At 48.8% G+C, this 141827-nt stretch overlaps 2 protein-coding genes and 1 pseudogene across 2 annotated transcripts in view; 2 read left to right on the forward strand and 1 right to left on the reverse strand.

Annotated features, from left to right (window-relative positions):
* The first annotated feature begins 2471 nt into the window (after positions 1 to 2471).
* On the forward strand, positions 2472 to 73817 carry USP10 (ubiquitin specific peptidase 10). The gene is made up of 15 exons (XM_060129823.1): positions 2472 to 2479; positions 2773 to 3295; positions 35561 to 35629; positions 42368 to 42428; positions 47176 to 48237; positions 57080 to 57171; positions 57669 to 57778; positions 58191 to 58246; positions 58479 to 58582; positions 60897 to 60996; positions 61779 to 61956; positions 65116 to 65281; positions 68117 to 68261; positions 69547 to 69612; positions 72790 to 73817. The coding sequence occupies exons 1-15, from the start codon at positions 2472 to 2474 to the stop codon at positions 72975 to 72977; spliced, it is 2928 nt and encodes a 975-aa protein (XP_059985806.1). The 3' UTR covers positions 72978 to 73817.
* Positions 73818 to 97315: 23498 nt separating this feature from the next.
* Positions 97316 to 97747, reverse strand: LOC132510402 (arginine/serine-rich protein PNISR-like; annotated as a pseudogene).
* A 13514-nt stretch (positions 97748 to 111261) lies between these two features.
* The window catches only part of CRISPLD2 (cysteine rich secretory protein LCCL domain containing 2), a 67389-nt gene continuing 36823 nt past the window's right edge, over positions 111262 to 141827 (forward strand). Inside the window, exons 1-6 of the mRNA XM_060130590.1 lie at positions 111262 to 111453; positions 128502 to 128807; positions 133236 to 133354; positions 136150 to 136282; positions 136734 to 136849; positions 140686 to 140786. Coding sequence (XP_059986573.1) covers positions 128568 to 128807; positions 133236 to 133354; positions 136150 to 136282; positions 136734 to 136849; positions 140686 to 140786 — 709 coding nt within the window. The 5' untranslated portion in view covers positions 111262 to 111453; positions 128502 to 128567. The remainder of the gene's footprint in view (positions 111454 to 128501; positions 128808 to 133235; positions 133355 to 136149; positions 136283 to 136733; positions 136850 to 140685; positions 140787 to 141827) is intronic.

Consider the following 141827-nt stretch of genomic DNA (forward strand, 5'->3'; position numbering starts at 1 on the left):
CCCCTTTTTTTTCTTTTTTTCTTAAAAAAGGCCATTCCTTATGAGGACTATACTTTTCAGGAAAATACTCCTCTCTCCCTTTCCCAGCATCTGCACGGGTTCTGGAGATTAGGAAGTGAACATTTTTGGGATGAGATTTTTCTGCCTACCACACCTCCTTTTACAAAAGAGTCATAGAAAGTTTAAGTAACCTGCTGAAATTCACGCAACCCAGTGAGTGGGGGACTCAGCATTTTACTTCTGGCCTGTCTTGACTCTGGGCTCCTCCCTTGTCTCTAATTGCAAGTATGAGGTTTGCTAAGGACTGCAGGGCCCAGAGTGTTTGTTCATATTTTCCTTTTCACATTTATCTCCTGGTATTGAAATTATGTGGTACCACCATTAAAAACAAACAAACATAAAACATACTGTTGGTAATCCCTGGCAGTCCGGTGGTGAGAGGACTCCAGGACTCCACTGTAGGGGGCACGCCATGAGTCTGATCCCTGGTTGGGGAACTAACATCCTGCAAGCTACCCAGGGCGGCCAAAAAAAACCCAAAAAAACAAACAACCAAAAAAAAAAACCCACCCCCCAAAACACCCCAATAGTGTCAACATTACAAAAAAACTTGTGGTAATATCTCTGTAAGTGATTTGAAAATTAGAACTGAGTATCATTGATCATAATTTTGATTTTTTTTTTTTTTTGGCTGAGTTGGGTGTTTGTTGCTGCGCGCGGGGGCTACTCTTTGTTTTGGTGCGCGGGCTTCTCATTGTGGTGGCTTCTCTCATTGCGGAGCACAGGCTCTAGGTGCGCGGGTTCACTAGCTGTGGCACGTGGGCTTAGTTGCTCTGTGGGATCTTCCTGGACCAGGGCTCAAACCCGTATCCCCTTTTTTGGCAGGCAGATTCTTAACCACTGTGCCACCAGGGAAGTCCCATAATTTTGATTTTTTGTTCAAGAACCGTTATGATGAAAATCATATATCAACCATTATGTCACCAATGTTTTCATATCCCTCCCTGTCTTTCTCTATATGTAGGCAGAATTTTTCTGTGGTTTTAACCACAGCATGGATACAGTATTGTATTGTTTCCCTAGCTTTTTTTTTTTTTTTTTGGCCGAGCCACGGGGCTTGTGGGATCATATTGCCCTGACTGGGGATTGAACCCGGGCCACCGCAGTGAGAGCACGGAGTCCTAACCACTGGGCTGCCAGGGAATTCCGTTCCCAAGCTTTTTGTTAAAATTTTTTTTCAAGCATACAGAAAAGTTGATGGTACCACTTAGATCCAACAACTGTTAACATTTTGCATTATTTACTTTCTCTCCCTCTATGTCTATTTGTGTGTGCTTATATAATTTTATTTTATTTTTTATTTTTTTTTGTTTGTTTGTTTTTTTGGGTTTTTTTGCAGTACGTGGGCCTCTTACTGCCGTGGCCTCTCCCGTTGCGGAGCATAGGCTCCGGACGCGCAGGCTCAGCGGCCATGGCTCACGGGCCCAGCCGCTCCGCGGCATGTGGGATCTTCCCGGACCGGGGCATGAACCCGCGTCCCCTGCATCGGCAGGCGGACTCTCAACCACTGCGCCACCAGGGAAGCCCCTATAATTTTATTTTTTGTTGCACCATTAAAAAATAGCTCAGGTATTATGACATTCATCCCTAAATTCTTCAGATGCATATCCTAACAAAAGAACATTCTCTCACATGAGCGTAATATCATTATTATATTATGGAAGTTACCAATAATTCACTAACATCATCTACATCCAAGCCATACGCAACTTTCTCCAACTGTCAAAAAATATTTACCAGGTTAAAAAACACCAGTATCCAATCAAGATTCACGCACTGTATTCGGTTAAGTATTTTTTTTAATCTCTTATTTTATTTTTAGAATTTTGTGTTGAAGTATAGTTGATTTAAAATGTGTTAACTTCTGCTGTACAGAGAAGTGATTCAGTTATACGTATATATGTTCTTTTTCATATTCTTTTCCATTGTGGTTTATCGCAGGCTATTGAATATAGTTCCCTGTGCTATACAGTAGGACCTTGTTTTTTATCTATTTTATATATAGTAGTTTGTATCCGTTTAGCTCTTTTATTTTAGACAATCCCTTCCCCTTCTTATATTTTTCATGGCATCCCATTGTTGCAAAGACCAGGCCCTCTGCCTTATGGAATGTGGCAATGGATCTTACTGTCGATTCCCTCTGCTCAGCACGGGGTCTGGTAATAGTAGCCTCTCTGTCTGTTTGCTGAGCACTTGAAAACAGCGATCATGGTTATGAATAAGAATCACAGAAGCTAATGTTTATTGAGGGCTGGTGCGTTCACACTCACCTAATTTGATCCTCACAGAAATCTTGGGAGTTAAGAAATTTTATTAGCCTCATTCACAGGTGAGGAAAGCAAAGACTTAGGAAACGGAATTAACTTGCCCGAATCACTCAGCTAGAAGGGACAAAGTAGGTGATAAACTGCATGGTCAGGTAGGGGGTTCACTGTTTCTTGAACCAATGACCCGAAAGCTCGTCTGTCTGTATGCGTGCATGTATGCGTGTGATAGTCAACGCTGAGTGCTTACTATTTGCCAGGCCCCAATCCTAAACGCTTTACCGGTGCGTTTTCATTTTTATTTCTTCAAAATATTCTCCAATGCCTAGCTAAAGGCGTGGCACAGAGTAGACGCTCAGATAGTGTTTGTGGAATGAATGAGAAGTGAATAAATTAATGAATGGACGGATGTGACCTCCATAAACCGGGACTACTCTGAGATATTCAGCGCGCACTTCGAAGACCCCAGCCCAGGACGACCCCGGCCCAGGACGACCTTGGGGTTCGGGGGCGCGGGCGGACTTCAGGCCGCGGCTCCCGGGCTCCGGACATCCCGAGTCCCGCCCACCATCCAGGTGGCCTCCCGGCTGGTGAGAAAGCCGGGCCGACCGGGCGCTTTGGCGTTATCACCTCCGTCCACTGTCCTTTCCCCTCCGGCGCCGCAGCCGGCCCCGGGAGCTCCAGGTCCGCGGTGGGCGGGCCCGCATCCGCTAAGGGCCGCGGGCTCGCGGTCCGCCCCGGGCCGACTCCCGCCGCGCACGCCCACCTGTCGGCCGCGCCTGCGCAGCGCGCGCTCGGCGCGCCCGGCCTCCCCGCGCCCCGCGGCACGCGGCCAGTGCGCAGGCGCGGCGGCCGATGCGAGTGTGTATGTGCGGGCGAGAAGATGGCGGCGGCGGGGGAAGCAGCGTGAGGAGTCGGACGAGCGCCGAGGCTCATTGAAACGGGCCGCCATGGCCCTCCACAACCCGCAGGTAGCACCCGGCCGGCGCCCTCGGCGGGAAGGGGCCCCGGGCCGCGGGCGGGTGGGCGCCGGGGCGGACGGGCGGGCGGGCGCACCCCGGCCCCGAGCGAGCGTGTGGGAGTGGGGGAGGGCGCCGGGACACGCTGCCCGGGACTAGGCCCCGAGCCTCCCGCCGCCTCCGCGCCTCCGTCGCCTGCAGCCCGGCCCGCCCCGCGCCAGAGTCCACCAGGCCCCACTTCAGAGGGGCGGCGGAGAGGGGTCGCCCGGGCCGGCCTGGAGAGGGCGTGGGGGGCGCGAAGGGGTTAACCTCGGGGCTGGACCGCGGGGCGAGCCGGCGGTGCAGATGGGGCCCTGGCTGCTCCAGGAGGCAGCCGGGAATCTTCGGGAGGCCCCGGGGCGGCACAGCCTTCCACGCCCTGTGGTCGCCTCTCTGCCCGGAACGAGCCACCAAGATTTAGGGTGCCTCGTTTTCCCCATGGCCCCAAAGGTTGCTTTCGCAGTTTGATTGACCCGGGGCGGGGGGGCGGCTTGCCGGTGTTCTGACTTTTAGACTCAAGTCACTGAGAAGCAGCCTAAGGTTACTGGTGCAAAGAAAACTCGAAATAACTCGCCAGGACCATACTTGTACCTGCCTTTGAGTGACATCTTTTGCACGAATCCGCCTCAGCTTGGCTGACACTACTAGCGCACCCTGTCAGAGCGGTATCTTAGGGGTCGTTTGTGATAATCCCGTAGTGGAAAGAAAGAGTAAAACTCATGCTTTTAGAGAGAGATGAGTGTAGAGTTGAACTCTTATTCCCACTCCCCCAAATACAATCGGTCTGGATAAAAATCGGCATGTGGTATTATTTGTCAGGCTTGCTGTGGACCGCTGATGTGTTGACTTCTAAGCCCTAGAAGTTATTGCGCGTTTTTATATCATCTCAGTGTGCTGTTGTATTAAATAAGGGAAAATGAAACAAAGTAGCTGTTGGAAAACTGGTGGCCGGTAAATCGTAACCCTTTCAAAGCAATTGGTTTTTCTTGCCCTTTTGGAAATAGAGTCAGGTTTTAGTAACTATTGGAATTAACGCGTGTCGCGGAATTTGAGACTTGATAACTTTAAAAAAAATGAAATCTTACAGGAAGCAGCAATTTTGTTAAACTTTTGGCACTTTAGTTTACTCTACAACTTTCCGCTTTAAACTTTTGTTCACTTGTACATCTGCGTTTTAAAGTAACTCAGTATAGTTCTTTGCACAAAAAGAAGGGCTTAGTAGTGGTTGAATAAGTTTTACAAGGGTGCAATTCAAAGATTTCTTTCCTTAAGAGATTTGGTGTTTGCCTTTTTCTCACCTTAAATTTTATTTTTAAATTAAGCTTTGCTCTTATTTAAAAAAAATTTAAATTTTATTATTATTTTTGGCTGCGTTGGGTCTTTGTTGCTGCGCACGGGCTTTCTCTAGTTGCGGCGAGCGGGGGCTACTCTTCGTTGCGGTGCGCAGGCTTCTCATGGCGGTGGCTCCTCTTGTTGCGGAGCATGGGCTCTAAGTGCACGGGCTTCAGTAGTTGTGGCTCTCGGACTCAGTAGCTGTGGCGCACGGGCTTAGTTGCTCTGCCGCACGTGGGATCTTCCTGGACCAGGGCTCGAACCCTGTCCTCTGCATTGGCAGGCGGATTCTTAACCGCTGAGTCACTTGGGAAGTCCCCACTTCCATTATCAGAAGCACCAATCGCAATGCAAAGTGAAATGTTAATGAGTGGTGATAATAGGTAAAAGTGATTGTAATTTCATTTACTTTCCTAAATGTCCTAGTATTTATGTTTTATACAGCAATATTGCCTATACACATCTTTAGAAAATTGGAGTGGCAACAGTTAGCTGAACAAAATGCAGGGGACACGGGTTCGAGCCCTGGTCTGGGAAGATCCCGCATGCCATGGAGCAACTAAGCCCGTGCACCACAGCTACTGAGCCCGCGTGCCACAACTGCTGAAGCCCGCGTGCCTAGAGCCCGTGCTCCGCAACAAGAGAAGCCACTGCAGTGAGAAGCCTGCGCGGCGCAACTAGAGAAAAGACAGCAACAAAGACCCAATGCAGCCAAAAATAAAATAAATAAATTTGTAAAAAAAATTAAAGTGTGATTAAAATGCTTTTAAGTTGTAGCATGCAGAAGGTAGGAAAGGAAATAGTATGAGTTCTCATATTTTTGTTTCTTTTCCTAATTTTCTTTTCAGAAGAATAGTAATGAAAACAAGTAATGAAACATATGTGATAGGATTTAATGATTGGATCCTGCTTGAGTCAGGCTAAACATTTTAATAATTTTGTTTTATTCAGTTACCTGCTGTCCTGAAGGTCCTGCCATAGTCATGGCCATTCATTAATTCAACAAATATTGGTTGGGCTCTCGCTCTCTGCTAAGCACTGTTATTTGTTATTATGCGTGTTACTTGTTTATTAGCGGGGATATCAATCACAGATTAACAGTAAGGGTCCTATTTTCTTTTTTCTTATATTAAGTTTTTATAAGGGTCCTATTTTAAAATTGGATTTTTAAGGTTACAATTTAAAACATTTATATAGTTTATAGCCTATTTCCATACCAATGATTGAACCCTTTTCCCTGGATTGACATGAAACAGTGCAAAACTTAGAAACTTTTGTAATGCCAGTAGTTTTCAACACATTTTAATAAATACAACGAACTTTGACAGTTGAAGTGAAAGTACATCTCTGACATTTGTTGGCATGAGGGAACTGATTTAAATGATTTGGGGTAATTAATTTGAACTGACCAATTCTGCCGTAAACCAGAAGAGATTTTTGTGATCATTGCAGTCGTTTATAGTGAAAACTCTACAATAATGCTTCGTACATCCTACTTGGACATCGTGTGGCTGCTCCCGTCCCGGTCCTGTGCAGCGGGCTCCCCCTCATCTTTTCGCTGCCTCACGTACAGCATTGTGGCGCCCACATTTTACACTGTGGAATTTCTTGGATCCAGTTGACAGCATATGGTAGAGTGTTGCTGTATCGTTGAATATCTTTGTAACTGAAAGTTAGTAGTTCTCCAAAGAGATACATTTTTATTGGAGTTTCATAGTGAGCAACTGAAGTAAATAAAATTATTTGAAATACGGGATATTTGGAGATACCAGTTTTCCTTTGCATCGTGACAGCAAAATCTTGAAACATGTCCTAAGACTAGATAAGCCATTTGAAGCTTGTGCGTTGATGGTCGCCTCAGTGGTTTTTACACAGGAGCAGTGGAGATGAGCCTTATCCAGGGCCTCACCCTCACCCTCTGGAGCCTGTCTTGTGGGGACCAGTGTCCTGAAATGAGCAGATAGGAAGTGGACCGCCTCATTCCAAATTCCTCTCTAGAGCAACAGTTACGACATATATTCGAGAGCTTTTTTATGTGGAACTGAAGTGATTTGAATAGTGGTTTGCATAGGAAAACTTAAAGGATAAAAGAATTCCAAAGCTTAATTATTTAATGCCAGGCCTAGTGGCACATTTACTTTGTGCTGTGTTCAGAATATAGTATTGAAGTAATTGAGAAAAGTTGTATCGTCTCTGCTTGAGTTATAGTTCATCAGGGTTATTTTTTGTTTGTTCTTGTGTTTTTACAAATTTCAGACAGGCAGATACTTGCTGTGATTGGATCTGGTTTTTCAAGTGGCCCGTTGAGGGTGGCTGCTGAGGACACTTCTTTCTGATGATACACTAAACACCGAAACAGTGGGAAGCGCTTGCCTTTGAATCTGTAACTGCGCTGTTACAGTTGTCTTTACTGCCACACATGCAAGAATCACTGTGGCACAAGACAGATAAATCTGTTTGCAATGGAATTTACTGGCCTTGGGCCACTGGATTACTGTCATTTGTCACTTTAGTGCTACTTCAGCAGTGTAGATGTTCATTTCCAAAGACTTACATGTGCTTGGACTGCAGTTTTCCTGTTTATTGAAGTGATCTCCCAATAGGTCTTTCTGTGACCGTTTCTGTCAGTGCAGTCTGTACTAAGAACAACAGGCAAGATAAAGATAGCCCGTGGGGTAGGTTTATAGTACTATTTGTTTCAAGAATGGAATTGTAGAATCTATCGGAAACCTAGATGTGGAGTCTTCAGAGTGTAGACTTTTCATGAGTGGGCTACTTTCTGACTGTTTAAAAGCTCTGCAGATATGACCCCGTTTTCAGCAGGAGACCCAAGAAACCAATAGCTCCATGCTGCTCCCTGTTTTGAAAGGCGCTGTCCTCAGGTTGCCCTCTCCTGGGAACAGGGTCGGTGAGGTGTAGAGAGGAAGTGTGGTTTGGGGCAGGGAGTGAGAGGATACAGCGTGTCTTCCTGGACTTTCCCTTTCCGGCTCACTTGAGAATTGAGAGATGACCATGTGCCTGCAGGGTGTTAGCCCAGGTCTGCACCCAGGGTGTTAGCCCAGGTCTGCACCCAGGGTGTTAGCCCAGGTCTGCACCCAGGGTGTTAGCCCAGGTCTGCACCCAGGGTGTTAGCCCAGGTCTGCACCCAGGGTGTTAGCCCAGGTCTGCACCCAGGGTGTTAGCCCAGGTCTGCACCCAGGGTGTTAGCCCAGGTCTGCACCCAGGGTGTTAGCCCAGGTCTGCACCCAGGGTGTTAGCCCAGGTCTGCACCCAGGGTGTTAGCCCAGGTCTGCACCCAGGGTGTTAGCCCAGGTCTGCACCCAGGGTGTTAGCCCAGGTCTGCACCCAGGGTGTTAGCCCAGGTCTGCACCCAGGGTGTTAGCCCAGGTCTGCACCCAGGGTGTTAGCCCAGGTCTGCACCCAGGGTGTTAGCCCAGGTCTGCACCCAGGGTGTTAGCCCAGGTCTGCACCCAGGGTGTTAGCCCAGGTCTGCACCAAGGGTCTGCGCACCGAGGACGCCTGCTCTTGTCCCTCAGGCCCCTCCCTCCTGGGCTTCGTCTGCAGCTTTACTGGTTGTCATTCTTCAGATCAGTTCTCAATTTATTTTTCTGGTATCAGCTCAAGGGCCGTCTCGTAAGTCTACACTCTTCTGATTTAAGAGTCTCACAAGTAGTGCATTAGAAATGAAAGTACCTCCTAATAGAAAGGCTGGTGCCCCACTCTGTGCCTTTGGTACCTGAGTTTTACATATAGCTGCCTGCCTTTCTCTTTCTCCTTCTCCCTCTCTCTCTCTTCCTCTCTTGTTCTGATGGTACAGTTTTGTTTCCCCATTTGTACTTGTTTTATGAAGAAATGCTGGCATGCCCGTGCTCTTTTGTGGCAAGTAGTCTTCAAAGTTTCAAAAGATTCACCATGACAGCTGCAAACTTATGTTCTCATTGGAGCTACTGTGAAAAAAACCTTAAATGTTAATTGAATAATATTAGAGGTATTCCTGCTGTAAGAAACTGAATGTAGGAAAAAATGCGCATTTAAGATCGCACAAAATAGAGGGGTTCATGTTACAGACCTGTTACTGTGAACGAGCTGGCTGGGGTGGGAAGGGAGGGGTCCCATGAATACCATGCCCCCCCCCCACTCCTGGGGCTTTAGTCCCATGAGGTGCACTGGTTGCACGGGAAGCGGTGGGGACAGCTTTTCAGACCATTTTCTCAACTTAGTCTCCTCACTGTTCACAAAAATAGAACTTTATCATTATTGTGAGTACAAGTCAAAAATACTCATTTCTGTGGTTTAAAATATGTTGAATAAAGCTGGATATCTGTATAAATTACAAGTTGCAAGCCATGGGCCTTGTGAACTAGAACTAGCACCGCCCAAGAACATGTAATACATGGCTCTGGGGGGGAAGTTTTGATGGCCTTTTGGTCTAATGAGTTAGTCTGCATTGTTTAATTGTTCTTGCATAAACATGATGGTATCCTTTGCTCTGGATATAAACAATACATGTTAAATTTTATTATATTCATTTAAATTTAGTCAGGGCCACTCAACTTGTGAATTTATTTGGTATTCTGATAATTGTCAAGAGGGTTTCTGGTGTTCTTCTTTTGTGTCTCTCCTATTTTAGACAGTTCATAGCTCCAGAGGAGTGAGGCAGTTGCCTCTTTTGAGAGACTTTCATCGTTAAAATATATACCCTTTCTATTTTTTTGAAAACATCAATTTTTTTCTTGTGATAGGACTTGGGGGGGAATAGAAGAGAATTTGAAAATGACATTTAATTCTGGAGTTTTCAGAGATTCTTGCCTGATGTTATACAAAACTTCTCTCGATATTTAAATAGTAATTCCCCTCAAGTGGCTGCTGAGATGTGTGTATTTATTTGAGACCCTGGAGAGTAGGCCTTCTGGGTAGATCTGATAATTGGATAAGGAATAACATACTTATCAAATTAAGCATTGCAGCAGTCAGCACGTGGAGAAAGTTGTGCAGTGTGTAAGCTGCATGGTTTATGAAGTGCCGTGACTGGTTTGATCCTTACGGCAACTCTGTAATGTATTGTTACTAACATCATTTTACAGATGAATAAAGTGAGACTCAAGAGGTTGTGGGACTTCCCTGGTGGCGCAGTGGTTAAGAATCCGCCTGCCAATACAGGGGACATAGGTTTGAGCCCTGGTCCGGGAAGATCCCACATGCTGCGGAGCAGCTAAGCCCGTGCACAACTACTGAGCCTGCGCTCTAGAGCCCACGAGCCACAACTACTGACCCCGCGTACCAAAACTGAAGCGCAAGCACCACGAGCCCGTGCACCACAACAAGAGAAGCCACCACAATGAGAAGCCCGCGCACCGCAAGGAAGAGTAGCCCCTGCTCACCGCAACTAGAGAAAGCCCACGCGTAGCAACAAAGACCCAATGCAGCCAAAAATAAATGAATCAATAAATAAATTAAAAAAAAAAGTTTAAAAAAAGAGGTTGTGATGTGAAGTCGCATGGCTCTTAAATGAGCTATCAGGGACTTAAGAGCACGTCTTTGGACTTCTATCCTTTGCCTTTTCTACCTGGCCGAACTGATAAAGGCCTGATGTTTCACAGTGTGACTTCCCCATGGTAGTTCCTCAGTGAAGGTTCATGGAATGGGCAAATGAATGAAATAAAGGTTTACATGTTTAAAGATATTAATGTGTTAGTAATTACTAAGGGTTGCTAATCTGCTACTAATTATTAATTACAAGATTTTGTGTAGAGTGCATTTTGGTGAAAGTTCTTACTGATTTTAATTAATTTATTTTTGGCTGCGTTGGGTCTCCGTTTCTGCGTGCAGGCTTTCGCTAGTTGCGGCGAGCGGGGGCTACTCTTTGTTGCGGTGCGCGGGCTTCTCATTGCTGTAGCTTCTCATTGTGGAGCATGGGCTCTAGGCACGAGGGCTTCAGTCGTGTGGCTTGCGGGCTCTAGAGCACAGGCTCAGCGGCCATGGCTCACGGGCCCAGCTGCTCCGCGGCATGTGGGATCTTTCCGGACTGGGGCACGAACCCGTGTCCCCTGCATCGGCAGGCGGACTCTCAACCACTGCGCCACCAGGGAAGCCCGGCAGGTGGATTCTTAACCACTGCGCCACCAGGGAAGTCCCACTGATTTTATTTTAGTTTAGTTTAGTTTAGTTTTTTTGCGGTACACGGGCCTCTCACTGTTGAAGCCTCTCCTCTCGCAGAGCACAGGCTCCGGACGCGCAGGCTCAGCGGCCATGGCTCAAGGGCCCAGCCGCTCCGCGGCATATGGGATCATCCCAGACCGGGGCACGAACCCGTGTCCCCTGCATGGGCAGGCGGACTCTCAACCACTGCGCCACCAGGGAAGCCCTGATTTTATTTTTAAATACAGAATAAAGACTTGCAATTTCTGAAACAGAAATATTTAAAGTAAAAAGTATGTCCTTCTCTTCCTCCCTGATCCTTGGTCCTCACCTTGATGTCTGTCTTCTGTGCCTTTTTGTGTTTGGGCATTGTTGTTTTTGTTCCCTTGTCTCATAATGCAGTCTCTTCTAACTGAGCTGGATTTTTTGGAGCTAGTCTTGTTTCTAAAACTGTTGAACGCATCTATTCAAGTATAGGAAGTGTTCTTATTTTTACCAGATTTTGCCAGGGGATGGAGCAGATGTGCTGGAGGTTAAAGTGGTTCCCTGGGACCTGTGTACTGAGAACTGTAGAAGTGCTGTAGAAATTTATGACTATTAAAATGTCCAGACCATTATTTTAAAAAGAAATGATATTTTGAAGATGTTCAACCCCTTAATTGTAGCAGCCATGCTGTTCAGTTTCTGTATTGTAAAAAAAAATGTCTGATTCAAAATTGAATTCTTGTCTCTTGGTCAACTCTGCACTAAAGATTACTGAGAGGACAAGCCTTTCGTTAGTTGGAGAGGTTGATAGGTCATCAACCGTAGTGCATAGTGGGGAATTGGGTAATGAACCTGGGTTTTCCCCGTCTTCTCCAAAATCAGGCTTTGTTCACCTCTCTCTTTGTGTTTTTGTTTATTTATTTATCATTATTTATCATTATTTTTTTTTTTTTGCCACGCTATGATCTTAGTTCCCTTACCAGGGATCGAATCTATGCCCCCTGCAGTGGAAGTGTGAAGTCTTAACCACTGGACTGCCAGGGAAGTCCCTCCCACTTTGTTTTTATCAAAGTACTGCAATGGCAAAAGACAGAAAAAAATCCAAAAAAACTCTCCGATTTCTCATGTCAGGTCCTCTCCCCAGAAACCATATTCAACTACTTCTAATAAAGTGCAAAATCAGGTCTTTTAGGGGTTGCATTCTGTGTCCTTTGGAATTAATTTGTAGGATACCAGACACCTTTATTCAGAACTACATATGAAGGACTTTATATCTTTTGTAATTGTTCAAACAGAAAATTTTGGTGGCCAGGCATTAGCAGCATAGAGCTGAAAAGAGAGTTTCTGTGCTTTAGAAGTTCACAGGGTAGTGGGAGAGGGAAACAGGCTAATTGGAAAATACTGTTTTAGGGTGTTAATTCCTGTAACAGAGGTGTGAACAATACAGTCAGAAACTTTCATTCATTCATGCATGCATTCATTCATTCATTCATTCAGCAGGTAGTTACTGAGTGGCTACTGTGTACCAGGCACTGAGGATGGAGTGATGAGCAGAGACGGGCATTGTCCCTCTTACCAGGGAGCTTACTGTTTAGTGAGGGAGACAGACGCTAATCAGATAATCACAGTAATGTCTGTGTCATTCCAAGCTGAGGACTGAGTCAGGAGGGAGGGCACAGGGTCTGTCGGCGTGGCCCTGGGAAGTCAAGGATGGGCTCCCAGAAGCGGCGCCTTGGCTGATACCCAGCCGGAGACGGCTCTGCAGCTGGAGGGTGTGGGGAGCCCCTGAGAACTCAGAACGCTGGGTGCTGAGGTGCGGGCGGCCAGCCTTACCCCGGGGAGAGTGTGGAGGAGGGCGGCATGCGCTCACACTCTGCCTGCCCTGCAGAACCGTCCAAGTGGGCTCACGGGGGCCTCCCACGAGCCACCGTGGGGAGGGTGCCGTGGAGGTGGGGAGGAGTGGCAGTGTCACGTGGATTGGACAAGGGGGAGCATCAGGGGAAGCTGGGAAGACGACTCTCCTAGAAAGGCGACATTTGAGCAGAGAAGCACAAGGACAGGGTGTGGGGGGAAAGCATGCAGAGGAACAAAGTCTCAAAGCCTGCGGTACGCCGGAGCACGTGGGCTTGATGGGTGACTGGCGTGTAGGGTGAGGGGCCGGGACCGAAGTCAGGAGGGACAAGGGACCTTGCGAGTCCAGCCTAGACGGCGTCTGCCCTTGTCAGCAGGTGGGCATCTGTGGGAAAGCATGGGTTCGAGGAAGTGGGTCGTCCCGCTCTCTGTTAGCGTTGCTAAGGGAGATGGCTGTGCAGAGGCCCGCTTGGGGTCCTGCATGGGGTGGCAAGGGTGTGTCCCTCTTCCGGCTCTCCTCCAGATCTCAGAGTGTTCGCTCTGCTCACCTCAGCACCTCAAGCATCTTAAATCTCAAAACTTTGAGGGGGGAAAAATTAGGACATTCTTTTGGGGTCATCTGAGGCAGATTAATGCAAGGCAAATAGCCCTTGAATATCCTCAGTGATAGTTGGATAGAGTCGTTAGGTGAAGGTCATTTGGGGACATTATTCCCTTTCTGTTTTGGGGGGGCACCTTTAAAACAAGCATTAGGTACTTGATTATGCTCCTAGAAAATAAAGAAAATATTAGGAAAAGCATCACCCCTAGTAACTCGCGACTCTGGGATGAAGTTCGTTAATATTCTGAAATGCTTCCCTTCGGTACTCTTTGTAGTACATTTTAGACGTTTGGGATCCTTTTATGTAATAGTGTGTTTTAAGTTGTGATCCTTGGTCATGGTCTTCTCTCATCAGGTCACCTGGCATCCTGGTGGCCATCCAGACACACTAAGTAGGGACTCCTAATTAGGCCCCCAAGTCTGTGTTTCCCTCAGCCCCCCAGGGCCTCAGCCATATGCAGGTGTCAGAGCCTCCACACAGTTTCTTTTAAAATTAATTAATTAATTAATGAATTTTGGGGGCTGTGTTGGGTCTTCGTTGGTGCATGCGGGCTTTCTCTAGTTGCAGCGAGTGGGGCTACTCTTCATTGTGGTGTGCGGGTTTCAGTAGTTGTGGCTCGCGGGCTCAGTAGTTGTGTCTCACGGGCTCTAGAGCACAGGCTCAGTAGTTGTGGTGCACGGGCCTAGTTGCTCCGTGGCATGTGGGATCTTCCCGGACCAGGGCTCGCATCCGTGTCCCCTGCGCTGGCAGGCGGGTTCTTAACCACTGCGTCACCAGGGAAGTCTCCCTCCACATAGTTTTGTTTACAGCCTTTTCCCTTAACCTGCTGAGCACTTTTCCATGAATAGGATTAACTAAATCTTATTTTGCACATTTAAAAACTTTTCCAGTCTAGGTTAGGTATGAACAACAACAAAAGATACAGGTTTGTGGCTCTCTGAGAGATAATATTAATTTTAGCACCGAGTAGAGTGAATTGAGGAGCCTGAAAATGTTGCCGTTTGAAGACCTGCTGTACTGGGTCTTCAGAATGAGAGTTCAGTGTTTGAAGTTCAGTAACTAACTCATTGACTAATTCCTTCTCAACAAACATGTATCTAGCTCTTGCTCTGTGTTGAGGCCCGTGTTGGGGTTCATAAGCTGCAAAACACAATTACAAATATATATATATATACACACACACACATACCTGAACATTATGTTCCCCGTAGCCACGAGAGACTGCTGTGCTCCGTGCGGTGAGATGGGGCCCTTGTGGACGGTGTGAGGGCAGCACAGACTCGGCCACAGCTCGATTTAACTGTGCCCGTCCGATGTCCCAGCGAGATGGAACAGAGTTCCTGATTCATCCCGAAGCCCATTTGTGGTCAAGATCTCTTTGGGGATTTGAGCATTAAGCCAATTTGCTGCCGGAAGCTCTTGCTGCCTTCTTTTGGTTGCTGCTCATGGATTTGTCAGCTTAGAAGTTCTTGTCTCCAGTTTGTCACAAATTGGTGTTAAAATAATCACTCTTGGTTCCGTCTTGGTTCTTACTGAATTCTTGGCTTTTCCATGCCACACTACACAGTGTGAGTTAAGTGCCAGGAGCACAAACTTCCTTTTTCATCTGTGACTAGAGTTCTATTCAGTGAGAACGAGCTAAGAGATAGCTTAAAAAAAAAATCTTAAAAAGCGTTCTCTTCAGTTTTGGCTGGAAGTTTACTGGCTGTAAATTGAACTTCACACGCAGTGACACTGTAGCAATATCCTAGCCATGACTAGTCCTGGACACAGAGTTGCTGCAGCTCAGTTTGGAAAGAGTTTGCCTCTCACCCACTGACACATGTTGAAAAATGAGTTTCTTTTCTTTTTAAGGTGGACAGAAAGTAAAATACGTTGCCAATTTATTTCTTTGCCATTGATTTGTTTTTGGTTGAAAACAGATCTGAGTTAGCTTCCTCCCGCCCACGTATGTCGTGCACAGCGAGCCTGGAGGGTCCTGTGGACTTTGATTCTGGGGGTGCCGTGTCTTTCCTCCCTGGTCAGTCAGCCCATCCCGGAGGCCTGCAGCCTGCTGGCCCCGAATGGGCCAAGTGCCTGAGTGGCGGAAGGACAGCATGGCCCTGCCTGGCGGAGGGCACAGTACACAGACAGTCGTCTGGCAGGTGTTCAGGGTAGGAGCACAGGGGCCCGGGAGGGGCCTGGGGCTCAGGAAGGCTTTCTTGAGTGCTGAGGGGTCTGCTTCCCCTCCAGTGGCCCCACTGTCGGGCACAGCATCCTGTCCTGCATGTGGGAGCAGGTTGGCTGTCTGTCAGGTTCAGGACTGCACTGTCAGGCTGTCAGGTTCAGGACTGCACGAGGGTTTGTTTTGGTGTTTCCAGTTCTAGGAATGAAGATCAGGATGACGGTGTGCAGAACCACACGGGACAGCTTTGCCCTCCCTAGAAATACCTTTATAGTAATGAGAGCTGATGCAGAAGAGGTGGGCTGCTCCTGAGGTATTCAGATCGGTTGTAATTCTTGGATTAAGAATGCAGGTGACCTCTAAGTTTCCTTTAAGGGTTTCACAACTCTCTTTATCTCTGTTGTGTAGTTTCTTGAATCCAGGTGACTGATCTGTGTATCAGCTAATAAGCTGTTTTGTTTCATTCTTTGGGCTGTTTCTCAACAGGTGTAGCTGAGATCAGAGGACCGTTACTGATGTAAATAAAATGCCTTCACCATAGCTTTCCCAGTCCCAGTTAGTGGTCCATAGCATTGATCCTTTGTTGGCCTGCTCTGAACAAATGCCGTTATCCCCAAATTCAAGAACCACAGAGCTGTCTACCTTCCAAGGTGGAGAGCCTAAATGTGTGTCAGCGGTGAGTGTGGAAAGAGGACTTTTCCATTGGCTTGTCTCAGTTATTTTTTGTGTTCGCCACCTTTGTCACCTTAGATATCTCAGCCAATGTCATCATTTGTCCACTGGTTATTTATTTACTTTTAATAAATAAATAAATAAATATTTATTTTTTGCAGTAGGCGGGCCTCTCACTGCTGTGGCCTCTCCCGCTGCGGAGCACAGGCTCGGGACGTGCAGGCTCAGCGGCTGTGGCTCACGGGCCCAGCCGCTACGCGGCATGTGGGATCCTCCCGGACCGGGGCACGAACCCGCATTCCCTGCATCGGCAGGTGGACTCTCAAACCACTGCGCCACCAGGGAAGCCCTAAATATTTATTTTATTATTTTGTTTTATTTATTTATTTTTGGCTGCGTTGGGTCTTTGTTGCTGCCATGGGCTTTCTCTAGTTTCAGCAAGCGGGGGCTACTCTTCATTGAGGTGTGTGGGCTTCTCATTGCGGTGGCTTCTCTTGTTGCGGAGCACGGGCTCTAGGCGCGCGGCTGGGCTTCGGTAGTTGTGGCACGTGGGCTCTAGAGCGCAGGCTCAGTAGTTGTGGCGTATGGGCATATTTTCTCCGTGGCATGTGGGATCTTCCCAGACCAGGGCTCGAACCCGTGTCCCCTGCATTGGCAGGCGGATTCTCAACCACTGTGCCATCAGGGAAGCCCCATCCACTGGTTATTTTTTGAGCTCAGCTAAGTGCCACAAAAATGAGTACAAATAAGTCCTCTCTACCTGAGACCCTCTGCTGCAGCATGCCCCGCCTCAGTCCGCGAGCTTGCTGCCTGGCCCTGGGCGGCTTTCGGTGCTGGTGATGTCTTCTCAGGATGGCCTGCCTCCCTGGCCTCTTTAAAAAACAGCCTCCTGAACCCTCACCACCTTCTTGCCTTGCTTTCTCTTCACAGCACCTACCACCTTCTGATACCCTGTATCTAATATCCTAACATAGTTATTTTGTTCATTTTCTCTCTCCCTACTAGAATGTAAGATTAACGAGGGCAAGGATTTCTTTTGTCCACTTATACATTCCCCGGGCCTAGAATGTAGTAAGTGCTCAAAAATATTATTGATAAATAAATTAATGAAAGATATAACACCGTCGGTATATTCAGGAAGTCCATGGTTGAATGTGGGAAAGAGTCTCATCAACTGTTGAAATCCAGAGTGAGTAACTCATCAGTTTGTTAGGAAAGTAGTTCCCGAAGAGGAGACTTTGGAACTGAGTTCTGTAATGTGAGGAGAAGCCAGTGGCGCCCCTCCTGGTGGGAGAGAAGGCGCTCTGGGCAAGAGACCCTGTGTGGATGGCCCTGAGCCTGCAGTTCTGGGCGGGGGTGGGGGGCGCAGCCCTGGGGCCTCTTGCGAGCTCTGCTGGAGCCTGTTGTCTTGAAAGGTCTCGGGGGCCTTGCACGCCTGTTCCTAGGGAGCAGAGCAATCAGGTTCACATTTTAGAGAAAGCAGTGTGGTGGCTGCATGTGGTTTGGAGGGTGAAGGATGAGTCGGGGGGCAGGAAGACCAGTTAGACACTCAGTGATCCAGTTGAGAAGTGCTGAAGGCCTCAACTCAGCCTGGGGCAGGAGGTGGAGGAAGCGAAGGCCTTGGGATGAGCAGTTGGCACGGGATGCATAGGGAACAAGGCAGCTTCTTTGTAATGTATTTGTGATAATGCATTTTCTTTTTTAATAACCTAGGACTATGCTGTATGTTGTTTAGTATTTTTTCCCCATTTCTTGTATTGTAAACACTCTTGATTATTAAACATTTTTCTTCAATGTTATTTTTAAGTGCTGTGGAGTATCCACAAGTTATATTTTATGCATGCTAAAAACAGTGATGTTTGGCCTTTTTGGGCTCCATTTATTAGCTGTTTCTCATTGTGAGTGGATGATCTTATTTCCCAGAGATAGTTAAAGCACAGTATTGTAAAGTGAAAGATGAACATCTTTAATTCATTGGTTACTTGGAGGCAGAATGGGAGATACATTTTGCTTAGTAATATTAAGGAAATGATTAGTGGTAAATTAAAACATGAAGTTTTTTTATGTTTTTATTTTTAAACTACATACTGATTTGATCAAAAGCAAGTTACACTATGAAATATTTGCAGAAGATTGAGGAAGATCTTTTTATGTAATATTTGTCAGTCAGCTGGCTCATGTTTGCTGAAGGCTGGTTTAGCTACTGCTCGTAGCTGCTCAGGAAGGCAGCCAGAGGGTTCTGACCCTGTGTACGTAGTGGGTGACTCAGCAGGTGACTGAGGCAGAGGGAACCACTGGGTTAGGTTCTGAGATGTGTGATGTGTTTGTTGAACTAGGTGCTGCACATGTCAAGTTCTGCAGGGGGAATTCAGGGAGTGAAGGAAGTGGGCAATGAGTGACCTTGAAAATGAATAGGATTTGGGCAAATGGAGAGAAAGGAGGAGGGCATTCCATGTGGGAGGGTGAGTAGGACTTAGGTTTCAGATTAACTTTTTTTTTTTTGCCTTTTGAGTGATCTTACTTGGTATGAATCTCCTGGATCACGCACTCCACTTCTGTCTCAGGATACTTTTGATAACAAGTAAAAGAAAGCTCAGCTCTAACTGGCTTACACCATAAACTAGAGATTTACTGGCTCACGGCACTAGAAATTCTGTAGGTAGGTCAGGCTTCAAGGTTGGTTTGATTCATTAGTTCAGTGACATCTTTGAAGACCTGGTTTCTCTTCACTTGTGTTGTATCGCTATTATCCTAAGCCTAGTTTTCTCCCCAATGGCGAAATGGCCTCAGTAGTTGCGGGCTTCACATTTGTGCCCAGCACACAAAGCGGCGCACGAGAGTGTGTGTGTCCCAGAATTCTTGGCAGTGCCCCGAGCTTTGTGCCCTCTGGGTCACCCTGAACCAAGTGCTCTGGGCTACAGGGGTGGCGTGCCGTGCTGACTCCCCTCTGGAGTGGGGGGTTTCAGCCTTCTGAACTGGGTGACCATTATCCAACAGGGGAGGAAGAGAATGAACATTGGGAGGATGGCCGCAAAGTCCTTTACCTGACGCTTCATCCCTCCCCACACTTGTTCCAGGTTTCTCGTTTCCTCCTGGGCTCCTCAGACTTCAGACTCTGTCCTTTCTCCTTGGCAGGTCATCCTGGACTGTCTGATGGTTTCTTATTGTATCTTATAGTCTTCCTTACGTTTTTTTTTTTTTTTTTCCTTCGGTACATGGGCCTCTCACTGTTGTGGCCTCTCCCATTGCGGAGCACAGGCTCCGGACACGCAGCCTTAGTGGCCGTGGCTCACGGGCCCAGCCGCTCTGCGGCATGTGGGATCCTCCTGGACCGGGGCACAAACCCGCGTCCCCTGCATCGGCAGGCGGACTCTCAACCACTGCGCCACCAGGGAAGCCCCCCCCCCTTTTTTTTTTTAGTAATCTTATTATTGAGGTATATTCTGTGTTCAGAAAGGTTCTGCTCTTGCCTTTGACTCACTGAGATCCTGTTCTCTGGATCTCAGGTGTGGGTGTATGGGATGTCAGGATGCATCACTTAATTAGAATGCTTATTTCAATTCATGCAGTTGCTACTGTTTTTACCAGATAAAAAGTTTTGAACATTTTGATGAGATTGTGCCAGGAGTTGGGGTATATAATTCAAGATAATCTTCAAGGTTTCTCATCTAGAAGATTGGAAGAACAGTGAAGTTTGCTATTGGCATAAGTGTAAAACCTGGTTTTGAGAAAATAATGGACCTTTTGATTTTAAGGTTAAACTAGAACATAACAGTGGAAGAGCCTAGGGGCTGGCAGCTTGAAATATGGAACTGGAGTATAGTTGGGCAATCCAAGTTGAAGATGTGGGTTTGGAATTCATCAGCATACTTGAAGCTGAGAATAGGTGAGCTGCTTAGTGGGGGAATATCCAGGTGCCATCCCAGAGGAGAGAGAATGGTTAAAGAAACAGGACCAAGTCTTGTAGAGTTACGGAATCCCCTGAAGGTAAAATTATTATGAAAAGTGCGTGTGAGAGAGATCTTATTACTAATCAAGTGCTTGATGGATTGACTAGCTTAAGGAGGTAGAATGATCTTGGTTTAGATTGGGAGGTCATTTTTGAAAAAGCAGAATGTTGGAGGTGAAAGATTTCACTGAGTCAAAAGAGCAAATGGGAAATGAGTTCAGTTACAAAGAAGTGTCTGTGGAAAAGACATTTCTGAAAAGTTGCATTGGAGAGGAATTTTTCTATCAAATTATTTCTAGCTTAGTTGCATTATAGTTTTTCTTCTGATTGTTTGCCTTTAACTTGTTAATGATAAATAAATCCTTAAAAGCACTAAAATCGTTCCCATTTTGAAAACATTTGCTCTGGTTGTTCTTCATCAAGCAGTGGGTCCTCCTATAGAGTGAACAGTCATCTCAAATTGTTTTATAGTTTCTTCTGTCTGGTTTGGGGGCATACTTGAGTGTCGAAATAGCTCTGCTGGCCCTCCCTCCAGTTGTCTGCTTAGTTTCTCCCATCCCTGAATCGCTGGGTGTGGGAATGCCCCTGTGTTCAGTGATTCTGAACCCTGACTGCACATCAGAGTCACACAGGAAGCCTGCCTCCCACCATTGAACCCAGAATTGTGGCCTGAGGATCCTCAGGTGATTCTAAGGTATAGTCAAGGCTGAGAAGCACTGCTTGAGGCCTTTGTCCTGCACAGCTGACCCTGTTCCCCTGCTTGGTGAGCTCTTCCTGGGGTTGGTTTTCTGCCTTTATATGAAAAACAGAGTATTGTGAGTTGATTGGGGGAAAAAAATTTCTTTTCTAGGATACTGAAGTCCTGAGCTTCACATACTTAACATAAGGGAGACTTTCTGGAAAGTCTTGAGTTTCATTTTTCTTTTTTTTTTAATTAAATTTATTTACTTATTTATTTGGTTGTGCTGGGTCTTAGTTGTGGCAGGCTGGCTCCTTAGTTGTGGCTCTCGGGCTTCGTGGTTGTGACGTGTGAACTCTTAGTTGCGGCATGCATGTGGGATCTAGTTCCTTGAGCAGGGATTGAACCTGGGCCCTCTGCCTTGGGAGCGGAGAGTCTTAACCACTTTGCCACCAGGGAAGTCCCAAGTTTCATTTTTCTAGTAAAAGATTTTTAATCGTAACAGTGAACTTACATAATTCAAGAATGGAGTGCAGTCTGTTGTTTTGGCAGGTAAAGTAAATGTACCTCCGTAATTACAGTCTTCGGAGGCTATTTTTCAACAGGCCATCAGGTGGAGGTTAAATTGAGAAAGTAAGCAGTGGACTGCTTCCTCAGTAGGCATGGTGGTCCTCACGCCCTCAGCACCTGCTTTTGCATTCTTTTATTTTCAGCAGATAGTAATTTTGCAGCTTTTACTGCTTCAACCGACTCTTCTAACTTTGGTTTTCATTAACAACCAAAGTAATTCATGAAAGGCAATATTCTCTATACTTCCTCCTTAAAATTGGAAGGAGAGGGGTGTGTGTAACAGCTAACATGAGTCCTTTTTCGTAGTCATCTCTAGATTTTCCAAGGTGTTTGAAGAGACCATTGGCAGTGACCATTAGATTAGAAGAAAATAATGTAGGTAGTCACACTTCGTTTTTCCTGGATGTCTTTTAATGCGTACCTCTGGTTTAGTGGTGCACTCTCCTTTCTGGCAGGTGGCCTTCAGTAGCCAAGCTTTTGTTGGTTTGGTTCCAGCATATTTCATTAAGTGAAAAGTCTTGTAGAACAGATGGATTTAGCAGGTTTCTGCTCATGGATCAGTCTGTTTAGTGCAACACTAGTTTCCATTCAGCGTTGTGGGCAGTTATTGTCTGCCTGTAGTGTGGAGTTTGAGTAGGTGGTCAGGGGATCTAGGCAGTTATAAAGGCCAAGCCAGTCATGAACCATCTGAGGTTGGAGGCTTAAAGGAGCCTGTTACAATGATAACAGGTAGCACAATACAAATGCATGCCTACTAGTTTAGGTGGTGGTGTGTAGCACTAGTTAGAGTCTTTGAACCAAGGAACATGAAATCTTAAAAAAAAAAAGTCCTGATGTGTGAATATTTATAGAGTACTTAAGAATTCTACTTATGTAAATGAAAAATCAGTATTATGGTCTTTGGTCTTCAAGGGTTGTTTTTATAATACAGCTGCCTCATCCACCTTATTTACAGATGTGCGTCTAATTGAAGTCAACCATATTGAGGTATAATTTAATACAATAAATGTACCAATTTTAAGCTTGCAGTTTGAGTTTTGACAAATGTATATACCAGGGTAACTGTCACCATGGTAAAGATATAGAACATTTTCATTGCCCAGAAATTTCCCTCATGCCCCTTCACCATGAATCCCCATCCCTTAGCCAGGCAATTACTGTCACTGTCCATTACTGCTTTCTGTCACTGTAGGCTAAGTTTCTGTTTTCTGGAATTTTCTTTATGTGGAATTATATAGAGAGTACTCTTCTATCTGCCTTCTTTCACTCAGCATAACGTTTTTGATATTTGCCCATGTTGTGGGAGTTCCTTCCTTTCCAGTGCTGAGTAATAGTCCATTGTATGGATGGACCACAGTTTATCTCTTCACATCTTGACAGACATTTGTTGTTCCAGTGTTGACTATTATGAATGAAGTTGTTGACTGCATTCATGTGCAAGTCTTTGTGTGGACATATGTTTTCATTTCTCATGGTTAAAATACCTAGAAGTAGAATGGTTGTATGTCATAGGGCAGGTGTATGTTTTATTTTGTAAGAAGCTGCCAAGATTTCTGAAGTGGTGACATCCTTTCACGTCTGCAGCAGCAGTGCCTAACTCCCCTTCTGCAGCCTCATCGACACTTGGTACTGTCAGTCTTCTTAATTTTACTGTGCCTCAGTTTTAAAGGAAAGACTTTTTGTCCACAGGAACATGAGTCACATCTATGACAGAAAAGTGAATCTGTCTGCAAATAGGGAGTTCTTAGTGAAGTACGGTTTTATTTATTTTTTTAATGCATTTATTTTATTTTTGGCTGTGTTGGGTTTTCGTTGCTGCGCTTGGGCTTTCTCTAGTTGTGGTGAGCGGGGGATGCTCTTCGTTGCAGTGCGCGGGCTTCTCATTGCGGTGCTTCTTTTATTGTGGAGCACAGGCTCTAGGTGCATGGGCTTCAGTAGTTGTGGCATGCGGACCAGGGCTCGAACCCATGTCCCCTGCATTGGCAGGCGGATTCTTAACCACTGTGCCACCAGGGAAGCCTGAAATATGTTTTTTTTAAAAAAGAAATTTTGTTTGTTTATTTATTTTTGGCTGCATTGGGTGTTCGTTGCTGTGTGCAGGCTTTCTCTAGTTGTGGCGAGCGGGGGCTACTCTTTGTTGCGGTGCGAGGGCTTCTCATTGGGGTGGCTTCTCTTGTTGCGGGGCACGGGCTCTAGGTGCACAGGCTTCATTAATTGTGGCACACAGACTCAGTAGTTGTGGCACACGGGCTTATTTGCTCTGTGGCATGTGGGGTCTTCCCAGACCAGGGCTCGAACCCGTGTCCCCTGCATTGGCGGGCGGATTCTTAACCACTGTGCCGCCAGGAAAGTCCCCTGAAGTATGTTTTTACAAAGAAGTTTAAGTAGGAAAGAGGGGGCAAGAAAGACTAGAGAATGCCTCCTTCATGCTGGACACAGGAGACTTATTTGGTGGTCAGGCATGTAGGGATGGGGAGTAAAAAATGGACTTTCAAAAGGTTGACCTGCCCTGATGCACATCCATGGTTTGTTTTGCCCTTTTTTTTTCCCCTTCAAGATTTAACATTTTGGAAGTTGATTTTTCTTTAGTTTGGGAGACCACGTGATAATTGTGAATTATTTTTCTCTAGGTCAGAATAGGTATCCTCTTATTAATGTTTTCTGTAAAGCTTTAATTCTGTTTTCTTGATTATGTTTAAGTGTTACTTTTAAAAATTAAATGTTATATCGTGACTATATTAAAAGTTTATATTTAAAAATGAAAATTGTGCCCCTGCTGGCGCATCTCTGGCGATAGTAAAAACAGGAGAATAAGAAACAATGAGTAGTTCAGTTGGAGTTTTGTTGCCTGCTGACATCTGGGAGTGGAACTATTGCTGTAGAGCAGTAGAACTAGAGATCATCGTTCCTCAGCCCTGGAACTTGTATTTGTTGTGGGCTTTGCTTTTCTTCCTCCTCTACCTGAATTTTTTCAACAGAACTCTTGAGTGCCTGCTATAAGCCAAGTACTGCATTAACTGCAGGCGATGGAAAGATGAATTGAACTTGGTGTCTGTTCCTTTTTTAAAACCAGCTTTATGGAGGCATTATATATGTGCAGTGAATTTCATTCATTTAATGTATATAGTTTGATGAGTTTCGACAGATGCTTCTTTTTTATTGGTGTTCTGCTTTTCCCCTTCCCATCCCTTCCATTTCCTTCCTAGATTAGCACCAAGGTGATTGTAATGGATATGAAGATAGGTGGAATTTTGAACTTCTTTCTACTAGGGCCATCCCAGATAACAAGCTCTGACTCCCTAACTTGTCAGCTCTGTTCCATGTGATAAAAAGTCTGTATACCAAGTTATTGTATAATGAGGGCTGTTTAGTAATAGTTTAGAGCAAAACAAGTTAAAATTTAACTGGCATTGTGTAATGTACAATAGGCCTTGAAAGTTGGTAAAAGTGGATTTCTGTTAAGTGAATCATGTTTTCTAATTTGGAGAATGCAGTCTGTGCAAACAAGTTTTAGCTTAGACTCTCCACAAGAGCACTTAAAGAAATACATCCAGCCTATCAAAAATCGTACTTGGAAAAGTGAGAGAATAACTTTTGATAGGACTTTAGTAGTCAGAATGAAATACACAAACCACATGAAGCCAACACTAAACTGTAGTAGGTTGACATTTGAATCCTAAGGAGGGATGCTCTCTGTGGGAGTGGCTTTGTCACCGTTTTTCCATTTGTTCCCTTCTCAGGACTCCTTGGCCCCAAGAAGGTAAGCAGAATCCTGCTGCTACCCAGTCAGTGGAGGAATCAGCCTTTCTCTGCGTCCCTCTTCCTTTGTCTGCTTCTGCCATTTGTAATGCTCTTTGCAACTTGCAGTCCACTTGCACTGTGACAAAACTATAATTGTCGTGATGTCCCAGACCTTATGTCTGTCTTATTCAAAATTTATTCTCATAATCTAGCACAGTTCAGTGTGGATAGTTGGTGCTCAATCCATACTGTTAAATCAATGAAATTTCTGCTGTGCGTTGACTGAACAGTGTCATCTCCAGGTGTTCCCCAGGCCACCCACACCACTTTCCAAAGTTAAGAGCACACAGCGACTGTTCAGTAGATGTCAGCTAGCGTCCTCAAGTACTGGGTTCTGATAAAAAAAAAAAAGTTTAGTAAAGAAATCTAAATTTTTTTTATGCAAGTACTTACCTGATTTTTTTACTTCATTTATTTAGTTGAAATAATTTCATGCCATAGGATTCTCCCATTTAAATAGCTGTACATTTTGGTGGTTTTTAGTATATTCACAGAGTTGTGCAACTATCACCACAGTCAATTTTAGAACATTTCATCATTCCAGAAAGATTGTACAACAGAAACTAGCGCAGCATTGTGAAGCAATTATACTTCAGTAAAGATGTATTAAAAAAAAAAAAAGAAACTTCATGTCCATCAGTGGTGACTCCCTAATCCCCTCCCCACCCAGCCTCTGGCAACCACCATCTACTTTCTGTCTCTAGGGATTTGCCTCTTCTGGACATTTCACATGAAGGGAATCATACAACGTGCGGCCCTTTGAGTCTGGCCTCTTTCAGTCAGCATGATGTGTTCAGGGGCCAACCACCTGGTAGCCATGTTAGTCTGAGAGCATTTCCAAACCTGTGTTCTCCTGGTTATATCCAGGAGATCCTTTTGGAGCTGGGAAGAACTTCGGAGGTTGTTTAGTCTGGCATACCCTTATTTTAGAGCTGAAATTAAAGTTTTTATCACTTGGAACAGTTTATTAGCCCTTAATGTTTCCTCCTGTCTCCCAAATTCAGTTTCCTTGGGTTGGGAAAAGAGAGAGAAGACTTTGTACTTTTTGTGCTTGGTTCTGTCATTGAACCCTGCGAGACTTGGCTTTGCGTCTGTTCTCGGGACATTGTCCCAGGGGCTGGGTTCACAGTGGTTCCAGTGATTGCCTTGGAACCTGTACAGTGTGTACAGTGCACACGCAGCAATGTGTTTATTGGTCATGCCTTTGTATCCTAATTTTTTTACCTCAGAGGCTGACGTCTTATTTTCCTGAGTCCTTTTGAAGGCAGAGGACATGGATTTGGTGGCAGCCTATATAATTACTCGTGTTTCTGGAGATGGAGCTTTGGAAGCTGTGCTCCAGCGCCCCCTAGTGCCGCGTTGTGGTGGTCGTCCTCCGTGTCCCCTGCTTTCTGTAGAAAAAGCAGGAAGTGCTGTTTCCTGTGGCTTCATTAGAGCCGTGGAGAACCAACTGTAGGTCATGCGGGCGACTGGCAAATGTCTTTCCTTTTTCTTACCTCCCTTGGGCTGAGACTGTGTCTTTGCTTTCCTTTAGCAGGAACACGGTTATTTCCAGTTCGGTCTGCCCCTTCCCCAGGCTGTACAGCCCTAGGCCCTCTGGGGCCAGGCTCTGAGGACGCAACCCGGAGCAGCCATGCCCCCGGGGCTGGGCTGCAGTGAAGTGGCTTGTTTCCACCCTACATGTGCTGTGGGCGTGCCCCTTTTCCTGATGTGTTTCTTTTCTTTCTTCGTCTTTTTTTACTTAATAAATTACTTATTTTACTTTTGGCTGTGTTGGGTCTTCGTTGCTGCACGTGGGTTCTTCTGTAGTTGCGCCAGCGGGGGCTGCTCTGTGGCGGTGCGCGGGCTTCTGATTGCGGTGGCTTCTCTTGTTGCGGAGCACGGGCTCTAGAGTGCAGGCTTAGTAGTTGTGGCGTGCGGGCTTAGTTGCTCTGCGGCATGTGGGATTGTCCTGGACCAGGGCTTGAACCCGTGTCCCCTGCGTTGGCAGGCAGATTCTTAACCACTGCGCCACCAGGGAAGTACTTGTCCTGTCTCTTTAGCTTCCTGTAATCTGGAACTTTTCCACAACCTTTTGTGACATTGAGTTTTTGGAAGAGCACAGTCTTCCCCCTGCTTTTCGGTAACATTCTTCATTTTGCCAAACATCTAAAATAATTTGTGATTGAAGATTAGGAAAATTTGGGGGGATGGTGAGACTTGAACATTTTAATGGCAATTGGCTGCCCTGAATTTCTGTGATAAACTCTTTGGTGTCACGAGACTTGTGATGCTTTAACCTTCACTCAGATATAGTTTTAGTTAAATAATTGTCACTAAAATGCAGGGCAGTGTGATTTATGTCCAGTCACTGGGGTTTGCAGTTGAATAAATACTTGGCCTTTCTTTGCTTTTGTAGCTTTAACTTTGTAATTTAACTTTTTTTTTTCTTATTTGTTTAAGGTAAATTTTACTGTACAAGCAGTATTTCTGTTTGCCTTTTTGGAACAGTGTGGTTAAAAAATGCTTCTTCATAGTAATGCTTCCTGTAGTGGTTTTTTAATGATGCAGATGATTTTGATAAGCACTGAAATGAAGTCATAGCCTCGAGGTTTATGTGGGGTATTTTATTATATCACTTCCCACAAATGTTTGAATGGTTGCCAAAGAAACATGACTTTCTTTGCCTGTGAAAGAAATATTTACCTTCTTTTCACAGCACTGTGATGGCAGGAAATTGTCTTTTATCCTTAATCTCCCCTTACTTGAGACCTCAGTGACTTGACCTTTGCTGACCTTTGAGAATGAACTCCCCAACTATTCAGGCCTTTCTTTATCTGCAGTTACTATGTTTCATTTGAATTCCTGTTTGAGTCTAAGAAATATGTGTACAGATACATAGGAAAAAGATACATGTAGTTTATCTGCCATGAGCATATGGGAAATACTCATTGTACAGGAAATAGAAATCCTAACCAAAACTCTGGGCAGTGAGTACCTTGCAGAGACGCTGATAATACCAGCTTCTTAGCAACTCCCTGTTATCTCAGTCGCAAAACTGAAAGGACTGTTTTTTATATTGTTGAAATGTAACTACTTATTTTAAAAAACTCAGGCATTTTAAAGGTAGAAAATAGGTCCGATTAGGGCAAGAGGATGTGATTCATGTGTGTTTTGTTGGAGTAGTTTATTGATATATGTGGGCTGGTGTTACAGGAGTTACATTGGAGCTCAGAGCAGCTCTGGCTAGCAGTTTGCCAGGTGTTAAATGATACTTTAGCCTTGCATGTTTGATAGTTGGCAGTTGCTTATGGTATCTTTTTTGGATTAAATGTTTTCATCAAGTCCTAGTCTCTGTCCTCAGGGAGATCTTGAAACTAACATAGGTGCAAACACAACTTTGCAAAATGCGTATATTTGAATAGTTGTACAATGATTTGTTTACATTGACTTTTTACAACTAATATTTTGAATAGATATTTATATGGTTCAGAACTAAGAACTCTGAAAAGATATACGCTAAGAAATCTCGCTCCCTGCTCCACTACCTCCACAGGGATCCGCCCCGCACCCCGACTCTGAATAGTCAAGGGTTTTACTCCCTTCTTGGTTCCCTCTCCAATATCTATCTCTTTATGCAAACACAAATCAATATTTATGTTTTCCTCCTTTTTTTTTTTTTTTTACCTAAAGAATGTTTTCTGTTTAACAGTGTCTTGGAGATTTCTTTTTTGCCATGAAAATTTCTTTTTTTTTTTAACATCTTTATTGGAGTATAATTGCTTTACAGTGTGGTGTGTTAGTTTCTGCTTTATAACAAAGTGAATCAGCTATACATATACATAGGTCCACATATGTCCCCATATCTCCTCCCTCTGCGTCTCCCTCCCTCCCACCCTCCCTGTGTCTGGAGATTTCTGCTCTCTGTACTTGCTCCTTCCTCAGCCCCACCCCCACCCCACCCACCCAGTGAGTTTGGTGTGTGTGCTGTTCGTTTTGTTTTGGCCTCACCACAGGGCATGCGGGATCTTAGTTCCCTGTGACCAGGGGTTGCACCCGTGCCCCCTGCAGTGGAGTCCTCACCACTGGACTGCTGGGGAATCCGTGCCCTGCCCCGCCCCCCATGTGGATTTTGTAATCAGGTTAAAGGTGCATATCCGTGAAGTTGTTAACATGAAGTGGTAATGAGAAAGCACATTTAAAATCTATAGCAAAGTTTTTCAAATAATACTTAAGAAAGAATTAAGTAAAAATAGTAAAATTGAAAATAATAGAAAAAGGCTTTCCCTGGAGCCTTTCTAAGCATTCTGACTGTTGACCATGAGGGTGCTCCCAGCAGACCGGCACAGGGACTTGACAGGAAGGCTTGCAAGGTGTGTGGGGGGGTCACGGTTCTGTCGCCCCTCCCCCTCCATTGACAAGATTTTATTAAATCTTTTGGAATTTTAATTCTCTTATTGGATTAGCCAATTTCTCTTTTTTAAAAGACTTTATATAGGAACTCAAATAAAGAAATTTACTTAGAAATGTGATTTAAATGAGCATTTCATTTATTTTTATTTTTCCAAGAGAAAACCAGTGTAGGGACTTCACTGGTAGCACAGTGGTTAAGAATCCATTGCCTGCCAGTGCAGGGGACACGGGTTCGAGCCCTGGTCCCGGGAAGATCCCACATGCCGTGGAGCAACTAAGCCCGTGTGCCACAACTACTGAGCCTGCGCTCTAGAGCCCATGAGCCACAGCTACTGAGCCCATATGCCACAACTACTGAAGGCTGTGGGCCTAGAGCCCGTTCTCTGCAACAAGAGAAGCCACCACAATGAGAAGCCTGGGAACCTCAACAAAGAATAGCCTGTGCACAGCAACAAAGACCCAAGGCAGCCAAAAATAAAAATAAATAAATATATTAAAATTAAAAAAAAAAACAACAGCCTAAAGAGAATAACTTAGACCCAGCAATCCCACTACTGGGCATATACCCTGAGAAAACCATAATTCAAAAAGACACATGCACCCCAATGTTCATTGCAGCGCTATTTACAGTAGCCAGGTCATGCAGGCAACCTAAATGCCCATCGACAGACGAATGGATAGAGAAGATGTGGTTCATATATACAATGGAATATTATTCAGCCATTGAAAAGAATGAAATTGGGTCATTTGTAGAGAAGTGGATGGACCTAGAGACTGTCATACAGAGTGAAATAAGTCAGAAAGAGAAAAACAAATATTGTATATTAACGCATATATGTGGAATCTAGAAAAACGGTACAGATGAACCGGTTTGCAAGGCAGAAATAGAGACACAGATGTAGACAACAAACGTATGGACACCAAGGGAGGAAGCGGGGTGGGGTGAATTGGGAGATTGGGATTAACATATACACTAATATGTATAAAATTGATAACTAATAAGAACCTGCTGTATAAAAAATAAATTAATTAAAAAAAAAAAGAATAGGGGCTTCCCTGGTGGCGCAGTGGTTGAGAGTCCGCCTGCCGATGCAGGGGACGCGGGTTCGTGCCCCGGTTCGTGCCGCGGAGCGGCTGGGCCCGTGAGCCATGGCCGCTGAGCCTGCGCGTCCGGGGGGCTGTGCTCCGCAACGGGAGAGGCCAGGACAGTGAGAGGCCCGTGTACCGCAAAAAAAAAAAAGAAAAGCAAAACAACATGAGTCTTCATGTTTGCATTGGGCTCCACAGCTACAGTGTCGGTCATCTTTTGGATCCTCTTTGTTACTGCTCATGTGTCTCTTGAATTCATTTTCTGGAATTCTTAAGCAGCCCACCCCACCCATCCCAAGGGTGTATGAGTGTCAGAGAATTATTTTGCCTTTTGCACTTGAGTAATAAACTATAGAATAGAATTCTATGAAAACAAAAAGGAAATATTTTTTCTTGGAACTTTCAAGGCATTGCTCTCTTGCTTTGTATTTATTCTGTTGATTCTACTTTAAGCTCTTCTGTTGAGCTTGTAAATTTAGTAATTTAAATTTAATAATCTTCTGATTTCTGTGAATACTTTCTGGTTCTGTAATTGGTCCCCCCCCCCTTTTTTTTTTAGCGTTACGCGGGCCTCTCACTGTCGTGGCCTCTCCCGTTGCGGAGCACAGGCTCCAGACGCGCAGGCTCCGCGGCGTGTGGGATCGTCCCGGACCGGGGCCCGAACCCGTGTTCCCTGCATCGGCAGGCGGACTCTCAACCACTGCGCCACCAGGGAAACCCCCCCTTCTTTTTATTTTTTTATTTTTTATTTTTTGCGGTACGCGGACCCCTCACTGTTGTGGCCTCTCCCGTTGCGGAGCACAGGCTCCGGACGCGCAGGCTCAGCGGCCATGGCTCACGGGCCCAGCCGCTCCGCGGCACGTGGGATCCTCGTGGACCGGGGCACGAACCCGTGTCCCCTGCATTGGGAGGCGGACTCTCAACCACTGCGCCACCAGGAAAGCGCCCCCCTTCTTTTTAAAAATAAATTTATTTATTTATATTTTTGGCAGCGTTGGGTCTTGGTTGCTGCACGCGGGCTTTCTCTAGTTGCGGCGAGTGGGGGCTACTCTTCGTTGTGGTGCGCGGGCTTCTCACTCCGGTGGCTTCTCTTGTTGCAGAGCATGGGCTCTAGGCGCACGGGCTTCAGTAGTTGTGGCGTGCAGGCTCTGTAGTTGTGGCTTGTGGGCTCTAGAGTGCAGGCTCAGTAGTTGTGCCGTGCAGGCTTAGTTGTTCCGCAGAATGTGGGATCTTCCCGGACCAGGACTGGAACCTGTGTCCCTTGTATTGGCAGGTGGATTCTTAACCACTGCGTCACTGAAGAAGTCCCCGGTCCCTGTTTTTAAATAAAAAAAACTTTTTTAGGGCTTCCCTGGTGGCGCAGTGGTTGAGAGTCCGCCTGCCGGTGCGGGGGACGTGGTTTCGTGCCCCGGTCCGGGAAGATCCCACATGCCGCGGAGCGGCTGGGCCCGTCAGCCATGGCCGCTGAGCCTGCGCGTCTGGAGCCTGTGCTCCGCAATGGGAGAGGCCACAGCAGTGGGAGGCCCCGCGTACCGCAAAAAAAAAAAATATTTTTTTCTGTACCTGGTCTTAGTTTCAGCATGCAGGATCTTCGTTGCGGCATGTGGGATCTAGTTCCCTGACCAGTGATCGACCCTGGGCCCCCTTCATTGGGAGCATGGAGTCTTAACTACTGGACCACCAGGGGAAGTCCCTAATACGTCCTTTTTTTCATGGCAATCTGCTTATTTTACCTGCTAGAATTTCTTTCAGGATACAGATTAGAACTTTAAGTTCTTTTCTGTTTCCTATGTTTTGTTTACGCAGATTCATTTCACCCCGATTTTAATAGTAACTCTCTTTATTGCTGTTGATTGCTCCCTCACGTGTCTTGTGATTTTTTGTTGTCCATTCACATTCAAGGGCTGAAACCATTAGTATTTTCGTGGGTGTGTTTCCTTGGCAGGTAGGAAATTTACTGTTTCTCTAACAGGCTTGCCCCGTGAGTATTTCCATTCCCCGTAAAAGTTCCCGTGTGCCTTTTTGTAATCATTTCTTCTCCAGACCTTGGCAACCACAGGTCTGTTTTCTGTCCTTAGAGTTTAGCCCTGGAATGTTATATAAATTCAGTCATGTAGCTTGTGGCCTTTGAAGTCTAATTCTTCACTTAGCGTGATGCTTTTGAGAGTCATTGAGTAGTAGTTGATCATGTAGCTGTATCACATCCACCTCTTGGTAGACATTTGGGTTCTTTTCAGGTTTTGGTAGTTATGAATAGAGCTGCTGTAAACTTCAGCATACAGGGGTTTTTTTGTTTTGTTTTTTGTGGACATAGGTGTTCATTTTTCTTTGGTAAGTACTTAAGAGTGGGCTTCCTGGGTTGTATGGTAAGTAACTTTATAAGAAAGTGTCAGACTCTTTTCCTGAGTGGCCGTATCATTCCGCATCCTTAGTTGCTTCACATCCTTGCCAGCAGTTGGTATTGTCTGGAATATTTTTTCCCATTGTATCGCTCATCTTTTTATTTTCTTCTGAGTAAATTTAAAGGTTTATATCTAGACTTAAAGATCTCTCTGCAGTGGGACTATAAAGGAATGCCAGGCAGCAGTGTCATTTCTTCCCCCACCCCACCTTTCTTTCTTCTCATTTAAAGATAACTTTCCCTTCCATTGCTTTTTGTTATGCTGGAGTGAAATTAAAATAAGCTTTTCCCCAGTTTTGGTGATGTCTAATTAAGGCCACAATGACATTATTTCAGAAGAAGACTGTTTCTAAGTTGTTTTTGGGACTCTGCATTTTCACCATTACTGTCAGTGCGCAATTTCTTTGTGGACTTCTGCAAGTATACGTAAATATTATGTCAAGATGTTTTTGTTTTTAATATGTATTCACGGTTTTGGTAGCTACTGTGAAAGAGCCCTCCAAAAAAATGTTTTCCCCAGAAATACTGATGCATTCATTCCTTTTTTTTAAATAAATAAATTTATTTATATATTTAATTTATTTATTTGGCTGCGTTGGGTCTTCATTGCTGTGCGTGGGCTTTCTCCAGTTGCGGCAAGCAGGGGCTACTCTTCGTTGCAGTGCACAGGCTTCTCATCTTGCAGAGCACAGGCTCTAGGTGCACAGGCTTCAGTAGTTGTGGCGCACGGGCTTAGTTGGTCTGAGGCATGTGGCATCTTCCCGGACCAGGGATTGAACCCCTGTCCCCTGCATTGGCAGGCAGATTCTTAACCACCACACCACCAGGGAAGTCCCTACTGGTGCATTCTTACCAACAGATTTTGAGACTTAGTTTCCATTTACTCAGTTACAATAATAATGGTTATTATCTCTTTATATATATTTAGATACTGTAAATTTCCCCACGAGTTATTAGACTGCAGTTCTGTTAGAATAGAGGAACCACAACTCTGCTTTTGCCATTTTTATATCTAATACCGATTGTTGTGCATGACACTTAATAGGCTCTAAATAAGTATTGATTAAGTGAGTGATTCTCTGTTGTAGAAATCAGGTCATACTGATTCTTTTTTTTTTTTTTTTCTTCTTTTTGCGGTACGCGGGCCTCTCACTGTTGTGGCCTCTCCCGCTGCGGAGCACAGGCCCCGGACGCGCAGGCTCAGCGGCCATGGCCCACGGGCCCAGCCGCTCCGCGGCATGTGGGATCCTCCCGGACCGGGGCACGAACCCATGTCCCCTGCATCGGCAGGCGGACTCTCAACCACTGCGCCACCAGGGAAGCCCATGATTCTTATCAATGACTTGTTTCTTGAAGCTTCAGGGAGAATACGAACTGCTTGGCGCTCGTCAAACTTCCGTGTGGGTTAACCAGTTTTTCAGAAAGTAATGTTCAGAATTCTATAAAGTGAGAGTTCACAGCGAGGTTTGTGTCTGTCGAACAATATGTTTACCTGTGTATCACGTTCCAGTGTACTTTTAAGGTAAAAAAATTACACATATACTTTTAAAGTTCATCCATCAGAATCACTAACATTTCCCTTTTTTGGATTTCCCTGTCTTCCCGTTGGAACCATGTTTTTTGCTTTTCTTTAGTATGTATGGTAGGGAAAGCTGAAATGGAGGTAGTGACATGAGTCAGCCGAAAGGTAAATGGAACAACCAGAAATGTTTGTGAACCAAAAAAATTCTCCTGCAAGCAGGAGTCTACTTACAAGTTTGGTGTACAGAGTTGACCTGTTTCAAAGTGTTGCTGAGCTGTGGTCCTAAGCCCCAGCTGAGGCCACCTGTCTCCGCCAGGGAGGTTCTTTTTCTGATCGGATTTGTGCAGCCAGTAACAAAACCGATGCTGAGACTGGAACAGCACAAGCTTTATTCAGTGGCCAAAGAATGGAGAAGCAGGAACCAAGTTCCAAATCAACTTCTCAACCCAATTTGGGCAGAGATACCAAATATATAGGAGGGTCAAGGTAAAAGAGAGGGATTTGGAAAGAGTGGGAGGAATATTCATGACTTATTGGAGAACAGGGGTGTGGTTTGGACCTGGGACTGTTGCAGTTCTCCTTTTCAGCCCTTGTATGGGCTTTCTCAGTTGTCATGGCAGTCCTCAACTGGTGCCGGTGGGTGGGTCATTTAGCATATGCTAATGTATTACAGTGAGAATGTAATGAGACTCAACTTCTGCTGGAAGTCACATCTTCCGCCATCTTGGGCCTTGTTGGTTCTAACCAGTTTTTTCCTCTTTGCAGCTTCCTCCAGAAACTTAGATAAGAATAAGGTTTCTATTTGAGGGAGGGGCAGGGGTATGATTCTGGGGCAACAGCCTTGGTAACAAAAGTAAGCTCTATTAACCTTAGGCTGTTCTTTGACAATTTATGGAAAACCTAAGTGTTTTATTATTTGTAATTGGAAAACACTCCATCTAGAAATCTGTTTGCAGATCCTTGATTTATTTAATGGAGAAAGGGTGTTGGGGGTTCTGGCCCAATTATTCATAGGATTGAGATATAACACTTTTTTTCTGAAACTGTATGAGTTGTGTATTTTATGTGATCAGTAATTCTCTTTTTTTCAGTATATTTTTGGAGATTTTAGCCCTGATGAATTCAATCAGTTCTTTGTGACTCCTCGCTCTTCGGTTGAGGTAAGACACAACTTTCTTTTATTGAGTATGTGCATAGGTTTAATTGATGGTTGTTTTAGTTCTTGTTTTTTAATATATGCCTTTTGATTAGGAGTTCCAGTGTACAGAAGAGCGTAGAGACTAACATGAGAAATGACTGAACCCACCAATCAGATTTGACTACTGTTAACATTTTGCTATATTTATAAATAGCAAAGCATTACAGTGGAAGCCCCCATTGTATCCTCTCATCCTCCTTCTCCAGAAATGCTGACTCTGCTGAAATTGCTCAACATTGTTTCCTGACTATGGTTTTCACCTTGTACTACATACATATGTATTGATAGATAGTACAGCGTATTGTTTTTGTGGTTAAAAATGTCACATAAGTGGTTTCATACTGTATCCATCATTTTGTAGTTTGTTTAAGTTAAATATTCTTTAGCTTTATCTATACATTTAGTTCTCGGTCTTTGATTTTAATTGTTAAATTGTTTTTTTTGTTTGTTTTTTTTGGCCGCGCCCTGCGTGGTTTGTGGGATCTTACTTCCCCAACCAGAGAATTACCCTGGGCCCACGGCAGTGAAAGCACCGAGTCCTAACCACTGGACCGCTAGGGAATTCACCGTTAATTGTTAAATATTGAACATACCTTCTCCCCCGTTGAGGAGTATTTAAGTCTTCAGTTCTTCCACTGTTACAAAAATGGGGCAGTAAACATATTTTGTCATGTCTCCTCATGCTCCTCTGTGGGTTTCTCCAGGAAATATTCCTAGGAATGGAGTTGCGAGGCTCTGCAAGGAATAAGAATCTTTAGTTTTATTACAGACTGTGCGTCTGCCTTCTAAGTGGTTTTAACAGTCTCCCTTCCCATCAGCAGTGCATGAGGGTTTTTAGATCTCATTTTTTAAAACAATTCTTCTTTTTTCTTTGGAGCTGCTTTGGCTCTTCGTTGCCGTGCACGGGCTTCTCATTGAAGTGGCTTCTGTTGTTGCGGAGCGTGGGCTCCAGGCACGCGGGCTTCAGTAGTTGTGGCTGGCGGGCTCTAGGTGCGCAGGCTTCGGTAGTTGTGGCATGCGGGCTCAGTAGTTGTGGCTTGTGGGTTCTAGAGCGCAGGCTCAGTAGTTGTGGTGCATGGGCTTAGTTGCTCCACGGCGTCTGGGATCTTCCCGGACCCGGGATTGAACCTGTGTCCCCTGCATTGTAAGGTGGATTCTTAACCACTGTGCCACCAGGGAAGTCCCTAAAAAAATTCTTGCTAATTGTCAGCATAGACATAGTTAAAATTTTTGTTAATCTGATGGGTAATAAATGGATTTTCATTATTTTAATTTGCATTTCGAGATTACAAACAATTGAGCACCATTACATTACTCATATGTCTGTTGGCAGTGTAGATTTCTACTCTTCTGTTAATTACCTGGTCTATATCCCTTGTCCATATTTTTATCAAATGGCTTGTCTTTTTTTTTTTTTTTTTTTGCGGTACGCGGGCCTCTCACTGCTGTGGCCTCTCCCGTTGCGGAGCACAGCCTCCAGACGTGCAGGCTCAGCGGCCATGGCTCACGGGCCCAGCCGCTCCGCGGCATGTGGGATCTTCCTGGACCGGGGCACGAACCTGTGTCCCCTGCACCGGCAGGCGGACTCTCAACCACTGCGCCACCAGGGAAGCCCCGGCTTGTCTTTTTTTTAAATTGATTTATAGGATTAATAATCTTTGGGAGCACATTTTTAAGTTTTAATGTTAAATGTATTGATTTTTTTTCCTCATGGTTTGTGGATTTTTGGTTTTTTAAAAAAATATCTTTAAGAAATTCTTCCTTTCCTTGAGGTAATAAAGACATTTAAAAAGTTTTAAAGTTTTTGTTTTCAGTTTAGTATATAATGAAACTGAGATTGTGGTGATCGGTGTGTGTGCGTGTGTGTGTGTGTGTGCGTGTGTGTGTGGATGTTAACCTCCCCCCACCCAATGGCAATAGCAAGTTGTCCCAATACCATTCACCCTTTGCTGGGGTGTCACAGTCAGGCCGCACATCTCCACATGGGCTCAGTGGGTTCTGGTTCCCCTGTTTTAATTGCGGCAGCTTTATAATCAGTCTTACGATAGGATAGGCACCCTTTTATACTTACAGGTATTTTGTCTCTTATTCATCCATAACTCTTCCCTAGGAATTTATGATCAGCCCTTGAGGTTCCATGGAAAATCCTATTGAAATTTCAATTGGAATTGTGTTAAAATTATGCATTAATTTGTAGGAGAGTTAACATCTCTATGATAGTTTCCTGAACAGGATTGCGCTGTATCTCCGTCCAGGTCCTCTTTTATGTCCACTCTTCATGTGATTGATGGCTACTATTTTAGTTTAATAAAAACTTATCTGGAACATTTTTTCAGATTGATGTTTTAAATATGAAGACTGTTGAAATTGCATTGAAAAGGAGAAAAGGGAGAAGTAAGTGTATATATTAAGTAAAATCTTAGTTAACTTTTAATGAAATCTAACTAGCCTTTTAGACTTCTTAATTTGGATATTTGCATGCATATTAGATATTCATGTATGGAGTTCTTTTGTTTGTTAAAATGGGGCAGGAGAAGTTAAGTGCTTAAAACAGGGTTAGTGTCTGGGTGGGCCACTTACATGTGACCTTGGCAAATCCTTGGCTCTTGACCCTGGCTTCTTGAATTCTAAAATTTTTTAGGATTGTGGAAGTAGGATTAAATGAGAACATATTGAAAGCATTATGTAGGCTTTGCAGATATAAGAAAGATTTATTACTTGTTTTCTTCACTTTAGGAAAAAGAAAGATATCAGAGAAGATAAAGCTTATATCAGGTTTTATTTTAGAAAATGAACAAGTTCAGCTCAATGCCATCTCTGTCTTTTGTGTTTGTTGATGTTAGCAGTTATGATTTTAAGAAATCTAAGGATATGAGCTGGGAAATAGTGAAAGCTAGATGATATATTGTATTTCCTCAGGCAATAAAATGTATCTATGCATTTTAGAATTCTGTGGAGTAAGGATTGAAGTTTAGTCTTTAATGATTTAAAAAACAGTTAATTAGGACAAACATAATCAAATCCTATATTCCCCAAGTGCTAGTGTTAATTGAGGTTATACTCTGTGTACTATATTAATGATTCAAGTTTTAAACAATTTCTGTCTTGACTCACGCTAAAGTATGGTGGTACTTGCTGGGAACACCACAGGCTAACTGTAACTGTGCTCTTTGTGATTAAGAGTTTAAAAAAACCATAAAAGCCCAATTCTGTACTTTATAGCTTGTCTCAAGTGAGTGTGTGTGTGTGTGTGTGTGTGAGAGTTTGTGAATGCCTGTTTGCAAGTAAGTGTCAGAATAAAAACTTGGGCTTTCCTGTGGTATGAAAATGGAGAATGTACCACATATCAAGTCTAAAGAGCTGGGTTCCTTTCTCCCTTCGCTACTTAAACAGGCTTGATGGTCTTGGGCAAGTTTCCTCCATCTCATTGTGCCTTTTTTTAAAACTGTAAATTTGGAAAGTGGAGGATGCTTATTTACCTCACAGAAATGTTGGGAAGCCGCTAATGTATTGTGTAGTATTTCGTGTACACCAAATGTTAGTAGATACGAAGGATTTTGATAGTAAAGTTACATCAAACTTGAAAAAAATATTTATTTATTTGGTTGTGCTGAGTCTTGGTTGCAACACATGAGATGTTCAGTTGTGGCATGCGGGATCTTTAGTGGTGTCATGCGAACTCTTAGTCGTGGCATGTGGGATCTAGTTCCCTGACCAGGGATCGAACCCAGGCCCCCTGCATTGGGAGCACGGAGTCCTATTCACTGTGCCACCAGGGAAGTCCCCAGACTTATTATTTGCGGAAGCTATATAGTTGTGTGTCATCAGTGTTTGGGGGGAGGTATGACAGGTGTTGACTATCAGAATCACATATGGTCCAGTAACCTGCAAAAGAGAAACACAGGCTAATTAACATGATTAGGCTGAGTTATCTTTCTCACTGTATAATTATTATAACGCAGGGGGCTGGGTTATAATAGTAATATCATCACATGGGACGTGGACTGCTTAATGGGGGTGGTGTGTGGTTGCATTGGTGGGTGAGGAATGGTTATCTCATTCCACTGCATAATCATTTGTTTGACCTTTTATCTCAAAGATAAAATAATTGCACCTCATACCTTCACAGTTCCTTCCATGTGGCCATGGCATAAATTAGAACCCTGTCGTATAGTTTTTTGGCTATTAGGAACTTTAAAGTATTTTTTCTCTGCTTGGGACCAAGGGCTGAGAAACCAAATTTGAGAAATACAGGGTGTTAAAATGTAAAAATAGTCTGACTTTCTACAAAAGCATCATACCTCTCAACTGAGAGTTTTGATACCTTTTCTAAAGCTGTCTTCCAGTTGATAAGCCAGGGCAATTTAAAAATGAATATCTCCAACTGGAAAAAATGTACAGTATACTTACTGAATAAGCGTATTTTGAGCTCCAGTCATAATCCTATTATATTGGTGTTCAAAAATAGGGAGAGAATGCTTATTGTTCTTGAAACTTTCCAGAAACTCAACTTTGGGCAACCCTTGCACCTCAACCAGCCGTGGAATAAACAAGCCCAGGATAGCATAGTCCAAGCTGCAGAGGTGTGTGCGTGCATGTGTGGGTGTGTGTAGTGATGCCGAGAGCTAAGACAGTTACTCTCAGTGGTTTGGTGTCTTACTGGGATTTCAGAGGGGAGATTCAGGGTTCATGAGGGTCTTTTAGAGAGAGCACAATAAATAGTGGCAGCACCAAAAAGATTTTAAAATAGTACCTTCTTATTGAAGGGCCCAAGTATTGACCTCACAGTATGATAGCACTATTTTCATACTGAGTCGATTTGATTTTGTATCTAATATAACTAGATTTCTATTTTTTACACTGCTCAGTTTGCATTTGTGTGTGAGATTTTATATTTTTGCTGTGCTTTTAAAATTCTCTATTCTTGTAAGTAACTATGAGAACATTGAACACGTCTTACACTTTCATTCTGCTGTGTATTTATTATACCACTTACCACAGACTAAGGGGCATCTTACAAGTGACAGAGGTTCATTGAATTAAAGGTGCCATGTATGAGGCTATAGAATAAAAATAAAACACATTTTTTCTGTGCCTGAACTCACTCCAGCATTCAGTAATTCCCACAATTATGCACTTACCAGATTAGTAAATCAAAATAAATGTTTTAAATACACTAACAGAAAATGGTAGTATTGCCCTGGAGTGTGCCAGGTGCTCTGTTTTCAGATCCTGTCGCTACCACTCCCTAGATTTTGCGGAAGTGCGGTGTGATTTTAAAAAACAAAGTGAAATACTTTGAGCACCTTACAACTGTGTAATTTTCATCACCAGGGGGCACCCTAGTATCACTGATGGAAGCAAAAAGGCAGTTCTGTGTATGGGCGTTTGCTAAATGTCCTGCGTGACTGCCGAGTGACACTACCCTGATTTGTGGCTTCCCCAGACGCACCTTTCTGCTCCGTGTGTCCATGCCAGCGGTAAATGCTGGGGCACTGGGTGTGAGCGTTTGGATGTTATGTGGAATGGTCTTGCACTGCAGGTGCCAGGCCAAGTGCAGCCCACCTGGGCTTTGCCGTGATGCATGCTGGGGTGCCCCCGTGTGGTGGAAACTTGTGCTGCTCTCAAGTCCAGAAAGCGGTCAGTTCCTTTCAAATCTGCCTTTGTTTTCTTAGCTTCTTATTTGTCATTAATTCTCTCAGGCGAGAACTTTTATCCTGTGATTGTTGAATTGACTTAGTAAGTTTGACTGCATAAAGCAGCTGAGAAAGCCACTTCAGTAGTTCCCAGACAGTCGTGGGCATGAGAATCTCACGGGTGCTCTGAACATCGCAGACTCCGGCACCCGATCCAGGCACCCGAGGCCATTGTACTGTGTGTGCTGCAGTGTGCAGACTTCGAGAAGTTCTGTGTTAGGATGTATCGATAATTGTTTTGTTCTTTTGTTCTGCTTTCAGGTAGCAATTATCTGTCCACTTGCCTTACCTCTTCCCATCCTAAACTTTCTCATCTCAAACATATCCATTTGAAACATTTGTAACTCCTCTAAGTATTATGGAATAGCTAGGAAGGAACATTTTGGTATACTCATGATACCTTCCTGCATTTACAAAGAGCTCAGACACCTGCTGTTTTGCTTTCTCTCTTCCAAACAAGGAGTGTGATCACTAGCCGTTAATTCCGTTATCTAAGGCCTCCTGTTAAAAAGGGAGCCACGATTCCCAGGCTTTTCCTTCTCGGGCTTTGTCCACTCTCTGCCCCTGGGCCTGGTTCCTGCCTCTGGCTGAGTGGACATGTAGTGATGGTGAACGTCAAGCGCAGATGGTCACGAAGACTCTTTACTAGTGGATGGAGAAAGACAAGCACTGTTGCATTGGTGGGCAGTCTGCAACTCCTGTGAAATGAAGGGTGTGTCCTGAGCCTTTTATTGTAGTGGATTGACATGTCCATTGGAGCCCATTTTTATTTTTTGCCTCATTTTAGAATCTGTTTATTAACAATAAATGTTTGAAAGCATTCCAATGGTGTTTTAAAATGAAGATGTTTAATCTTACTGTCTCTCAGCCTGTGTTATTTTGTTGAAATGTCACGAGCAGTTGCATGGATAAAGTGTTTTAATGAAGGTTGCTTTAATGAAATAGCATGTTTTGCGTTTTAACGATTGGTTGAATTAAAGTTTGTTTTCCGGTTCCCTGTGCAGCTTCCTCCGTACGGTGGAGCAGTTCTGTGTGGCGCGCAGGCCGCCGGTGAGCTACCCGATGGTAAGCTTGAGCTCTCCTTCATTCCCTGACTGCGTGCGGGGTGGGCAGGCTCCCTGGAAATGGTGTTCTGTTGGTCCATACCTTTTGGATAAGCGTTCCCTTATCGCTTGCTGTTTTTGCTGTGAGCTGTAGCAGATTTAATCACCGCACCACTTTCTGTGCTTCAGAGTGCCGGACGTGCAAAGGTGAGTTAAGGAAACAGTTGCTCATTTCTGTTTTCTCCTAACAGTCCTCAGTGACACAGATATATATTCCTTCATAGCCAAAGCTCTTTGCAAAGGTTCTGAAGTGAGCTTTCTCTCTGGATGCGCTGGCTGCTGGGTGCAGAGCTGGCGATTCTCTGAGCCCGTGCTTTCTGCCTGGTTCAGTGGCAGCTCAGGTCTGTTGTCCTGCAGTCTGTGTTTATGTCACCAAGGCTCTTGGGAATTCAGGTGAGCTCTTCACCTCTTGGCCTGTTGTTATTGATTGATTGATTGCCTCTGTCCCAGACACTGAGCTGATCAGTGGAGATGGCCGTTGTTGAGATGCAGCCCTTTCGTATTATTTAAGTGCCCAGTGTTACTAACAGCAGGGGCCTTGCACACGTCAAACCCGTTAGACCATTTTTCAGTTTGCATTGTGTTAAAGGTTCTCGCTGGCCTTGGAGAAGCTAAAAGCCTAACCTTTTCTTTGAGAGCAGGGATTTGGTTCCCTGTTTCTTTAGCCTTGTCTGACCTATGAAAGGGTTTTATTATAGTTTAGATTTAAATATAAACCCTGAAAAGACTATGTAAACTTTCTTGTCTATAGTAAAACGAGAAAGTGATTATGTCTTAAAATTATTAGCAACTTTGTAAGGAGCATAGGGAGAGGACAGTTCCAATGATTGCTTAGGACGACAGTAAACTAAGCGATGCTACAAGGACCCACATGCCCTTGCAGGGCCGCCCAGCCTCCAGACTGGCTTTGTTATCTGTGGGTTGAGGTTCTCCCTATCTTCGTGTACTTGGCGCATAGGAGGTGTGCCACAGGTGTTTACTCAGTGCTTAACAGATGTCTCATTATTTTCCCTGTCATAATAGTCCTTCCTTCCTGGTCCAGGTAGTGGCCTCACCATCCTCCCAGTCGCTTAGGCTGGAGATGGAGGCTGCACCTCCCCCTCCTCCCCTCGTCTGACCCCCCAGTGTTCCAATGTCATTCGCCTCTAATCCATTTCCTTCTTCTCTCTCTCTCTCTCTCTCTCTCTCTCTCTCTCTCTCTCTCTCTCTCTCTCTCTCTCTCTCTCTCTCGCCACATCCCTCCTTCTAGGCTGGCATCCTTGCTCAGTTACGCTTCTTGACTTTTTTAAAAATTAATTTTGGCTGCGTTGGGTCTTTGTTGCTGTGCGTGGGCTTTCTCTAGTTGCAGCGAGCAGGGCTACTCTTCATTGCCGTGGGCGGGCTTCTCGTTACGGTGGCTTCTCTTGTTGTGGGGCATGGGCTCTAGGTGAACGGGCTCCAGTAGTTGTGGCGTGTGGGCTCAGTAGTTGTGGCTCACGAGCTCTAGAGTGCAGGCTCAGTAGTTGTGGCACATGGGCTTAGTTGCTCCATGGCATGTAGGATCTTCCCGGACCAGGGCTTGAACCCGTGTCCCCTGCATTGGCAGGTGGATTCTTAACCACTGCGCCACCAGGGAAGCCCCTTCTTGTTTCTTTTTCTCCATTCTCTCCTCTCTCTTCTCAAGTCCATCTTTTAACCCTCCAAAATCACGGCTGCTCACACTGTTAGTGACAGGCCAGCTTAAAGGCCCCTTTTCTCCAAGGCCTTTTCTGCTCTGTTTCCGTTACTTTTGTTTCTCCTGCAGTGCTAGCTCACTCTGCCTCCCTCTTTAGGCTGAGTTCAGCTGTGGGTGGCAGAGACCACAGTTTATCCGTTTCTGCGTTTAGCAGCTGCACAGTATAGTATCTGCCGCGCTGTAGACTCTCAGGATGTTTTTTTTGTTTGTTTTGCGGTACGTGGGCCTCTCACTGTTGTGGCCTCTCCCTTTGCGGAGCACTCCGGGCGTGCAGGGTCAGCGGCCATGGCTGACGGGCCCAGCTGCTCTGCGGCATGTGGGATCTTCCCGGACCGGGGCACGAACCCGTGTCCCCTGCATCGGCAGGCGGACTCTCAACCAGTGTGCCACCAGGGAAGCCCTCAGGATGGTTTTGGATGAACACTTTAGAGGGATTTGTTCTATTGCCCACCATAGCCAGCGACTCACTCTCTTGGCGGGGGCCCCTGCACAGCGTGCCTTTTATACTCCTGCCTTTTTAAGTCAGTTCCCAAAGAGGGAAATAGCCCCTGCCTCTCACCACCCACCCCATCCAGTTATCCTGTCGACTCCACTGACCTCTCTCTAGCTCCTGATCGAAGTAGATCTCTTTTCCCTGTGTCAGGAAGCATTCTTTTTGTAAAGCTGTTGAGGCCTCATCTTACCCATCCCCTGCATCGTCATCTCCCGTCTTAAATGTTTGTCTCCCTAGTAGGTGTAACTCCTTGAGGCAGAGACCTTGCCTTACCTCTGTACCCCACCCCCCTCCCCGATAATAAGCGCTTTGCACATAGCTAGGTGCTCCGTGATTGTTGAATTGATTCACTAAGAGTTGATCAGAGAAATCAGCCAAGGAAGCCACTTAAGCAGTAGCTCTCAGACCGTCCTGGGCATGAGAGTCTCCTGGGGGCCTCTGAACATCGCAGACTCCGGGACCCCATCCAGGCACCCCAGGCCACGGTACCGTGTGTGCTACGGTGCGCAGACTTTGAGAAGTGATGTGTTAGGATGTAATTGTTTTATTTGAGCTGGTTTTCCTTCCCTCAACAACTCCACTGGCTGCGTGACCCGAGTGCTCAGGAACTTCCAGGCCTTCCACCACTCTTCTGGCCTGACATCTTGGGCCTTGTCCTGACCTCTCTGCCCTGGAGGGCAGTGCACGTGTGTGTCCACGACCAGTGTTCCTGAATAGGAAAAGGAACTGTTCTGGGTAGGAATCGGACTTCCAGGGATGTGATCAGATACTTTGTTGGGTAAATGTTCTGATGACAACTGTAGCATATTGAAATGGTTCCGTTAATGTCACATCACATTCTAGAATGTTGGACGATACGATGAGATTAAGAATTGAGATGTGGAAGGCACTGCGTCTATCGGAAATAATCGAAATCGGGCACGCAGTGCATGGTACAGCACATACTAATTTTCAGCGTGATTCACGAAGTACGTCACAGTCTTCAGAGGGCAGCCTCCTCATGCCGAGTGTCCTTCACTTCTTCACGTACACCCATCTCAGTCCACTTAGCAGCATTGTACCCTTGAAACCTCACAGGATAGGGGATACCTGGAAGTAGACTGGACAGTTCACTTTTGGGTATAATAATAGAGAAATTAATTTCTCTGTGGTGATTGTTTTCAAAATAAGGAAACAACAGATCAGCTCTCAGGGGCCAAAGGATTCAAATTGTCCTATCGGCGGCTTTATAGTAAAGCCTGCTGTTAGGCATAACCATCATTAGTATTCTTTTTTCAGGAACTTTTTGTTTGTCAGGCTGTTGTATTCCCCCTACCCCCAGGGCATGTGATATCAAAACAGATGGAGAATTAGGAAACTGTTTAGGGCCCTGGCCCCTCTGTGGGGCTGTTTTTTCTTCTCTAAAAAGACTTCCAAAGTAAAATATATTCAGTTTTGTTAACAGAATATGATTATTTTGGTATGGTGATTTTTTTTTTCCTTGAAATACATACCTTGGAAAAAAAGTGTGTCTCTTGTTCTAGACTTGGAGAAATCTTCAGTTATGCACGAAAAATGAGTTAAAAAGCACGTGTCCTTTTCCTTAACTTCTAAATGTATAACTATTTCATCAGATGTAAGATGACATTGGTGCTTGGTGTCTATTGAAAGACTCAGGTGATTCTGAAACTCAACCTAATTTCTGAGATGTGGCCTATGGAAAAATGTCCATGTTAGAATGGATAGAATATGTAGATGGTTGTCAGTGGGGAGAAAGTAATTGAAGGATTGCAAGGAGATTTTTAAAGGTTTGCAGTCCTAACTTTATCTTTTTGGGATTTTTGGAAGTACCTTCATTACCCATGGAGTTAATCTAGTATGAATTAATTTAGTAGAATTCACATGCACTCATGTAAGGCCATTTTTGGACTTCAGTTAAGGTTGTCAGTAGAGAAGATCCGGGAGATGGATAATTTGAAAGAGTGCTTTTGTGTGATTCATATTTTTGGAATTACTAAATTACACGAATTAGAGAAGCCATATATATATATATATATATATATATATATATATATATGGCATTGATTTTTAAGTCCCCATGTTAGTCATCTTGGTTTTTTAAAATTAAGTTTTCCAAGATACATATGCCCTAGTCTCACGCTTATAGAGTTAGCTAGTAAAGTCAGATATCATTATTGAGGGACGTGTTTAGATAGGCAGAATATTATTTGCTTTCTATTATAATTTTGTTTTAATTTCTACCTTCTGAAACTCTCCCTTAGCTACCCTGAGAGTGGAAAATAATTATAGGCTTCTGTATTTCATATCCCCAGGTTAAATATAATTTTGTAGTTATTTATTTCAGCAAATTATTTATTCACAGAAATTAAATGTCATAGCTTCGTTAATTACTACAAGACTAGGTTTCATTTTCAAAAAGGCATAATTACTGAGACTTTTATAGTTTGTATAGCTGTGTTCTTAACTAATGGGATGTTTACTGATCATTTTCTTTCTAAACAGGGCAGGACTGTCAGAGAATCGAATTTGGTGTTAATGAAGTAATTGAACCCAATGACACTTTGCTGAGAACTCCCAACTACAGTATTTCAAGCACATTGAATCCTCAGGCCCCTGAATTTATCCTTAGTTGCACAACTTCCAAAAAGATCCCCAATGACATCGATAAAGAAGTGAACTACAGCTCAGCTGACTGCCAGTACCCAGGCTCTGCCCTCGCCCTGGATGGCAGCTCTAATGTGGAGGCGGAAGTTTTAGAGAACGATGGCGTCTCGGGTGGTCTTGGACAAAGGGAGCGTAAAAAGAAGAAAAAACGCCCCCCTGGATATTACAGTTACTTGAAAGACGGCGGCGAGGGTGGTCCTTCCACAGAAGCCCTGGTCAATGGCCATGCCGGCCCAGCAGTCCCCAGCAGTGTAGGCACGGAGGATGTGGACTCGATGGGTGATGTGCCGCCCGTGGGGACGCCCAGGACTTGGGGCAGCCCCCAGGACCCCACGGACTTCGTCAGCGACGCCGTGCCTGCTGGTTCTTTCCCCGGAGCCCTTGACAGCGGGGCCAGGACTGCAGGGCAGCCTGAGGGCTGCCCCGGGGCCAACTTGGAGCCCTCTCGCCTCCCTGCAGAGGCCAGCAGGGACACCCTGTTGAGGACAGCTGTGGCTCAGCCTGCCGTTGGGACCGATACTACTGAGAACCTTGGAGTCACTAACGGACAAATACTTGAATCCTTGGGTGAGGGCACGGCTGCCAACGGGGTGGAGTTGCACACTGTGGAGAGCTCGGACTCGGAGCCCGCCAGGGCCGAGAGCGGCGCCCCTCCTGCTGACGCCGCGGCCTCTGCAGCGGCCTCCGCCCCTGCCGGTCACAGTCAGCCCGCCAAGTCGTGGGCCAGTCTTTTTCATGGTTCTAAGCCCCCTTCCTCCTGCGCCGCCCCCTCGCCTGTGGTTTCCATGGAAGCTAAGTATTCCCCTCCTGCCACATCTTCCCTGGTCTCTGAAAAGCAGGCCGAAGTCAAGGAAGGGCTGGTTCCAGTTTCAGAAGATCCTGTAGCCATAAAGATTGCAGGTATAGTTCAAAAGATACAAGTGTGAAGCCAAGATGGGAGCAGACAGGCTGGGCTAAAAACTTTGCTGGTATGTTGTTGCCCACAGCGGTAGTAGATTGATTACCCGTGTGTTAAGAGGAATTTCTGAATAATGCCTGTATCTTAAATTTTACTAAAAGTATAATGGTATATGAGCAAAATGGGGTGAGGAGGGGGTGTCGTACCTTTATGTTAAGTGGAAAATCCATGTCCATTACCACTTTTTTTTACCAGTCCTTTCCTATTGACAAATTACATTTCCCTTTCTTGCCTTTTGATCGAGTGACTGTGCTCCATTGTGTGACTGTAATAGGCAGCCCCATCTGTGTTCCAGCTGTTGTATACCTTTGGTGTCATAATCCCTGATTTGGACTCACTTTGCATTGTTTCTTTATTTCTCAGGATATAAGAAAGTATTTGGGTTTTTTTCTTTTTAATGCCTATTCTGGATGGAGTAAATGGATTTTACTCAGTTTTAGCACACCAAGGCCAACTCTTGACAAGATGAGAAAAACGGTAACAGTTTGCCGTAAAGTTAATGTTTTATTCGACGTGCTGAGGCTCAGAAGTAGGACCAGTTCACAGTAAAACTATAAAGCTGCATGACTTGTGATTTTTAAAGTTAAAGTAGAAAGTCAGGAACGGAGGAGCCGTGTCTGTTTATATACGTCTAAGAAGCCGGGGCTGCTCTTCAGGTTTCATTGTACCGAGGAGTTTACTAGTAACCACCTTTTCAGGTTTTTGCCCCTGAGCCGAGTTAAAGTTAGCTGTCTCACTTAGGCTTTACGTGATGTTTGCTGATATCACATTTTGGTATGCCTGACAGCATTCATTACCAGGGTGAGGGGGAAAGCAGTAGCAAGATGCAAAATGCGTACCCTTTTATGAATGGCCAGAATTCCATCAGATATAAAACACATCCTTTTGATGGCAGTAAGATGACAGCAAGCAATACTTAAAAATCTTTTTTTTTTCCGGTTTTTTTTTTTTTTGCGGTACGCGGGCCTCTCACTGCTGTGGCCTCTCCCGCTGCGGAGCAACAGGCTCCAGACGCGCAGGCCCAGCGGCCATGGTTCACGGGCCCAGCCGCTCCACGGCATGTGGGATCTTCCCGGACCGGGGCACGAACCCACGTCCCCTGCATTAGCAGGCGGACTCTCAACCACTGCGCCATCAGGGAAGCCCTAAAAATCTTTTTTAATGAGCATTTTATTCCTTATACAGAATACATTATTTTGAATAATCTAGGTATCTGGAGTTCTCTTAAAATGAGAAGTTAATTGATAGATGAATCACCATTTTGGGCTTTAAAGTGATAACTTTTAGGTTATTTGGGTGAATTTTTTATTATAAATATTAAAATGCTATTAATGTTTTATTATTATTAAAATGTGTGCATTGCAAGGGAAAGCTGTCAAGGTCAGGAAAGGGGAGTAAAAGCCTTTGAATAGATCATTAAGTTAAAAGTTTATTTTTAGTCTGTAATGAGAGATACGTGGTGTGACGCTTTTAAAAACGTGCATTCTGAGTTTAGTCAGAAGGCATTGTAATTGTATTTCTGTTCCTAAAAATTGCTTCACAAAGGAAAAACCTCCCATTCCTGTGAACTTTTCTTATTCTTTATTTAAAATAAGAAAGAAAAGATTCATTTTAAATGTTTTAAAGCATTCTAGTCATATGACTTTAAATGTGGTTTGATGCGTAGTTTGCCGTGTATGTTAAAATCTAGTTGACCTGCTAAAATCTAATGTTACCCTGCTTTCTAAAACACTGTGAAGGGAATTCCCTGGTGGTCCAGTGGTTGGGCGCTTTCACTGCTGGGGCCTGGGTTCCCTGGTCGGGGAACTAAGACCCTGCAAGCCCCACGCCACGGCCAACAACAACAAAAAAAGAAAAGTAAATTAAAATGATGTAAAAGTAGAGGCTCTTAGTTATTTGTATTAATGGAGAGTGTTGCTACAATTTAATCATTTTTGAGTTGATGCAGTGTGTTCCTCCATTGCTGTGGGGGGACCCCCATTTATTTTCTTAATTCTATTTTTGATTAGGTCAGTTGTAAAGATGTTTTAATTATCTGAGCAGAAGTGTGGTTCCTTTTAAAATACTTCATTCTTTTGAGCCTGGTTATCGAACCTTAGAAATATACAGTGTAGTTGCTGACAGTTTTCAGTATTTCATGTTGTAAAATAATGCAGTGATAGTCGTCACTCTTGGAATCATACCAAGCTTAGGTAAAGGGGATTGCTTGGAATTTGTTCTTCTGTCACATTCTCCTCCTGAGAGGTTTTACTTTATAAAAACGGTAAGGTAGGTTCCGTTTATTGTACAGATCACTGCCACAGACTCCCCCTAAATGGGCACGCTTTTAAGCGTAGGCCCACTTACTTTAAGCGGTATTTAACTGTGTGAAATTCTAGCTCCGTTAAAAGATCTGTTGATGTTGGTTATCATAGAATTTGACTTGCATTAGCGTCTAAGTGGTTCTACTGAGAGAATAATTTTTGTGTTTATCATTATATTTATTGACTTTTGGGAAAGAAAGAGGAGGGAACAGCCGTTCAGATAAGATCACTCTTTTCTGAGTTTTTAGAGTAATATCAGTCTCCACAGCCAGTTTCTGACCCCAGGGCCGTTTATTCTGGATGTCTGCATTTCTGGATCATCTGCCCTGTCCTTAAGTCTGTGCTTAACAAATGCCAAATAGTTTCTGTATAACCACAAGTGAAACACAAATCAACTGTAAACAAAGAATTAGAATCACATAAAGCCTTTTGAAATGAAGCAGCCAGCTTTCAGTTACCCACGGGCTGTTTACCCATTGCTGTAATGGCTTCTGCTTTTACCTTTTTGGTGGCAAGGCCGTCTTCTTGGTGTCATTTGTCAACATTTTTTTTTTCATTTGCTGTTTTTGTTAAGTGTAAACTCTTACTTAAGAAGGAGATGGAAGGGAAGAGCACTTACACTGAAGCACCAAATGCCTTCCCTAACCTCGCGGGGAGTATGAACCTGCACAAGAGGCCCGCGGGGTCCGTGTTTCAGTGAGTGGTTTGTGTCTGCGAGGGAATATGTGCCATTTTTCGGTAGGAATAACTGAGCTAGGAGGTGAGCAGAAGAAACTTGAAAATCTTAATTCTTATAGCTTGTACTGAAAGCGGTTGCACAACTTGAGGCACACCCCTGTTGGAGAGTAAGTATGGCAAATACCAGAAAAGTAGGAGGGATCTCTGCCTGTGCTCCCTCCATTAGCTCAGGGTCAGAGTTTGAAATGAAACATACCCTTGTGATGAACATGACACTCTTCGCGGGTTTTTACTGAGGATCACTTGTCCTATCCCAAACCTAAATTGTATCAAATGCTTTCAAATCACAAATAGAGCTGTTTTGTATTTTATGTTTTGCATCAGTGTATTTTGTTTTAAAGGAGTGTAAATAATGGTGGGCGAGGAGAGAGACTAGGCCAAATGCCCAAACAGAAGGAGTTAAAATTCCAGTGTAAGAGAACTAGGTAAACTGAGGTCGTAGAAAGCTTAGAAAAATTCTATTCTGTGGGGGAATTGAGGTATCTAGTAATGTCACTTATTATGAATTTTGGTAAAACACACTTAATAGATGATTTTGCACAGTTTTATACCTAAAAATGGTTGCTGGAGAGAGCGACAGAATCACTACAAGTTGGATCTGCTCAGAAAAATGAGTTCCTGGGTCTGTATTTATTGTAAACAAACATATACCCCGATTGATCTTTGTTTTAGTGGTTTATAAATCACATTTATATTCAACACTTTCCCTGTTCTTGGGAAATAATTCTCCAACATTTTGCATTTTCTCTTCAAATTCTCCGAAGCAGCACAGGCAGTGACCATGCAGCAGGCCCTGAGCTGAGGAGGTCCAGCACCTGTTTGCAGAAGTCACACTTGTGGGGTGAGAGTTCAGTCCATGTCTAACTTGATAGGTGTATGTCCTTGCTAATATTTCTGTCATGTCTCTTTTAAAGAACTAAATGGACACTCCTCCACTTACAGAACATAAGTTGATCTGTAGCCAATGGGTAGTGGTACATTTTGGTCACTTTGCTGTCCTCCCCCTGATTAGGTAACCAAGATAGCGTGTGTTCTTCCAAAGTGACGTAATGAGGAAAAGAAAAACACTTGGAGAATGTTCTGGACAGTTAGGAAGATGACAGAAAAGCAGGTCGGCAGCATCAGAATGTCAATTACGAGGCGGTTATTGAGCCTTTAAGAATCAGTGAAAGTTCTGCAGCTTGCGTTTTCATGGATTTTAAATGATAATATGACCTAAATGCTAATTTTAGGAAAACAAAATTTGATGCATAAAAATATAAGAATAACCCTAGTTTATATGGACTTAAAAGTTTACAATGCCAGTATTGCCATTGCGTTTATGGATCATTTCATCTGAGTGATTTGTGGTCATGTATGCGGGCTACTATATACGTCAGTGTTTGAGCTGTTACGAAGATGAAGATAATGCTTTCAGTTTCATATCTTTTATGTGATACGCAGTCATTCTGGCATTTTTTGCCATGCCTATAACGTCATTCCGGGGCAACCCTGCCAACTACTGTGGAAAAGATGGTTTGAGGAGGCCACCTTCGCAAAGTTACTGTCTAAACAGATCTGAGTAGTAAATTATGCCAAGAACAATGGATTGAAAAGAAGGCCTCTGGGGGGAAGGTTTGTTACTACAGTCAACTTCTGATAATTTGCCCTAAAAGAAAGTAAAATAGAAAACCAACAGTGATGACTTGGGACCATAGGTCAGATTTAACGGTTCAACCTCAGGAAATACCCCACTCTCTCTCTTCTTTGGCTGTCCTTCAGTGCTCATTGGACTTTAGCAAAATCTAAATGGAAACGGTGATGTTGTTATTATAAAAGGAACTTAATTAAATAGAGCCAACTGTTATACCAAAAAATTAAAAGCAGTATTCATACTCGCTTGTCTGCATTCATGAATATTGACTTCTGAAATACAGCAGTAAGATTCATTTATTTTAGGAGCATTCAGTAACGGGAATGGAGATTGTTTACAGGAATTCGCGTTGTCTTTGCACCGGTGCTGCTTGACTGGGTGGGAGAAGAGGAGCTTCGGCGCTCCGGAGCACGGCGGATTCCGTCAGACGTTAGCGTCTGGCTCAGTTTGTGGTCATTGAAATTCTTCAGGGGGAGGAACGCTCAATGTACAGTGTGTTATAAAACTGAACATTTAAATTGTGTGGATGTTTGGTTTTTAAGAGAAAATCTTAGGCAGTAAGATATTTAATCTTAATTTTTTACAACCTTTCATTCCTTTTGAAATGTGACTTTATTAATATACTGTATACTCACAAAATATTCAAAACTTAATTTTAAGGAATTGAAGCAAACATTTCTTTTTGGAGAACTGAAAAGCATTGGTTCTCTCAAACTCTTTTTTTAAATATAAACTTATTTATTTATGTATTTATTTTTGGCTGCGTTGGGTCTTTGTTGCTGTGCGCAGGCCTTCTCTAGTTGCGGCGAGCGGGGGCTACTCTTCATTGCGGTGCGCAGGCTTCTCATTGCGGTGGATTCTCTTGTTGCGGAGCACGGGCTCTAGGTGTGTGGGCTTCAGTAGTTGTGGCTTGTGGGCTGTAGGGCGCAGGCTCAGTAGTTGTGGCGCACGGGCCTAGTTGCTCCGCGGCATGTGGGATCTTCCTGGACCAGGGCTCGAACCCACGTCCGCTGCGCTGGCAGGCGCATTCTTAACCACTGCGCCACCAGGGAAGCCCCTTGCTTCCCCTTCGAGAGTGGAGTTGGCCTGTCATAAATGATTGTTTTTAGTTTAACAAGATATGCATCCAAAGCACTTTTAACTACGTATAAAGTTATTTTTGAGTCTGTTAAAACAGATGCATGGAAGGGAAGTTTCAGATAGATCTTGCATGCCTGCCCCTGATCATTTTCTTTCTGTTTTCCTTCCGTGTCTGTATTGAACAGGAATTGATATTGTCAAGCCACTTCCCCTCCCATCTTCACCCCTGCCCCCAACCCCGGGAGACTTTGCTTCCAGTATCATCGAGAAAATTGAGGTTGCTATTTCATTTCTTTCCCCACCGTAAACTGTGGTGAGTCTGCCCTTCCCTAGCTCCTTCCCTCCTGCGATCCTGGGAGCCCCTTAGTGACCCCCTTCTTTTGTCTTACTCCTCAGCCAGGCTCCTGGCCAGGGGAGCCTGCACGAGTGGTCTCCACTCTTGCTTTCCTCCTTGAGGCCCTCGAACGTGCTTCTGCTTCCACTACTGATTCCAGCCGCCCTGTCCTTCTAGATCACGGGTACGGATTCTCCTTAGCCTGTCGCTTGGACGTGGGTGGTGCTCAGGGTTCCGCTCCTGACCCACTGCTGTCAGAGTGTACAGTTCAGGCCCCGAGCTGCAGGGTCGTGTGTGTGTGTGTGTGTGTGTGTGTGTGTGTGTGTGTGTGTGTGTGTGTGTGTGTGTGTGTGTGTGTAGATATGTTACGGTCTGGTCTGTGAGTGTCAGTGTACTGTTCACTGGTGTCTTCCGCGTACCTTTTTATCTGAGCCTCTGAAACTCTTAAAACTGAACTCCTTATTTCATCCCTGCCCAAAGCAGGAAAGAACCCGCTTGTCCTGTTGCATTTCTCCTCTGGGTGGAAGGCACCATCACCCCAAGCTGGAGACGTTCTCCTGGTACCATTTGCTGTCACAGGCCCCTGGCCACCTCAGGTTTCTCCAGTTCTTGGATAGGGCAGGGCATCCCCGCCACTGCCCCCACCCAGCTTAGCCTGCGCTGTGTGGTCCCTTCTTCACTGGTCTGCAGGCCCTGCTACAGCAGGGCCACCGCTCAGTCATCTCTGCACCTGCAGGTCCTGGTGCCCAGGCAAAGCTTAGCCAGCTGCAGCGTGTCATTTATCGGAGGTCCTTGTGTTAGGAAGGCAGTTGGTTTTGAGTTGTATGGTTATGTGAAAGCTTCATATTGTTTTCAGATAGAAAAGTACTCTGGCAGAGATTCACAGGTGTCTTGATGGGGCGTCCATTGCGGACTGATGCTTGTTTGAAAATGCACAGATGTTTTGCAGAGTAACTGTGCGAAGTAATTGCCATTCTGTGACACACATTGGAAATTATGGGCTGTTGTGATAAAATGGCTCAAAGACGGATGTAAAAATCCCCGGTGAGAAGAAGATCTTCAGCTTGTGGGGAAAAGTTAGTATCAGAAACCTGAGAGTAAAGGACCTTAAAGCAGAGTCCATTGTCTCCTGAGAGCAAAGAGCCCGGCTTCTGGGACCCAGGCTCGTAGGTCAGCTCAGTCATGCGCCCTGCACCAGTTCCCTAACCCCTCTGGACCTAAGTTTTGTCACCTGTGAAATGAGGATGATAACGGTGTCTCTTCGACAGGGTTGTTAGGTCGATTATGAATAATACAGACGGAGCTCCTAGCGGTGTCTGTGCGGGGTGTCAGTCACGTGGGCGTGTGGTTCAGTTCTGTATCTGATCTGTTCCTCCGTGAAGGCCCAGCGCTGTGCCCCGTAGTGAGAGAGACAAGAGGACCTTGGCAAGCTTAGTCTAACTGAGCAGATTCCATGGGTTCTCTTGGGTCGCTTATGTTTCACTTTTTAATAAATAGGGAAATTATTCTCTGTGCTTCCTCAGTTAGAGGCGAGAGGGCATTTACCCTCACAGGAGAGAGGGAGGGAGTGTGTGTGTTGACATTAGAATCTTGCAAATTAATTTCTTCATTTAATTCTGAAGTCTGGCATCTGCCAGCGCAACTGTGTTTTTAGGGAAAAAAGGCTTCTTTTGTTTGAGTGATGCTTTGGGTGGTGGGTGCTGCTATCAAATGCGTGCTCCCTAGTACACAGCCTAAAAGTTACGGTGTGGCCGCAAGTCATGGATTTGGGTACCGACTGTGCTTCCTGGCTCCTGTGAGGTCACAGGCAGGCGAGTTAACCTTGAGCCTCTGTTTCCTTTTGGTGAAAGCGGGATGGTTGGTGGTACTCTGGGATCCCTGAGGATTAAACGCCGCGAGTTAACGTTGTAAGTTGTAACGCACTTGCCAAGAGTAGAAGGTAGCCAAACATTGTGGCTGTCACTGTTAGAGGATTCGTAAGGGACGTGGGGAGATCTTGTTATAACGTTTCTAAAAAGAAAAAGGGGCAGTTACTTGCCAATATTTAAAGCATTCTTTTGTAAAGATGGCATTTACAGCTATTTTAAGACTATGGGGAAGAGTGATGTCAAAAGGTGAATCTGAGGATAACGAAGGTTATTTCTAAATGGAGTAAGGGATTTTAGTATTCCGAGTGGGACTTCTGATGAAAATACAGTTCAGTTAGTAGGAGATAATTGTCCCCAAAAGAGGGATCATCACTTGCTGAACAGTCACCGAACACCCACTGTGATGTGCTGGGCATCCAGACGTGAACGAGACGGGTCCTGCACGGAAACACCTTTCTGGATGGTGTCTGATTAAGGAGGCCTGCCCGGCTGTCAGTGTTAAAAGAGCCTGTATCTTTTAAGTCTGTTCCCGAATACTGTTACATCGTTTTTTAAGCCCTTTCTGTTTCTTATTAAAACAGTCCTTGTGCTCCCTAGTGATATTATCACAGGAAGATAAATAAATGTCATCAGTGTTTGGGGGGAAATAGTTTTGAAAATTTTAATCATTAAATAATTATGTGATGTTGAACGGAACGAAGCTGTAACAGCCTGCCTTCGCTTTGGATGTGACGTGCGCTCTGTTGAACAGGGTCCCCCTCCCAGGGCAGAGCGTGAGAGTTGTTCATGAGATGCCATTAACGTCTTCACTGTGCTTCCCTCTTTCAGAGTTACTGGAGAACGTAACCCTGATTCATAAACCAGTGTCATTGCAACCCCGCGGGCTGATCAATAAAGGAAACTGGTGCTACATTAATGCTGTATCCTTCTCAGAGGCTGTCCCCCAGGCTGGCTTTCTGCAGCTTCCTCTTCCTTGGGCACATTCGACTTAGTTCCGCTTCTGTGGGGTGTCTACCCCACATTTTGAATCCAAAACCTCGGTTTCTTACTGCTTATTAACTGGGCTATTCGTGACCAAAAAGAGAGAGATGATTTGTTGACCTGTGACGGACAGAATCAAGCAAGTTTCTCATTAAAATGGTCCTGAATAACAGGGCAGAGTGACCGCTTAAACTGGAAATCCTGTGTTAATCGATTTGATTATCTTGGTTGAATCCTGTTCTTACTTATAAACGACTTGGATATCACAGGGAAGTTACCCCCGGGATTATTTGGTTTATCCCCTTTGTGTTTACATATCTAAGTCGTTAGTGTCCTTGGCTTGCGTAGTTTTATACGCTCTTGTGTTTTACATGCCTTTCCCCAGTTTGGAGCATCGGTTTTATTTCCTTTACGCTTCCTTACTGCCATCATGTAGACACTGCAGGCACTGGTTGCTTGCCCTCCGATGTATCACCTGATGAAGTTCATTCCTCTGTATTCAAAAGTGCAAAGGCCTTGTACGTCCACACCCATGATAGATAGCTTGTAAGTAAGCTGCTGAAAATGTGTTGAGGGGTGGGCTTTCCCCCTCTGATAATTAGATTCAAATGGCAAAGTTCTTGATCTCCTGCAAATGAATCCTGTAATTCTATTTTTTTAAAAATGTGCTGTTCATGATTTTCTATGGAAGTTAACCAGAAATGGAATTGGAACATGGTTTAGCTGTGTCCTTTAGATTCAGTTGAATAAATTTTAGTGTTTACCAAATTATATCACTTGAAATATACCAAAAACTTATGTAGAAAAGATTTACGAGCTCACTAGCTATTACAGCATTGGTTATCTAAAGTTTGCTGTCTTCATACTAGATAACATTCTGCTTAGCCATCAAGGCTTTTTAGTAATAGTATGTCTTTTAAAAAACAAGTACTAAACATTTTTTCCCCCCCGTGTCTAGTGTTCGGCTAATGAATGAGTTTACTAATATGCCAGTACCTCCAAAGCCCAGACAAGGTGAGTAAAAGCGAGGGTTCCGATGCCATTACATTTTGGGAGGTGTGGAGTCAGGTGACTGAGTTTGAGGAATTCAGTCTTGCTGGAAAGAAAATGTCTCTTTACATGCAGGTTGCTACACCTATACTATTCTCAGCATTGAGCGGGTGTTGGGGGGAGTTGTGATGAGTATGCCTTTTGTCATGTTAAGACTTCTTCAGTTGTAAAGATCTGTGTCCTGTTTCCGTTGCAGCTCCTGGGGATAAAGCCGTGAGGGACGTCCGCCCGGGAGCTGCCTTTGAGCCCACGTACATTTATAGACTGCTGACAGTTATCAAGTCGAGCCTGTCCGAAAAGGTTGGGGCTGCCGCTGCATAGCCAGCGTGACGCTTGTGCCTTACCTGTTGCGTATTCAGTGCTTGCCCTCTGCTTGCACTGCGGCGATTAAGTGGGTGTTCAGTGGATCTAGGCTTGCTCTGGAGTCAGTTGCTAGGATGAATTAGAGTATGGGATGATAATGATGGTAATCAGAGACAACTCGTGTCATTTACTGTGACCAACCACTGCTGTAAGTTCGTTCCATCCGTTAACCTACTTAACCCTGTGAAGAAAGTGTGATTAATGTCTGCTTGTTCCATTTGAGAAAAGGGAAGTCACTGTCCAAGGTCACAGCTAAGAAGTGGCAGAGCCTGGCAGCGGAGTTAGCTCCTTCACTTCCACACGGACTGCCCTGCAGCAGGGACGGGGGCATTCAGGAGTGCTGCATCTTCTCCACGCTCCCTCGGGGCCGTCATTTTTAATCATACACTTTGCTGCTGAAGGCATGGGGCCAAGGGCCACGGAGGTCTTCTAAAGGGCCCTGACGGCGTTCAGGGTAAATCGGGGCAGCCTTTGCACAGTTAACCGGAGCGTTTCTTTCCTCCCCGGCAGAGTTCGTGATGAGTCAGTACAAGCAATTGAAATGATGCTAGAAAAGGGGAATTCTTTAGGAAATATTCAAGAAAATTGTGTTAAAACTGACTAAAGTAGTATTGTTTGCAGCCCCTTTGTTTCGAAGAAGAGGCAATACTCAGGGCACTGCAGCAGCATACCACCAGGGGCTCTTCATGTGCCCATGGTGTAGCCTTTGCTGTTAAGCTCAGGATTTGGGGGTGTTGCTAGTGTTAGGAAGGCGGGCATGGAGTAAACGGTGCCCTCTGCTTCAAAGAGCGCCTCGTCCAATAGGGGAGTTAGTACTTGAAGTACTAAGACAGATGAGCGTACAGATGCTGTAGAAGCCAGGGGCGGGGCCCCGGCTCAGGGGGAGCAGAGGTAAAGCTCAGGATGCTTCTTGTGGCTGCGCAGCGCTGAGATCCCGCAGCTTTCGAAGTTACATTACTTGTGGCTTGTTGGGGTCTGCAGGACCACCCTCAGGGTTGAGGATTCGCTAGAAGGTCTCACGGGACTCGGGAGCTGTTACCCTCAGTTCGGATTCAGTACAGCCCAAGGACACAAAGCAAAATCAGCACAGAGTGAAGACTCGGGCAGCGTCTGCAGGAAACCTCGAGCCTCCTCTCCGGTGTAGTCACACAGGACGCACTCAGTTCCTCCCACAGCAGACTGTGGCCGCTGTGTGGCTTGTGGTCCACCAGGGAAGCGCCTCAGCAGCTCAGTGTCCTAGGGTTTTGCTGGGGGCTGGTCACATAGGCACCCTGCCCTCTGCCTCGCACAGACTCCTGGGGGAGAGCCAGTGCTCAGCACAAACCACACTGTTGGCACGATTTGGCACGCTCCCTTTTCAGTTCCTGGAATGGCGGGAGCCCTCCTGAAATCCAAGTTCCCGGATGCTGGCCAAGGACCAACCCAACAAGCAGGCCTTTCCCGGCACTGCTAACTCTTTCCTGCGTCTTGGGCTGTGCCAGCCTCTGCCCTTCCCACAGACACACTCACACCACACAGCCCCGTCCACAGCTGTAGTTCCATTGGAGCAAACAGATCTACTCAGAGACCGCAAGCAGAAGAATTTGCAGATCCTCGGAACACTCGCGCCGTTATGCTCCAAAGAACGAAGTATGAACCAATCATGATAAATTATATAATCAGATGAAACCAGTGTAAGATTATACAACTAGTGTGTGACCACATTGTGTGATTCATCTGCAAATGGTTGTGCTGATGTGTGTTTGTAAAGCAGGCAGCTAAGTCTTTAAATCAGTAGAGTTTTTCACGTATAATTTGGGTCCTTTCTCCTATAGTTGCCCATCATCGAAAATAAAAGGAGACATACAGGGCTGCTAATTTTACAACTTGCAGTGTGAATGGTAACCCCCGGGGTTGTGCATTCTATTTCATTTAAACAAAAAAGCAACTTATAAAATAACTTTTTTATTATAAAGGTAACGTATACTTACTGTAGAAAATTTCGAAAATACAGAAAAGCAAAATTAAAAAGAAATCCCTGTTTTATTGCTTAGAGATATTTAATCCTCCCCCGCTCGCACACCCGATCTTCCCCACTTCACACATCTTAACTGTCCAAAGAAAAATTCATGTGATTTTTGGGAAACACTTTATGTTAAATCTTACTGGAAATTTAAGAGAAGGCATAGTTTGTATATGCAGGTAACACATTCTGTGCAGGCGTTGAAGAGTAATTGGTTAAGATTAACGTGACCCTGTTTGACCTTCTCAGGGTCGACAAGAAGATGCTGAGGAGTACTTAGGCTTCATTCTAAATGGACTTCACGAGGAAATGCTGAACCTGAAGAAACTTCTCTCACCAAATAATGAAAGTAGGTTATGGTGTGCTTGCTACAGAATTGGGTAGAACATTTTCTTAAGAATTATTCTTAAACAAATGCTATATATATGCTCATATAGTAAGCTGCCTTTCCCCCCAACAGTCATTCGCCCTTCAAAAATCACTTATTTACTCATTAAGATAACTAGTTACTTTTACATTGCTTATTGTGTACCATTGAGAATGTTGTGTTTGTGTATTTCAAATACATAAATGTATTTCCAGAACCTCTGCTTTTTCCCCTTCAATTTGTAATTAGGAAAATGATTACACGTAGAGAAAAACTGAAAGAATAGGTCGGTTACCTGCATAACCACTGGATTCCACAGTTGCTGCCGTGTCGTCCTTATTGATCTCTCTTTCTGCTTCCCCAGCCCCACATGACATTTTTCCCCAAGGGATTCAAAATCAAGTTGCACATGGCAGTTTAGTTCACCCCAAATGGTAAAGCATGGGTCTCCTGAGATAGGGGTGGCTCTCCCACGTGACCCGAGTTCCTTCGCAAATGATGGAGTCCGACTGCAGTTACACAGTAGAGTCGGCTTCCCCGTCCCACCTGAGTTCTTCTCCAGGTGTCCCACGGCATCTTCTGTCGCCGGTCACACCAGCGGGGAGATGCTATAGCATCGCACACATTGCTTTTGTCCTCAGTGTAGAATACACCCTGATCTCACTTTAAAGCTCCAGTGGACAAATCTGTGGAGGTGGTTTATGTAGAACTTTTATTTTTTGCTCTTTGTGTAAATAGTAGCCTAAGCAGAGTCTGCTTTTCAGAACTTACTGTTTCCAATGGACCCAGAAGCCACTCAGTGAACGAAGACGAGCAAGAAGAGCCAGGCGAAGGAAGTGAGGACGAATGGGAGCAAGTGGGCCCCCGAAACAAGACTTCGGTCACTCGCCAGGCGGATTTTGTTCAGACCCCCATCACTGGCATTTTTGGTGGCCACATCAGGTTTTAAGCTTTTCTGGAATAATTTAGCATTTGCCTTTTTCAGGGTTTTGCCATTTTGCTGGAGGGGGGAGGTGTAAGATTTGTCCTAAGAAATTTGGGACTGGGTGGTTTGCCTTTGCTCCCTGTGCCCGCTCTGTTCTTGGACTTGCTGACGCTCGTCCTGCCGGCCCCACGGCTCTCACACGACCCACGGCGGCTTCCTGCAGAGGGCGCTGCCCCCGCCTGTCTGCCAGGGGCTCCCCACCCCTCAGTGACACTGACATTCCCTCCATCCAGCTGCTCACAGCCGGGTAGGAAGAGAAAGACAAGTTAATGGAAATACATGTTTTGTTAAGAGAAGAAATTCATGCATCTGATTGGAGGAATTGTAGGCACGGGAGCCAGGTGAGCTCGGAAGCTTAGAGAGTGCAGAGGGAGCTGCTTGTACACAGAGGAGGACGTGTGGCCTTCTGGAGTACCTGGGCACCTCCCCTGCCCCAGTTCCCTCAAACTGGCTGCCCTTTGCTCATTCATGGAGTCCTAGAAAGTTTTTTTTTTTTTTTTAACCCACATTTGTTTATTTCATTTTGGCTGTGTTGGGTCTTCATTTCTGTGCGAGGGCTTTCTCCAGTTGTGGCAGGCGGGGGCCACTCTTCATTGTGGTGCGCGGGCCTCTCACTGTCGCGGCCTCTCTTGTTGAGGAGCACAGGCTCCAGACGCGCAGGCTCAGTAGTTGTGGCTCACGGGCCTAGTTGCTCCGCGGCAATGTGGGATCTTCCCAGACCAGGGCTCGAACCCGTGTCCTCTGCATTAGCAGGCAGATTCTCAACCACTGCGCCACCAGGGAAGCCCTAGAAGGTTTTTACTTGTTTACGTTAGAGCCGTTCAGTACCACCATTATGTGGAGTTCAGTAGAACTTGCACTGACTCCGAGGACCTCCTTACTCATCCAGAGTCTGAAAGGACCGCATTATAGCATGATTTCCTTCTGAAGACCTTACAGCTTCACCTACAGGAGTGTGTTTTTGGTTTTTTTAGTGAGCCTCTTAGCCTTTCGTCATCCCAGAACAAGAAGTTACACCCTTTTCAAGGCATCGAAAGGCAGTTCAGTCTCTCTGCTCTAAAACAGTTTAGGTTGAGCACCTTGCAACAGGCTAATGAGATCCTCGGACATGTGCCCGACCCCCTCCCAAGCTGGTCACACGACACTGAACCCGTCATTTCTGTGCCCTCGCTGTGAGCTCGACTTGGCAGGCCCCTTTCTGTTGTGGAGCTCGTGTCAGCCTCCCGACGCCCAGCCCCACCACTGGGGCTGCAGCTCGTTCTCGCCAGATGCAGAGCCTCGGGAAGGGCCCTTCTGGGAGAGGAAAGCGGGGCTCCAGTTGGGTGACCAGCAGTGAGAGGAGGCTGTCTGCGCCCTTAACTCTTTGTTAGCCGAGCAGCCTGATGTTGTCCCCCTCGGGGTGCTCACTGAGGGTGGGGGAGAAACGAGGGCACGGCCCAGCGGCTGTGTCGAGGGCTCCGTGTTTGTGGGATGGCACAGCAGCCGGATTGCAAGGCCACAAAGATCCCAGATGCGTTTGAGAATAAGCAGTGGGAAAAACCAAAATCCACTTTGGAGAAATTTCTGGCTTGCCCCAGATGACTCTTTATGGCCCTGTAGCCTCAGCCTCTGTAGGCTCTTTGCATTGAAATTGGGTGTTGATTTTTTTTTTTTTAACTGTAAAGCAAAGATACAGAACTACTCCTTGTAACTTAGGAGCTGCTTTTGTGTGTGTGGTAGGCACCATTGAGCATGATTCTTAATGGTGTGTGGCCTGCGGGATCTTATTTCCCCGACCAGGGATCGAACCCAGGCCCCTAGCAGTGGAAGCACGGAATCCTAATCACTGGACCACCAGGGAACTCCCAAGCTCCCAACTCTTTATTCATTCAATAAAGAATGAATTCTTTATTCAGACCAACGGAAAGGTTTTCTCCTAAAATTCACGCCCTTTTTTTTTTTTTTTTTTTTTTGTTTTTTTTTTTGCGGTACGCGGGCCTCTCACTGCTGTGGCCTCTCCCATTGCAGAGCGCAGGCTCAGCGGCCATGGCTCACGGGCCCAGCCGCTCTGCGGCATGTGGGATCTTCCTGGACCGGGGCGCGAACCCGCGTTCCCTGCATAGGCAGGTGGACTCTCAACCACTGCGCCACCAGGGAAGCCCAAATTCGTGCTCTTTTGGTGCTTTTCCAGTTACCCCAGAAAGACCAGCACTTTTCTCCACCTTGTCCACCCTTTTGGTAAAGTCCAGGCCCATTACTGCGGTTCCCACTATTTTCCCACTATTCCTCTCTGGAACCAAGGGAACGGCCGCCCCCTCAAGGCTTCCTCCTCAAAGGGAGCCTGGAGGTGCTTCCTGTGCTGTGTGTCGGGAAAGCAGTGTGTGAGACGGAAAGCTGGCAAGAGAGCCGCTCACCTGCCCTTCGCAGCAGTCTATCTGTCCACCCCTTTTATTCGTGTATAAACTGGGGCACTCAGGCTGCAGAGAGACAATCCCACGTTGAACTCCTGGAACATCTCCTTGCTGAGGCTACGTGAGACGTGGGCCCAACACAAATTTTTACTCAGAAAGACTTGGACAAAGAAAAGTGAGATGAACACCCAGCTAAGGAAGCAAGGCTTAGCTGGCAGCAGCCTCCTTGAGGGTGGTGGCCACTTTCCTGTCGCACACACCCTGCTCCCCTTCCTTTGTAAAGTCGTTTTCATAGGGGAATTGCTATCCAAATCATTCTTTTTACCTCAGGGTTTCCTCTTTTTTATTACAACAGGCTGTGACGCCTGAGAGGATAAAAAGTGTCAGCATTTTGACTCTGGGAAGATTGTCTCCTTTGCTAATCTGTGCATTAAATAAAGTGGAGGGGGGGCGTTTGGAAGGTGAAATAGGTCTTCTTCCAGAGCTATTAAGCTGGGAAAATTTTCAGCTGGTGGATTGAGTTGCTAGAAATTCTTTCGAGGTGGTATTGAGTGGAATTATTTTAAAATTCTTCAGTGTGTTTTTAGCATTTCTGTTCTCTCTGGTCTTCTGGCAGTGATACTGAATAATCTCGCTTGCAGTGTTTGTTCCTCTTGTCCTGCTGCATATAACCTCAGGGAGAGTGGGAAGGCGAGCTCTTAGATGCGGTGTGTTTTTCACTTTCAGGTCTGTGGTTTACCAGCAGAGTTCAAAAGAATCTGCCACCCTGCAGCCGTTCTTCACGCTGCAGCTGGACATCCAGTCGGACAAGGTACGCACCGTCCAGGACGCGTTGGAAAGCCTGGTGGCACGAGAGTCTGTCCAGGGTTATACCACCAAAACCAAACAAGAGGTACGTTCACAGTTGGTCTTGCACCTTTATCCAGAGGCCCTCTGGGGTGGGCGAAAGAGCACAGACTCTGGAATGAGGAGAAGTGGGTTTCAGCTCTGCCTCTCAAATCGGTTGCTTACCTTTTTTTTTTGGACTGGAAGTTTCCACATTCTGAGAATGAAATGGTTGATCCTCCCAACTTCCCTTGGCTCTAAGTCATGAAACACAGGTCACGATCTTTGGGGTTATTTATTCTGAGCTGTGTTTCATTTGCTGGCCATCCAGTCATGGCACCGTAGAGTGAATACCACCTCTGACAAAGGCCGATAGCTCGTTCACATTCCTGATACCATAGAGCACAATTTCATGAGATGGTTAGGATATAAAAGATGTTCTAAAAGATGTTCTGATCTGGTTTGCATTTGACTGCAGATCTTCAAGGACGTTGAAACATAGAAAGTAATTGTTCTGGTGCCTGTTACTCTTTGATTTGATCTGAGAAAAAGATAAAGTCTTGAGTCTTTCAGCGTTCAGGAGTCAAGAGGAAGCACGTCAGCTCCGTCGAGAGAGGCGATAATTCTCTGCTCTCTGAGGGCTTGTTAGCTGCTGGCCGTCCAGATGCGCCAGTTAGGCCCGACTTCTCGTCCGCAGTAGAGCGCGCCTTCTCCGTTTTGTATCCTAGGTCGTGGCTGTGCATTCATAGAGGTGTGTTGGGGGGATGAATGTAGACCGGCTAGGGCGGTGCCTTTTTGAACACTTCAGAGTGTTCCTGTGAGGCCCGATTTCAGTAGCCGTGTGTGATGGCTACAGGGTGAACCAGCACGGCCCAGTGTAGGAAACCTGCCAGCACCTCGTGGGGCCAAGGGCCCTGCCCTTGCCTCGCAGCTCGGGCTCCATCCACGTGAAGAGGCGCAGAGGCGGGGTGTGGAGAGCTTCTGTCCGTCTGCTGTGGGTTGGTCAAGCCAACCTCTCGGGGCATCTGCAGAAGTTAGGCCTAGCTCTACCCCGTGTTTTCTAATTGCTTCTCGTGGACAATTTTGTTCAAAAAGTAAAAGTGGTAGGAGCCGGAAGAGAATCCCGGCAGCTTTTCCTTAGAGAAATGGTGGAACTTAACGGGAGAGAGAGAGTGGGTACTTGTTCTCGGGAGGCCGGGTCACGTACTGGCTGTGGGACTGTCCACCTGCTCATCTGGGGCAGCCATGACTCCAGAGGTGGACTCGCCATCCTGGCCCCTCCCCACTGGAGCCACTGATCCTGCTGGGGAGGGGGGCACCCCGTCCCTGCGCTCCCAGGACAGCCCTCTGGGGATATGTCTGTTCTCCTCGTTTGCCCCTGCTGCAGTTAAACTGCTGTTTGGGCAGAGGTGGGTGGGGCGCGATGACTGAGGTAGCGGCGGCTGTGGTTGTTGGCCCGGGGTCAGAGGAGGGTGAGGAAAAGGTGATGGATTCTAGGTGGCAGGTTTGCAGGAAGGAGTCACGGAAGAAGTGGCATCTCGGTGGAGCCTTGAAGACGGCAGAGAAGGCTGCTGGCCGTTCTCGCTCCATGGCTGTGGAAGCAGGTGTCTGGGGAACGAGCTTGTACAGCATGTCTGTGAAGAGCAAGTAACACATTTTCTGGAATGTGATTTTTTAATTTACTTTTCAAAGTACCTACTTGAATTTTATTAGGTTTTTAGGTCAAAAGTTGTTTTTCTGTGGGAACACAGGAAGATTGTGGGAAAATATGATTATACAAAATACTAGCTAAATAAAAAGGTCTGGGTTTGTTGGGTGTTAGAAAGTGTGGCTCAGTTTCTCTGGAAACCCGGAACACTCAGTTAAGGATTTGAGATTAGCCCCTTAACGAACAGAATCGCGCGTCACTAGCACTGAGAAACCATCCCAGAGGTACTTTAGTCTGACTATCATTTTACAAGTGAGGAAGCTGGAGTCTTACATCGTCATCGCTGGTTTTGACTGTGGAACTGGAGTCATGCTTTTCTTCATTCACAATTCTTGTTGGATGTGAGACAGTGGACTGCAGAGACTCAATGGGAATGTCGAGGTGATCGGGCCATTTCCATGCCTGGGACCTCAGTCTGGGTGGGAAGACAGGCCTGAAAGGGTCTTCAGCCCTAATACTAATAAACCAGGTGGCGGTGACCGCTAGGCTCGCTTCAGGTACCTTCAGCCAGATACGCGTGTAGTCCTCCGAAAGCTTTCTGGGTGTTTATTACATGCCGCTGTCTTTCGGATTGTTATGTGGACAAGTACTTCTACCGAAAGTATTCTCCGTCTAAATACCGGAAGCATCAACACATTTGCAGATACAGAGAACGGTACATAAAGGGGTTAAGTTTGCTTGTGAAGATGGATTTTAATAAAAAGCAGCGTTCAGTAGACTGTGGAAGTTCATAAGGGGCATTTTGAATTGATAAAAGCGGAACTGTTATAAAACCAATGGTTACACTAAATAGCCTTGGAGTTATCTAGAGCGTCTAATTCAAGAAACACGTTGCCTTCAGCTTTATCAGTACTGTGAGAGTTATTAAAAAAATAAGTTAATACATACGTAATTCAAGGTATTACTAAGTTAGCTTCTAAATGTTTATGCCAATTTAATGCCCTCGGACAAAGGTTCTTAACTTGGCTCGGGGACCTTTGGGACCCCCTGCAGTTGTGTCTGTAGGGATATATGCACTTTTCTAAGAGGAAGGTCGGTACCTCTCAAAAGATCCCATTCGATTCTCCAAAGACCCTGTGACTCAGGAAGCTTTGAGAAGCATTGCCCCGGAACGTTTGAGTCTTGGAGCGAGAGGTGAGGTGGCGTCCGCCGCTCGGAGTAAGATGGCGTTTCCTGTGTGCTTATGTGTCTCAGGTGGAGATCAGTCGAAGGGTGACTCTGGAAAAGCTCCCTCCTGTCCTCGTGCTGCACCTGAAACGGTTTGTTTACGAGAAGACAGGTGGATGTCAGAAGCTTATCAAGAACATTGAATATCCTGTGGACTTGGAAATTAGTAAAGGTAACGACTGTAAGGCAGGAGCGTCTGTGATGACAGTCCTGGAAGCAGCCAGCTTCTTGATGCCGCAGCGTTTTCTGTGTCATGTCAGCATTCAGAAGCTCTTTCATGACTTTTTTGTTTTAAATTTCTTGACTGTTAATAGACCTTTAGGTTAAAATTTCTCACTAAAATGGCCTTTTAAAAATAAAGGCAAAAATAAACCATATGAAAGCATGACTAGGTGAGAAAAATACTAAATATAAAAAGTTTATGGGCCAGTGGTAGGAAATACCCTTCCTCATACTAGGCGTTAACAGCTGTGTGCAGCAGCCTGCCTAACTGGGCCTTTTAGCGGGTGGGGAGTGTTTCCCGCGGGCCCCGGGGCTTCCCCTGCCCTCCGGCGGCAGGGACCCCGGCCTTAGAGCTGCAGCCCCAGCCCCGGGTCTCCACCAGGTCTCCGGGGCTCGGCAGCTTGGGCACATCGTGGTGAAAGCACCTAGTTGTCTTGCTAAAAGTGAGCTTGAAGGAAAACTTGCCAGGAAAGCTTCAGAATTTGTGAGAAATGTTCTGTGCAACAGTGAAGTTCGATCAGGAGCGTAACGAGCTAGAGGCGATGCTCAAAGTATCCGGGGGCCTGGAGAGCAGAAAAGAGCACATGGGCCGTCGTCCCTGGTCTCCTGGAGGAGCTAACTGCTGTCCTCCTCCCTCCTCCCTCCCCACGCTGCCCGGCACTGGGACCTGCCGGGCAGTGGGCCTGGGATCACCATTGCTTCACCTGCACCCAGGCACGTTGCATTTCCTTCCCCCTAAGATTCGGACTCTGGCTCTCAGCCCTGTTCTCACGAGTTGCCACCTTCGGCTGATAGGTTTGCCTCCTGTGCCGGTTCGTGGTCCGTTTGAGGACCGGAAAGGGGAAGAAACGCCAGCCGAAAATCATCTTACTGGTGGTTGGGGTTTTGTGGTCTGACTCGCGTGTAAAACATTTTAAACCTTAGGCTTTCCAGGGCAGCTTTGCTTTTGTTTTTTTCTTCCCCATGTTTTAGAACATCTGCTTGTAGGGGGTTTCTAGCATGGGCTAGAGGCTCAGTATATGCCCCTGTCCTCTGATTCTGGTGACCTCCGTTACTACCCTGCAGCTGGTCTTCCTCGCTGCTCAGTTTTTATGCAAATGAGGGGATGGAGTTGTGTTTGGTCTCCCTGGTCCACTGGGTGGGTTAGTTGATTGGAGGCTGCTGTCTGCCCCTTTCTGGGAGCTCTGTGTGTCAGCGCTTTTATAGATTAAAGCTCTTGATATTTTGTTTTTCAGAGCTGCTCTCTCCAGGGGTTAAAAATAAGAATTTTAAATGCCACAGAACCTATAGGCTATTTGCAGGTAAGTGGATTTGTGCGACATTTTCCTGTGAAAGCAACGATGCAAAGGTTTATACCCTGGCACGACTTTGCTGTAATGCCGCTTAACGTGGAGACCAGATTGTTGGTATCCCCGTGGACTGTGTAAGTCCGGAAATCATTTGAAAATGTGCGTTTTACCTAAAATTTGGTGTGTTTGGAATTTGACAGACTATTCTCTTGGCTCTAAAAGCTCAGCCCAACGTGAGACGTCGTCTAACACGACTGTCTCTGTCTTGGAGCCAGAGGTGTGGGGTTGCCAGGCTGGGAACCCTCCCTGCCGCGGTCGTGGTGCCTGTAGGAGTGGGTGCTGAGGCGTGGCCGCAGCCAGGCTAGGGGAGCGCGGGCTCCTTAGCCGCCCACGACCTCCTGCCTCCCCCCCGGGCTCCCCGCGGAGCCCATCCACGTTCTCCACCTCCTGTCCTTCCCTCCTCCTTTCTCTTTCACAGCCCGAGTCTTTTGCGCCTTTGAGGCCTTCTGTGTCTTTGAAGAGTTGCTGGTCGCAGCAGTTGTGTCTGCGCCCCTGGCCGTTTGTCTTAGAGTTTTCCAACTGCTCTCCCACCGTTCCTCTTGTGTTGCCTTTGCGGAGCCTGTCTGTAGTGACTGCTGTTTGTTAGCCCTCACACGTTCATTGAGCCTTTTCACTGGATACTTTTTATGTACTATCTCATTTAGTCCTTACAGTGTCCTGGGAGGTATGTGGCGCTATCCCCATTTTGTAAAAGGACAAACTGAGACTCGTGGAGGAACATTGGCCGCTCTGTGCCCTTAAGTGGCAGAGCAGAGCTTCACACTCCTGCCCTCGGTCCACCCCTGAGCTCTTGGGATGTTGGATTGGGCCCTGGTCGTTGGGTGGGTCGGGTGCCAGGTTAGAAGGTGTTGGGCCCGGTTGGCCCTTTCTTCCCACCAGGACCTGCTCCCTCCGACTCGCTCTTCTCCCCGGAGGTGGCTGATCACGGCCTTACCCCAGCCTGCTGGGACCTGGTGGGCAACACACTCCCGGCGTGTAGCCACCCTCCCCCTGACCTGCCTTGGGCTGGCAGCTCGGAGGCCTCTCTGTGGTCTTCCTCTGAGACCAGAGGGCCCCCAGGGTCCAGCCTGGCTCCCTGGGGTTTGGCACTGAGGTCCCAGGGTGATGACGTGTTTCTCCGAGTCTCCCTGCAGCCTCCCTGGGGTCCCTGTCAGGGCAAGGTGATGATCAAGGGCAGGGTTAGCAAGTCTTGTCTCCTGGTCAGGGGGCCCTGGTGTGAGTGCACCCCTACCCCTCCCGCCCGCCCCGGCCCGGGGCTTCTTCTGGAGTCGCTCTCGCCTGCACCCCTGAATCTGAGCCTTCTAATCTCAGAAATACGGTCACCGGATTGGTTGCAGTTTTCTGTAAACTGTGAGTAAAGAGGTGCTTTTAAAAATGGTTTTGATTGCGGGACAAAGAAAATCAGTTAATATAGCGCGTGAGCTTTTGGAAAACTCATTCTCAGCTCTGCTTCTGTGACGTGGGCTTGCCGGGCGTCTGTGACACATCACCATGTTAGGTACAGGTCTGCTGCTTGAGAAACCTGCATACGGGTGGAGCGCTTCTCTTCTGAATATTTAAAATGAAGTGTCGTAGAGGAAACGCAAAATCAGTTAAACCCACAGGTCCTTTAAATCCTACTGACCTGGTCACTTTAAAAAACCAAAACCAAGTCTGGTAGGTCTTAGAGGTGAAAATCCAGGACAGACGCCCCACAGCTGGATTTGGGGTCAGAGGGACATGCTGGTGTCGGGGCTCCCCTTGCCCTGCGGCAGCCTGTCCATCTCTGTGACCTGCAGGACTCGATGCAGCCGTGAGCTGCTGCTGGTTCCGTTGCTGGTTTCCCACTTGATGGCCCAACAGTCTTGCTGTCCCTCAGCGACCAGTCGCATTCGTCCCCGGCGGGCCAGGGCCTCAGTGTTCTCTGAGCCCCAGCAGAATGGCCTCTGCGCAGAGCCCGGCTCTGGGTGGATTTGGATGTCCCTACAAGTGGGGGAGCGCGCTGACGTTCAGCCTATTTATTGCTGAAATTTCGTACCAGATTGTGCCCCTCTCTCCAAGTGACTGTCCTTCATGCCACTCACGGCAACGCACAGCTCACCCTGGCCACACTGCAGCCCCCCTCCCCGGAATGTCACTGGAGGCTGTTTCCCTCACACAGGGTCAGGTCTGCTGCTGGCCCAGCCACCTCCCAGCCCCTTCTCTGCATAGAAGGGGGAGGATGTGCCCTTCCACTGTCTTTAATACCTTTTCAGCATCTTCCGACAGTTATATTTGTTTTACACCTCTGACTAAGGCTTCCTGTTTGAATTACACAATTTTAATGAACAAGTACATGGCAGGTAATTTTTTCTGTTAAAACATGGTAGTAGAAAAATTGGAAATTTTTTTTAAAAGAAAAAAAGAGCAATGACCGGTGTCTGCAGGGTGACTCAACTGCCCAGTCAGCCCAGCTAACTGCGCTGGCGACCCTCCTGGGGCGGTGCTGTCCTTGTCACGGGTGACAGTCCACAGAAAACCTCAGATTCTTGTTTTTTTCATGTAATGTAAGCATATTCTTACACCGCCAAAAACTTTTAATCAGGTCAACGAAAAAATTCACCTTCTTGTAATGTAATGCACTCAGCATTCCTTCGAGTGTGAATATAGGCTTTTCCATGTTTTCACTTTGTCCAAGATTCAGATACTCTGTTGGAACAGTCTAGAAGTGGAATTGGCTGGATCAGGGCCTGATGTTTGGGCCTCGGTGTGCGTTCCCAGAGGGACATTGGCTGATGGCTCTGCAGGGAGCGTCTCTGTGTCCTCCTTCCTAGGGGACTGTCTCCTGTATCAAGTCTTAAGGCGGCTGACGAGCCTGCCTACAGGGCTGACAGATGGGACGACCCCATTAGTTGACATTTCTTTCATAGTTTGTGAGGTATTGAGCATTTTAAATATGTTATTAAGATGTAGATGTATGACTTTGTATTGTAAATTGTTGAACGGTTTTGAGTTGAAACAGCATTGCTTTGTATAACCCCACTTCTCTGTCCCACCTGCCTTGGTGCCAGGCCTTTCGTGGGACAGGCAGGTCTGTGGCGGGGGCAGGCGGGCACCTTAGGCGCTGGTGTGCGGAGCCGCTCTCACGGGCGCCCGGGCCCTCTCTTGCAGTGGTCTACCACCACGGCAGCAGCGCCACGGGCGGCCACTACACCACGGACGTCTTCCAGATCGGTCTCAATGGCTGGCTGCGCATCGACGACCAGACGGTCAAGGTGATTAACCAGTACCAGGTGGTGAAGCCCGCTGCCGAGCGCACAGCCTACCTCCTGTATTACCGCCGCGTGGACCTGCTGTAGCCGCTGCTGTGTGTGCCCGACGCTGCTTGTAGAGCACCGGCTCTCACCGACTCCCCTCCTCTCTTTAGTGGCTCTTTAGAGAGAAACTCTTTCTTCCTGTTGCAGAAATGGGCTAGAATGAAAGGAGACGCCTGGGGTTTGTGCACAACATAGTTCATGTTGACTTCTAGCTTCCAAATCAGAGTCATCTGGTCGAGACAGACTGTCGCCTGATTTAAGCAAAAACACAAAATCCACATTTCCGAAATAATGCCAATTCCTGAGTAAGAAGGGGAACTTGCATTTGATTCCCAGTCTAACTGCATAGTAGAATAAATCCTGCACCAGCAACAACACTTGTAAATTTGTGAAAATGAATTTTATCTTTCCTTAAAAAAATAAATTTTTTAATCCATCACACTTTCTTCCCTCACCCTTTAGTTTTTGATAAATGATAAAAATGAGCCAGTTATCAGAGAAGAAATAGTTCTTACTTCAAAAGATAAACAAACACATAAAATGAGTTGCTGGTTCCTAATAGGAAAAATACATTTTAATAATCGTGCGATGAGAAGCTGCTTACGTACACATTGCAGATCAAATATTTGGAGTTAAGATGTCAGTCACATAGATGGGTGATTGTAACTTTATTGCCATTAAAAGATTTCAAATTGCATTCATGCTTCTATGTACACATAATGAAAAATGGGCAAAATGATGAAGATTGATAATTCCCTGCGTCTGCTGTCTAATTCTGCTGTCTGCTCTTCTACGATGCCGCGTCTCTAATTGTACACAGTTAGTGATAGCTAGGAGTATAAAGTTGTCGCCCATCAATAAAAATCACACAGTTGGTTTAAAGCTGCGTGTGTGGTGTTTCTTTGACGGCAAATGCCTTTTCCAGTAACCGGAGTTCAAGTGGGCAGGACTGGGCTGCTGGAATTAAAATAAGCCCTTGGGGAAGCCTGACGTGTTCCTGAAAGCTTACCCAAGCCCTCAGATGATTCTTGTTTACTATTTGCAAAGTTATTAACTCTAGTGATTCGGATAAAGGAATTTTTTTAAATCTTCAAAGAGCAGAAAAGAGGAGGTAAGCTCTCTCTCCGTTGTTTTGTCCCCTGCATTGCTGAGTTCAAGGAGGGGACGGACGTGGGTCAGGGCTGAGCATCCTTGTCATTGCCTGCTACCGAGCATCCTACCTGTGCCTCAGATGCCACCTCCAGATGCGGAAAGGAAGCCTTTCGAGATGGAAGAGATGAAGAGGAGAGCCGTCATACACGTCAGGCCGCTCCCGGCAGCTCCTGTGCCCGTGGCACCCTGGTTCCAGAAGGCCCTGTGCAGGCCTCTCGCAGTAGTGTGCTGGGGTCCCCAGAGCAGCGGGTTTATGTGCTCCAAGCCTCTCCCCGAAGCTGTTCCTCTTACCGTCCGCTGTTCCTAATTGTAGCCATGTGCCGCTGCAGGTTCGGAGCTTAATTTTAAAATTACAGTACTGTATAGCATAGGGAACTATACTCAGTATTGTGTAATAATCTAAAGGGAAAATTATCCGAAAAGGAATATATACACATATATAACGGAATCACTGTGCTGTACACCTGAAACACAACATTGTAAATCAACATACTTCAATAAATATATATTTGTATAAAAATGATAAAAACGTGCAGTTCTAACGTTGCCCCCTTGGCCCGCCTGCCCTCCTGTAACCCTACTCTGATTTGCTTAGCTACTTAGAAGTCATCATTAGCCTCTCATTAAAATAATGTACAATTCTTATGGAACATGTGGACTTCGAAAGCTAAATTAACTTTGGGGGATGCAACCCACACCAGCAGTAAACCAGCCACACGTGGAATAAGGAGCCTGTTCTGAAGCCCGGCGTTGAGTTCTGCATTGTGATCCGTGAGCCAGGTCAGGTCCGATCTGTACAAGTGGCTTATCTGTCCTGAGTATGCAGCCTCCATAAGCGATGTTGGCTAAAGTGTCCCCGTGAGTCAGTGAACGCCCTGTCCAGAACAAGGCCTCTCTCAGGGATCTGTAACAGGAGCCCGGACATACAGTGCCGTCGTTGGTACACCAGCCTGCTTCCAAGTGTTAGAACACATCTTGTGCATTTAGATGAGGGAATTTTCCCTCAAATGTCGTTCGAGGGTCTCTACATAATCATTAAATTGCTAAGTTACATATTCTGTCAAGCCCAAAATATGTTGGAAACTGAGATACTAAGGCCTTCCTTTGGAAGGTCTTGTCTCTCTCAAAAGTGGTTAGAGATGAATTAAGCGCAGTGGGGCATCCAGTGTCTCGGGTGACCCTGTAACGTGCGGAGAGGTACTGCATTCAACGTTTTAAAATTTATTTTATTTTTGGCTGTGTTGGGTCTTCATTGCTGAATGTGGGCTTTCTCTAGTTGTGGCGAGCGGGGGTTACTCTTCGTTTTGGTGCACGGGCCTCTCATTGCGGTGGCTTCTCTTGTTGCAGAGCACGGGCTCTAGGCGCGCAGGCTTCAGTAGTTGTGGCACAGGGCTCAGTCGTTGTGGCTCGCGGGCTCTAGAGCACCGGCTCAGTAGTTGTGGCGCACGAACTTAGTTGCTCCGAGGCATGTGGGATCTTCCCAGGCCAGGGATCGAACCCGTGTCCCCTGCATTGGCAGGTGCATTCTTAACCACTGCGCCACCAGGCAAGTCCTGCATTCACTCTTCAGGCTGCTGTCCCCTCTGGCACGTCGGACTTTTAGATTCAGCTGTCTGGTAGCCCTCAGATGGCTCCTCTGTTACCCTGTACATGAGTGTGTTGTCTGAAAGAGCGTGCATAATCCCACACCCCCTGACAGCTCCAATTGTATGTATGACAGATAATAGCTTCAATTTTCCTGTGCTTAAGTGGGATCGGGATGTCCAGCTGCAGACGAAGAGCAAAGCTCCTAAAGGGGCCGAATATATAGCAAGGAGACGCTAGCCTGGAGTTCACGATTACCTGCATTTGGTCCCTGCAGTGATTGATTGGCCCTTGGATAGAAAACCCGATCATTCTAGCAAATCCAGTGCTTTCTAGGGTCCCAGGTGAATTGTGGGCCTATCCATGTTGTTCTTGACACTTCGAGCTAAATGTTTAGTGTTTCCTGCTGCAATTTTTAGTATTTTTATAATTCCAAGACTATTTCGTTGGCTTTAGGGTCATTTACACTAAGAACTTGGCCCCGTAACCTTGGTGCTGGGGATACAAATTTAGTGATTTTCCTTCATTCGCATTTGACATGTCTTTCTCAGTGGCTTTTAAACCACTGTGAATGCTAGGGTACCGTCAGAAGTACATCACAGGGAGATTTTCCTTTACTGTGTGAAATATTGCTAACAAGACTTGGAAGTTGTCTTACACGAAGAACGTCATCAGGTGTATCTGGTTGGTGTATTGTTTGCCCCAAGCCAAGAAAGTGCACGTGCCTCTTTCAGAAGGAAAGAATGAAAAATGGGTTCCATTCAGAATGAAAAATGGCGGTCCTTCCATTGTCCTGTTTGTAGAGCCATGTTCAGCTGCCCGGTGGCTCAGAGAAGCTGTTTCTTTAATTTTTCAGGTGGTCAGTCATGTAGTCATGGTCTAATGTGTGGGTCCCGCTAGTAGTAACTTTGTAATCAGCAAATGCATCATTTTATGTCTTTTCCTTAGTGGAAATTTCTGGTGACTGTTCTCATAGGGTGCTTGTACTTGACCGGGCCAACTAGTTAGAAAGCTAAGATTGCAGTCAAAGTCAGTTGCTTTGGATTAACCAAGTAAACCTATGAGTTCAATGCTGCACAGCTCTCAGCTCACTTTGCAGGAGTCGGCGTCCTGCCAGTGTGGCCGCTTCACTCATGGTTCGTTAAGCTTCTCTTTGGAAGTGCTTAGTCCATCAGGAGAGACCAAAGACTTCTCTATTACTTCTCTGGCTCAAGAAGGAAAGATGCCTTGTTGACTGGCCCGGTGAGGGTAGTACCCATTACACCAATTTCCTGAGCGTCAGTGGGCTTCGAAAACATTAGGAAAAAAATCTTAGAGTTTAAAAAAAGTCTAACAAGGCCGTGTGTTAACAGCCTGCTCTACACATAATGCTATTTTGTCTTTTTAAAATCAATCGCAGCAGATTGCCAAGCAGGTGTGCTTTTTCCTCATCAGACGTTTGCTCTTGCTTCCTAGGATTTTTTTTTTTAATCTGTTATTATTCATCTTTTGGACTGACTATTCCCATCTTACTTATACCTTTTGGAGACAAATGTATTTGTTTGAAAAATGAGATTCACTTTGTAGCTTGGCTTCACCCTGTGGTGATGTTCTTTCTCTTCAGAAGTAAATAAACGAACCAGTGAACGAATGCTTGGTCCCTTTTCTGATCTTTCACTCTCTTTTCTTACCTCCCCCTGCCCCCCACCCCTACAAGAAAGGGTATATCATCCTAGTTAGTGAGTGTGGGCTTCTTTTAGCAGATTTACACTGTAAATTTGTTTGCCATTTGGGCTTCCCTTTTGTTTCTCAGACAGTCCGGTCATAATTAGGGGTGACTTGCTAAGCTCTGATTTGCTGAGCACAGTAGCATTTTGTCAGGCGTCTTCTGTTGGAAACAGCTGGCAAGTAAGCTTTTAAATTTAATGGGGTTTTCTAAATGTCCATCGACAGAGGAATGGATAAAGAAGATGTTATATGTATACACACACACACACACACAAACACAAACACACAAACACACAATGGAGTATTACTCAGCCATAAAAGAATGAAATAATGGCATTTGCAGCAACATGGATGGACCCAGAGATGATCGTACTAAGTGAAGTAAGCCACGCAGAGAAAGACAAAAACATATGATATCACTTATATGTGGACTCTAAAAAGATGATACAAATTAACGTACTTACAAAAGAGAAACAGACTCACAGACTTTGAAAACTTATGGTTACCAAAGGAGAAGGTGGGGGGGCGGGATAAATTAGGACTTCGAGATTAACATACACTACTATATATAAAATAGATAATCGAGAAGGACCTACCGTATAGCACAGGGAACTCTACTCAATATTGTGTAATAACCTATATGGGAACAGAATCTGAAAAAGAATGGATGTATGTATGTGTATATGTATACCTGAATCACTTTGCTGTACACCTGAAACAGACACGACATTGTAAATCAACTATATCCCAATATAAAATAAAAAGTAAATTTAAAAAAATTAGTGTTTTTTTTTCTTTCAGTTAAGGGGATCCTAGCTGCCGTGCGATTTAGGAAGTGTTTTGACTCTAGGACTTCACACTGATTGAGCGATGCCGTCCAAGATGTTTTCATCTTCATAAACTCCATTTCCTCCCAGATCCCATTTAAGTGCTGCTCTTTGTCTTATCTATCATGTTATCTATCATGTGTTGGAAGTATTTATTGTTGGTTTTCTAACGAGTAAATATTAGGGTAGCTTTGTTCATTCTGTGGTAGCAATCCAGTCAGATGCGTGTGTGCGTTTGAAGGGTTCCCGATCCCTTCCTGAGAAACCCCGTGTCCCTGTCGGCAAGTTCAGGAATCGGGTAAACCTCAGCCCCGTGGGGTTTTTTGGTCCTTTTTTGAAATTGCAGTTGGTTTTTGTTTTTCAAACATCTTCACCCATGTGGAGTGTTTTTGGTTTCAGCTGTCGGGCCCTCTGAGAGGCTTGCGCCGTGTTCGGGGTGGCACTGGGATGCTGGGGTTGGGTCTGGTGAACCTGACCTTGAGCTCATCTGTCCTCCAAAGAAAGCAGATCTCTTCACGCATTTTATGAGCATTTGGGGATTCCCTACATAATTTAAGAAAAAAAATAATCCCTCTGCTTAAAAAAAAAAAAAAAGATTGAAGGACTCTTACTTAAGCGTGGATTTCCTGCCAGGTCTGAAAATGGACTCATCCTTGTTTATTCCCTGTTGCCAGCAGTGGGCCCAGCTCTGGACTCTGATACCTGTGGGGTCGGATTTGCTTTGTGCTTATCTTATCACCTGCAGCTGAAAGCCGAGCACTCCTGTGCTCCGTGGAGAATCAGTCGGTGCCTCCTGACCTTCTTGAGGACACTCACCCTTCACATCCGAGGCCAGCAAGGGGGTGATGCACTGATGTGGAATTTGTTCTGTGTTCGTAAAGGTGTGAATTAACTTTGCAGTGAGTAACGTTCCCTTTCTAGGAAGATTTCTCCTGTTTCTTATGGCTGCAAACCCTCCCTGCTGCACTGGGACCACACCTCCCACTGCAAGACCACTGACTCCAGTGGAGCCCTCCACCAGGGGTGCTGCCGACGTGCGGCTCGTGACCTGGAGCAGATCCAGGGGTGTCGGGACCAGCGACTCACAGCAGCGTCCTCTGTGGTCACCCTTGGGGCGCTCCTGCTTGCCCCTCTCCCTTCCCCTCTCCGGACAGCATATTTTCTTAACGTGCTCATAATAGCTAAGAAGACGTGGGGCTTCCTACAGACCAGGCCCACTTCTGCTTTTAAATTACTTTTTAAATTAATTTATTTACTTTTGGCTGCATTGGGTCTTTGTTGCTGTGCAAGGGGTTTCTATAGTTGCGGCGAGCAGGGGCTACTCTTTGTTGCGGTGCTTCTCATTGCGGTGGCTTCTTTTGTGGCAGAGCACAGGCTCTAGAGCGCAGGCTCAGTAGTTGTGGCGCACGGGCTTAGTTGCTCCGCGGCATGGGGGATCTTCCCTGACCAGGGCTCGGACCTGTGTCCCCTGCATTGGCAGGCGGATTCTCAACCACTGCGCCACCAGGGAAGCTCCGGGCCCACTTCTGAGCTCTTTCCAGGCACTTGGCCCTCTGACAGTCCCGGGAGGACTTTCTGCCTCCACCGCGCAGCTGGGGAGTTGGCATCGGCTCAGAGTCTGCTCGGAGCCCCTGCACTGTGCTGTGTGCAGGCGCCCACCCCTCATCCCCGCGGCCTGCCCAGGTCAGTCCTGGCACTCGAGAGTAAGCTAGAGTGGCCAAGAGAGGCTGGTGATACAGCAGAGAAACTGAAGGGAAATCTGGATGAACTCTCAATGCTGTGGCATTAAAACAGAACAAAGTAGTGAAATGATTAAAAACAGGGGTGCGGAAGCACCCAGCCGGTGCTGCAAACTCTCCCTGTGCTCATCAGCCTGTGATCTTGGGGCGGTGGTCCAGTGTCTGAACTGGCTGGGGGTGGCACTGCCCCACGGGGTCAGGGACAGGGTTAGGCCAGGTAACAGGTGCGATCTCTAAGCAGAGCCTGGGGGCTCAGTGAGCCCTGCTCACCTGTGTCCCTTCTGGCGTCATCACAGGGCTTGGGGCCGGGCCTCATCTCTGGTAATTCACCTTTTGAATTTCCCATCTTTTCCTGCCTCGACCCTTGGCCCTGCTTGCCTGTCCCCTCGTTTGAGTTCTGCTGTCCTGTCAGTTCTGGATGCTTCTGTTGAAGCCAGGCAGCTGGGCACTGTCTCCTGCCTGGTCAGGGCCCCACAGGATAGGGACATGTTTGCTGCTGGCTGAGTTTCCACTAGAAAATAGTGTGAGTGTCTGGGTAGTGGGCGGCCTGTCACCACAGACCCCGGTGCCCCCTGGATCGCTCAGTAGAAATGTTCATTCCTCCCTGTCTTCCTTTTATACAGATGCCCACCCAGGGCTAGCTGCACACACACACCCTGGAGTTTTCTGTTACTGTTCTTCTTTACAGCTGTCATGGGACTTTTTTTTTTTTTTTGCGGTACGTGGGCCTCTCACTGTTGTGGCCTCTCCCGTTGCGGAGCACAGGCTCCGGACGTGCAGGCTCAGCGGCCACGGCTCACGGGCCCAGCCGCTCCGCGGCATGTGGGATCTTCCCGGACCGGGGCACGAACCCGCGTCCCCTGCATCGGCAGGTGGACTCCCAACCACTGTGCCACCAGGGAAGCCCTATCATGGGACTTTTTAAAGAAAGAAGTAAAATTCATCAGTGCACAGAAAAAATGAACCAAAGACTGGTCCAACCTAAGATTTGCATCCAACCTAATGTTTGTTTTCAAAGAAATAAAGTTTAAAAGTTCAACTCGGGCTTCCCTGGTGGTGCAGTGGTTGAGAGTCCGCCTGCCGATGCAGGGGACACGGGTTCGCGCCCCGGTCCGGGAGGATGCCACATGCCGCGGAGCCGCTGGGCCCGTGAGCCGTGGCCGCTGGGCCTGCGCATCCGGAACCTGTGCTCCGCAATGGGAGAGGCCACAACAGTGAGAGGCCCGCGTGCAGCAAAAAAAAAAAAAAAAAAGTTCAACTGACCCACGTTTACAACTAAGAAGAAAACATACACTTCATTCAATAAACACAGCAAACTTGAAATCTGCTTTTATTCTGTCTGGTGACCAGTTCAGGGCACAGAAGGGATGATACCGTGGGAGAGGCAAAGGAGATGGAGGTTAAGAGGGGAAGGAAGGGTGCCGGGGAGTGGGGCGCAGACCCAGGGGAGCGCGTGGGTCCAGCCTGGGCCTCCTGTGCAGACGGTGCTGACAGTGAACTCAACTTAACACTAGCCCCCGGTCTCTACAGGGAACGGCCGGTCATCATTTCTCTTCTGGAAACAGTTTACTCCGAGCTCTGAAGGTCTCAGTGTCTTCGTTTAGACCTTCCTTTTGGGTGTAGGGAGCTGTCCACCTACTCGGCCTGTTCACTGCTCATTGGCGGGTGTGTCGCCTTCTCAGGCACCCCGTTAGGTCCCTGGGCCTGAGGCTGTCCTCTGAAGCCCACATTTATTCTGACCTTTGAGTGCTTTCCCTTTTGAAACCAAGTCTGTTTCAGTGTTTTTGTCCCGTTAGTCCTAATGGTGACAGTACGTAATACGATTCAAAGGGAAAATAAAAGACACTGCAAAAAGAATAGAATAAATGGGCAGCGGCGGCCACAGCAAGACATCCTCACAGGGTCCGGCCAGCGCATCCTTCAGCCTGTCCTTGCCCTGGGCTGGATGGGTGACATCGCAGCTCATGGTGTGAGCACAGCCAGCGGCTGAGGTCTCAGATCTGACCTCCTGGCCCACTGAGCAGGTGACCCCCGGGTCTTTACACGCCCCCAGCGCTGACACCCCAAGCAGGTTTGCAGCCGGTGGAGCAGGAAGGGGTGGGCCAGGCCCTCCCTGCCCGCTTTTCACAGAACTGCTGTCTGCGTCTGGGTGGTTTGGAAAATATTGTGGCAAAGAACCAAGTGGCTACCATGAGTCTGCACGTTCACAAGGTTTGTGTTTGACTTGAAGCGCCCACAACCAAACCCTTTAATTTCACTTGAATAAAAAGTGATGCGTTGACGAAAACACCTTGTCCTACTTAAGCGGGGGCTGTGGCGAAGGTGGTGATATCACACTGGAGGGGACCCAGGCTGGGCCCGGCGGGGCCGGGCCTCGAGCTGTGACTTGCACGCGGCCAGGCACCCATGTCGAAATGGACAACTCAGGAGCCGTTTGCATGTTTATTTACCTGTGTAAACGTGTAGCGTATTTCCAGGGCCCCAGGGCCCCCAAGCTCCCTAAGGGTCACCAGTACCTGATGTCCGTCATACATCACTTCTCACCCTCGGCACCTTGGACACCTGCGTGTGGCCAGCTGTCCTGTGCATCGTGGGATGTGAGCATCGTGGCCTCACCCACTGGATACCAGTTGCACTCCCCCTCCAGTTGTGACAACCAAAAACATCACCAGACATGGCCGAATGTCCCCTGGGGACCCAGATCACCTCTAGGTGAGAACCACTGCCATAGCGAATTTGACCGCTTAGGACTTCATAGAAACAGCATCATAAAACATGTACTCCAAAAAAAACAAACAAAAAAAAACATGTACTCCGCACCTTCTTTCACCCAAGATAATCTGCAGTTATAATCGTCCCCATAGCAGCGTTACCACAATCCCTCTGTGTTGAAACCCGCAGGGGGCGGGGGCGGGGGCCGGGGCCGGCTGTGGCCGGGGCCAGGGCCGGGGCCGGGATGGGAGGCAGATTTAAGCTCACAGAAATATATGCAGAGTGTACCAGTTACTAAAGTATCAGTGTGTCCGCTGGTAAGTGACTCTCAAAATGACGAACTCCATAGTCCGGATAGAAAACCCTTTCATTCCTGGTTACTGGTGATTGAATGGTCACCTGATAAGCAAATGCCAGGGTAACCAGGTGACATTGAGTTTTCGCACAGCATCTTCTTAATCCTCGCCAAAATCTTAGGAAGGGGGCCGGCTAGTCTCGTTAAACGAGGAAACAAGCCTACCTGGTTTGCAGTCGCTGCGTTCCGTCCACCGTGGAGCGCCTCCTGTCAGTCCGCCTTGGAGAGACGGTCAGAAAACAGTGTCCTGTTCTCTGGAGGAAGTTTGCTGAGTGACAGTGCCGGGATCCTGCTTTCTGGTCCCCGGGCCAGCTCACCCTGCTGCCTACAGGAGGGCGACCAGTGCATCTTGGTGGCTCCAAGCTTTAGTGGAGGGGCCAACGGCTGGTTGGTTAATCACACAGCCCTGCCCCTTCATCTCACCCATGCATTTGCCACCTTGAAAGCCAATTCCGAAAGGCCAGTGCAAAACAAAAACAGAACAACCCCCTTCCCCAGAAAACCTGAAAGCAAATACCTTCATCCAAACATCACCAGTGCTTGTCTCTGTAGGTACCTGCCCCCAGTCTATTTGTGTATTCCAGTTTTTCTACACCGGGCATGTTTTACTTTCTAAGTTTAGAAATATTTTCTCCTCTGTGTCTCCAAGCCTGTGTTGCCGGACCAGGTAGCTGCTGTAGCCCCCCCCTCCCATCCCCCACTTCTCGAAGACCAAGGGTCCGGGGTTCTCTAAGTTCTGAAGTTTGGCCATGTTGCAATGCCAGAGGCTTATCTTGATTCCAGTAATTAGAGAAACACATCTGTCAAACCAGTACCCTCTTGGAATTCAAGCACTGGTTTGAGAATTAATACGAAATTCAGTTGAGTGCATTCGAATGCAAGCATCGAAGTCCACGTTTGAATGAATACAGAGAGCACAAGTTGTCTGGGCACCGCGGGCCGTTCTGTTGGGATGAGTTCAGCACAAACAAATCCTCAATCTGAGGGTTAAACTCTTATGTAAATGCTTATGGGTTTACAACTTCTGGGGGAAATAATGCCTGGGAAAATGTCTTTGGGGTTTCATCGAACACTTGGAAAATAATCTGAAAACATTTTTCCAAACCCCAGGTAGTTCCAGCCCGGTCCTAATTGATAATAACTGTGTCTACACGGCCTTTCTCTGTCCATTCTTAGTACCGTAAATGCCAAGGAGACCTTTGCGCTGAGAATTTATGCTGGTGCCAGTGGGGTCTGGGGATCAGGCAGCTCTGGCCAGTCTGTCTCCACCGTCATGTAACAGCCTCCCCCTCCCCCAGAAATGCTCGTAACTATTATGAGAATCAGATCTTGGGTTAATTTTAACTGAATTTAATTCATTCATCAGACCATTATTTGGTACCGACTCAGTGCTAGGTTTTTCTTCTTGTTGCAGGCAGCTCATAAATGAAATGAGGCGAGAAGTTTGACAGCTCCCATCTTGAAGGGTTCACAGTTAGTGGGAGAAAGCAGGACCTAGGCAGTGGGGTGGAGAAAGCAGTGAGTGCTGGTCACAGAACAGGAGTTGGGGGCTGGGAGAGCTCAGAGGAGGGGCTGTCTGGGCAGTGTGAGTTCAACCCTAGTCTTATTGTAGATGTCTTTTACCAGATTAAGGAAGTTCCTTTCTACTCTGAGTTTTTGAGCGTTTTTAATCATGCATGGGTGTTGAATTTTGTCAAATTTTTTTTCTACACCAATTCATATGATTCTGTGTTTTTTCTTCTTTAGTTTATTAATATGATGGAGTGTGTTGATTGGTTTTTTAATACCCCACCAGCCTGCATTCCTGAGATAAACACCATTTGGTCATGGTGTAGTGTATTTTTTATACATTGCTGGACTCTATTTGCTAATATTTGTTGAAGATTTTTGTGTCTGTGTTTGTGATGCACACTGGTCCATGCACATTTCTTGTATTGTCTTTGTACGGTTTGGGTGTCAGAATAGTACTGGCCTCTTAAAATGAATTGGTAAGTGTTCCCTCCTTGTGTAGGACTGGTGTTATTTCTACTTGAAACGTTTGGTAGTTTTCACTAGTAAAACTGTCTGGGCCTAAAGATTTCTTTTTCGGAAAGTTTTAAACTACAAGTTCAATTACTTTAATACATATAGGACTCCTGGATAATCTCTTTCATCTTGGGTGAGTTTTGGTCATCTGTGGCTTTTCAGAAATAGTTCTAATTCATCTAAGTTGTTGAGTTTAAGTGCAAAGAGATGCTCAGGGTGTTCTCTCATTATCCTGTTAGTGTCTCTGTGGTCTATCTATGGTGTTAACTCCTTTTTATTCCGCATATTGGCCATTTGTGTGTGTCTGTCTGTCTCTCTCTTTTGTCAGCCTTGTTAGAGATTTGTCAAATTTTACTGGCCTTTTAAAAGTTTTAGCTTTTGATTTCATTGATTTTCTCATTGGTTTTCTGTCCCTGGTTTCAGTGTCATTAATTTTTGCTTTTCGTCTTTATTATTTTGTTTCTTCTGCTTGCTTTGGGTTTATTTTGCTCTTGTTTTCCCAGTTTCTTAGGTTGGGAGCTTAAATGGTGGATTTGAGATCTTTATTATTTTTTTCCTAGTATTTTCTAATGCTATAAATTTCCCTCTAAAGATGGCTTTAGTTGCATCCCACCAATTTTGATACTTTGTATTTTCATTTTCAGTTCAAAACATTTTCTAATATGTCTTGAGAGTTCCATGCATGTGCAGCACAGAGATGAGCCTAGGAGTTCCTCTGCCACTTCATGGGTCGCTTTCTTGAGTTCCCTCCTCCTCCCACCTCCCCAGACTCCGGTTCTCCTTCCCCCTCCTATGGCCACAGAGCCTGGGCCTTAGTTCCTGGCTCTGCCATGCTCTTCCTGCCCCTGTCTGCCTCCAGGACCAAGTGGCAAGAGGTCAGAGTGAGGGAAAAGCTACGGGGGTGCCCCCGCATTCTTGGGACCACAGTTTTTCTGATTAGAGAGAAGCTTTTCGGATTTTGAAGTTCCAGGTGCCTGCCCAACCGCCTCCCTGCCGCAGACTCCCTGGAGGCCGGGACAGGAGACAACGGGGGAAAAATAGAACAAAGGGAGAATAACTCAGGGCACTCCCCACTCTCTCTAACTCTTCCCTTTGCTGTTGCCCAGTGCAGAAACAGAAGGGTTCTCTCGGAGCTCTCTCTGCCCCGCCTGGTGCGCGGTTCCCTCCCAGCGCCTGTGAGCTCAGGCCAGGAGATACCAGGAGAAGCGTGGAAATTCACCACCGCCCCAGCATGCCTTGAATTCTAGCTCTTCCCCCAGTCTGTCTGCCTCTGTTTACTTCTGAGTTGATTTCAGTGGGAGAGGCAGGAAGGACAGTGCTGGTGCATCTTGACGGCACCAAACCTCCATGGTTTTATTTTTAATAATGATAATCACTGTGGGAGCCCATGGCAGCTGAGGGTGTCAAGGAACTCAGCACGTCCTGGCATCGCAGGGACCCAGAAGTCAATCAGGTTTAAGCTTAGAAGCCTTTTTCCTCTACAGTAGTTTAAGGTTCACCCTGAATTCAACTCTCCTGGGCGCGTGTGCGTCCATCTCCATCCCGATTGTATGTGTTGAGCTGATTTTCGTTCTGCTTTTCGTTGGAAAAGTGGAGAAGGTCAGAGTGGATTGGGTTCTTAGGGAGCTGGCTGAGGCCTGTCATGTTACAGACGGAGAAACTAAGCCACAGAGAGGACAGGTGTGGCAGAGTGAGGGTCCTACCTGGTCTCTGTGTCCCGGTCCCAGGCTGTGACACCACTGGAGGGTGCTTGGGGTCTCGGCTAACAGAGCACGATGCATCTAGGCAGTGGAACACTTGGGTCAAACGCACGTGGCACAGAGTCTGTATTTTAAATACTAATTATAAGAGCTACCACTTAGTAAGCACTTAATGCGTCCTGACCAATATGCACTTCATAGTCCTCTCGTTTATCTCCACGGCGGCTCTTGGAGGTAGATCATGCTTACCATCCTCGGTTACAGAGGGGAGTGAGGGCCAGAGAAGGCAAGTCATTTTCTCAAGGGCACACAGCAAGGAAGCACTGTGGCAGGGATTCAAACCCAGGCCCATTTTTATGGTGCCTCTTAGCCAGGATAAACTAAAAAATCAAATTCTGAAGACACGTCTTCCCGGTAAACACAGCGGGCTGGCTGGCTCATCCTTCAGGGACATACTTTCGCAATTTCAGCGTTCTGCTGGTCACAACCTTTCTGATTCATAACCGGCAGATCAGCCCCTGAGTCACAGAGACCTCGTAAACAGCTAAGTCGTTAACCTCTCAGATGGGTTTTGTTTACTGGCAGGAAATACTGGCAAAAGAAGAGTTATCCTTGAAGAGTTTGTACGTTGATGATGTTTTGTTTTGATTAAGAATTCTGGGAGGCCAGAGATGCCTTTCTGTGTAGAGAGCTGCCGTTTCCCTGCCAGAGTTGGCTCCTTCTGCAGATGCAGCAAGATCCCGTCACTCACGGGACCTTTAGAACCTTCTCTTCCGCTGACCCATGCCTGTCCTGGTCAGCAAGACTGACTCAGCGGCCCGAACCCTGACCCGTCGTCCCCTAGGGCTTGCCAAGAGGTGGAAGTAGGAATTTCCCTTACTCCTCATTTTTTTTTTTTTGGCGGTACGCGGGCCTCTCACTGCCGTGGCCTCTCCCATCGCGGAGCACAGGCTCCGGACGTGCAGGCCCAGCGGCCATGGCTCACGGGCACAGCCGCTCCGCGGCACGTGGGATCCTCCTGGACCCGGGACGCGAACCCACGTCCCCTGCATTGGAAGGCGGACTCCCAACCACTGCGCCACCAGGGAAGCCCCCTCCTCATTACTTTGATCAATCTCAGAAACAGACCGCAAGTGGGGCTACCCTGGGACCCCACCCATGCACCAAAAGCACTTGATCCCCATCATTTGTGCGTGCGCCGCACAGAGGCCGGAAGTGGATTTGCTTGCTCTTCTCAATTAATGGGGAAGCAGCACCATGCCTCCAGCTGCCCTCAGTCCATACTGAGGACAGACCAGGCGGCTCCAGGTGCGAACTGTTTGACAGGCACATGTCTCCTCCACGTTCACCGGATGCCCAGCTCTTGCAGGTACCTGGCAGGTCGTCATACACTTGATGGTGCCTTAGAGGGTGGGGAAGCCCTCCCCCATCTGCTGTCCAAGATCCCTGGCAACAGGTGTTCCTTTGCGCCCTCTGTTCCTCCCCCTCTCCCTTCTCTCCTTGTTTTTTTCTTTCTCTTCCCTCCCTCATATTTCTTTCATTTTCCTGTTTTGCACATTTCCCCCTAAGGTAATACGTGCTCACTGGAAACGTGTTTGTTAGTCATTGAACAGTAAGGAAAAAAATCCCAAACCTCTGTAATCTCAACATTCATATGTGTGAATATTTCTTTTTGGCCTTTTTACATTCACACACTCACACACACACACACACACACACACACACACAGACACACACACACGTATGTATATGTATGTTTTTAGGCTTGTACCCTTATATGATGCTCTTTTTCTCTGTTTTTGCTTAGTATGTTTTAGAAGTATTCCCTCTTGTCATGGAAAACACCATTATTATTATTTTTTTTGGCGGTACGTGGGCCTCTCACTGTTGTGGCCTCTCCCATTGCGGAGCACAGGCTCCCGACGCGCAGGCTTAGCGGCCATGGCTCACGGGCCCAGCCGCTCCGCGGCATGTGGGATCTTCCTGGACCGGGGCACGAATCCGTGTCCCCTGCATCGGCAGGCGGACTCTCAACCACTGTGCCACCAGGGAAGCCCAACACCATTATTTTTAATGGTCGTTCTAGGGATTTCAATAGGCATCTTTAACTGATCACAACCTACATAGTGTTCATATTGAATTACTCCAGGAGAATACAGGACCCTTGCGACAGTATATTTTCATGTACCCCTCCCCCATACTAAATGCCACTGTAATCACATATATCATCTCTATACACATTGTAAACCAACAACTCATCGTCATCCCATTTATCAACTTGTTCTTTTATGGATTGTGCTTTTGATATTGTATCTAAGAAATCACCTCCTAGCCCAAGGTCTCAGAGAGTTTCTCCTGTGTTTTCTTCTAGAAGTTTTATGATTTTAGGTTTTACATGTAGGTCTCTGATTTGATTGAGTTCATTTCTGTATATGGTACAAGGTATAGATCAAAGTTAATTTTCTGCATTTAGATATTTAATTCTTCCAGCACCTTTTGTTGAAGGTACTCGAAATCCTTTCCTCATCAAATTTGCCTTTGCACTTTCACAGACAAAAAATTGACCATATGTGTGTGGGTCTTGCTTTCTGTTTTATGTTAACAATCTTGAATAGGAATGTAAACCTAACTTTTTTTCTTTTTTCAAATTTGTTTTGACTTTTATATTCTTTGTGTTTCCATGTGTATTTTAGGATCTGCTTGTTAATGTCTACCCAAAATAACTTGCTGTGATTATTATTTTTTGTTATTATATAAGTATTAGGTATACGGCTTTATAGTTCAACATCTGTATATACTACAGAGTCGTCACCACCATGAGTCTAGTTACCACCCATCACCATACAGTGGACCCTCTTCACCCTTTCCACCCACCCTCCAGCCCCTTTCCTCTCTGGTAACCACTAATCTGTTCTCTGTATCTATGAGGTTTTTTTTTAATTGAAGTATAGTTGATTTATAATGTGTTAATTTTAAGTGTACAGTCTATGAGTTTTTGTTTGTTGGTTTTGCTTTGTTTTTTAGATTCCACATACGAGTGAAATCATATGGTATTCGTTTTTCTCTGACTTATTTCACTTAGCATAATACCCTCTAAATCCATCCATGTTGTTGCAAATGTCAGGATTTCATTCTTTTTTATGGCTGAGTAATATTCCATTGTATATATTCACAGCATCTTCTTTATCCATTCATCCATCAGTGGACACTTAGGTTGTTTCCATACCTTAGGCTATTGTAAATAATGCTGCAATGAACATAAGGGTACAGGTGTCTTTTTTTTAATCTTTTCTTTTGTTAAAAAATTTTTTTGATTTATTTTTGGCTGTGTTGGGTCTTCGTTGCTGCATGCGGGCTTTCTCTAGTTGCGGTGAGTGGGGGCTACTCTTTGTTGCGGTGCGTGTCTCATTGCAGTGGCTTCTCTTGTTGCGGAGCATGGGCTCTAGGTGCACAGACTTCAGTAGTTGTGGTGCATGGGCTCAGTAGTTGTGGCATGCGGTCTCAGTAGTTGTGGCTCGTGGGCTCTAGAGTGCAGGCTCAGTAGTTGTGGTGCATGGGCTTAGTTGCTCTGCGGCGTGTGGGATCTTCCCGGACCAGGGCTTGAACCCGTGTCCCCTGCATTGGCAGGCGGATTCTTAACCACTGCGCCACCAGGAAAGTCCCCAGCACCTTGCTTTTTTTTTTTTTTTTTTTATAGCACCTTGCTTTTTTATACAATCTGACAACCTCTGCCTTTTAATTGGAGTGTTGAGATCAGTTATGTTTAAAATAAATAACATCGTTGGGTTAAAACCTGCCATCTTGCTCTTTGCTTTCCATTTGTCTTATCTTTTGTTACTTTTTTATCATTTTTTCTTCTCTTCTTTTAGATTAATTGCATAGCTTGTCTGATTCTAATTTATCTCTTTTATTTACTTGTAGATATTTAGAAAGTTGAAGTTTCATTAGGGATGTACAGAAAGTAGCCATTTTCCCTAAAATAATGAGACCAGTCATGAGACAATTAATTGGTTAAGGAAAAGGTCAATAATAATAAAAATGCATATTTGGGTTTGCCTCTGGTTACCAGTAGGAAACAGAGTAAACCTACCCCAGAAGCCACGTGCCTTTTATTCCCCAAGCTCACAGGTGTGGTGTCTATGGTTTGAATTGTCAAAGGAGCAAGATGGAGTGTTCTGGAAATTTGGGAGAAGTGAGGTGATGGCTAAAAGCCCAGCCCGCAGCAATGACGAGCTCACCTCGGCTCCCCTTTTCCCTGTGGTTTCCCTCCCTTCCCTTGTGCTAAGCGTCTCTCTGCGGAGCTGCGTGTTCCATGCTCCAGAATGTCCCTGGCCGCAGCATACTTCTGACTAGTGTTTTCCAGTAATTGCGAAGTCCAGCAATTACTCTTGGGTTGGCTGGCGTGTCTCTCCAGCGCGTCGGATTTAGGGCATATTGTGGTGACGGGCGTGAGTGACAGCGCAGCAGGCGCCACGCTCCGAGCTTTGTCTGCGTCAGTTCATCTGCTCCTTCCAGCAGTACTGGGAGGTCCCCGCTGTCGTTAGCCCCACTTTGTGGGTGATGAAACTGAGGCTCCAGCCCTTCCAGCAGAGGCTGGAATTCACGTCTGGGCTGTCCACCCATCAGAACCCATGCTCTGAACCCCGGAGCTGTCCCCGAGAGGGCCCGTTGTGCTCGGATCTCCCATCTTTGTCTGTTCTCCCCCACGGCTGAGATGAACCGTGAAATGTTTAACAGGGCCTTCTGAAACGTCTTCCCCTTAGGAATCAGCCCTGTGCTGGTGCTGAGCAGACAGAGGGAACGAGACATGGTCTTTGTCGTAGAGATGCTGTTGCTGGCGTCACCTGGCTTCCACGTCTGCAGGTAGCTGGGGAGGGGGGTGGGGATCACCTGATCTGTGCCAGGTTGCGCTGGGCTTGCCTCCAGGCGGCAGGTTGGATCCCATTCCAGCTCCCACATCTTTGTTCTGTGCCCAGTCCCCCAAGTGTGGCCTGTTCTCCTTGTGGCCATCATAGAAGCCCTTTGAACAAAGAAAGTGATCAAACATGGCCAAGTTCAAAGCCAAGAGATGGGGCGTAATCTCTGCCCCCCAGCCATGCAAGCCCCCAGGCCATGGGGCCGCAGAACAGTCTTCCAGCCTAGTGACGAATCAGTAATTCAGTTGATTCCATTTACTTCATCCGTTTTGACAGGTGAGTAAAGTAAATTGCATGATAAATGCAAGGAAAGAGGAAGCACAAGGTGCCGCTGAGGAAGACAGTGACCTAAGCACCTGTGACCTGCCAACCATCTGTCTTCACCGAGGAGGTAGCGTTTGTGCTGGGTCATGCGAGGCGGGAGCTCCCCAGGCGGAGGGGGTAGAGCACGTGCCAAGGCCCAGGGGCACGGAAGGGCCCTGTGGGCTCAGCGGCAGGAGGCGGAAGCATGGGCGGCTGTGTGTGTGAGGGGAGGCGCAGGGAAGTGGGTACAGTAGCGGGAGAGGACCCCGGAAGGCAGCCAGGGACGAAGCTGGAGTGTCTTGGTCAGGCTTGAACTTTCAGATGACAGTTCTGGCCGCAAAGCGGAGAAGAGAGGAGGCACAGCAATAATGACTATCGCTTACAGGTTTTTAAAGAAGTGCTGGGCACTTTGCGTTTAAACCTCACAACCACCTCATGACATCTGTATTATTATTATTGGGGGGGGGTGGTTTTTAATTTTTTATTTTTTGGCCGCTCTGCTCGGCGTGTGGGATCTTACTTCCCCGACCAGGGATGAAACTTGCGCCCCCTGCGTTGGAAGCGCAGAGTCTTAACCACTGGACTGCCAGGGAAGTCCCCTGTATTATTTTTTTTAGCATACAAATCAATGAGTTTTAACTTACTGTAAAGTCTTTCCTCACTGGCCAGGCTTGACGAGCTGGAGGCTTGAACGTGCTCACCTATAGGGGAAGGGAAGGGTCATCTCTTAATGCACTGTATGACCCCATTTACAGGACCTGCTGGAACAGGCAAAGCTGGGGGAGGTGGGAGGGGGGTGGGAGGTGAGGGAGGGCCCAGGGCTGACTGGGGAGGGGCATGAGGTGGTGGAAACATTCTACCTGTGATTGTGGTTGTGCGGTATAGACGTTTGTTGGAACTGGTTGAGCTCTATTTGAAGTCGACCTCCTATAGGTTTGATTTTAAAACGCCTCTGCGGCCCCCTGCTGGTGGGTTTGGGTCAGTGTGGGCGCCGCTAGTCAGTGGAAGGGGATCATACGAGAACACGCAGATGCCCCTTCCTCTTTTGTGTTTCGGGGTACCTGGCCTTTCCCCTTCTCAGCTGAGGCTTCTGTCTGCCTCTGGGGGACCAGGGATGCTTCAGGAGCTCAGCATGAGAGAGGAGTCGGAGTCTAGCTTTTAGAGTTCTTACTGAGATCAGAGGCCTGAAAGTGGACACCGGTAAAGACAAAGGTTTTCTAAATCCCTTTAGCTCCCACTTATGCGTCAAGAGCCAGGCCTGTTATCACCAAAAATTCTACAAATAACAAATGCTGGTGAGGGTGTGGAGAAAAAGGAACCCTCCTACACTGTTTGTGGGAATTTAAGTTGGTGCAACCACTGTGGAGAACAGTATGGAGGTTCCTTAAAAAACTGAAAATAGAACTACCATATGATCCAACAATCCAACTCCTGGGCATATATCCAGAAAAGGTGAAAACTCTAATTCAAAAAGATACACGCGGGCTTCCCTGGCGGCTCAGTGGTTAAGAATCCGCCTGCCAATGCAGGGGACGTGGGTTCGAGCCCTGGTCTGGGAAGATCCCATATGCCGCAGAGCAACTAAGCCCGTGCGCCACAACTACTGAGCCTGCATGCCACAACTACTGAAGCCCATGCGCCTAGAGCCCCTGCTGTGCAACAAGAGAAGCCACCACAATGAGAAGCCTGCACACTGCAACAAAGAGTAGCCCCCGCTCGCCACAACTAGAGAAGGCTTGTGTGCAGCAGCAAAGACCCAACACAACCAAAAATAAATTAAAAAAAAAAAAAGATACATGCACCCCAGTGTTCATAGCAGCACTATTTACAGTAGCCAAGACATGGAAGCAACTTCAGTGTCCATCGACAGATGAATAGATAAAGGAGATGTGGTACGTATATACAATGGAATACTACTCAGCCATAAAAAAGAATGAAATAATGCCATTTCCAGCAACATGGATGGATCTAGAGATTATCATACAAAGTGAAGTAAGCCAGACAAAGACAAATAGCATATGATATCACTTATATGTGGCATCTAATAAAAGTGATACAAATGAACTTATTTACAAAACAGAAACAGACTCACAGGCATAGAAAACAAACCTATGGTTACCAAAGGGGAAAGCGTAGGGGGGAGGGATAAATTAGGAGCTTAGGGTTAGCAAAGACACGCTACTATCTATAAAATAAACAAGAAGGACCTACTATCTAGCACAGGGAAGTATACTCAATATTTTTTAATAACCTGTAATCAGAAAGAGTCTGAAAAACAATATATATATAACTGAATCACTTTGCTGTACACCTGAAACTAACACAACATTGCAAATCAACTGTACTGCAATTTAAAAAAAAAAGCGCATTGAATTTGGCCTCCACGCTGATTATCAGCCATAGGGGAGTGAAATTCAGGGCTTCGTGAAAGGGGCATCCTTGCAACACAAGAAGGTGGGAAATCCTTCCTTCCCAGCTCCAGCCGGGTGAGGGAGGGGGAATGAGAAAGAAATGGGGGTGGCAAAGTGCCCTGGGCTGTCCCCCTGGGTGCCCCCCTCCCACCAGAGCTGAGGGAAGGAGGGAGATTAAGGGGGAGGCTGAAAGCAGAAGGACTCAGAGCCACCCCCAGTGCGACATGGAGGGGAGAGCACCGTGCACCGGGCGAGCTCCAACATGGGGCAGCGCCGTGGGCCCAGGCTGCTGCAGTGGCCTGGCTAGGAGGGAGGGGCCGTAGCTGAGCCCAGGCTTGCTGGAGTGCGTTGAAGGGACCTGCTAAAAAGCTGTGTCCACGCGCCAACCCCCAGAATGGCGAGTGTGACCTCGTTTGGAGAAAGTCTGCAGATGTGATCAAGTGGTCATGTAGCAGATCTCAAGATGAGATCATCCTGGGTCACCCAGGTGGGCCCTCACTGCAATGACCAGTGTCCCTCTGAGAAGAGGAGAGGCTGCGTGAGGACGGAGGCAGAGATTGGGGTGATGCAGCCACAGGAACGAACGCCTGAGCCCCCAGAAGCTGGAAAGGGCAGGAAGGATTTGCCCACACTTTGATTTCAGACTTCTGGTCTCCAGAACTGCAGGAAAATGAATTCCTGTTGTCTTCAGCCCCCCGGTCTGTGGTCATTTGTTCTGGCAGCCCCAGGATGCTAATATTGGCTCCTGTGTCTCGTAAAAGGATCTGGGGGTTGGGTGGGTTCCCCTCCCCCGGGAAAACCACAAAGACCCTAAACTTTCCTCCCACCGCAGGAGGCATCACAGGAAGGAGAGAGTCAAGGAAGAAGCAGCCGTGAGAGGCTCTGGGTGGCGCATCTCAGATTAGTGACCTGAAACTTCTTGAATGAGCAGAGATGCTCTCAAGTGAGAGAAACTGGGATACTGCTTATTGTCAAGTCCGAGTACCACTTCCCACATCACCTCCAAACGCCCCGTTATAGAAAATAGAGACACACCTCTGAGCACATGTGTGAGCGTAGCTGTCAGTCCCACGGGGATGAGAAGTGCACGGAGGAGCAGGACAACGAGGGGAGACGCCGAGGATGCCCGGAGTCTCTGCCCGCGGTCTCGGCCACGGTCACGTCCAGTCTGGTCCGAGCTTCTGCGGGCGTCCTGGGGCTCCCCCAATGGTGGAGGGTGGCTGCTGCCCACGGGGATGAAGGCTGAGCCTGGCCCCTGTCCGATTTTTGCATCTGGAAAGTGTTACTTGATCGCTAGAAAAATAAGCAGGCGAACCCGGGTCGTTTCCGGTGAAGAGGCTCTAAAGCGGCACCTCTGGAGCCAGATGACTCAGGGCTGAGCCGAGTGCCGTGTGGTGTGCGAGCCGTGCTGCGTGGAAGCCGTTCCCTGCGTTGCAGCTGACTCACGGTTGCTTCCCCTTTGAGGGGCAGCACGGGAGCCTGTGGCCCAGCTTCATGACTGCCCCGATGCCCTGTTGCAGTCACAGCGAATCGTGGATCAGTGTTGGTGTCCTCTGGCTGCTGTAATGAGTGAACCAAACCTTAGAGACTTAAAACAGCATATAAATCAACATAAATCTATGGCTTGCAGGCCTGCAGGTCAGAAGACCAAAATGGGTCTCACTGGACTACAGTCAGGGTGTCGCAGGGCTGGTTCCCTCTGGAGGTTCCAGGAGAGAATCTGTTTCCTGGCCTCTTCCTGCTTCTAGAGGCGCCTGCATCCCTTGGCTCTTGGCCCCTCCTCCAGCCTCAGAGTGCACCCCTCCAGCCTCTGCTTCTGCATCACACCTCCTTCTTCTCCGACTCTGACCCCCACCTCCCTTTTCTTTTTTTTTCCTGTTGAATTTTTCTATTTCTGTTCAGTAACAATACCATAAAAATAATACCTTGAGATTTTTATGTAATTTCTTTCTTCCGTGAACACATTTATCGTCACAACATCCCTGTGAGGTAGGGAGAAATCAGGTACTCTTTTTGCCAATTTCAGGAAGGGAAACTGAGTCACACAGAGGTTAAATCACTTGCCTGGGACACAAAGAACACCAGCAGAGTGAAGTCGGGGAAGTGGGAATGCCAGGGTGAATCACTGCTGAACTTAGGAACCAAAACATTTTCAGATGTGGGAACATTTGGCATAGATTCCAGAGAACTAGAAATGAACTACTTCCTAGTGTTAAAGATTAGAATATTCGTTATTCTTTTAAAAGTGATATTAGAGGATTACTTCCTGAGTTTTCCATTCTTACACTGAGAAACAATAATGAGTACTAATAAGGAAAAGGAGCTATGACTTCACCATTAGCATAATCAAAATAAGATTCACCTATAATTTTTTTTTTTTTTTTTTTTTTTGCGGTACGCGGGCCTCTCACTGCTGTGGCCTCTCCCGTTGCGGAGCACAGGCTCCGGACACGCAGGCTCAGCGGCCATGGCTCACGGGCCCAGCCGCTCCGCGGCATGTGGGATCTTCCCGGACCGGGGCACGAACCCGCGTCCCCTGCATCGGCAGGTGGACTCCCAACCACTGCGCCACCAGGGAAGCCCACCTATAAATAATTTGAAGTGACTGTTAAAAATAATAAGACAAGTCCTAGAAAACTGAACTAGCATCAAGGAACCTAATCATACTGTGAAGTAAAAAAAGCAAACAAACAAAAACAGATAAAAGCTTATGGAAGATCTTCACTATCTGAAAAAAAAAAAGGGAAGAGAAGGATGGGTGATGGTAGGGGCAGAGTATCTCTGACAGACTAATTTGTCACATAGTGACACAAATTTTCTTTAATTGGAGACCAGACATGTTTTGCTCTGCCAGGGCTGCTGCTAAAAAGGCCATAGGTTGCAACAGAGAGACCTCGAATGCTGTCTCCCCTAGATGCCCGGTGAGGTTCCCAGTGTTCCCAGTCCCTGTCAGCCTGGTTGCCACATTCTGTTAAAAGCTTGAATCCCCTTGGAAATTCCCATGATTGTTTGGACCAGACTCCGTGGTAGACGTACCTTGTGCATTTGGCATCATTCCTGGTGGTGGCTCTGCCATGCTTTGCTGTCCTGAAGCTCCTCTTTGGGCAAATCCAAGCTTGAGCCAGTGCAGCCCAGCCAGTCTGGCTGGGATCCTCCTGGTGCTGGAGTGACTGCATCCGTTGTTGCTGATGCCAGGGCCATTGCTGCCAAGGCTGTCCTCCTTGAATCCACATCCTGACTTCTAAAGTATATCTGACTTTCTCAGAGGTTCACCTTCTGTTTAAAATTTAGGTGGATTCACAACTACAGCTTGGAAGCATAGCAGCAAGATTACTTACGCCCCACTCTGGTTCCGGAACACCGTGTCGCCACTGTTCCTATAATACCCTGCCTCCCTCTTGTAAGGACGCTTGTGATCACACTGGACCCACAGGATAATTCAGGATAATGTCCTCATTTCCAGATCCTTAATCACATTAACAAAGTCCCTTTTACCATGTGTAGTGGGTTGACTAGCATTCCCCCAAATTTCATCTTCACCCAGCCTGCAGAATGTCATCTTATTTGGAAATAGGGTCTTTGCACCTGTAATCAAGTTGGGCTCCCACTGGAATAGGGTGGGTCCTCATCCAGTCACTGGTGTCTTCGTAAAAAGAGGGAAGTTTGGACACAGACGCACAGGGAAGGTGGCCGTGTGACCATGGAGTCAGAGATTGGAGGGATGCAGAGCCTGGGAACCCCAACTTGCGACCAGCGGAAGCTGCCGGAGGCGTGGAACCCATCCTCTCCCAGAGCCTTGGAGGGAGCCAAGGCCCTGCTGACACCTGCATTTTGGACTTCTGGCCTCCAGAACCGTGAGAGCATAAGTTTCTGTTGTTTTGAGCCTTTCCATTTTTGGTCCTTTGTAGTAGCCGTAGGAGGCTAACGCGTCATATAAATCACATTGACGGGCTTCAGGAATCAGGATGTGCACATCTTGGGGGGCCGTTATTCAGCCTGTCACAGAGCCTTGGAGGAGCGGAGAAACTTCCATGCTGGGGAGGAGCTGGGTTGCTGGAGACTGCAGTTAACCCAGGTATGAAGTCTAGGTTTGCTACCATGGGCTTTAGCGCAAGTGACGCCATTTCGGGCCTGCGGTTTTCTTTTCTTTTTTTTTCTCCTGCGGTACGCGGGCCTCTCACTGTTGCGGCCTCTCCCGTTGCGGAGCACAGGCTCCGGGTGCGCAGGCTCAGCAGCCATGGCTCACGGGCCCAGCCGCTGTGCGGCATGTGGGATCCTTCTGGACCGGGGCACGAACCCGCGTCCCCTGCATCGGCAGGCGGACTCTCAACCACTGCGCCACCAGGGAAGCCCTGTGGTTTTCTTTTTAACAGACTTGAACATGCAGATTTGGGGGGCGGGGTACACAGTTCAGCCTATAAGAGAAATACAAAATATTCCCTGGGATTCTTCCTTGGGAAAGTTGGCTGTTTGGAGGGGGAATGTATGGCTTTCAGGACATTCTATCCTTGACCAGGTTACATGGCGTGGTCTGTTATGGTCAGCCTTTGCCATGTAACAAAGCATCCCGAATCATAGGGGCTTCACACAATGCAGTGTATTATCCCCAGTTTCTGTGGGGTGGTCCTGTGGTGTCACTGCAGGGGACTGACAGCTTGGCCAGGGCTGAGGGTCCAGGGCCGCTCGCTCATGTGCCTGGCGATTGGGGCTGGCTCTCAGCTCAGGTACTGCGGTCCCCAGCCCCCAGTACTCCCCATCGTCTCATCCTCCAGTGGGTTAGACTGGGCTTCTTTATAGCACAGTTGTCTCTGGGTCTGAGGGAGTGACAGCAGAAGCTGCAGACCCTGTGGGTGCCCCATCACTTGGAGCAGGTGCCCCATCACTTCCACCGTAATCTATTGTTCAAAGTAAACCACACAGCCAAGCCAGGTATAAGGGCCGAAGAATAGACTCCACCTGGTAAGGAGCTGAGGGGCAGAGCCACAGCGGGGCGAGGACACGGGGAGGCGGGGGTCACTGGGAGCCGTCATGCTAACGATTGGCCGCGTGGTCATGACTCTCCTGAAGAGACGATTCCAGGTTTGGCTTGGGTTGACAGCAAGCCCCAGTGAGCAACAGACCCAGGTCATTCAACTGATGATTGGGAACACATGTGCACAGGGAGAGGCCCTTCTCACAATTGTTCCCAGGTCGGGGACCGCTAGGGCTTGCACATCTGCACGAATCCGCTGACTCACCCCGCCACAGCCTGCCAGGGACTCCAGAAGTCTGTCTTCCATTAGGGCCAGTATTTAATAGGAACACAGAGGCCGCCCCATCATTTGGAAATAAGAATCTCAATTTATCTTGGTTTAGACAAGAAGGAAGACAGAGCCCTGTCACGTTCTATTCAGTAGATCACGGGGTATTAAATGACTTCGGTTGTTGCCATTGTCGAGTGCTTTCTTGGGAGTCAGAGATGATTCTGTTACAGTCAGCAAACATTTGATGACCGCCTTCTGTGTGCCCGGCCCTGTGCGGTAAAAGCAAGGAGCGGATTGACCCTTCCCGTCCCTGTTACCTATCGCTGCTGTACAAGAAACCGCCGCCAAACTTACCACCCGAGGACAGCACCAGTCATTGGTTTTGCTCGTGCATCAGCTGCGTCTGGAGGACCCGCACTTGCAACTGCACGTTGGTGCTGGCTGCCGGCTCTCCTCCCCGGGGCAGCTTGGGCTTCCTCACGGCATGGCGGTGGGCTTCCAAGTACAAGCGCCCCATGAGGAAGAAGTGGAAGCTACCAGGTTCTTAAGGCCTAGTACAGCGTTACTTCTGCCGTATTCTTGGTCACACGGTTCAGAGTCAAGGTAACAGTGTCCTTGCAAAACTCATGTCCGCTGGAACCTCAGAATGGGGCCTCATTCGGAAAAAGGGCCTTTGCAGGTGTAATACCATGAGGTCATACTGAACTAGTGTGGCCCTAATACATTGTGACTAGTGTCCTTATATGGAGAGGAGGGGACACGGCAGATCAGAAGCTGCAAGAGGAGAGCAAGGATCGTCCCCTCCAAGGTTCCAGAGGGAGCCTGGCCCTGCCGATGCCTCGATTTCAGACTCTGGCCTCGGATAGTGTGAGAGAACGAACTTCTGTTGTTTTGAGGCACCCAGTTTGTGGTCACTGCTCTGGTACACCTGTGACACGGATACGCTCACTTACCCGGCTTTTCAAACTCTGACCGCAGACTCCATTTATTTGATAGTTTTCTGGGGTGGGGGAGATTAGGGAGGGTGTCCCATAGGCGATAGTGCTTGGGAGGGGCGGTATTTATAGAAACAGGAGTGACAGGACTTCCGTGGTTAAGAATCCAATGCAGGGCTTCCCTGGTGGCGCAGTGGCTGAGAGTCCGCCTGCCGATGCAGGGGATGCGGGTTCGTGCCCCGGTCCGGAAGGATCCCACATGCCGCGGAGCGGCTGGGCCCGTGAGCCATGGCCGCTGAGCCTGCGCGTCCGGAGCCTGTGCTCCGCAACGGGGGAGGCCACAACAGTGAGAGGCCCGCGTACCGCAAAAAAAAAAAAATCCAATGCAGGGGACACGGGTTCAAACCCTGGCCCGGGAAGATCCCACATGCCGCAGAGCAACTAAGCTCGTGTGCCACAACTACTGAGCCTGTGCCCTAGAGCCCGTGAGCCAGAACTATTGAGCCCGCGTGCCACAACTACTGAGCCTGCACCTCTAGAGCCTGTGCTCCACAGCAAGAGAGGCCACCACAATGAGAAGCCTGCACGCCGCAACGAAGAGTAGCCCCCGCTCGCCACAAGTAGAGGAAGCCTGCGCACAGCAACGAAGACCCAACACAGCCATAAATAAATAAATGTATTTAAAAAAAAGAAACAGGAGTGTTGACGACTCAGAGGACATGGGTGAGAGGGATGATACTGAGAACTCTCGACAATTAACTCGTCACTACAGCAGCTCTGCAAAGTGAGTCTGTTACTATTCCCATCTCACAGATGGAGAGATCGAGGGACGGGGAAGTCAAAGCACTTGCCCAGGGTCTCAAGCCAAGAGGGACAGAACTTGGATTCAAGGTCCAGCAGGAGATCTAGAGGCTCAGGGCCCCTCCCTAGCAGGAGGGTGCAGTGCTGTGATTCCCTTCCTGGGGGCTGGAGGGGAGACCAGTTTTCATTCTGTTCATCCGTTACTCCCGCGGCTGGTGTGCAGGGGTCCAGCTCACATAAGGACCCAGCACACACACTGGGGGGTGCCGTTCGTGAGAGAACAGGCAGCATGGGGATGCTTGGCTTCCCCCCAGGCTGGCAGAAAGGTTTAGGATCTTCCAGAAATGCCACACCCTGGGTGTGAAACCCAGGTCCCAGCCTCCTCTGGAACAGCCCGATCGTCATCCGGGGAGAAAGCAATCACCGTTGTAGCGTTTGCCAAAAAAGCTGCGTTTCCTGAGGCGTTCCCAGCCACAGTCATCGGTGTTCTCTGGCTCTTCTCCTTGGATATTGGAGAGAAGAGAGGGGGGCAGAAACCCCGGTGATGGCGGGAACCCAGGCATGTTTCAGGTTAATGATTTCAAAGCAGTGTGAGCAAGGAGTCTCATGAAATTGTGAAATGTAGTCTTCCCGTTTTCATAAAGATACAATCATACTTCCATTTTGTTGTTTGCCTCCAAGAATGAAGAGGTTCCAGACGGATGATTCAAAGGAGAGAAAACAGGGACTTCCCTGGAGATCCAGTGGTTAAGATTCTGCACTTCCACTGCAGGGGCCGCAGGTTCAGTCCCTGGTCTGGGAACTAAGATCCTGCATGCCGTGCAGTGCGGCCCGAAAAAGCCCCCCCCAAACCCCAAAAACCCAACGAAACAAAAAAACAAAAGAGAAGACAGACAATAACAGCAGAAAACAGCCTCCCCTGTTCTGACGTTAGATTTATTATCACTTTTAAACTAAAGACGTTATCAGGATTGGCTACTAGGGAGGAACAAAAACCCCACCCCTCCTCCCCACCTAAATAAGGATAGAAGTTTATTTCTCTTTTATATAAAAGAAGTCTGATGTAGGTAGTAGAACTGATACAGAGACCTGTATGAGTCATGGACCCGAGTGCCACCATTTATGGCTTCTGTTCCCAAGGTACCTCATGGTCCAAAGTGGCCGCTGCACTCCAGCCATCATGCCCGTATTCTAGGCAGGAAGGAAGGAGGAGAACCGCGAAGGGCAAACCTCCCCCTCCCTTTAGGGAGACTTCCTTGAAGCCACACAAAACTATTCCACTCACTCCTCCTTGACTTAGATGAAGTTCTACAGAAAGGAGAAGGTGCAAGCCTGGCCGAGAAGTATCATTTTTTAGCTGAGTGACAGTGCACTCGGTTAGAAATCAAGAATCTTCTTATTTTTAAGGAAGAAAAGAGATGAGCTGTCTGGAGGCAACTTGAGCATTCTGTGTCGCTGCCGGGGAATTTTGTGGTGAAAGGGATCTAGCACTGAGATGGAGCATTGGGAAGCTGGCATTATTGTCCCAGGGTGGCCACAAACTGTGTCACCCTGGGTGTTGATGATTTGGCAACCTTATCACTTTTCATAAGCTTTTCCTCGGTTGAGGAGGAAGGATTCATGAGTGTTCCAGGATAATTGTTTGTACTTCAAAACCATTAAAGCGTTTCCATTCCAAATCCTGTGAAGAAAAGCTCCCTGAATGTTCCAGTACTTTCTAACCAAAGAATTTAATAGGTTACTCCCTTATGACCACCTCCTTGCTTCCACAGGTATCCCTTGCTAGCTGGAAGCTCACAGTTGGAACTCGGGACCTGAATAGATTCAGAAAGAGAGGGAGGGAGGGAGGGAGGGAGGGAAAGAAAGACAGAGAGGGAGCCCCCCATTGGACCTATTAGTGATCAATTACCACATCACAGATTTGTTAAAAGCCCAGGTTTAGGGGTCCGCTGGGTTCACAGCCTCTGTATCTCTTGTGAGATCCCGGGCCACCTATTTATGCGTGTGAACCTCAGTTTTTTTTCAGTTTAATGGGGTTGCTACAGATCCCGCCTCACAGTACCGGCATGAGGATGGGAGACAGGATTCATGGAAAGCACTCAGTAGATGATGAGCTGGGGTTCCTAGTCCCCTCTTGTGGGCTCGGGGTTCACCCAGCACCCAGGTGCCCAGAGAGAAAGGGAGCTGTCTGGGGGGCTGTGGCTGACTGTCCTCTTGGGTGCCAGGAGCTCCCCCCAAGACATCCATTCCAGCTCCCCTGGCCCCGGGCCATCATCCCCATGGCTGCCTCATGATCTTCCCCAGATGGAAGTCTGCCTTTTGGGGGCTCCTAATTCTCTCCCCCCAGGTTCACATCTACATTGCTTAGCAGGCTCGCTCAGGCTCCCACCCCCAGCCTCGCCTCCCCAGTATGTCCCTGTGTTCCCTGTTCATCCTTCTAGACCCATCTCTCTGGGCCAGCTCTCTGCCAAGCCCCCCTGCCTTGGATCCTTCCCCACTCGGATCAACAGCTCTGGCTGCCCCGGCCACTGGGTGAACACGTGCGCCGGGTCCTGTCCCCCGGCCACAGGCTTGTGGTGATGGCTGGGTGTGTTAGTTTGGGTTCCCCCAAAACAGCCTGTGAGACAGGATGTGAGTGCAAGTAGTTTATTGGGGAGATGATCCTAGGAAATACCGGGAGGAGGGGGAAAAGGGAACGAGCGAATGAAGAGTGGGCATCGTGTCAGCTATCACTGGGGCACCTGGAGCATAGTCCCCTGGGTTCTCTGGGAGCAAGTGTCATTCCCTGAGCGGTGAGGGAGCTGGGGTACCTATACTCCAGGTCTTATTCAATTATTGGTTGAGGGTTTCCCTGGTGGCACAGTGGTTGAGAGTCTGCCTGCTAATGCAGGGGACACGGGTTCGAGCCCTGGTCTGGGAGGATCCCACATGCCGCAGAGCAACTAGGCCCGTGAGCCACAACTAGTGAGCCTGTGCGTCTGGAGCCTGTGCTCTGCAACAAGAGAGGCCGCGATAGTGAGATGCCTGCGCACCGGAGTGAAGAGTGGCCCCCGCTTGCCACAACTAGAGAAAGCCCTCGTACAGAAACGAAGACTCAACCCAGCAAAAATTAATTAATAAACTCCTACCCCCAACATCTAAAAAAAAAATTATTGGTTGATGCTGTTCCAATGGGTGTGATTCCATGCCAGTTTTGGCCTGCCATGGGCATCGTGCCCAGAGGCAAAGGAATGTCTGTGCCGGCAGCTGGAAGTCAGGCAGGCAGGCACTGCAGCCGTCAGGGTTTAAGGACCAGGATGGGGCATGACAGCATCTCCTAAAGTGGACGTGTGGCCTGAGCAGGGCCAATCGTGTCTTTCCCTGGGATTTTACTTCTCAATTTGTAGCCAGGTGGAAGGTGTGGCCTGTTGAATCATAGCTGCCAGTGGCCACCTTCTCTGCCTCGTGGGGTGAACAGAGGAGCCAGGCAGAGCCCAGAGAGACGGGGGGAGGTCAGGGGAGGGGAGGGGGATGTGACCATCTTCTTTGAGGCCCTGGTCCCAGGTGTACCTGAAACTGTCTCTCCTCTGGGCCTCCCACTCATAGTAGCCGATACATCACCTCTTTTTCTTCCTCAGTCTGTCCTAGTTACGTTTCCATAACCTGCATCTGGCCCCCCATCACGTCTATCCGTGACGCCTCTGTTCACCCCTCGGTCCAGACACCCGCCCCCTCTGGGCTCCTTGGAAGCCTGTAGATCCCTGTCACTGCCCTCAGCACAGAGGATGCATTGACTGTCCACCCGGGGTCCCCCCATCACAAGGCTTGTCTCATGTCTGCCTTATTCATCTCTTTATTCCCAGAATGCCTGGTCCAAAGGAAGTCCTCAGTAAATGTCATCAAATAGAATAAAAAGTGAACTCCAGCATTCATTTATTTTAAAAATATATTTACATTTTCTGCCTGTATTACTTCTTGTGGGGTAACTTGAGGTGGATAAATTTGCTTTTCACTGTTGGCTGAAGAATTCCTTTAATTTGCTCTAAACTACCTCTCTCGAACTTTAAGGGGGTGTTCATCATATTCTGGGATTTGGTGTTCACTTTTCCTATGTGAGTCTTAGTTTTTATATAGTTAAATAATACCACAGCTCAGCCTTTGGCGTCCCAATTTCTTCTTGTAAAAAGCCTTCCTCTTTACATGGCTAGACTTTTCAGTTCTTTCCTATTTCTCTCCTATATTTGCCCGCACTTTGTCTGACATATAGTAGGTGCTCAACTAATATTCAGTGCATAGAAGAATGAAGGCACAGATATCCTCAGAGAATAGAGAGACTCCTGGATTTCCTTCCCTAGACTTCAGGGTCCTCGTCTTAGTTTGGGTTCCCAGAAGCAGACCCTGAACTGAGGATTTGAGGGCGGGCAGCTTATTTGAGAGATGCAAGGAATACGGGAAAGAGATACAGGGAAGGGAAGGAACGTGGTAAAGTGTACAGCATTCAGCCGACAACTGTGTGATCAGCTAGAGAATCCTTCTGGGAAACATCCACCTCGGAATCATCTCAGCCGAGAGCGCAGGATCTGGGGTATTTACACCCCCAGCCTTGTTAGCCTCTGTCAGCCGATGCCTCGGGGCATTAAGTAAGTCCCAGGCATTTGGGGCTTTGGTCTCATGTGATTGGCCGTGGATTGACATTTGCTCCCAACAGGGCCCGTTAGATTCTCTCTCTACGAAGTTAGAACTGGGAGATGATTGGGCATAACCTGAGCTGGAACCTGGAACAAGGGAGATGATAACTCCCATGCTGGTGGGATGGTCATGTCCACAGGGGATGGGCAAGGTCTGGCTGCAGAGGGAGAAGGGAGGGACCCCTTTCAGAGTGTGAGAAATAGACAGTACTGCCAGCGTGCTTGACACCCTTCCAGGACTCATGCTAGTTCTTTGAGGGTCTTGACAGTCCTTGAATTCCCCAATAACCCAGTATCCTACCAAGAGCCCCCCTTCTGTGCTTAAGCTAACTTGAGTGGGTTTCTGTTACTTGCAACTTCAATTGATCAAGATCTTACCCTAGATTTACACCCCCTCCCCCAAAGAGTTGCCTGCCAATATAAGATGTGGAGCTCACACTTGTGCCCTTCCTCTCCGACAAGTCAAGCAAATCCACCCCACTGAGATCCCGGAGGACCGCGTGATCGGCACCTGTCAACAGGGGTGTCATCATCTTCCCCGTCCTTTTCGCTCCTCTTTCTAAGCCATGCCCATCACAAAATGGTCCGCCTGTGTCTCCTTGACTCAAATTGTTAGTGGTCTTTGATGCCGAATTGAGGCTCAGTGCAGCTGCTGAATGGGTGTGGCAGGAACAGACGAGAAGCTGGAACTCCACAGCCTTAGCTCTTGGTGTCCAAATCAGAGGCGCCAATCAAAACAACTGGAGAGAAGATGTTGGTGTGAGTTCAAGACCCATTAGTTCTATGGCAACCACCTCACGAGATAGGAAGGAAAGACCTTGATGCCGTCTGGTGCAACCCCACCGTTTTGCAGACGTGTGTGGTCCTCCCATCAGCCCAGCTTGGTTCCAAGAGAGCGAGTGGAGAGAGGGGTGGAACCTCTCCAGGCCGGAGCGTTCCTTTTTCCAGATCACGCTTCATTATGACCAGAAGGGCCTTTTCCCTGGTCTCAGACTCTCCATGACTTAACTCCTGCCTGGGTACAAACGGGATCCTTTGCTGGGATTTCCAAGAATATAAGTGGCCAGTCCCTTCTCAGGAGGACTCTTGGGTGCCTCTCGGTTCTTTCCTATCCGGGACCTCCCAGGAGCCCATGTTGCCCATGACACACCATTTTATTCAAATTCAAATGTTATTTTTTGGAAATCAGAGTCTAAGATTGCACAATGATGGAAAAGTTGATGGAAAGCAAACCCCTCTCTCTGTACCTTGTTGGCCCCTAATAACAATAATATTAACTAATACTTGCTAAGTGCCAGGCCGTGTTCTGTTTTCCATATATTAACCATTTAATGGCAGCCCTGAAGAAGGAAGATGCTGTTATCATCACCGCACTCTACAGATGGGCAGCTGAACACAGGCCAGGCTTGGAAGTAGAGGAGCCAGGATTTGAACTCAGCTCTACTGGTTCCAGAAGGTGGCGCAACCCACAAGCTACAGACTCAACCTGCCCGTTGGGTGATCCAGCCTGGGAGGCAGTTGCAGCGCAGAGAGGCCAGGTGACTTGAGCAAAGACACAAAGCTGGTGGAGTCGGGATTCAAACATCCGTCTAGACCCTCCTTCCCCTGGACTAACTAGTTAGCTCCCTGAGAAGGATTGATTATCTTTCACTGAGTGTCTGCTCGGTGCTTGGCACTGTGTGTTTCCACATATTGTGTCTGTTTTATTTATTTAACTAACTAATTAATAAATTTGGCCGCGCGGCACAGCTTGCAGGATGTTAGTTCTCTGACCAGGAATAGAGCCCAGGCCCGTGGCAGTGAAAGTGCAGAGTCCTAACCACTGGACGGCCAGGGAATTCCCTATCGTGTCCGTTTTAAAACTCGGAGAGGATTTAAAACAAGCCTGCAGATTCTTTGATCTCTACCTGTTAAAAAGTGTGGTCCGTGCCCTCTCTCCTTGACTCCAAGCAGGCTCTGTGTCTTGACCGAGGGTACGGCAGCCGTGATGTTCTGTGACTTCCATTGCCAGGCCACTAAAGGTGCCGCATCTTCTGCCTGGTTCTCTTGGGAGCCTTGCTCTGGGGGAAGTAAAAAGTCTGGCTACCCTGAGACTACCTTCCTGGAAAGGCCACGTGGCTCTCCTACCACGTGGGTGACTCAGCTCGGACGACCAGCCCAGTGGAACCTTCAGACGTCTGCAGCCCAGCCAACCTCTGACTGCAACCACACAATGAAGCAAGGAAGAACCATCCAGCGGGGCCCATCCCAGATTCCTGAGCTACAAAACGATGAGCAAAATAAGATGGTTGTTTTAAGCCACTACATTTTGGGATGTTTTGTTACACAGCACCAGTGGCCATAACATCTCATCTGAGAAGTGTTAACCCCACTGAGATGTTAAAGAGAAATGAAGTCGCTCAGAATGCCCAACGGGTTCACACTGCGGGCAGTCCTTCTCCCTGTTCTCAGACCACCTGGTTCAGGGCCAAGGTCACAGGCGTGAGTGCTTGCTGGATGGAAGTCAGCAGGCAGTGCTGGGCACGGTCAGATCCCGTCTCTCAGCACAGCAGACGAGAAGCAGGTGGACAGATGAAGAGGAGACCAGAGAGGGAGAGGAAAGGAGAAACGGGAGATGGGGATCTGGAAGTTCCTTGGTGCAGGGCGCTGGGGCAGCGGCTGCCAGTCTGGGCAGGAGTTGGCAGCTTGGCTGGGGGGCGACATGGTAGAGAGGCGCCCTCAGGTTGCAGCTCTGCCAACAGCCCCCCTGGAACACCTGAGCTGGGAAAGGTGTCCCCAGAGCCATCCGGGACCAGTGAGGAGCCTGCAGAGTTGCCACAAAAAGGAGGCGGAGGCCCGAGCAAGCTGAGCTGTGGCTGTTTCGGTGCTGACCACACCTCCCCACCCCAGCCCAAATGTTGGGCCCGTGAGAAATCTGATTCTGTGTGGCTTCCCGTCCCCTCTGCTGGGGCAGGGACCACTTTCTCCCACTCCCCCGGACCCCAGGTTTCATGGTACACAAGGTGATGGCAGCTGAGTGGGGGTGAGCGTGAGCTGAAATCCCAGTTCCTTGGGATGGGAGGGAGTGTGCGTGAGAGCAGGGAACCAGCCTGGTAAGTGAGAGGTGAGTGAGGCCTGAAGAAGCTGCTCAGTATTCCTAAGATTCAGATGCACAGTCACTATTCTACCAAAGTTTAATTGAAATTGTAAATGTGAAATAAAATTTCTCCCCTAGTACAAAAACAAACAAACAAACAAATCCCAGTTCCTCCACTAGGGAGCTGTGTAACCTTGGGAAAGCTGCTTACCTCTCTGTGCCCAGTTTCCTGATGATGACAGCACCAGCCTCAGAGGGCCGCTGGGAGTGGGGAGTTTGCCAGGATGCTGGGTATGAGGCTGGGTACCTGAGAGGCATCCGTCAAGAATACAAATCTGTGACTTCCCTGGTGGCGCAGTGGTTGGGAATCCACCCGCAAATGCAGGGGACGCGGGTTCAAGCCCTGGTCTGGGAAGATCCCACATGCCGTGGAGCAACTAAGCCTGTGCTCTAAAACTACTGAGCCTGTGCTCTAGAGCCCGCAAGCCACAACTACTGAACCCACGTGCCACAACTGCTGAAGCCCGTGCGCCTAGAGTCTGTGCTCTGCAACAAGAGAAGCCACCGCAATGAGAAGCCCACGCACCACAACGAGTAGCCCCCGCTCACCGCAACTATATTAAGCCCGCGCGTAGCAACGAAGACCCAACAACGAAGACCCAATGCAGCCAAAGTAAATAAGTAAAAAAAAAAAAAAAGAACACAAATCTCTTCTCCCCTTGGATTTGCTCTTTGTGAAACCGAGGACACTTGTTCTGCAGCAGTCTTTTGCTCACCACTAAATGCCCCAGTACTTGGGACAGAGTCTGGCACATAGTAGGTGCTTAATAAGTGTTGGATGAATGCATGTTGAGCTGAAAATGATGCTTCAAAAACTAAGAAAAGGAAGAAAAGTAAAAGAAATGAAAGTAATATGAGTTTAAAAAAGATAACTTTTTTATCTGCATTTGAGCTGCACCAAAATCTTCAAGAGCTTCCAGCTTTCTGAATCCGAGTCACACGTGTCTGGCCAATCACTGAGGTTCTTCTCTTATCTTTGCCCTATCCCTCTCCACACCCCCTCCCCGCCCCGTGTGCTCTGACCTGTCCGGGTGCCCCAGACTCTGAGATCGCCCCGCATAGCACAGGGGCGGGTGCAGAGTGACTGGATGGGGGTTGTGTGTGGGGAGTCGATTCTGAGTGAGCTGATTCGGTGTCTTCATGCAGGAATAAGCAACGTGGTGAGGACAGGCTCCATCTCGCCCTTGGGTACCACCAGCACACAGTAGGTCCACACTATGTGACTGAGTGGGGAGCACGGGGGAGTCCTTTAGCTCCTGCAGCCTTGGTTTCTTCCCCTGCCAACAAGGGCCTTGGCTTTACATCCCTCAAAGGCAGTTGCTTCTGGCTCTCGATTAGAGTGTTAAACTGCACTGTCCTCTGGGGACTTGGGGCACTCTGTTCTCCAAGCCTCAGTTGCCCAATCTGTGAAATGGGATCATTTTCGTCTCACTGGATTCCTGTGAACCTGTACTGGAATAATGACGGTAAAGTGCTTAGCCTGGACCTCAGCTTTACTGCCTTCATCCAGTAAGGTCTTCCTGTCTTCATTTGCACCCTGGAAATTGTGTGTGTGTGTGTGTGTGTGTGTGTGTGTGTGTGTGTGTGTGTGTGTGTCAAGAGTGAAGTTTTCTATCGCGCGTAGAGGATGGAAATAAATTAGCAAGTGTATATTCTGCACCATAGTTGGTGGAGCCCCCGCCCTTCCTGATTTCATTTGCTGCAATCCACAGGAGATAGCTTCCCTTTTCCCATTTTCCACTTGAGCCGCAGAGAAGTGGAATTTGGTAAATTTGCACACCCCTGGTGGAAAGTGCCTGGCATCGCGCTGGGTGCATCGTTAAGCTGTCAATGGAAACGATACTTTTATGGTCATGACGAGAAACTGAGTGCGTCCTCCTCTTGTCAAGCCGAGTTCTTTGGGCGCGGGTGGTCCCGCGCTCCCTGCGACGCCCCCCACCCGACCCCGGGCGTCCGCGCCTCCGGGTGTCCTCCGGGCTCCCGGGGTGGTGCGAGGCCGGGAGGGGCGGGGCCGGTGGGGTGGGGGAGGACCTGGCGGGGCGAGGCCGGGAGTACAAGGGCGGGGCCGCGACGGCGCGGCGCGATGAGCGCCGCCGACCGCCGCGGGGCGTGGCCCCGGGGCTCCGGGCAGCCTACAAGAGGCGGCGCGCAGGGTCCTCGGACCCACTGCATCTCTCGGCGGCACCGGTGTCCCGTATCCCGCGACCTGCCCGCTGTGGCCGCTGTGCCTGTGCTGCTGCTGACGCTGCCGCCACTCCACTCAGAAGACGCCGGCGAGGAGGTGGCTGGAGCCCTGCGGAGGGAGGTAAGTGTGACTTAAATTGTTCTCCTCTCTGCACCGTACGATCCGCTCCCGCAGTCTCCGAGAAGCTGAAATAGCCAGAGCAGATGCCGTCTCTTAGGGCTTACTGTGTGCAGGCTCTTAGCTGAGCGCGCCACCTGTATCTCAGAACCGTGCTCGGCAGCATGCCCGTCCACAGATGGAGAAACTGAGGCTCAGCGAGGGCAAGTTGGCTGAGACCTCACATGCTGCAAGCTAGGGAGCCAGGACTCAAAGGCCGTCTGACCGCAGAATCGTGCTCCCTGAGGCTGTGTACTCCTCCCTCACCTGTGCAGTTCGCTAACATCTGTTGCGTTCCTGTGTACACAGTGGGCGTCAATAAATAGAAAGCTGATGGTGTGTATGTGGCAGGACTTCGAATGTGTCCTGCCCACGTGTGGAGGGCCGGGGTGATCCTAAGGGCGTGTGCGTCCTGCTTGGCAAGTTTACAGGGCCACGCCCCTTTATGATTTTGTTTGGAACAAACCTTCCAGGTAGTCTTCCTGAGGGTCAGAGAGGTGAACTGTCCAGGCAGAGCGGAGGCTGGGACCCAGTTCTGTCTGCCTCCAAAGTTCCATGTGGCTGTGGATGCGTCCAGGCGTGGGGCATATCAGAGTTCCTACAGGTCTGGGAAGAGTTCCTGGGTCTCTTCAACCAGAGTGGATATCTGCATAAACTTCTTGTGGGGGGACGGCTGGGAGCTGAGGGCTCAGCTCTGGGGTCTAGGAGATCTGCAGCCCCAGGTGGAAGAGCCAGGGCGAGCCCCTCGTGCAGTGCAGACCCAGAACCTCCCTTGAAAGGGCTGGGCTGGTGGACAAGCCAGGAAGGGCTTAGCTGACGTCTGCTCATCGCAGTCCGATTTGAACTGGGTGTCTTTTATCCAGAGGTGAGTTACTCCTCTGGTCAAGAGAAGCAGCTGGGAGTCTGACAGGCGCCCAGCTCAACTTCCAACCAAGAGTGGGCTTGTGAGTTTCTACCTTGAACCTTTGGTCTCCTTGTCCGGGCAGAATAGGGTGAGCCTGCCTTCCCCAGTGGGGTCAGGACACCAAGGGTCTGGAGCCTGACAGATGAGAGACCATGTGAAGGTCAAGGTGAAGGCCGTGCCCCCTTCTCCAGATAGACCCAGAGGGGAGCTATCAGGGCTCTCTGTCTTGTGCACCTGATTTTCGGTTTCTGCCCCTGACCTGGCTGTTTGCACGTGGGGGAAGGAGCAGAAGGTGTGGGAGCTGTGTTGCTGGTGTGCTGGCTCTGAGGGCCGTTGCCGTCGTCTTTACCTGCAACACACCTGGGCACGAGGCTTCTAGGTTTTCATTACAGATGAGGCAACCGAGGCTCAAAGAGGTGACGTGCTTGCCCAAGGTCCCCTGGCTTGTGTGTGATGCTGTCACCCCAGGTCTCTCTGTCCACTTACCCTACACGCTTAGCGGCTGGGTCCTGCCTCCTTTAAGGTACTTCTCTGCCCAACTGCTGACTCTGCGTCTGAACCTGACCTTCAACAAGGAACCGTTTCATTTGAGAGGGGCTCCGCGTGAAACAGCAGCAGAGTTGAGCCCCAGCCTCGTCCCTGCTGACGCAGCCAGGGAGGAGAATGAAGAGAGTGATTTTGATTTTTACAGCCTCTTAAAAAATAGGAGTACGGATAGTAACGAGAGCATCTGTAATCCTCCCAGCAGCTGACGTTTATCTGGCGCACACCGTGGCCCAGACGCGCCTGGGGTGTTACATGGATGACCTGTCCTGCTGGCTTTTTTATGAGCTGGACTGTCCTGCTTTTTACAAGGAGGCAGTCGAGGCTCAGAGGGATTAAGGTATGTACCCCACGTGACACGGCCAGAGCGGGGAAGAGCTGCCATCCTGGCTGGACCCCACCCGAGATTCTGGAAGAAGATGCCCGTCCGGTGGCCGGCCACAGGACTGTCAGCGCAGAGCACGCTGCTGCGCAAGGCTTCTGCCATGTGGGTTCTGAATCCCTGGCCCCGGTTAAGGGTGGGCCTGGAGAGGGGCTTGGGATCCACTCTGCTGACAGGTACCTGTATCAACGTGCAGAGGACCCTGCTGGGGAGCCCGGAGCAATGCCAGCTGCTCCCACAGTCCTGCGTCTGGAAAGGAGAGCTGGCTTGATGGGGAGGGGCTGGAGCTCAGCCGAAGAGCATGAGCTTCTGAAAAGCCCCCAGACTGCATCCCTCCCTCAGAGACCTCACGTTGGATATCTGGGGTTTGTGGTAGGTCGCATTTGAAAACTGGCTTTTAAAGGCAGGACCCCCAAATGCCGACCTCTTCGGGCTTGTGGGAGCTGGAACATTTCTTCTCTCTGTCACCAGAGTAATTTACTGCGTATGGGAGGTGCCTCTGTGTCTGCTTGCTCCCGACCTAGGAAGCTTTTTTCCCCCCCTTTTTTTGCAGACTCACTGATTTTTGATCAGTCCCAGATGTGCAAACCCAGCATCACTCAAAGGGGCTCATGGCTTGTCAAGAAAGGAAAATATAACACAGGCGTCATTTCATTTCATCTTCAGTCCATTGAGCTGAATAGCTTCTCAGACCTTCACGGGATAGGGCATCTGGAGCCCCTCATAAAGTCCCAAAGGGAGCACACTCTGTTCTGGAACAGGGAGGGTCAGGCAGATCTGGGTCGTGGTTGGTAGGGCCAGCCATGCTCTTTTTCCTTTCTTTCTTTTTTTCCTTGAAAAAAAAGGTTTATTGTGGTAAAATACTCGTCAACATAAATTTTACATTTTAAAGTGCACAGTTGGGTGGCATCTAGTACGTTAACAGTGTTCTGCAACCGTCACCACTGTCTAATTCCAGAATGTTTTCGTCATCCCAAAAGGAGACCCCATAACCATCATTAGCAATCACTCCCCGTCTGTCCTCCCCGGCCCCTGGCAACTCCTCATCTGCTTTCTGTCTCTCTGGATTTGCTTATACTGGACATTTCATATAAATGGAATCCTACAGTATGTGGCTTTTTGTGTCTGGCTTCTCTCACTGAGCACAACGTTGCCAAGGTTCATTCATGATGTAGCCTGTGTCAGTGCTGCATCCCTTTTTATGGCTGAATGCTATTCCAGTGTATGGATACATCATCTTTCATTTATCCCTTCTTCCCCTGATGGAAGTTTGGGCCATTTCCACCTTCTGGCTGTTGTGCATAATGCTGCTGTTAACATCTGTGTACACAGTCTTGTTTGTACACCTGTTTTCAGTTGTTTTGGGTCTACCCCTAGGAGCAGAATAGCTGGGTCACATGGTATTAAGGAACACGTGTCCCATTTTCTTGACTTCCCTCTTGAAGAAACATCAACTGAGATCATCTCATTCAGGAATGAGAATCTGGCGTCTGGGTGTTTGCGGGGAGGTGTCCACAGTTCCCCTGCCTCTGCACCAGGAGAGCAACTGACAGAGATTCGTGTCGGAGATTTTGCCCTGGGGGAGCTCAGCTTTCTACCCCAGGCTGTGCAGTTGTGGGTACTCACCGACAGACACCCCCTCTTCAAGGCTGTGGGGATAGACAGTTTCTCACGCTACAGCCCGAGGGAGATATATCTTCTCTGATTGTCTCAAATGCTGTGTCAGCTTAGACAAAAACCACAGATTTAGGGGAAAAAGGAAAGTCCTAATGAGGATTATGCAACTTTTGGACCATCATTTTTTAAAAATATAAATTATGAAATCCCACATTTTCAGTCCAAGTTTCTGGATCGCATCCCACGGTGAATACAGAATGGTGAAATCCCAGAAGGGGAAAAGAATCCAGCTTCCATTTTGTTTGCAGTCAGGTGTCCCAGAATGGACCCCGCCCTGAGGTTCTTTTGTGTTGAAAAACTCCTGGATAGATGTAAATTTCCAAAAACTTATGAATAAAGTTGATTATATGCCATTTTGGAAAAAACAAAAAAAAAACAAAAAAAAAACTCCTGGATCTCTCTAGAACTGGGAACTGGCATTCAGCCGGCAACTGCTGAGGCTGACTTGCTAAGATCCTAGAAGTCCTTTTAGAGCAAGGAGGCAGTATTCTCTGGCAAGGAAAGGTGACGTTGTGCGGGGGAGATGTTGGGGGGTACACCAAGGGGAGGGACCAGGTATGTGCAAAGGCCTGGAGGAGGGGAGGGTCCTGGCACCCTGAGAATGACAAGCTCAGGGTGTCTGGGGTCTAAGGGTCAGGCTCAGGGCGGAGGAGCCTGCCCTGCGGTGGGGTCAGCGGTACTGAGCTTGGATTTCCCGCTCTGGGCTGCGGGGCACAGGAGAGTCACAGGGTGGCCTTTGTACTTGAGAACAGATCACTGTGGGATGAGCAGTATCCCCCAAAGTGTGGGGAGCCCATCCTGCTGGTCCCCGAGGTGACTGAGCGTGTCTAGTGACCCAGCAGCAAAGGCCTCCCACCCAGGCGCTGTTCTCTCCTCTGTGTCACAGCGAGGCGACCGTCTCAGGGGGTGCTTTCTGCCCCGAATACCTCCCCACCCTGACCTCGCTGCAACAGAGAGCGCCCTCTACAGTGAAGCCCCTGGCCCCAGCTCTCTTCCGCTTTCCTCATGCTCCGTTTTCCTCTAGCCTCAGGTTCTCTGCACCTGCCGATGAGAGAAGGTTCCCTTTTTAAAGTAAATTTCTTTGAACCCCCAAAGCAAGCCAACTTCAATAGAATACGAAGTGTGAACTAGAACAGGGAGATGGTAGGAAGGTGGGCAAAGCTTGGGGAAGGGGGTGTGCCAAGGGCTGGAGTTCGGGAAACACTGGACTGAGGTGCGGCGTGAGAAGATTTGAGAGGCTGTTACCACCTAGAGCAGCGGTTCTCAAAGTGGGGTCCCCGGACCAGCAGCGGCTCCCAGGAGCTCGTCCGAATGCCGATTCTCAGGCCCTGCCCCAGGCCTCCTAGAGCTATGGGGGGGGCGGCAATCTGCGTTTTCACGCGGCTTCCAGCACTTTCTGGTGCGGGCTCCAGGGTGGGACCCATTGCTCTGGAAAGCTGAGAAGACTTGCCCTGGGCCCCGGCCCCAGAATGGGGTGGGCGGGGCTGGCTGATGGGGGCAGAAGGTTCTGTTTACAGGACTTGGTGTGACCAGAAACAGATCACGTGGCGAGAATGGAGCCAGTGGCTTGGGAGCTAGAATGACCTCTTCTGTCCAGAGCCGAGGCCCCTGAGAACAAGCTCTTGACGTGCGCCTAGGACTTTCTTCTGGAAGAGCGCTCGGCGTTGGCACCCGTTGCTCTGGGGCCCGAGCAAGTGTCCTGAGGATTCCCGCCTTTTCCTTCCGCCTGTATTTAGAGCCCCGCGTGCCCAGGAGCTTGTGAAGTCCGTCTGTTTGTAACCCCTAAGCGGCCCCTGTGAAAGAATGGGTTGTTTCCCTCCCAGCATTTAAAATACATCTGTGTGTATGCACGTGTGCGCTGCACCTCTCCATCCCGCCCCCAAACCGGCTCCCAACACAGCCAGTCTGTTCTCATGGGGGAAGCACGGGCTGCTGTAAAAACACTGTTTATTCCCGGGAACCTTCAAGGCCGGGCTTCCCGGGGACTGAGATATTTTCGGCTTTGGCATCGCTGGACAAAGTGCCCTTCAGACGGGGGATGAACTGGGCCCTGTCTGGGAGAGTCGGTGTCTGGCCCAAGTGGGAGGCTCTGGCAGCACGGAGCTTTATCTGGGCTCCAGCGCCTTCAAGTTCACTTTGAAGGGCTGTAGGAGACCCGGCCCCGGACTTGTCTCATTGCGGAGCCTCCTTGGGGGAGCCCTGGAGGATTTTCTCTTGCATAATCTGTTCTCCAGCTTCTCTGGAGCCGTTCTTCCAACAGAAGCCAGAACTTCTTTAAATTTCTCTTAAACTTTTTATTAAAGTTCAACATGCTAGAGAAGAACGCACATGCATTCGTGCGTCGGGGGATGAATTTTCTCCAAGTGCGCGTACCCGTGCTGTAGCCCCAGAGCTACAGAGCCTGACCGTCCCCCAGGAACCCCCCCATAGCCCCACCCCCCAGAGTAACCACTTCCGGACTTCTGACGGTATAGGTTGGTTTTGCCTGGTTTTGAACTTTACGTAAATGAACCATGCATGTTTCATCACTGGAGTCTTGCTTTGGTTCAGTGTTATGTCTGTGAGCTTCGTCTGCAGTGCTACATCTGCCAGGCTCTCAAAGCATAAATCAGACCCTGTCACCATCGACTTCATCTGCCCTGCACCTGACACGCACGCATGCACACACACACAAACACACACACACACACCCCTCTTTGCCATTATTTTTTAAATTTTTTATTGTTTTTATTTTATGGCCATGGCACATGGCATGCGGGATCTTAGTTCCCCAGCCAGGGATCAAACCTGCACCCCCTGCAGTAGAAGCGCAGGGTCTTAACCACTGGACCACCAGGGAAGTTCCGCCTCTGTGCATTTAGAATAAAATCTTTGTCATGGCCCCCAAGGCCCCTGGCTGCTTGGCCCCACTCGCCTCTGTGACCCCATTTCTCCCCGGCCACACTGGCTTTGCACCCTTCCTTGGTCAAGCCCAGATGGTGCCCATCTCAGAGTCTTTGTGCTTGCGGTTCCTGCTGCCTGGAGTTCACCCCAGCCAGAGTGGTCCCTGCCCCTCCCTCTGCCCAGCCTCACCATCCCGTGTCCCAGGGCTGTCTTCCTCCAGCCTCTGTATCGTCTATTTGCTGCGATGTTCCCTCCCTCCCCGCCCCCCGATTCCTGGGGACAGAGGCTTGTTCACTGGCCTATCCCAGGGACTCCGTGGCCGTGTGAGGGTTGCCCTGGGGGTGTTCATCTGTGAAGCAGCGTGGAGATTCCATAACCTGCTGCTATAGAATTCTTGAGCTTGGTTCAAGGCTGTGACTCATCCTTGCAGGTACCACCCAATACCAGTGAATCATGCATTTCAGGTGGGAGGCTGGTCCAGGTGCTGTCAGCCTCGTAGCCTGGAGCAGAGATGATCTGGGATGCCCGAATTCACCCAGGAGGAGGAAGGAAAGGAACAGTCATTAAGCACCGGTAGATCCTGGGACTCTGCTGCTGGGCTCTTTAGAACCAGCATCTCTATACTCTGCACATCCTCCCCCAGCCCTGGGAGAAATTCAGGGCTTCGTGTTGCCCATGAGGAACTGGAGACTCCACGAGGTTGAGGGACCCTCTGGGCAGCACCCAGCTCAATGATGTGGAGTCAGGATTTGAACTGGGGTTGACCCCATGTCCACGCTTATCGACGCTGCCTCCTGGGGGTCCTTGATTTCTTGTCCCTTGGAGGTGGAGGTTTCCTGTCATTTGTCTAAAGCTTTGCTGGGAGCATTGTTTCCAAGGAAGCATCCACACATCTGCAAGAAGGGAGAAAGGGGCCCCAGGAGTTAGGTACTGGGTATTTTAAGAACATATTAATTTATTATCCGGTCACTTTAAAGTGGCTTCTCATATATTATCTTGGCTTGCACTGAACAAACCTGGTTTTTAGTTCTTTTTTTTTTTTTTCCCACACAGAGTAGATTAAGTAAATGATTGTTGAGGGAGTGTTCTCTTTTTGTTCAGAATTGTGTATATTCTCAGCATAGTATTTAAAAAACTGAATGGGTTTTGTATATTGTATTTGTTCAAGTAAGCATCCCGAGATATTGCCCTGTGTGTCCCATAAGGATGTATCTCTGGCTGAGGGGACAGGAGGAAAGAGTGCCTGCAGTGGGGCGGGGTGGGGGGCATTTTTGTTAAGCCTAGTGTCTATCTTTGGGGGGTTGAGGGCAGAGCAGTTGGCAAGGGAAGGGAAGGCCTGTTTCCTCCACTGTCGTGCCCTCATTCTGTTGAGAAAGGTTTAAGGAAAACTGGCTCCAATGGAGGAGGGAGATCCCCACCCCTGGGGTGTCTGATACTTACCCAGTCCTGGGATCTGCCTGAGACAGGCTGGGGTGTCCCGCCCCCCTCCACCCAGCCACCACTTCATTCCTGGAATTTCTGGGTGGTTTGTGGGTCTGACTCTGCTCTGCCCTTGGCCTTGCTCACGTTTTGAGTTCTCCCTTGTGCTTCTGAAGAAGAGAGGAGCCTGGGGCACCCCGGGCTTGGGGGTTAGCCTCGAGGTCTCTCGCTGAGTCCGGCTGACGTCGGGGCACAGGTCAGAACTGCCCTGACTCTTTGGAGAGCAGGATGGGTAGGCAGTCAGGCTCCTGTATGCAGGCACTCTGTATGACCGTGAGCAAGCCGCTTGTCTGTGTTGAGCCTCAGTTTTCTCATCTGTAAAATAGGGATCATAATTGCAGTGACCCCATCAGTCTGTGCAGAGGAGATTCTGGGAGTAGAGGACCCAGAACAACATCTGCCGCTTCGCCCTCACTCATCAAGTGTTGGCTGGGTTATTGGGGATAAGTGTTTGCTGGGCAGTTAATACGCGCTGAGGATTCAAGTTGAATAAGACCCAGTTGGCCAGTGCTGTGCTGGAACTGGCCGACTGGGTCATGCTGGCTTGTCCCGGCTTGTGAGAGCCCGTGGTTAAGTATTCAGAAAAGTTGTGGTTAAGTTTCTGAAAAGGTCAACCCAACCATCATTTTGTTTTTTTTTAATTGAAGTATCATTGATGTACAATGTCGTGTAAGTTTCAGGTGTACAGCACAGTGATTCAGTTATATACACATATATATGTATATATGCCCGTATTTCTAGATACTTTTTTTTCCCTTATAGGTTATTACAAAATGTTGAGTATAACTCCCCGTGAACACCACCAACATTAAATGTTATATAAACTTATAGTGAAATAAGTCTTATTTAAAACAAAGGTAATAAATACTCAAAACTTAGCGCATCCTAATTTTTTTACCTCGCTTTACTATTCTCTCTGCCCTTGGGGTGGTTGATGTCTATTCTGTGCATGTGATGGAAAAACGACATCATTCTGTGTTATCATGAGGCCCTTTCCAGAAACTCCATGCTCAGTGACCCCACGTTGGTGGCTTCAAGTTGCCGTGGTGGGAATATTTACACCAAGAGAATTGGCAGACACTGCAGATCAGGGTGGGTATTTTGGGGTTTTTCGAGCATCAGTTGTTAAACATTTACCAGCACAGCAGTGGTTCCAGCCATCTAGAAGCGCCCAGTCTCAGCGGGCAAGGCAGCAAGTGTGAGCAGACAGGAGACAGGCTGCTGAGGCCTTGACACCCACGGCCGGTGAACTCAGCCGAGCTGAGCCCTGGAAGGGGACCCAGCACTGCAACCGCATTGGCCTGTGAACCGGCTGACTGTCACCACTGTGAATCCAGGTCCCGGCCAGTTGGTCACATCCACGCTGCAGACCCGGTCTGTGACGTCTCGGAACCCACTTCCCCAGAAAGCTGGGAAAACGTGTCCAAGGCCCCAGGCATGCAGTGAGCCGAAGCATGTTTCAAGTTTAGGGGTGGGCTTCCCCCCGCCCCCGACAAGCATTAAGACATTTATTGGAGTTTTAAAAATTAGATTTTGTCTCAAAGCAGAGGTGGGGCTTTTTTTTTTTTTTTTTTGCGGTACGCGGGCCTCTCACTGTTGTGGCCTCTCCCGTTGTGGAGCACAGCCTCCGGACGCGCAGGCTTAGCGGCCATGGCTCATGGGCCCAGCTGCTCCGCGGCATGTGGGATCCTCCCGGACCGGGGCACGAACCCGTGTCCCCTGCATCGGCAGGCGGACTCTCAACCACTGCGCCACCAGGGAAGCCCAGAGGTGGGGCTTTGAAATAACGTGGTGAAGAGAGAATAGCCTTTTCACTGTGTTCCCCATTGTTAATTCCAGCCTTCCCCAGATCCCTCCACACCATGCATCTGTGGAGCATTTAGCATCACCATCGCTGTCGTCATAGCCAGTACTATTAGCCATAGACCTCGTAGCGAACCCTGTAATATTGTAACACTCGTGTTCCTCATCTCCATCATTCCTCGTACCACGGCTCGTCCCTTGACCCCGGCCTGCCCCCTCCCCTGCAGGCTGATCCGTCCCCGCTCAGCAGGGAGGCTCAGCCGAAGGGTCGTCACTTTCTGGAAGCCTCCTGGAGCTGAATCACACGTGCAGACCTGTCAGTCCTGTTCACCCACAGAGGCGCCAGTGGTGTTCAATAAATATTTACGTAGTGAATGTGCGGATCTCCTCGTCCCAACGAGGTCAGAAACTGACGGTTCAGCGGTGAACAAGGCGGACAGGTCTGGGGCCGTGATGAAGCAGCAACCCTGCAGTTGTGTCTTAACCCACGAGCAGGACTTCATTCATCAGCGGGGCCCGGGCGGGGGAGGGGCAGGCTGGGGTCATGAGATGAGCCGCGAGAACAGCATGTGCAGAAGCAGAGAGCTTGGCACGGTCTCGGGGCTGACGGCTGGCAGGCTCCGTCCTACGAGTCATCTTTCTGGCAGGCTTTCTTAAACATAGGCGAAGGCAGCCCAGGTGGGATGACATCGAACCCCAACCACGTTCTCTTTCTTTCTCTCGTTCCTGAGAGTTGAATTTGGCGGCAGCGTCCCCCAGGAGCTAGCCCTTGAGGAGACCCCTGGCTAGATGGGGGACACGCGAGGCTGTGGATGCCCTAAATGTCCCCAGAGCCTTAGCCGGGGTAGAGGGGTGATGGCAGAGCTGACGTTGCAGCACCCACGTGCTCAGAGTTCCCCACGCTTCCAGAAAGCTGGATTTCAAGCCTTGGTTTCACTTCAAACCAGACCCGCAACCTCACAGATAACCACATAACGTCTCCCGGGCTCAGTTTTTGTTTTCCAGAAAATGGGGTAGAAAACAGCCAGGGTCCAAGTGCATCTGAAAGCTGAGGCCGTGCTGCAGGAATCTGACCCCAGGTTGGGTCTGGACGTTGACCGTGGGGCGTGAAAGCTTTCTTGGTCCCCTCCCCGCCCCCTGGTATGTGCTTATGGGACCCTGGTGCCGTTATCTTGTTTGTGGTCTTCCGGGCTGGGTTTTGCAACTGGGGCCAAGGAGACGATGTCTCCCAGACGGCGTTTCTGTGAATTGTACGGCCGTCCACGCGGGTGTTTCGGGCTTTTGGCAGGAGGCCAGGGACAGAGAGTGGAGAAGGGCTTCTCTAGAAATGAAGCTTGCCTTTGGCAACCCTAGGAGAAAGCGGGGACAAAAGTGCAGAGCTGGGGAGTGTGGGCCTCCGTCTCCAGGAACAGAAGGGAGCTCGGGTTGACCCCCTGAAGTGTGAGCCCCTCGGGAACGTTAGGACGGCTGGAGGGTGCCCGGCAGAGAGGGTCCGTCAGTGCGGGCGTCATATTTTAGTCAAAGGTACGTCAGCAGATAGAGACTGGGTGGGTGCCAAGCCCCATGACGGGGAGTATCTTGGTGAAATGTAACCATGATGTAAAGGTTTCATTCCCCTGGGGGCGACAAACGGATGCCTTCTCGACAGAGTCACTACCTGGGGTGGGGCACGGTGCCTGTCTCCACTGAGCCCCACTGTCTGCGCAGGAAGCAGAGAAGGGAAGGGAGGGTCGCAGTGAGTGCTGGGTTGTTTGTGGGCGGCCCTCCCCTGTGTGGGTAGCGACGGGAAATCCCCAAGGAAGCCCACCCCTTGGGAAGGCACTGTGGCATTGAGGAAGGGGCTTGGAGGTCAGACGGAGCTGCGTTCCAGCCCCAGGTTTTCTGCTTGCAGTTGTGTGACCCTGGGCAGGTTCCTGACACTCCAGGGGCCTCAGTCTCCTCACCTGTAAAATGGGAGCAGTAGAGCCCAAACCTCTGAATCATCGGGAGGGTGAAGTGAGAAGTGCAGCAACGGGCTTGCGGTAGGTGTTCCTCCATGTAAGCCCCGCTGGCCTCCCTGGTGGGGGCCTGTACGTGTCATTGGAAAGCCCCTGGTGGTGGTGGGCAGTGTGTGTGTCTCATTGGGAAAACTTTTTTTTTAAATTTATTTTATTGAAGTATAGTTGGTTTCTCATGTTGTGTTAATTTCTGCTGTACAGCAAAGTGACTCGGTTATACAAATATATATTCTTTTTCATATTCTTTTCCATTATGGTTTATCCCAGGATATTGAATGTAGTTCCCTGTGCTATACAGTAGGACCTCGTTGTTTGTCCATTCTTTATATAATAGTTTGCATCTGCTAACCCCAGACTCCCACTCCACCCCACCCGCCATCCCCTCTACCCCTTGGCAACCACTAGTCTATTCTCTATGTCTGTGAGTCTGTGTCTTTTAAATTGTAGGTGGAAAGGGGGCTGAAGTGTTTTTTCCCTAGGCTCTTATCGAGCTGTTTCGGCAGTGGAAGCTGAATGCCAAGGGGCTGAAGGCCAAGGCGGGCTGGCGTGGCCCCGGCCAAGTCGCCTCGGCCGATGGGCTTGTGCTGTGACACAGCGCCGATCGCCACTGCCCAGGTTCCAGCCACGATCCCACCCTTGGCCTCCCCATCTGCCTCTCTGCTCCTCCCTTACCCTCTTCCATACAGCTGCCAGTGGGATACTTAGAACACAGTTCTCCTCGCTTATTATCTGATGCGTGTATTAGTTTGCTAGGGCTGCCAGGATAAAGTACCACAGACTGAGTGGTTTAAACAACACAAATTCATTGTCTCACGCTTCTGGAGTCTGGAAGTCCAAGATCAAGGTGTCGGCGGGGCTGGTTTCTTTTAGGCCTTGCTCCTTGGCGTGTAGACGGCGGTCTCCTTGCTGTATCTCACACTCTCGTCCCTCCGTGTGTGTCTGTGTCCTAATCCCTTCTTCTTATAAGGACACCAGTCATACTGGAGCAGGGCTCACGCATATGACCTCATTTTAACTTAACCACCTCTTGAAAGACCCTCTCTCCAAATACAGTCACAGTCTGAGGTGCTGGGCGTTAGGACTTTGACACAGGAATTTGCAGGCCACACAGCTCAGTCCAAGATTCTGTTTTTTTTCCCCTGCGTGACCGCCCAGTGCTGTGCTCTGGAATGTAGATGTGAGATGCCAGCCCTGTTACTGTTACAGTTCTGCTTAAATCTTCAGTGTTCTCCTATGGCCCACACTTAGCGGAAGCCAACTAGGTACAGGCGTTGCCCCCTCCCCAGCGTGGACCCCACCAACCCTCCCTGAGCTGCAGCCAGGCCAGACCGTTTTCAGACCCAGTAGCGCCGCCCAGCACCATGTCCCGCATGGCCCAACCCAAGACAAGTTGGTGTGGTCCAGGCTAGCGACTGTCTCAAGGTGGAGAAGCCACTTGGAGAAATGCCTCTTTTCACTTGTGTTTCTCCCTGTGGGAAGGTTTGACTAAACCCCATGGTTGGGAATTCCCTGGTGGTCCAGTGGTTAGGGCTCTGTGCTTTGAGTGCCGAAGGCCCAAGTTCAATCGCTGGTTGGGGAACTCAGATCCCGCAAACCACGCGGTGTGGCCATAAACAAACAAACAAACAAACAAACAAACCCCATGGTTCTCCCAACTCTGAAGCTCCAGCTGAGGCTTTATCAGTTGTCTCTGGACCCTTGGAGGGAAGGACCCGTCTGCGGCCCATGGACCAAGCAAGGCCCTTGAATGTTCAGAGTGAAGGCGGCCGACCAAGTCTTCCGGAGTGAGGTCACCCTTGTTCAGGAGAACATGCCGGGAGAATGCACTTGGAACCAGCAGTGGTTTCACTGTCCTTTCATGCTTTGGCATTTTACTTTGTTTTATTCATTAATATTTTAAAAAGTTTAAAGTAGACAAGTCCAAAGGCTAGTATGCGCTCACCACCGATGTCCGGCCCCCGAGGACACCCTCCTCTGGTGACTACATCACATTCCTGCCAACTCAGCCTGTCCACTCAGCGTGAACGGAGCTTACACTTTGCAATATTTGCTTGAGAATTTGTTTTTTTGATAAATTTACTTATTTATTTATTTATGGCTGCGTTGGGTCTTCGTTGCTGTGCGCGGGCTTTCTCTAGTTGCGGGGAGCGGGGCTACTCTTCGTTGCGGTGCGCAGGCTTCTCATTGCGGTGGCTTCTCTCGTTGCAGAGCACAGGCTCTAGGTGCGCAGGCTTCAGTAGTTGTGGCACGCGGGCTCAGTAGTTGTGACTCACGGGCTCTGGAGCGCAGGCTCAGTAGTTGTGGCACACGGGCTTAGTTGCTCCACGGCATGTGGGATCTTCCTGGACCAGGGTTCAAACCCCTGCATTGGCAGGTGGATTCTTAACCACTGCACCACCAGGGAAGTCCCGAGATTTTTAATAGAAACAATATGTTAGACATCAAGGTGAGTTCCCTCATATTCTCCTTCCCAGTTCAATTTACCTCACCCTGGCATCGTCTACCACCATGAACTTGGTCTGTTCAGTCCTGGTTTTACCATACAAGCACATGCAGGTGCACGTGCGCACACACACACGCACCGTATACATATATGTACATACACGTATAGTACATGTGTATATAATACACACGTATACGCAGATGTATGTACCTGTACACATATCTATAAACTATACAAGGTATGGTTTATATGCCTTAAAATGCACACAGATAGTACCATTAGCATAGTATTCTACAACTTGCTTTTTTAGCCCAACATTAGATTTGAGCTTCGTTTATGCCAGCACTCACAGAGCTCCAGGCCATCGTTTTTACTTGCTGTATAATATTCCACCCACACGGACTCACAGTTCATTTACCCATCCCCCTGCTGAGAGTCGTTTGAGTTGTGCCCGTTGGTGATTTAAACCAAAGCCAGTTTAGTTGAGTCATGTAAGCAATTCCTATTTCATGCCTTTTGGGGTGCCCTGCCCCTCGGGCTGCTGAAGAGTAAAGCCAATCGGGTGTGGCCGTGATGCCCGAGTGGACGCTCCGTGATGTTGATTCCGCTCCTTCTTTGTCCTAAATCTTAACCCAGTGTCAGTGCGTTTTGGCATCCTTTTCAGCCTGGCCTCTGCCGCTGGGAAATGCTTGTATATGGTGGTGTGACTAAGCAGGGAGACGTCAGGGACCCTGAGAGCGTCTGCGTCTCTGGCTTGATGCCCACAGGGCGAGCGAGCACTCAGAAGTCCCCCACCCTCACCCAGGTCCCTGAGGCTCTGCCCCAAAGGGAACTCCTCGGGAGGGAGGCCACATCTCACCCACTCCAAGGAGTCGGGCCTCCCCCTAGATGGCGTAAGCTCGGTCAGGACCCTGGAGAGTTTCCAGGGTTGGAGATGGGAACTGCTGCGTTCCCATAGCTCCTCCACTGCAGCTCTGCCTCCTGGGATGCCCTGGATGCGCCCTTGAGGATGTCCTCCTCCAGCTGCCGGCTTGCAGCCCCAGACCACGCGACTGGTGAAAACGCAGCTGTTGCCGGTATAGGAGAAGACCAGAGGGGCCACCCGGGGTTCCGGGTGGGTCAGCGTCCAGGCTTGGCTGCCTCCCCCCCATCCAGGGGGGCCCTGGAGCCCCTCCCTCCAGCTCCCCGCGCTGTCTTGTCAGGCCTGTCCCGCTGGGTAGGGGCTGTGGGTTTCCTCGCCTGTCGCCCAACTGGGAGCTCCCTGAGGCCAGGACAGGGCCCTCTTCATCTTCGTGTCCCGGCGCCCAGCACAAAGTAGGTGTCTAATAAAGGTCATTGGGTGACTGACTGACTCTCCTTGGGAGTAAAGCAGAGGCGAGAGGGTGAACGAACACACTCATTCAAGCCCCGCCTTGTCTTCTTGGACCGGACAGTAAGCCAGGGGGAAGACCATGCTTTGTGACCTTTAGTGTGACCCCGGGGAACCAGGGTAGCATGATGGGAAATCCAGGATCCTCAGAGACACCACACCTGGGTTCGAGTCTTACCCGTGGAGCGGCCTTGGGACCAGCACGTCAAGCCTCAACCTCCTCCCTGTAAAATGGGAGCGATAACAGGCCGACCTCCTGGGTTGTCGTGAGGATTGGAAACGGCATAATGAGGTGGCGGGCCCACGCAGATGCTCAGGAAGGGTTCTGGGAAGGAACACAAGGCACAGCGGAAATTCACCTCATAAACTAACTTCGAATTTTAAAATTACTAAGTGTATTCCAAGACTAAGGCAGCTTTTCCTAAAACACTAAGAAAGGTTAGTAGGCGGCGTTATTTGGGAAAAGGGCCTGTCGTCCAAAGGCAAGGAGGGATCGTCAAGATCCTTGTTGGGTCCTAAAGTGAGGGATTCGGCAGTCGGCACCGGGGGTCTCTGAGAGGGGCGAATCCCAACCGCCGTGACCACGAGGCCGTGCGCCACGGCCCCCAGCCCGGCACGTGTCAGGGTTAGGGTTCCAGAAATACTCCTTGGGAAGTGCAGCTCCAAGATGGGCCTTGCAGGACCGGGAGTCCCAGCCACCATCTGCTGTCCCCTCGGCCCTACTGATGCCGTTGTTGGGTACTAATAACCCCTATGAACCACTAACTTAGCAGCCAACAGGGTAACACCCGGCAGTGCCTGTAACGGGCTCACTGTCAGACAGAAGCTGCCTGAGGGAGGCTGCACGCCAGGCTGTTTAGGGGCTCTGCCAGGCAGGGATGGGATGAGAGTGGGTACACAGATACCCCTGGAGGTCCTCTCTCTTTCTACTGTCACTTTCTCCAAGGAGCAAATCGGCAGAGTTCATGGCTGGGTCCCTGGCTGGGTCCTGGGAGATGGTGTCGTAGTGTGTGACGGTTACACGGGTGGTGCCCCGTGGAAGGGCCGTGATAGGTGAGGCCTCATGCGGTGATGGGTCTGGGGATGCCTGACAATCGCTTTGGGAACTGAGTCTTACTTCACAGGGACCAGGAAGTTTGCCACTCACGCTGGTTCACGGCACGTCCTTTCGTGATGTGAAATGACTTTAGCGATCTCTTTGGGGGGGCGGGAGATGGAACTTAATTCAGGCCGTAGACTCCTGAATGAGTCCAAATGCTGACTCCGAGTGAGGATAGATGGAACCGTGAGAAGCTGAGTCCAGGAGAGACCCAGCCAGGATGTCCCATGTGGCATCAGGCCGCTTGCCTTGCTGGAGACCCTTGGCTTGAGTCCCAGCTCCACCACTTCCTGCCTGCGGGACCCTGGTGGTTCAGCTTCTGTGGCCTCAGTCTCCACATCTGCAAAGTGGGGAGAATGATGTCCAGCATGGTCAGTGCCGTCGTGGGTTTGACACTGATCGACTTCTCCTGCCGCCCTCTGCTTCTTTTCAGAGCACACGAGCGCCTCAGGAGCCCAGGCCCCCCTGTCATCCCAGCCCTTGCTGCCAGCGTGGAGCCATGAGCTGTGTCCTGAACGGCCTTGTGCCCTTGGGGCTGGTGCTACTGCTCTGTGGAGCCCAAGGCTTTTTCCTGCCCAATGTCACACACCTAGAGAAGCTGCTCAGCAAGTACCAGCAGGACAGACCCAACTCCCGGGTCCGGAGGGCCATCCCCAGGGCGGACAAGGAGGAGATCCTCATGCTTCACAACAGGCTGCGGGGCCAGGTGTCACCACCGGCCTCCAACATGGAGTACATGGTGAGCGCGGGGGCACCACAGGGGCTGGCCCCATCCGTGGGGGGAGGGGGGGATGGCAGGCTTGGGGACGTCTGGTGAGAGAGGGCCCCCTGCCTCTGTTCTGGATGCCCTACCCGATCAGCACAGGCTGCACCTCTCTGTAGCTCAGCCCAAGCTCCCGGCCCTCCTGGAGGGGGAGGGCGAGGGCGAGGGGAGGGGGAGGGGAGGGGGAGGGGGAGGGGAGGGGAGGGGGAGGGGGGGGTCAAGGACCAGGCTGTGGTGAGTCCGACCCCAGCTCTGCTACGTCTTCACCGTGTGACCTTGACGTCTCCTTAGCTAGTCTGAGTCTCAGTGTCTACTTTGGAAATCCCACCTCATGTGCCCCCCCACCCCCCCCACCCCCCCACCCCCGCCCCTGCCCCGTGACCATCTAACGGCACGTGTGTTGACTGCCTGGCACAGTTGCTCAGCCCTGGGGCTGTGCTGTTACCGCTGTCCTTGTGTCACCCTTAGCGTCACCCCACCGTTTAGCTGCACCTTCCGTCTGAGTAGCGAGGGGTGGCCGAGTCCGTGAGTGATGGGGTGTCTGCTGGGGAGGAAGGAGTAGAGAAGGGACAGTGGAGGGTCCCCTGTGCATCTGGAGAAGCCCTGCATTTCGGAGCAGAAGGGGCAGCCAGCTCCCCAGTGCACGTCCCCAGCTCTGCCCTCACTCGTGTGTCTCCGTGTCCCATCCCCCCAGCCCTGTGAAACAGGCGCCGTGGTATCCCCCCACGTTATAGACTGGGAAACCGAGGCCCGAGGTCACACAGCTGTAGAGGCGGAGGCGAATGCTGACCTGGGTCCGGCTGAGTCCAGGACCCGTGCTCTTGTCCCCTCTCCACGCTCAGTTGAACCCCTCCCACCCCTCCCCCGACCCCACCAGCCTTTTCCATCCTCCCCTGATTATCGGGGCAGCCTCAGCCCTGGAGTGGGGGCAGGGGCTGTTTCACCTCCCATCTTGCCCTCTTCCGGCCCCTTCTGCATCCTGGTATCGCGTTATAGTTTCTAAATCTCACTCTCTTCCAGCCTTTGCCCAGGCAGGAGCCTCGGTGGCCCTCTGTGCTTCCTTCCGGCATCCGAGGCCTCCTATCACAAGCCCTTGTCTGTCTGGATAGTCTGTTTCCCTCCCTTGCCTTTGGCCGGAGAGGCCTCTGGGTGCTGTGTGTGTTACAGACCCCGCCCCCCCCCCAGGAGGGCTGCACCCTCATCATTCCCGTATCCACCTCCCTGCAGGCCTGGCCCCAGGCCCTCTCCTTCCTCTGGACTCTCAGCTGCTGCTTTCCGTGTGGCCTGTGCTCCGACCTCGGCCACCCTCACGGGCGGTCCCCTGCCCGCGTGCCTGTGAGTCCCTCAGCGTCTGTGCTTGCGCGAGGTGGCCCATCACCAGCTGTGGGACGGATGAATGGATGCCCGTCCGCGCAGAGCCCTGAGCAAGCCCCCAGTCCTCTGGGAACTCGTTTTGAAACCATTTCTTTTTTCTCTGAAGAAAATGGTCCAGACATGTATTCCGAAGGGGCCGTGATAATTTTAGGAGGCAGAGTGGGCGCCCTTTCAACGTGGGGCGCCTAACGCCGGGGGCAGCTGCGTGGACCTTTACAGGGTTAAGGATGGAGAGAGTCGGTAGATTTTGTTTTCAGGGCACGGACTCCTCCCCGCTCCTTCCCAGCAACTGGTCATTTGGCTTCTGTCCCTGTGGGGAAAAGACACTCTCCGCCTCTTTCTGGATCAGTCGCCCTCCATCCTGTGCCCCTCCCCACCCCAAGGCCCTGTGTGGTGCCTACCAGGGAGCAGGCATTCTCCTGGGCCTGAAGCTTGCCTGAGCCCCAGCCCCGCCGGGGTCCTGGCTGTTTCCTGCCTCCCGTGGGGAGCAGGCTGGGTTTCTGCTGCTCTTTTCCTCATGCCCTGTGCTTGTCTGGTGCCTGTGGGGGAGATTCAGGGCAGCGGAAAGGAGCTTGGGTTAGCAGCAGGCAGGGACAGGCCCTGGGCAGCCTGTGACTAGCCTGCTGTGTTTTCCTATTTGTTTATTTCATGGTATCTCGGGATGGGAGCTGGGATCTCGCTCCTTCCGTCTCCACAGCCCCCCTGTGGGGGAAGTAGAGCCTTTAGGGGTGTTGTTGAGGCCGCCTCTCCGCAGGGGCCCTCAGGGCGGGGCCGGCAGTCCGAGCCTCAGCACCGTCCCCTCCCTTTGGGCATCCTCGGTGCAGTGCTGCCCGGCCCAGTCTCCACCCAGACAAGTGACACTGATTTGAGAAAGTGTCTCAGAGTCATGGCTTCCTGCTCGGCCCTGCCTGCTGGGGCTTGTAGCCACAGTCCTTTGAAACAGGCTGAGCACTGAGAGGTGGATTTTAACACTCCAGAAGTTAAGATACCCCATTTTGAGGTTTTGTGAGCGGACAGGCTCTGGGGTTAGGTAGCTGCCACGTGCTAGCTGTGTGGGTTCGGCAGGTTACTTAGCCTCTCTGTGTTTATAATTCCTCACCAAGCACAACGGGGGACGACAAAAGTCCCTTTCTCACAGAGTTGTTTGGTGGAGTCAGTAAGATAATGCATGATACTAAATAAATGTGAATTAGACTGTTGCTATTATTTTAGTAACCATTATTTTAGTGGAGTGGGACCAGCACCTGGTGGCAGCATGCAGAGCAGGAAGATGGAAGATCCCCCTTGGAGGCTGGGCTGTTAAAGTTCTAACAAGTTCCTAGCAGGGTGACCTTAGGCAAGTTACTTAACCTCTCTTAAACTCAGAGGTTTTTGTTTGTTTGTTCATTTTATCTGCAACAATGGAGAGATAAAACATACCTCCAGGGCTTGTTGGGGGAGTTAAATAAGAAAATGGTTCTAATGTTACCTGCAATGGGCAGGTGTTCAGATGATGACTGCCCTGGCGGGTGCTTGAGAAAGTTAACTTCCTTAATGTCCAGGTACCATTGACTGAGAGCTACCTTGCTTCTCATCTGGGGGCTCCATGCCTGCTGTCATTCAGCCTTCCCCCAAATCCTATTCCAGGTACCATTAGCCCATTTAGAGATAGGGAAACAAAGGCACAGAGAGGTGAAACCATTTGCTTGAAGTCACACAGCCAGCAAGAGGCAGAGCCTGGCACCGTACCCAGGTTCACCTAACAAGAGCACCTCACTGCCCCGCCCTCTGAAGGTGGGAGGTGCGTGCTCTTATCAACAGGCCCGTCTCCCACTGACTGAGTGTGGCCCCCGGAGGGTGTTGACCCCCTGTTTCAGGCTGTGCTTGGGCACTGGAGAAAGATCCGAGGCAGAAGTGGTACAGGGTTTGGTGGGCGCTGAAGGTGGGGCACTGTCGGGGAGAAACCCAGAATGTCCCCTGCAGCTGAAATGGGCATCCCCTGCAGCTGAAATGGGCATCAGCGGGTCCAGAGGTGTGACCCCGCCCCCCCCCAGGCGTCTGCCCTGGGGCAGGACTTGCCCCTGGGTGTTGAGGAGTCGCAGTTATCTTGGCCAGAAGGAGACAGCGAGACAGGAGGAGGAGAGGGCAGTGGGCAGCTTCCATTCAGGGGTCCCACAGTTGGTTCAACCAGTCTCCTGTTCCTGTTCCTGGATGGTCCCGGGGCTCTGCCTCGATAGGCCTTCAGTGAGCAACTACTGTGTGCAGGGCTGGGGCTTCCCAGAGTGAGGGACAGCCCCTGGCTGCCCATGAGCTGCAGCATCTTCCCCAAGACTCCGGGAGGGGGCGGGACAGCCGCTGGCTCGCAGCTGGGAGGGCCGCTTGGCATCTGTTCCTCCGCAGAAGAGAAGTGACCCTACTTGCCTTGTTCACCGTGTTCTTTCTTGAGGAGTTACGTGTGCTCCCTGGGCCAGCTGGGAGGCAAGAGGGCTGCAGATTCTTTGGCCCAGACCCCTGACTCAGGGAGGGCTGTGTTGGAGGGTAACAGGACTGGGCGAGTTGAAGGCATTTCTTGCTACCTAAAAAAAAATATATATACATATATATAATAGTAAAATATACGTAATATATAACTTACCATTTCAGCCATTTTTAAATGCACTATTCAGTGGCATTAACTACATTCACACCATTGGGCAACCATCCCCGCCATCACCGTCATTCGTCTCCAGGATTTATTCATCCTCCCATTTCACAGATGAGGAGACTGAGGCTGAGAGCAGGGACTTGCCAGTGTCCCCGACAAGTTAGTGGCCGAGCAGGTGCTCTGAGGATCGGGGCTCCTCTAGGTTCTTTGCTGACCGGCCACTTCCCACCTCCCGAGCAAGGAACCCATCGGAGACAGGCACAAAGTCCCTGTGTCTAGTGTCGCGGAAGCCGAAGCCCGGCCCTCGGGGTCTCCCAGGGCCTGAGCTGGGGGCGTCTCTGCGGTTTGGGTTCTTACACCCACCCCTGACCCTGACCTCCTGGTGCCCATTTCTCGTCCCCCTGCAGACCTGGGATGAAGAGCTGGAGAAGTCGGCGGTGGCCTGGGCCCAGGAGTGCATCTGGGAGCATGGGCCCAACAGCCTGCTGGTGTCCATCGGGCAGAACCTGGCCGTGCACTGGGGCAGGTAAGAGCCACCGTGACCCCCTCCCTACCTGTGAACAGGGTCTCGCTCACGCCGCCAGACCTCCAGGGCCTTGACAGTGTCTGTTAAATGTCGTCCATGGACCTTCCCCCGGGTCAACCGGGCCACATTCCCGAGCCCCCAAGCCAGCTGGCAGCCCCTCCCGGGCTAGGGCCTGGCTGCCTTAGAGGAAATGGACAAAATGTCTTCTGACCGGCTAAGACTCACTGACCACGTGCTGTGCACACGAGTCCTCCGAACGGGGGCCCAGGGTCCCAGGGTCTGCTTTCGTTGAGCCGCACTTATGGAAAATTGGGCCGGGGCTGAAAACAGCCCCTCAAAGTACACGTCAGGGTTTGCTTGCCTTCAACCGCCTGTTTACTCTATTTCCAGCTCTTTAAGCGGGGAGTGTAATGGGGCCACGAGTAGCTGCATCTTCCTTTAGCCAGTGCCCGTCCGGGAAAGACCTGGGCAGGTGTCACCGTGTGTCCAGAGGGGTGACTTCGTGGAACCACAGCAACCCAGCACTCTTTTCTGCTTTTTATGAAGTCAGTCTTGTGACAGCATTAAGAGAAAATGTCTAAAGGGAACCAAACCCATCGATCCACTGCCCTGGTTCAGCAATTTGCGTGTTCCTGGGCTTCTGGGCTGCATCTGGCTGTGGGCCGGCATGTTTTCACGTAGCTGTAACTGTGGCCAGGACAGCTGTTAATTCTTTCTTTTTTCCTTCTCATACGATATCAAACAATTTTCTGTTACATAGTTGCCATGGTTATCACCTCGTCAAGGCTGCCTTTGGGCCATGAAGTTGACAGACTGGAATTTAGCCATTCCATTCTTTTTTTTTTTTTGCGGTACGTGGGCCTCTCACTGTTCTGGCCTCTCCCGTTGCGGAGCACAGGCCCCAGACGCGCAGGCTCAGCAGCCACGGCTCATGGGCCCAGCCGCTCCGCGGCATGTGGGATCTTCCCAGACCGGGACACGAACCCACGTCCCCTGCATCGGCAGGCGGACTCTCAACCACTGCGCCACCAGGGAAGCCCCTCTTTTTTTTAAAAAAAATTAATTAATTTATTTGGTTTTTTTTTGGCTATGTTGGGTCTTCATTGCTATGCGTGGACTTTCTCTCGTTGAGGCAAGAGGGGGCTACTCTTCGTTGCCGTGCGCGGGCTTCTCATTGCGGTGGCTTCTCTTGCTGTGGAGCACGGGCTCTAGAGCGCAGGCTCAGTAGTTGTGGTGCACGGGCTTAGTTGCTCCGCGGCAAGTGAGATCTTCCCTGGCCAAGGATCGAACCCGTGTCCCCTGCATTGGCAGGAGGGTTCTTAACCACTGCGCCACCAGGGAAGCCCAAGCCATTCCATTCTTGTAGCTAGGTTTTTTTTTTTTTTTCTCTTTTCCCCCTTGGCTCATTTGAATGATTTCAGTAGGAAAACTCTGAGGGGTAGGACTGATGGGTCCCAGGGCACAAAGACTGTCCCCCTTCTGGATGAATATTGCCAACTCACTTTACAAAAGAGAGCCTCTTCTGAAGGCCCCTCTGCAGCCAACTGTTCTCTTTCCAAAACCACCCCAGCCTGGCTGTGAGGTTCCAGGGAAATAGACAGACTGGTGATGGGTTCCCTGTGTCCCTAGAGCTCTGTTGCTGTGTGTGTCTCTTTCCCCGAGCTGGCTCCAGGAAGGGAGGCTGCTTCTCCAGCCACGGCACCGACCACCACCATTCCCTGGGTCCTGACAGTAATCGTTGTAAGACTTCTAACCACCCGGGTCCCCACGGTGCCCTCAGAAGCCACCAGTCGCCACCACATCTGTTCTCTTTATTGAAACCGCTTTGTTGACACTTGCTGGTGACAGCGACGGGGGGTTCCAATCTGGTTTATTTTCTTTCCCGGTGCCAACCTGGCGGACAGGGCTGAAGCGAGGGGGTGGTGGCCACCAACAGTGGCTGGGGGCGTGCTCCTCAGGGCTGGGGACGAGGGAGGGCTCAGGTGATAAAATCCCGAAGGGGAGCTTGGTACAAGGGTTTGCCCAGCTGACTGCAGGGCTCTGCACACCTGTGGGTTCCTGTGCCTTGAATGAATTTTCTTCCTTGAGTCTGAGTCCTCGGGTCCCCAGGCAGCCAAGGAACGAAGCTGGTCATGACGTTACAGAAACGTGAGGCTTTAGGCTGCTCTTTGGGTGTGTGTGTGTGTGTGTGTGTGTGTGTGTGTGTGTGTGTGTGTGTGTGTGTGTGAGAGAGAGAGAGAGAGAGAGAGAGAGAGAGAGAGAGAGAGAGAGACAGGGACCTGTCTGCCCTGTCCGCCATAGCCAGCTGTTTCCCAACTTCCAGACCCTCCCCTGCCACAGTTCAGTTAACTGGGCAGGATCTGTTCAGTTATCTACTTACTGTTTTTCTCTACATTGACTGTAAATGGACTTGCACCTTCAGTTTTGTCTTAAGCAGTAATATCTGTGAAATATGGGATTTGTTCTTAAGCGGTAATATCTGTGAAATATGGGATTCCCCAAACGTACGTGAAAATTAATACATAATTATTAACATAAAAAAGAACTCACCGGGAGCCAGGTAAAAGTTTCCCACACACACTGGTGGCTTGTAGGTCACCCAGGGACACTCCTGGAACCCAGAGGAGGCCAATTCGGGTTTTAAGCACTTTTAACAGATACTGGGTGGGATATGGGGCTGTTGGCCCAAAGAAGCACCCCCTCCAGCTGCCCCATGGGTGGCACTGCTGCCAGCGGGGGTCTCTGTCGTTGGGTGCTTGGTGGCTGGCACGTAACAAGCTGATCTGCCCCTGCAGGTATCGCTCTCCTGGCTTCCACGTGCAGTCCTGGTATGACGAGGTGAAGGACTACACCTACCCCTACCCCCACGAGTGCAACCCCTGGTGTCCAGAGAGGTGCTCTGGGGCCATGTGCACCCACTACACACAGGTAAGGCTGAAGATCAGGTGTGACCTCAGCCTGGCACCCCCAAACACTGTCACTCACCTGGCCCTGTGGGACTGTTGCCCAGTCAGAAAACCTCTGCTCTATCATTGCCTTAAGTTTTTCCTTTAGTTCAGCACTACTCAAAGTATAGCTGGTGGGCCAGGCTGTTTGTGGCCAGTTCACAAATATGGAAACTGAGAGTAAGCGCTAGAAACTCCTATGGCAGCTTTACGTTGCTGGGGAATTTTCCTTGTGTGTTTTTTTGTTCTTTTTTTGTTTGTTTGCTTTTGTTTTAAAGGAATGTGTGGATCTTTAATGGGTTAGGGGAGGAATCTGGTCCTTCACCTCTTCACCACACACCCCTTTAGTGCAAGCACCTTGTGGATCCAGACCAGATTATATCACCCTGGTCATTGGTCCCTTGAGCTCAGATGTATGGATGTCATCTTTTCAGATAGTTTGGGCCACAACCACCAAGATTGGCTGTGCTGTGAACACCTGCGAGAGGATGAATGTCTGGGGAGATGTTTGGGAGAATGCGGTCTACCTCGTCTGCAATTACTCTCCAAAGTAAGAACAAGTGACGTGGTTTTATGGGTTGGGGTGTGTTCGCCTGCTATGGAAGACCCAACTGAAACTGGCTTCAGTGGTAAAATCTCTTTATTATTTCACATAACAAGGCATCTAGAGGTTGGTGCATCTAGGTTAGCGTAATAGCTCAGCATGTCAATGAGAACTTTCTGTCTTCTTGCTGTATTGTCCTCTCCTCATGGTCCCAAGATGGCTGCAGAGCACCAGGCATCACATCTTCCCAAACAGAAGGGAAGAGAATGGTAGAAAAGGCCTGTCTCCTTAGGCTTTTCTCACCCCTGGCCCACTTTCTCCTTATGTCATTGGCCAGAACTAGACCACTCATGGACAAGGGAGAACAAGAGTGCCCCAGTTGGCTTTGACCAATGAAATTGCCCCAGTTGGCTTTGACCAATGAAATCGCCCCAGTTGGCTTTGCACGTCACCCCCTGGGGCTACTTGAATAAGTCAGAAGCAGGAGTAGTTGGCTGGGCAACCAGTGGGGTCTGTCATAGAGATTCTTTTTCTCTGAAAATACGCAGCAGATAGCACTCTAGAAAATAGGTATTCATGCTAGCCCTAGTTTTTGCATCTTTATATTTCCCCTCCCAGAAGGGACCTCGTCACACCTTTAGGTCATAGTCCCACTTCCTCTTGACAGCATCCTGATGTCATCAGTGTGTCCCTTATCTCTTTACTCATTCACCTCCGTTGCTCATCAGACAAGTGTGTGCTGATTCTCAGAGACCGGCTCACCCAGTTATAGCCTATGGTTTGCACACTGGCCACTGGGCTGGTCGCCATCCTAGCACTGGGCCCTGCACGCAGTGTGCCCTTGAGGCATGTTTTCTCCATGACTGCATGAAACAGGAATGACCTCATTTACTGGGTTGGATCAGGAGTGGCCGTGAGAAGGTAGGATGAAGAGGGAATCGCTGAGGTTGGGAGGAAAATAGAAACTCTCCGTAAACCATCTGGGACGCCTGTGGTAATGATGTCTCAAGCAGCCCATGGGGATGAGGGCAGGGGGGTTACGTCATCCATGGGAGGGACCTGAGCCCCATGGAAGAGCAGTAAGGTGGTCCCCATGGTGGAACTCGTTGCAGAGTGGCAGGTGGGGAGTGAGGAATCATTTGATTTAAGTCTTTATATTAAAAAATACACTAGAAGATCCAACCAGAAATACCATTCTTCCCTTATTTAGTCTTTACCGCTTTCTTGAAAAAATAATGACTTGTGTACAGTAAAGTACACTAATCCTAAGAGCACAGCTGGATAAATTTTCACACATATAGACATGTATTAGTCAGCTCAGGCTGCCGTAACAGAATACCACAGATCGGGTGGCTTGAGCAATACACATTATTTCTCACAGCTCTGGGGGCTGGAAGTCCAGATCAGGGTCCAGCAGGGTCAGTTTCTAGTGAGGAGTCTCTTTCTGGCTCATGGATGGCCACATTCTCCCTGTGTCTCCACATGGCGTTTCCTCAGCGTGTGCTGGGGGTTGGAGGGGGAGGGAGAGGGAGGGGGAATTGAGCTCTCTGTGTCTCTTCTTATAAGGACACTAATCCTATCAGAGTCCCACCCTTGTGACCTCATTTAACCTTAATCACCTCCTCCGAGGCCCCATCTCCAAATGCAGCCACGTTGGGGGGTTAGGGTTTCATCATACGGATTGCGGGGGCTGGGCACACACGTTCAGTCCATGCATGTGTATATGCATTATGTATACCTGTGTAACTAGTCCCCAGGTCAAGGGAGGGAGTATTTCAGGGCCCCAGGCTGGAAGCGGGGGGCTCCCTCATGCCCCCCAGAGTGGCTGACATTCTGACACCCCTCCCCATCGGTCAGTCTGTCTGGTTCGGACCCTCCTGTGAATGGACAGATATGCCCTCTTGTGCCTGCCGTCTGCCTTTCAACACCGTGTCTGGGAGGTTCGTCCGTGGTGTTGTGTGTTCGGTGGGCATTTTTTTTCAGATGTCTTTGTGGTTTTCCATGATGTCCACAAGCCTCTTTCTTCAAGAGTCTGAGCCCCTGGCCATGCAGGGGGCAGTGGCTGAGAGGGTGGGCCCTGGGGTGGTGTCTGGGCTCAGGTCTCTTTGGGAGGGGGTGGGGTGGGGTGGTCTTGCGCCCTGACGGCCTCATGGGTGGGGGTAGGGTGCTCACTTCCTGGGGCTGTTGGGAGCGGGGAGGGTGCCCGTCTACAAGACGCCTAGCCCCCAGCCCGCATCCACGACCGGTAACCCGGAGAGCTGCTGCTCCAGCTGTGTGGGAGACTTGGTTTGTCGCTGAGGAAATGTGGAAGCTACCTGTGCTGGTGCACTTGGCTGGGGGAGGGGAGGAGCCTGTCTGGGAGGCCCGGAGTGTCTGAAGAAACCTACTGAGCCCCACCCGGTGACAGGGCAGGTGCTGGGGTCCCCTGGGTCTGCCGGGTGATGGTCCATTTGGGAGGGCCATCCCGAAGCCCCCCGTGCGCCCCTAGCCAGCCTGCACGTGGGGCCGAGGTGCTCAGCGAGGCAGGGTCTGCAGCCTGGTGGGGGGTGTTATTTTCCATCCACGGGTGCAGACTATAACAGCACCCCCCAGCCGCCCTCCCACCATCCCCAGGCCCGATGCCCGCGTGGCCCTGGGTGATGCCGTTCCGCTATTTTGAGCCGTCCGGGGCCAAACAGAGAGTGTGTTTTCTGCAGTTGTCTCCCGGCCATCACTCTCAGGACCCCTCCTTGGCCACCCTGGACAGCTGTCAAAAACGTCAGCCAATGAGGATGTTGATTTAGCAAATGCTCAGAGAGCATGTTGCCGTCACCAGGGGCTGGCCCCAGTCTGAGGCATCCACACAGACGCCCTCTTCATCTCATGACCACCCCCCGTGGTTACCCCACTACAGAGAAGGGGGCAGAGGCTCAGGGTCGAGGGGCATTGGCTGGGTTCACCCGGCTGGCAGGGCCACGTCCAGCCCCGGGAGTCTGCTCATCACCGCTCGGCCATGCTTGGCCCAGGATCGGGGCCGCCAGTCTCTTTCCTGAGTGGACAGACAGGTGACAGGGTACCCATGAAGGAAGTTTCTAGAACAGATCACGAAGACTGGCTCCCAGTCACTCACCTCTCCGGCTTGTGCTGCTAAAGGCCCAGGTGCTGGGAGAAGGGCTTGGGAATTGCACTCACCGCCTGCAACCTGGCCCCTGGAGAAATCCCACCGACCGGCCTCTGGTTTTCCTGCCCTGGGAACTTCAAAGGGAGGCGGATGGCGGAGGGACCTTGGTCCCAGCCCCGAGAGCAGAGTGTGGTCAAAGGCTCTGAGCCCCACGGCCTGGGTTCAAATCCCAGCCCTCCCACTCCCTTGTTGTGTGACCTTGGGCAAGTCCCTTAACCTCTCTGAGCCTCAGTTTCCTCTTCTGAAAAAGGATTGAACTCCAGCACGTCCCTCCTGGGGTGCTGGAAGGATGGAGTGAGCAGGTAGGTACGTGGTAAACACGAGGCACTCCCTGGAACACGCTGACCTTTACTCATTTGAGAAATGGCTTCAAAGGATCCCAGCAGCTTCCAGCGCAGAGGCATCGGGGCTGGGACTGGGGGTGGCTGACAGCATTCAGAGTTGCGTGAGGCCACAGGACAAAGGTGCAGGGAGAAGGATGCTTTGTAGCTCCCGACTGGGATTCTTCTGGAATTCTCTAGACTCTGTACACAGGAGGGGCTCAGGGCAGGTGCCTTTCCCCCTTCACACCTTCCTTCCTCCCTGACCGTGTCTGGGGTCCCGAGAGGCTCCAGAAAGGAGCGAGAAGCCCCCCGGGCCCTGGCGTGGCGGCCCCCTGACGGGGTTTCTGGTCTGTCCTCAGGGGGAACTGGATCGGAGAAGCCCCCTACAGAGCTGGCCGGCCCTGCTCCGAGTGCCCGCCCAGGTACGGAGGCAGCTGCAGGAACAACTTGTGTTACCGAGGTAGGAAACGACTTCAAAACCCTTTGGAATGGGCGTCCCCTCCAGTCCCTGAGTCACAGAGTGGCTGACGTGAAACGGGGAAGTTGGACAATTTGGGGGGGAAATTGGTCCCTCCTGCCCTCCCCCTCGGCCCTCCCCTCCTCGCCTCCCCATCTCTGGACTCAGGGTTCAGCCCCAGCTCCCCGGGGATACGGCTGCCCCTGGGACGTCCCCCCAGTGGGCGTCTCCCGTGGGAGGCATCCCTGCTCTCTTGATGCTCAGAGTTTGGTATAAAACAGACAACAAACAAGGAATTTAAAACAGCCACGTGATTGATGGTCCGGCCAGCTGCAGGCCGGGCAGGGGCCGCCTCCGCGGCTTGTCAGAGCCCCTCCTGCCCGTCCTTGTCCCCCACAGGCCACCCAGCCGCGTGTGCAGCTCGTCCGGCCCTTACTCGTCAGAAACCTGTTTCCCCTACCCCACAGCTCAGGCCAAGCCGAGCTCTCAAAGGCTCTCAAAGGCCGTGTTTTCGGGCGATGCCAGCATTTGCTTATTGCCTGCGGCTCAGAATGTTCCCACGTTCCCCGCTCCTGTGAATAATGCGCGTTATTCGTGCCTCACGTGCTCCTCGCACTTGGGACTGTTTCCTCCGGCTCCGTCCCAGAAGGAGCAGAGCCCGCCAAGGGGCTGACCGTGTTTTTGAGGTTGAGGTGTGTTTTTTTTCCCGTGGCTCCATTGACAGGTCTTGTAATGGCTGAGAGGGGTCTTTCAGGAGAGGTGGGACTGGGGGGGAAACGCAGGATCAGTCCCGTGGGCTCCGGGGTGAAGCGTGGGGCTCCCAGACCCTCCCAGGCCTGCTGTTCGCTACTGATTCTGCCCACTGAGGGGAGGGCGTGGGGATCTTGCAGGGGGGCAGAAGCAAGGATCTGAGAGTCCAGTCCGTGCTGGTCCCCTGGGTCGTGAGTTATATGCGGGTGGCTGAGCCTCCGGGGGAACTCAGGGGGCTCAACCCAAAGTCTGGACATTAGGCTTCTGGTTCTGGCTCTGCATGATTGGAGGCTG

The sequence above is a fragment of the Lagenorhynchus albirostris genome, chromosome 19 (assembly GCF_949774975.1).
Source record: "Lagenorhynchus albirostris chromosome 19, mLagAlb1.1, whole genome shotgun sequence".
NCBI lineage: Eukaryota > Metazoa > Chordata > Mammalia > Artiodactyla > Delphinidae > Lagenorhynchus > Lagenorhynchus albirostris.

Coding starts and splice junctions, on each gene's coding strand:
- USP10 (XM_060129823.1), top strand. Junction 3,296..35,560: donor TGGCCCTCCACAACCCGCAG/GTAGCACCCGGC, acceptor TCTTTTTTTCAG/TATATTTTTGGAGATTTTAG. Junction 60,997..61,778: donor TCTCTCACCAAATAATGAAA/GTAGGTTATGGT, acceptor TCTGCTTTTCAG/AACTTACTGTTTCCAATGGA.